At 45.8% G+C, this 144,179-nt stretch overlaps 1 protein-coding gene and 1 pseudogene across 1 annotated transcript; both read right to left on the minus strand.

Annotated features, from left to right (window-relative positions):
• Window positions 1–4,809: 4,809 nt before the first annotated feature.
• LOC147663883 (uncharacterized) lies at window positions 4,810–117,822 on the minus strand. Its single transcript, XM_086950129.1, has 2 exons — window positions 117,662–117,822; window positions 4,810–8,379 (listed from the first exon to the last, which is right to left on the minus strand). The coding sequence occupies exon 2, from the start codon at window positions 7,666–7,668 to the stop codon at window positions 6,364–6,366; it is 1,305 nt and encodes a 434-aa protein (XP_086806255.1). The 5' UTR covers window positions 7,669–8,379; window positions 117,662–117,822; the 3' UTR covers window positions 4,810–6,363.
• LOC147663884 (uncharacterized) lies at window positions 53,913–59,944 on the minus strand (annotated as a pseudogene).
• Window positions 117,823–144,179: the final 26,357 nt, after the last annotated feature.

Consider the following 144,179-nt stretch of genomic DNA (forward strand, 5'->3'; position numbering starts at 1 on the left):
GGAGGTGGGGGAGGGTGAAGGAAACATAACCTGGAGAGGAGGAAAACACGTGGAAATGGTGTCATCCCCACACCTCTGGTGTGTGTGGCTCCCTTTATGGTCGATCTACATGTGTTCATCATTCTGTCAGACTTACACGAAGACGCTAGGTAGCTTAATTAATTTGCTACAATAGTGACAGGGCCACAGCATTTAATTGAGCATGTCAGTTTGACTGAATTACAACTTGTCATTGTGAGCTGTAACATTTTAATAACAACACATTATTAGTGAAACCTCATGCCCTTCTTTCTGCAGCTCCTGCGTCTCATAATGATGGTGACAAACAGAAAGGATTCCAGGTAGAAGGTGGAGACTAATACACCGCAGCCGGCAGCAACCCAATAGGATCCCATGTAGAAGGTGGACACTATGACGCCGCAGTCGGCAGCAAGTGAATGGAGACACAATGGTTTTACATAAGTCTTGATGCAGTCCAAGAAGGCTGCACACTACTTTTACACATAATCTGATTAAACAGAACAGCCTCAGAGGGTGGTACACTGCTTTTACACAACATCTGATGCAACAGCACAGCCTTGGAGAATGGCACGCTAGTTTTACTTGATACAATGCTGCAAACCTCCAACCAAAGTCTCCAATTTATTTTTATAATCCATTCTTCCTTAGAGACCTTGGTTCAGAAGTTTGCAATATTGTGTCAGGTTTTGCGCAAAACAAGTGTGCCATTCTCCAAGGCTGTGCAATTTTGTATCTGAGAAATTCATGTTTAAATCCCTTGTCACTGTGCCACTGGATTCAAGTTATCGTGGCTGATGAGGGGTGAAACCCCTAAACCAGTTCTGGGATGCTTGTTTCCAGTTCAAGGAGGACCTCAATCAATCAATCAGGGGTTTTATAAGCGCACTACTAGCCCGTGAGGCACTGAGGGGGGGGCAGCTCCGGATCAGTCAAAGAGTCTTGAGGTCCCTCATGAACGTGAGCAGGGATGGGGCGCGTCTGATGTACACGGGGAGCTTGTTCCAGGTCTTCCAGCGATGTAGGAGAAGGCTCTGCCGCCAGTTCTGTTTCTGCGGATGCGGGGGACATCTGCCAGAGTGAGGTCTGCGGAGCGGAGGTTCCTCTTGGGTGTGTGAAAGGTTACTCTCTCGTTGAGGTATTTGCGTCCGATGTTGTTGAGGGATTTGTAGGTGTGGGTGAGGAGTTTCAAAGTGACCCTCTTTTCTACGGGGAGCCAGTGGAGGTCTCGTAGGTGTTGGGTAATGTGTTTGTGTTGTGGAATCCTGAGGACGAGTCTGGAAGGGGTATTCTGGATGGCCTGGAGTCTGTGTAGTAGAGCTCTGTATATTCCGGCGAATAGGGTGTTGCGGTAGTCCAGTCTGCTGGTTATGAGTGACATTCTTTTTGCAGTCGGGGGGATCCACGTTCTTCATTCCTTCCTGGAAACAGAGTCTGGTGTCTTCGTTATTCTTAGTGAGTGAGAGGATGAGCTGGGTGTCGTCGGCGTAGGATACAATGCGGAGCCCATGCTGTCTGACGATGGCGGCGAGAGGGGCCATGTAGATGTTGAAGAGTGTAGGGCTGAGTGATGAGCCTTGGGATACTCCACAGTTTATATCGGTGGGTTTAGAGAGGAAGGGGGCAGTCTGATGAGAAATGGTGTTGAAGGTTGCGGAAAGGTCTGTAGTGTAGTTCCTATTTTCCCTATAGGCCCTGCGCATTGGAATAACATAAACAGTAGTGTAGACGTAGGACTGAGGTCTTCTTGGTCTCTACTGACTATGTTAGACTTAATTTAGGTTTGCGCCAGCTAGCTCAGAGGTCACTGGAAACTTTCTTGACTGAATAGGAAGTGATCAGCTTCCCTGGCTCAGACAAGAAGGGATTCAGCTTCCGACAACCGCATAAACACGACAACTTTGCTCCCCAGAATAAGAGTCAATCTCTAGAGTCTTGTGAAACAATAGACAGCTATTTCACTCAGTCAGTTGTGCAGATTTAATTTCACCAGGGTGCAGAGAATAGAGAGACGGGCATTTTCAATAAAAGATAATATTTATTGAGCAGTCTTCTTTCTCATGCAAGAGAAATGAATTGCCACAATTGCAAGACTTGTTATAAAAGGAAAGTGCGTACAGTAAAAGGAGTATTACGAAATAATACTGTAAAAGCATTGATATGGTTTCTTAGCCATAAGATAGTTAAAATGAATAAAATATATACATTCATATATACATTGGCTAACGACCTCAACTGGTGCTTCTAACTACGCCTACCCCGGTGTACCTGACCTAAACCTAATACGTGGGAGGGAGTAAGTAAGTAGCAGTTTAAGTTAAGTTGGTTTTGCCAAGAGTTTAATTCAAGAATTCTCTCTAAGGGTTTAGTGAGCACCGTACCTCTGGAATAGAATGTAAGAGGTCTGGTATCTCCTTCTCAGGACCCGATATCCCAGTCACCCGCAAGGGTAGGCTGGAAACGCCGGAGCTGGATTATCTCGGCAGGAGAAAAGACAGCGTCTTCCTCAGCGCATCAAAGAGGAGGGGCAGCGTCCGTGGGCTTCTCGCATCTGCTGGGCTTTCTGCAAGGGGACAGCTGTTCTGCTCCAGTATTCACCACCACCGTGTACTTGCTTAAGGCAACGTAGGTACATTTATACCTGAAAGGTGCCAAGTTTGACGTACGTTTTGGACATAAGACGTCAATAAAGATGTCACTAAGAACTGGTCGTTCTTACAGTGCTCGCAGGAGTTCTATTACTAATCAAAACAAAGCAAGCGGGGCTTTCCCAGGTTGCTGGGGGTTTGGTGTGTCAAAAGAACTTGGTGTGTTCTATAGGAATCTAAGGAAGTGGCTTCTGCTGTGTCATGGACTGCAGACGCGAGTTACTGAAATATGGCTCTGATTATTATGCCATTATAGGGATATTTATTGATTATAGCCGTATAGGGGCATAGGGTCACAATATTGATCGGTTTCCTAGATAAAACACATCATCCACTCCACGATTTTATGTCCATCAATTACTAAAAACTTAAGCAATAAGATGCATGTGTATTCCTACCCACCCCAAAATACATTTTGCATTTAAAATGGTGTATACGAAATAATTGAAAATGATAATAGGTACTGTACGTTTTAAGCAGAGTAATCATTCAAAAAAATGTTTGCATATATATTCAGTTGAACGATTTTGCGAAAATTACACATGAAATGTCTCTCAATACAGAAAAGAAGGGCGAGACTATTTCATCACATATAAATACAGTTGCTGTAAGATGTGCTAGAGGCTGAGGTAATATTTTGTTCTAGATCTACTAAAAATAGAAGCTCTGTTCTTTATGAATAGTTCTACTTTAAGCAAAGTACGTGTGCCAGACAAAGGTAAATATTTTGGAAATTTGGGAAAAAAATTATTTCATGATGAGCGGGGCAAAAATAGTTCCAAACGCTTTTCAATAGCTTTTGTTTATCAAAGCCGAAGGCCGAATTCAGAGTTCATGGGAATGCTGTGTGCCGGATTGTTTTCCAAAAAGTTATTGTTTCTGTTCAGGGGAGAACATCATTTCAGACAGACTCGCAAAGAATTGGTCTACATATTCAGGTGACAGTTCGACCAAGTTTGATAATGCTGTAACTTGGCAGTTATGAGAATGATTGCTATCATCGATTTCAGGATCAGCAATGCTCACAGAGGGTCGTACCTGGGTGATGTTGCTTTCATGTCTTGCTTCACTGCCACCACCTAGTCGTAGCACAGGAGTCTCAACGAATGCTGTCATCAGGATTTGTAACCGCTGGGGACAACACGATGCATGAGCCGTTACAGGACTTAGAAAAGTATCGATATCCATTGGTACTGCTGATTGTAGTGCAAGACAGGTGTCTAACACGCATTCCTCTCCGCATAGCATACATGGAAGCACAGGTAAGATGCAGGTCTGCCATATAGGGCTGAATGAAAGAAACCAGCTCATATTCAGATCTCTTAGCCGGGCTAGTCCAAGGACTTTAGTTATGCGGTCCCGGTAGCGTATTGCTAGGATCCTTTCTTCCATCCTTGCCGGAGTCATGTCTGTGTTTTGGCTTGCCATATCGGAGCAGGAGGGTCAAAAATAAAATACCTGCTACGAGTCCCAAAAGTAGTGGTAGGCCGCCAAAGACTGAATGGACAAAATTGGGAAAGATGCCCAGGACTGCTTCGAAGGGTGTTAACAGTCCCGAAAAAATTGTCTTAAATACATACGAGATACCACTGGCATCCGACATATTTAGGATTTGGCTGAGCATTTCTGTGAAATGCACGGGGCAATTTGTTGATAAAAGTGTATGTATCTCTGCAGTTGTCCTTGCAACTTGGAGATCATACGTCTCTTTTGATGACGTGATGGGCACTGTTGTCTGTAAAAGCACAGACTTCATTCTGCTTAAAGTATCAATTCGTATAGAAGAGATATTCAAAGGAGGCCAAATTGGAGCCACTGAGTCAGGATTGAACAGGATTGAAGCCTAGATCTCCGTATTACAGGTAGCACTTCTCTATTTATTAACACAGAAGGAGACGTAGTATCATCTCAAGCAAAGAACCGCCTCTCATTCTGAGAGAAGGCACACTGGGGAAAAAGGTTCCCTCTAATCGTACCACCTGCGTCAGACTCCCTTCTGAAAGCAGTCATGCTATTGAGATTTGACCCCTCTATTGCCAAATAAACTAGTCTCCTTGCTGACATCATAAATTATCTTTATAGTTTAGGAAATAAATCACACTTGAGATCTCCTTCTTTACAATCAGCAGTCAAATATCATGAATTCAAATAAATGTGTTGTTTTATTATATATCAAAAACACACAATTCTTATTAATATGTACAATCTAATCATCATTGTGTATATTTCATAGCATCATGATTGTTCTTGCTGTATCATAATTTATTTCATGTTATTGTTAAAGTAAATCGAGTTTGCTCCTGGTACACACCTCTGTAGTTTGGTTTTTGAAGGCTCTTGGATGTCCATACATGGGTGGTGTTTGGATGTTTAGTTATGTAGCAATAATTCAGATTGATAAAGTATTGGGTTTCAAATGTATTATACCACTAATGGCTAAACAAACTACTTGTTCCTAAATATAAATTGTCCGGTTTAGAACTTGTAGCTGTTAACATCAAAGTAAAGTGAGTTTGACCCTGGAGCAAACCCCTGTAGTGTGTTATGTATAGGATGGGTGTGCTGAAGAGCAGTCTTTTTGCTGTTCCTCAATGGCTGCGTGGTGGTGGTGGTGATCGCCGGCAGCAGAAATAACATACCGGACTCAGCACTTTGTTAAAATGAACTCGGTGGAAAGCATTAGTTTCAACTATCTTTTAGCTACCGAAGATATATCCTTTCTTCTGATATGCATGTTATATCGGTGAATTCCAGCCATTAAGCAAGGATGGGCTATGAGAACACTGTGTATTTGGCAGCTCCAGTAAAACAAAAGCACATTACAGATGATTCAGAATGCTACGATCTATCTTATTTGTGGTCGGAGGACGCCCCAACGGCATCACAAAGTTTCACTGCTTGCTCACGAGGCAGCACACACATTTTATGTCCTTTCATTCACGGGCAGTTTATAAAACAAGAGTTTCTTTTTACTTGTAAAAACAAACTTGAATATCATTTGTGACAAAAATCATTATCTTTTGTGTTCCTTTACTACTGAATCCAGATTTATTTTCCAGTGCCAAGGTTCAAGAAATGTAAAGCAGCGAGTCGATGGTTCTGGACTCTAAGAGCTGGAATTCTTTACTGCTCAAGATTCAATCTGTACCTAACCGTCAAGAAACCTACTAAACTTTTTAACAGCTCTCTTTCAGATATCGCCATCATGCATGGATTCTGTCCTTTAAACAGTTAGGATTTGGTTGGGTGATTCTCTGTAATTAAAAAAAGTGTAAAATATATTATTATAAAATTAATCTGACGGAGAATAATTTATATAGCCAGTGGTGAGCCAGCAAATTTCCCAAGGATCCTGCTTGATATTGGACACCTCTGGGGAACTGCCACTATGGTGGGTGCATTTACAGATGCATGTGATGATTGAAATGAGTATCATTTGTCCCGCTTCATGGCTTCGGAGGTACATGTTGTGCACTGCAAGCATTACCTCTCAGAGTTACATGTCATATTTTCTTACTTTGACTTATTGCACCTTTGCACGTTGTTCTCTAGCTGCTGTCTTTGAAGAGGTTGTTGCACAAAAAGACCAAACACAAAAATCAGCTACAAATACTCTCCAGTCTGTGCTTGTTAAACTTATTCAAGTGTGTTGTGTTTATAGGTTTTATCACTAATCCCTGTCGTTAACTGACAATCCTTACCACAGCTTTCTTCCAAATCCACTGCAATGGTATAGGTTCTCTCCTGTATGTGTTTGCTGATGTCTTCGTAGAATTGATAATCGACTAAAGCTCTTCGCACATTCAGTGCACTTGAATGGCTTTTCACTTAAATGCGTTCGCTGATGATTCCTTAATGTTGAAGGGTCACTAAAACTACTTCCACATTCACTGCAGTGGTAGGGTCTTTCACCTGTATGTGTTCTTTGATGTCTTTGTAGGTCTAATAATTGACTAAAGCACTTCACACACTCACTGCACTTGAATGTTTTTTCCCCTGTGTGTGTTCGTTGATGTTTCCTTAATGTCGAGGAATGACTAAAACTATTTCCACATTCATTGCAATCATATGGTTTTTCCCCTGTGTGTGTTCGCTGGTGGCTCCGTAGGTTTGATAACTTATTGAACCTCTTCATACATTCACTGCACTGTAATGGCTTTTCCCCTGTGTGTCTTCGCTGATGAATCCTGAGAGTTGAGGAATCACTAAAACTACTTCCACATTCATTGCAATGGTATGGTTTTTCCCCAGTGTGTGTTCGATTATGTTTTTGTAGGTCTGATGACCCACTAAAGCTCTTTACACATTCACTGCACTGGAATGGCTTTTCCCCTGTGTGTCTTCGCTGATGAATCCTAAGAGCTGAGGAAACACTAAAACTACTTCCACATTCATTGCAATGGTATGGTTTTTCCCCAGTGTGTGTTCGTTTATGTTTTTGTAGGTCCAATAACCAACTAAAGCTCTTCACACATTCACTGCAATGGTATGGTTTTTCTCCTGTGTGTGTTCGCAAATGTGTTTGTAGATTTGATAAGTGACTGAAGTTCTTCAAACATTCACTGCAATGGTATGGTTTTTCACCTGTGTGTGTTTGCTGATGTCTTTGAAGATTTGATAACTGACTGAATTTCTTCATACATTCATTGCAATGGTATGGTTTTTCTCCTGTGTGTGTTCGCTGATGTCTTTGAAGATTTGATAACCGACTAAAGCTCCTCACACATTCAGTGCACTGGTATGGTTTTTCCCCCACACATTCAGTGCACTGGTATGGTTTTTCCCCTGTATGTGTCCGCTGATGATCTTTTAGGAGTGATAACTGACTAATGTTCTTCACACATTCATTGCAATTGCACGTTGCTTCTCCTGTGTGTGTTTGCTGATGATTCTTTAGTAGGGATGACAAACTAAAGCTTTCGCTTTCTTTCTTGGTTAGTGGCTCTGGGTTATGTTTACAATTGTCTTCATCCCATGACTGTGTTTCCTGAAGGGCTAACATGGTTTATAAAGCACTTGTGTTATTTTCACATTCCCTGTATGTGTGTGGTATTTTGGATGCTTGATTTCAGATTTCACAATGAAATTCAAGACTCACCAACTACATATATTACAATTGTGGCAAGTAAAGCTTCGCTGTAGGTGGTTATGTTTTTAGATTGCGGAATGGTTTCGCATGTTTACGAGTGAAGATTAGTCTTCTTTCTCATCGATGCAAATGGGAACAGTCTGTTGTAGATCAGAGACCCTCTCTTTCCTTTACCCTTCACATGTCTGGCTCCACTCCATTGTGCTTTTGTCTTGCTCTTGTGTTTTGGCCAGAAAGAGTTTACAATACACCTAACACAATGAATGATGGTCTGCCATCATTAGAGGAAGCAGAGCAATGCTGTATCCACCGCATACCGAACACCTGATCAAAGCTGGTGGTCGATGCCTTTTCATAGCTTGGTTGTCAGTGTTGTTGCCTTAATTTTCTAGAGGTCGTTTCTTAGTCCTGTTGCATGGATGTGCACAGCTCAAACTCTTCCATCAACTGAATTGCTCTGGACTGCTTCTTCCAGGATCTATCAGTTTATGCTCAGGTTCCTCAGTTTCTGACTGTGTAGATTTGTTCCTGAATATTGGAGCTCATTTTTTCTAATCGCTTTTTTTCAGATTTGCACATTTACTGTCATTATTCACGATCATTTGTGCATTGAAGGCTGGTCTCCTATTGGATGTAAAGAGATTTAAAATCAATGAATGGAAATGTAAGAGAATGTGAATACACAATATTTAACTAGTTGTAAAAGACATCTCTTCTTTACCATTTTTTGAAGTTACCATGAGATATTTCACCATACACAGCTATTTAACTAAATCTTCTATTGCAAATGTCACTCTTACTTACTTCGGAAAAGGAAGTGATTTTCCAGTGTTCACAGGGTAACTTAGTCCACAAAGAGCACACATGGAGTGCCTACTTGCTAGAAGTATAGCTTTAGGAAGATGCACACGGTCAAGATTTCATTTAAACAAGAAGGGATTGTGGAATAAGAGATGGATCAGGATGTGCTGCTGTCACTTCAATTTCAGGAAGTGTATAAGAACAGTAACCCTTTCAAGAACTATATGACAAAGAAAACGCCTCAGGAAGTATATAATAAAGGCAATGCTTCAGGAAGTATATAACAAATGCAGCTCCATTCACACTCTTCTTGACAATACTTTCCAGTTCACACTGGATCAGCAGAAGTTCCAACTCCTGTCTTTACTTTTCTGTTTGTTGAGTTATCTTTGCTACTTACCTGGAGTTGGTTCAAGCATTTGTTGGAAGATTGCAGCATTTTTTATAGAGATTCCATCACAACCAGTAATATACCTGCAATATCTATGCTGCCAATACGTGTCTGCTTTTTGTCTTTTCTACCTTACCATGGTATCTGACTTAATGTCTTCCGTGTGGTGCCAGCATGCTACTCTGTGGGTGTTGGGCCGTTGGCAGAGTGGGGCAAGATGTCCATTGCTTGAGGGTGAGTGCCGCATTTACACCTTTGGGCATTTCTTACATTCAGCTTTACCTCACTGTTTATCACCTTCCATACTTCCTTATGCCTGCGTACTCCCTCAACAGGGTTCATTGACATTTAAAGCAGGGAAGTGACTCGATGCACACAGCAGCCATCAGGCAATGGTCTGATAGTCAAAAGGCCATGGTTGGCAGTACAAGGATCACAAGTGTCATTAAAGAAGTTCCCCTGGGGCATATACACGGAGGAAGTGCAGTACAAACCGAGGAGGCGAACATGTAGTTACAAGCTCCTTTTTTGGGTTAGTTTCAGGTCTTTACTGGGCTGGGTATTGGTGTGCACTGTATCTTATTACCGAGGCTCATAAGGGTACTTGCTGCAAGGGTGTTACCAATTTGACCCTTTACAAGAGGCTAGCAGAGCCTTAGAAAGCACAACACCTGGAAGCTGCCTGCCTTGAGGTAGAGGTGAGGGTCCAGGTGTCGGGCAATATCCGCAAAGGACATAAAAGAATTCTAAAAATCACCCTGCTTCTCAGGCGTACCCACAACAGATCCAAGGTGCACTTGCTATCAGTCCACCCTCTCAAACTCAGATTCCCTTTCCAGCGCCTCTGGGACTACAGCTGCTTCTAGGCCCCCTTGCTGTAATTGTAGTTTTCTCTGCTACAACATGGGTTGCAGACTTGAAGATTGATTTGGAGTTTTGCAAAATGGTTATTGCATCACAAATGTGACAGATATACCACTCCACCTTTCTACAATTGTCACAGGATATAATGCACTTCTAATATGGCGGACGTGATACCTGTCATGCATGTGATGGAGTAACCTGTCCGCCAAAATCTAAATGAGACCCTTGGTGAACATTGTGTTCAATGTCTTCTAAGTGTCAAAGCAAGCACAGACCACCACCTGACTCTCCTCCCCCGCATGAGCTAGTCACTGGTAGCTCAATTTAGATGCCAATACCTTAGAGCAGAACCAAACTAAGTGCAGAATTCAGCCCTGAGGCCTTATGTAATGAAATGTATCTAAATCTCTCTGAACTGACCAACACTTGCAGACTCCTCTCTAAACAGGTTGCCCAAAGGGAGGTGATGCGTACCTCCATGGCCTTAACCTACACCATACCGTAGCCCAGCGACCGAGTCCTAATCCGCAACATTCATCGCCAGTGGAGAAAAGGCACGTTTGAACGGCCCTTCAAAGTTGTCTTTTCAACTCCCACAGCTGTCAAGGTCGAAGGGAAAGTCATAGTACCACTTGTGAGATATTCTCTTAGACCCATCACTACCATCACGGAGTCACCAGAAAAGACTCTTCCCAATATGAACTATGAACACTTTGGGAACAGAAGCACCCGTAGGGCTTACCCCTGGACTTTGCGAACTTTGAAGATAGGAGTGCCCATAGAGCTCCCCACCCTGGATTTGACATCGAATCTGTTTCACCTTGCAGGAACAGGTCAAGTTTCAGCAAAGGACACCAGGTAAAGTGGTCCGGAGTGTGTCTCAGGATCTATCCCATTTAACCTACAACTTCACTGCACACAATGATTACATATTTCTCTATCACACAATACCTGGTATCAACACATTATCTAAGTGGGGAGCAACGCATCTACCCAACTCCTGCTATGTTTGCTAAGAGATAACCCATGCAATAGGTTCAGCTTTGTGCCTCATACACTTATACCTATAACGAATAAAAGCCAAACTCCACCCTAACACCACAGCACCACAGAAAGTCACAGGGAACCTAACCAAGTACAATATCATACCAAAGTCCTTTACATCCCGACACAGCAGGATGATGTGCAGTCCCAGTTAAACAAACTAAAAAAAAATAGGAGCACAAATGGTTTTGGAACACAGGGCCTGAAACAGAGCCCCCCACAAGGGCTTCTTGGAACTCACCAAGACATCCGCCCAGTGCATTAAAGTGTCAGCAGTAGTACCCCAATATTCAGTTAACCTGCAGAGCCATCAATTTGGGGAATAAAATTGGGGGCGGGTTGAATGACACTTGTCTGACCCAATCCCAAGACACCTGGAACTCAGAGGCAGGAAGATATACATGATTAGAGGGTAATGGGAAGCTCATAGTGGTCAGGAAACTACCAGCGTATTCCTTGTGTTTTCAGGGGGAGGGGATGATACCTATAGAGGTGAACAGCAATTTAGAGTACAACCTGTAATAAGGATATGTAGTGGGGTACCACTACCTTGATGGACTACTACTGGCAACACAGCCACCACACCAAGCTCATACCAGACTGGTGAGGGATCTGCTCACTGGTCACCCTCTACACGCCAAAATTGGTCATACCCAGTGAAGGTCTTTTTGCACTTCATCACCCCATCAGCAAAGGCACCATGCTTCTACACAAATATGCAAAACAAGGTCAGCTGAGTGCTTTGGTTGGGACTGATTCAAGGACATTGCTGAAAAGTTCTGGGTCTTCACCAATGCACAAATAGGTGTAGGTTCAATCCCCTTCTTCACCGTCAAACCAAGGCCAACACTCGGTGGCTGCAGATCATGAAATGAATGAAATGAAAATCATTTTTATTGAGCGCTAACAGCTGCCCTGAGGCGTCCAGGCGCTAAAACTACCATCAGTGCTCTGAAAAAAAGAAGAGGGGTGAGGCAACTCTATTGATTAAAAAGAAAGGTTTTAAGCTTCTTGCGAAAGCTCAGTAGGTTAGAGTCTGCTCTAAGATGAAGTGGTAAGGTGTTCCATATTTTCGGGGCTTTATATGCGAAGGATCGACCTCCGGCCCTCGCTCTGTGAATCCTTGGGATTTGGGCTAGGAAGGCGTGTGAAGATCGGAGAGCTTTGGTGGGTTCGTATGGCGATACCAAGGAGTGGTTGATCTCTGGGCCTGATTTCCAGTAGGCCTGATGTGCAATGCACAGAGATTTAAATTTAACTCTCTCTTTAATGGGGAGCCAGTGAAATGCTCTTATGCCAGGTTGTATTGAAATTCTTCGGGGGGTGCCAAGTAAGGTGCGAGCTGCACAATTCTGAGTGCGTTGTAGTTTTTGAAGGGTGTACTCCGGCGCCCCAAGGTACAGAGCATTGTTACAATCTAGGCGAGATTGAATTAAGCCTTGTATGACTATCTGTCTGGCCTCAAAGGGGAGAAGTGGAAGGATTTTTTTTACCATCCTTAGGAGGCCAAAACAGGTCGCAGAGACTTTGGTTGCCTGCATGTCGAAGGTCAGCGATTTATCTATCCACACCCCCAGGCTTTTGATGTTATCTCTAGGGGTGAGGGCTGTGCCCATGCTCAGAGGCCATGACAACTCCAAGGTGGAAAGAGTTGGAGGGCCTAGGAGCATTAGCTCAGTTTTATCACCGTTGAGCTTCAGACATGATTTAGTCATCCAGCTCTTGACGTGCTCGAGACAAGTTGTTAGGTTGGACTGCGGTAGTGGGTTATTCCTTTGTGCGAGAGAGATCACTAGCTGGGTATCATCCGCATCATCAGGTGGGAACTGCTGAAAATGATGAACATCACTGAAAATGGCCAAAACGCAAAGACAAAATGCGTGCCATCTGCCTCATTGGGATGTAGAACCGGTATGTGTTGGACTTAACACCATAACGGAAGGGGGCGTATGCGCCAGCATAGGTACAGTGTGCTGTACCTTCATCCTCATGAAAAACCTGGACAATGGCACACTGTCAATCGCCTTCCAAACACTGTACAACCTACAGAAGGTCATGATTAAGGAAGGAGGTGCCCCAAACATAGAATGGTTCACAGGTTTGTTTACCTGGGTAGCAAGGTGGCTCGCAGGCCTATGCAAGGCTCGTTACCAGTGGTTGTAATCGTGCTCTTGCGGTGACGCACCCTGCAACTAATATGGGTCTGCGTGAAGAAGGCTATCCTGAGGGGGAATACATCTGATTAGGACACCCAATGCCAAGTAGCGTCCCCTCTTTGGGTACCTTCCTACTTGATTTATGGAGTCTGATACCCAGCATGACTAGATGCTACTTGCTAATGAGAATCAGAGGATGGAGCGACATGCCTGAGGGAGAAGGGTGGGGAAAGGACGAGGGGGGAGAGGGGAGGGTAAGTTTTGTTATTTTAGTGTTCACTGAGGTTGTTATGTATGAGGACTGGAATGGACAATTGAGATGCTGAATTCCCAGCGCAAGGTCATGGAGCGTAGTTCACCTAGGAACTTGGATGGGACTGAAAACTATAGGTCCCCTTTGCGTAGAGGGACATACAAGACGAGAAGCTGGGAATAGCAATATATTCGGCGTAAAGGTGGTCATGTACGCTGACGACACACAATTAGTCGTCTCCATCAACCAGGCCGATCAATCAATGGACAATCTAGTCTCCTGCCTGCGCAACATATCTGTATGGATGGGCGACTCCAGGCTCAAACTCAACGGAGAGAAATCCGAAATCATGCTTCTGGGCAACCCAAACAAACTCCCCAAAACCCTTGCCTGGCCAGCTAGTATGGGCACCCTCCCCATACCAAAACAAGAAATCAAAAGCCTTGGCTTCTAGCTAGACCAGGATCTCAGCTTCAGAGCCCAAGCAAGAAAGACAGCCGGCACTTGCTTTGGGCTCATGCGAGCAGCCCGTAAGATCCTTCCGCTCATCCCCCCCCAGTCTAGGAAAATTCTGATTCAGGGCCTCCTTATATCAAGATTGGACTACGGAAACGCCCTATACCTAGGTGCACCAATAGCTGCCATAAAAAAACTGCAGCATACCCAGAACGCCGCAGCAAGACTACTGACTGGAACACAATCTATATGCTCAGCTAGACCCTCTCTCAAGGCTCTCCACTGGCTTCCCGTCCAAGAACGCATTTCCTTCAAAGCCTTGTGCAATTCCCATAAAATCCTACAAGGCAAGGGCCCACCAATACTGAGAACCCTAATCAAGCCACACAAATCATCCGACAGCTCAGATCGGACACCCTGTTTCTAGCAAGCGTTCCCAGAATAAGGTAAGCTCGTGCTGGCGGTCGCAGCTTTTCTTATAACGCTTCTAAGCTCTGGAACAGCCTCCCCCTTAACATCCGAAAAGAAAACAATCTTCTCTCATTCCGCAGACTGCTGAAAACCTGGTTGTTCCCCCAATAATCCATCCCCAGGAGTACTGTCAAGCTTTTACGATAGCGCTGGGACGCCCGATGGTAGCTACGCGCTCTAGAAATCCTAAATCAAATCAAATCAAATCATGACCAATAACTATGATTGGAGATTAATGTTAACAGCAATGAGATTACCACTCTTCAATCCCACTGTATTGATGCTAATTGAATCGATGTAACTGAATAAAATATGTTTACAAAAGGAAAAGAATTAGTACAACCAATACCAAGGGAAACACTCACACCACAAGCTAGAAACTGGAACCGCCCATGCACAAGACACAGACATAAACAGCCAGAGTAGTAGTTTATAACTCAATTAGGGGGGTGAGGGGATGTAAGATTGAGGTTTTGTTTATAGAAATGGCCCGCTCTTGTTGAGCACACCACAGAACAACTGTTGCCTGTGCTACCTAAATTCACCATATAACTCTAGTTACAGTTCCAGAGTTACCCTTTATCAATTCCACATAGCACGGCTGTCCTCTGTTCATCTCTAGCACTTCATGTGATGGAGACACCAGATATGGAACAAGTATCAACACACCTGGAAGGCTGCAGCAAAAAATCACATATGGCCCCAGGATGTAATACCTGAAGAAACAAGTCTGATGCACACACGAAAATACAACAAAATACAGATCAGAGAGCCTGCATTCTGGCCAAGGATGATGCCAGAGCAGCCGGTAAGTTGCATTCATCACATAAAGCCCAAACAATGCCCAACAAAGCGTTACCCTTGATAACACACACAGCCACCTGGACCACCTCAGAATGTGACTTCCAGTTAGTATTTAGGGTCCCTCCTATCAGAGTGGGATAAATTATCTAATCACAATATTTATGACCCACTGGACTAGTACTTCCTGCCCAAAGTAGGACAAGTTTCACTTTATTGCACCCGCTGTACAGTATAAAGCAAGCCATGTATCTAATGCAAAGTGAATGCCAGCACGCAACTGTAAGAGATGTGGCTGCTATTCCTGGCCATTATTGTTTAATTAAACATAACCTGTTCCTGATTGCTAAGCTTTGCTGTTTCCACATTATCTGTAGTTAAGGAACATCTATTTTTCCTTTCTGATGACATGGATTTACAAGATTTCTTGTTGGGTCCTAGGTCACCACATACTAAAATATTTTGATACGCCACTTACAATGAACTGTGAAGCTGCTGAACGCTTAAGACAAATCGACAGGATTCATTTGTAAAATTCATTGGCTGTTGTGTACAATGGCACGACTGCATCGTCAACTCACATTTATTCTTTGAAAAATATTGTATTGTATGCATTTGATGTTATACTTAATGACACGTCTCTCTTACAGCATGGGTAAAGTCAACTGAGAACGATTATGTATTGAGTGGAAATTGCAGGTTTTAAAATCAAACCGTGTGCCTTGGAAATATCTAAACGCAACAGAATTGTTTTTGCCATATAATTTAACATGCACACAAACACTGATGTCTAAAAAGATGTACGATAACCTGTTCTGTTATTTGGAGTTACTACATCAGTAGTCGGTATTCTGCCTACTGCTAGGCTTGCCTGAATACTTTGTTTGTAAAAAAAACTGCCAGTTCTTCACACCATTTACCTGAGGCCTCTTTGGAGTGAGTGCAGGCAGATGGGGTCATAAAACTCTTAACCATCTGGTATCCTAGTAAGTTTAGGGGTCCAGCTGGGGCACTGTGGGTTAGTTAGTAACCAGGCCAAAATTTCCTGATCATATGTGTGAATCGAATTTCTATATTCTAACGGTTATGTTGTCCAAAATACATAGTCCTAGTTAATTTCAGGGGAAGGATACAGGAAAAGAAGGAATTGTATTTCAAGTCAGTACAAAATAGAAAAAAAACTTTCTTTCAAGCTCAAAAAAGTAACTTGCTACAGGGGTCACACTGAGGGGGCATTCAATAAAGGACTATTAGGTGACAGACAGCAGCACCCATTAAAGTGAGTTGATGACAAGGGTAATGGGCCCCTGTTGGGCTCAATCTAGCAGCAATCACCATTTTGGAAGGGGACACAGATGTTCCTAGGGTCATCCATCCAAATATCATGGGGTCTGTGTTGTTAGTTATCAAACTTTATACTTGAATTCAGCTGTAAGCCATAAAAGCACATGGAATAAAACATATATGAAACATTTGCAATTTACAGTATAAATGTGCAAAGTTCTGTGCAGTAATATAACCCATGAACCAACCTATGAATCCTTGCTCTGAAGCGGGCTCCTACAGCGTAAGGATATAATGCAGTTTGTCTGGGAGTGCCTGGCACCACCCTAGGCTTGAATTAATTGTTGACATAATTGCAAATCCAGATATCCTAAAGCTAAGCAAGCGTGACTACCTGGGCAATAAAATAGGTTAATCACCTGCTAAAAGGGTCAAAAGAATATAAAAACTCTCAAATTGATCCAGATTCCTATTCTCCAACGATCGTACAGCTGCCATGGTCCTCTTCGCCACTATTCATGTTTCTTTGTGGGATACTCAACTCATACCTTATCTTCTACACATTCATCAGTAAATGAGAGAGAGCAAAGATTGAGAACCTGCATGTGTCGTGTCTCAGAAACCTGAGTGCTTCCTTGTGTTCCCTTAGTCCCAATTTCTGACAGAGCGGAATAATCCAACACCTTCTTTGGGACACGTAGATTGGGAAGAAGAAGATAAAGTGCTCAATGGTTTCTTTTTGATCCCCACAGGCCGGGCAAAGCAACTCCTTTGCACATGGTACACACTCCCACTTTGCAGTAAAGGTCCGGGCAGGTAAAGTTCCATACCAAGTAGAGATGCCTGGCTGGAGGAGGCTCTATTTCGGCTAGTCACAATATACTGATAATGCTAGAGTTAGCGATGCAGAAATGGCATCATGTTTCTTCAATGGCTTACAGGCAAACAACTGATCCACTTTAAAATTCTCTGTCTTACTCAGCAGGTCTTTTACAGATTTCAAAGGCATCCCATCCGTGTTAGCTGACATGTTGGTGCCCCACACTTGTATGTGGTTTATGCAATACAGCGCCCGGGTCCCGCATCATACTCTTTCCTTCTAGAGGGCTAGATGTGAGTGTGGGGATCTTCGGTGAAAGTAGGCAGCATATACAAATTGAGCTATCCTTGGCCCCTCAACTCATTCCGTCCCACTGTAAAGTCATAATTGTTTCAGGAGAGCTGTGTCAATGGTTTTTCTGCTGCCATGCAGCCCTGATGGCTTGTGCTTTGTCTGTCTGCTTCACATCTATCAGTCTGTACTTGGTTCCCTAGTGCCATGACACACGTGGTCGCAGAACGACAGCCAGAAAACGTGTTTCTACAGCACCACTGCCCTGGATGATGCTTGTTGATGCTCTGAGGCCAGGTGGGCTGGAAGGAGCTTGTGATTTATGGCCACCTCCAGGCGCCTCGCGCGGATCTTCCAGTCAGGTGTTGCTCCTTTCCTGTCCGAGCTTTCAAAAATAAGGCGATTCGGAACAGCTCAGTGTCATCTTCTTCTTCATTGGTGTTTGAATGATAAAGTTACAGAGCTCAAGTTGTCAGAAAAAGAAGGAATCTGGATTTCACTGAGTTCAGTGGAAAACAGCTCTTACAATGGAAGGGATGCCAAGACCACCCCCCCTTGCCTCTCCCTTCCCCTACCTCCACCACCTACTTCCAGTATATATTTATATATATTTATATATTTGCGTGTTTATATAGCGCTAGAATCACTCCCGGGGGAGTATCTCCGCGCTTCGACCACTGCGAAACCCTTCCTGGCTTCCCTGAGAGATGGTCCCTTAATGGGTATCTCCAGGGTGAGACCAGGCATCCCCGGTGGTCTGGTGGGGCCATTAGTGAAGATGAGGCAAGCTAATGCCCAGAGTTGCCGAGTGTGATCGCTGATCAGAGTGGGCACCGAGGCGAGAGAATTATCGAGTCCGCTGACCCTGGTCCAGAAACCTGCCGCGCCGGGAATCGAACCCTGGTCCCGGGCCGTCCTCTGCTCTCGGGTCTGCCGCCTCTAACCAGTGAGCCACACTACCTCAGTATCAAGTACGGGGAGAAAAAGCAATAGAAATAGTCAGGTTGTCAGGCACATCAGGGACACAGGACAGCCAGCATGTAACAGCAAACAGCCAACCAGACACACACGCCTACATATATATGCCCTTCCCACCCTCAGCCAGCAGCATTCCCCTAAGGAGTGCAAGTGAACACAGTGGTACCCTGACAAATAATCTGCTGCCACCACAGCCAGTCACATCATAGCATTGTCAGAAGGGGAACTATCCGTCCTCAGTGTGACTGGAGAACACTTTGGCCGTTTTTAGTCTCTTGGTAAAGAGTATGGGATCACAGGAGCCTGGATGTGTATTCCACATAGTATTCCAGACATCAAGTCATTAATCAGAGAGGATACAACGGTTGCTATCTGAAAAAGGTGACCTTCACACGGACCGAACCACTTGTAGGAAAAACCCAAATTTATTTTTCCCCTCAGATTTTCATAAACTAAGTGCAGTTCTCATTGGGTCAGAAATTTAAACATTTAGCACAGGGTGTCCTCAAAATACTTGATAGCATTAAAGTGAACTAGCCAAATTATGTCTTTTAATGTTAGCAACAAAGTGAATTACCAGAAGCAAGCAGTCCCAAAGTAAAATGTAGAAGAAAGATTGGAAAATGCTTTGATAATATAGAGATATAGGTCTGTCTAAAAGAAAGAATGGAAATGACAATGAATCTACACTTGAGATTATCATTGACTCCAGCACTTTCAACCTCCATGGAGACCTGCACTTTCACCTAGAGGACTGTAATGACTGAAATTCAAATACCCTCCTCAAAAGCCCTAAGAACTTCGACCTTACTCAGCACATCACCAGACCCACCCACACAGTCGAACACTTCCTGGCCCCTCTCTTCTCCACACTAAACAGCATCAGAGTCCACAAACCAACACCTATCACCTGAACTGACAGCAGCCTTTTGAGTTTCAAGCTCACCATCCTAGATCACAGGAGATCCACCACCTCTGGAAAGGCGGCCGCTGCTGCAAGAACATCTCAGAGAAGGACTGGGCAGCGGCTCTCTCAATACGCCTCCTGAGCACAGCAACAAGCTAGTGGAAGACATCCAAAACTTCAATGAATGGATCACCACCTGCACCAACAACCTGCCCCCCTTTGAGCACAGAAAATAAATCAAGATCACAAAAGCAAGCCAGCTGGTACACAGAAGAACTCAGGATGGCAATGCAGAAATGTAAGCACCTGGAAAGCAAGTGGAGAATGTTCCGAGACACCGCAAACAATGACGTCTTCTAATCTGCCCGGACATGCTTCCGCCAGCATGTCTGAAATCCCAAGTGAACAGCTCACACCCAATGCAATGAAGCCAGCAACAACAGCACCAAATAAATCTTCTTCATAATCAGAGAATTCACGGTGCTGCAGCCACCAGCAGCACCATCTCCCCTTACAGGACCCACTGAAACAATCTCTGTAACTTCTTTTGGAAGGAGATCACAGCAACCTCGCAGCCAGCCTTCCAAACTCAGTTGAAGAATGAACCTTGACCATGTAGAAAGCCATCTCCACAAAGGAGACTGTGGCAACCATGATGACCCTCAGCTCTGGTGCCGCATTAGACCCATGACCCCACCACACGTTGAGCCACCATCAGTGAAGTCCTCACTCCCATCCTGAATGACTCCATCAATGTGGCCCTCTTCCCAGAAATCTGGAAGCAAACAGCTGTCACAGGCATGCAGAGGAAACCCTCTGTGGACCTCACCAAACTCTCCAACTACTGACTAATCACCCTCCAATCATACATGGCCAAAGTCCTAGAGAAAACCATCAAGAAGTGTCTGACCAGCTCCTCAAGGCCACCCAGTCTGGATGCAGGCCCAACCATAGCAAGGAAACAAAGCTTATTGCTACACAATTTGCATGATCCTAGACAGAGGAGAGGGTAAGGCTGTCATCCTATTGAACCTCTTGGCGGTGTGTGACATGGTACCACATCTCATCCTCGTCAGGCGCCTTCACAGGATCGAGATTCAAGGACCTGCATGCAATTGTTCTGCTCCTTCGAGATAAAAAGAACTCCGACAGTCAACCTGACATCAAACTCCTTGGAAACTGGAAATCCCATCTGCGGAGCACCTCAAGGTTCACTCCTCAGCAGAACACTATTCAACACTTAAATAACCCCACTGACTAACATCATTCATACCCACTACATCAACATCCTCTCCTACACTGACAACACACGACTCATACAGTCCCTCTCGGACAAAATCCACAACACAAGGAACAAGTTCACGGCCTGCATGATGGAAGTAGCCACTAGGATGAAGTTTAACCGTCTCAAACTCAACACTGACAAGATAGAAGTGTTGATCTTTGGAAACATCACCTGTCCATGAGACTCCACCTGATGGCCATTCAACCTACGACCTATTCCCACCTCCAGCTCGCACGTCAGCAACCTAGGGATCATCATTAACAAAAAGATGGACAGGTTCTCCCAGGTCAATGCCGTCACTGCTTCCACGCCCTAAAGAACATTTTCAAATGGCTCCAAAGAATCATCATTAACCATCATCCACACACTCATCAACAGTAGTTTGGACTACGGGGACTCTCTCTATGTAGGAATCATCAAACAGCCCGCAAGAAGGCTGAAAACCACCCAAATCGCAGCAGCCAGGTGTATGCTCAACCTTCCACTCAGAACACATATCACAGCTGCCTAGCTCCAGATACATAAGCGCCCACATTTTAGCTCCTCACCACATATTCAAGGCACTACCTAACAAATCCCTGCCTACATTAACAATTTAATCTCCTTCCATCAACCTCCTATGCACCTCCATTTAGCCGGACTCATATTCACACACATTCCACGCAAACACAGAAACAGATCCAGAGGTCAACTCTTCTCATACATCACTCCTAAAGTGCGGAACGACTTCCGTCAACACATCAGAGGCTCCTCCTCACTTCTTGAGCTAAGCAAGAAGCTGACGCCCTGGCTCTTTGAATGACTCTGCCCTCTAACCTGGACTTCCACACCTGCACAGCACCGGGATACCTTCTAGGGCAGAGGTCTTCAAACTTTTTTCAGTTGAGCCCCCCAGCTGAATTTTTTTAGATGTCGGCCCCCCCTCCCCCACTACCTGAGGCTGATGTGGACCTTCATGGGATATTGTATTACTTTCTCTAAGCCAGGTCACAACTCGCTCCTGGATGTCTTTTGGGAGGAAAACTGTGGGCATTAGGTGCCAGAACGCCACCAGTTGCTCCTGGCAATAAGTGATATTCTGCACCCAATTGGTTATTTTTGAGACCATAGGGGCACCCCAGTGTATGGCAAATCTACACTTAGCAAGTAGCAGCATCATGGCCACCATCAGCCTTTTTCAGGTGGGACTTCCTTTACATACCCCATCAGAGCTACTAGTGGTGTGCACTTCAATGAGATCTCTGTGACCACTGTATAGTTGCACATACCTGCTCCCAAAACTTGGCTAGGAGTGGGCACGTCCACTAAACATGCAAGAAGCAGATATCGTCCTGCTTACATTTCCAGCAATTCGCATCAGGATGTAAACCCATTTCTCGCAGTTGCAGTAGAGTGCGGTACAGTCTGTGTATACATTTAAAATGGATAAGCCGCAGCCTATAACTTTGGGATAAAAAAACTAAGCTGGGAGCAGCAGAATGACCATTGGTCATCCGTAGGTAATTCGCCCAGATCCGCCCTCCATTGCGCCAGGGCCTTCGGGTCTGGGAAAGGGGTATTTGCATACGTTTAGTTTGATAATCTGGTTATCAATTTACAGGGAAAATGAGTGACAAGTATGTGCTCAAGTAGCTGCAGTGTGGTGGGAAAGATGGGTGTAATGTCCAACAGGTGGCCCTAAGCTGATATTACAGGAGCAATTATAAAATAGTTGTTTGAGTACTTTCTGGGCTCTGCGGTGTTACCAAAATGTGTCTTGTGGCTAGAGATCTCCCAATGTGGTAAGGCCCATAGCTCAGGCTTGTGTAATAGTGTCTTGGTCTTGAAGACAAGGTAAGAGAGAGAGGTATGCAAGTGGAGTGGAAGGGGCACATATCTGTTTCATAAGGCCCTCCAAAGCCCTGCGCAATGTCTTGACCGTTTTAACCTCTTCGGTTGTCCTGTGGTGTGGCTTGTATAATGCAGCATGTAAGGGGACTGGATCTGCTACTTCTTTCTCGATTGCCACGCTTGGTTGAAATGGGGGCGGATACACCCAATGATGAAGGTATTGGGCTTGCGCGCATAGGGCACAGAGTTCGAAATCCGGAACCCCATACCACCCAGAGATGGTGGACGTGTTAGTAGCTCCCAGCTCACCCGTGGCTGCTTTCCAGCCCACACCAGGGCTATTACAAGGGTTCTGAGGGACTTGAAGAAAGCCTGAGTTAGGGGAATGGGAATATTTGTGAATAAGTATAGGAACTTGGGAAGAACGATCATCTTCGTTATGGCGATTCTCCAGTCTAGGGTTAAGGGCAAGGACGAACAGAATTTGGACATGCACTCCAGCCAGTCCAGCAGTCTCCCAAAATTACTGTGCCAGATTTCCTGTGTTTCTCTCCTCAGCCACACACCTAATTATTTTACCGTGCCATCAGCCCATGTAAGTGGGAATTTTAATTCGGTACTTAGTGGAGCGGCCGTCAAGGGTAAGAATGATGATTTAGACCAGTTCACTCTTATGCCAGACATTCCACCAAATTTGAGGACTTCCCGCAGTACTGGGTTTAAATTCTCATCTGGTTTATGGATATACAATGTAATATCATCTGCATACATGGAATTGATGAGACTCTTGTCCGTGAACCCCAGCCCTGTAGGAGTGTGATGCTGACGTACTCTGGCTGCTAGGGGCTCCATTCCTACTGCAAATAGAAGCGGTGAGAGGAGGCATCCCTGCCTGGTTTCACGTATTACAGGGAAAGGCTCTGAAAGCAGGCCATTAGCTCTAAGTTGAGCTGTGGGCTAAGTATAGTGCAGGCTGATGAGCTTGATGAAGTTGGGGCTGAAACCTAGTCTGGGCAGGATAGTAAACAGGAACGGCCATTCCAGGGAGTTGAACACCTTTGTGGCATCAAGGAATGCTGCAATGGCTGGCAGCTGTGGGTCTGGTTGATAGATAACAGCAAAGAAAGTACACAGGTTTTGGGCTGTAGATTGACCTAGAATGAAACCCATCTGGTCAGGTCTGGCTATGGGTGGTAGGAGTATCTAGCAATAAGTTTGGCCAGGATCTTTACGTCTACGTTGATTAGTGAGAGCGGTCTGTATGAGTCGCAGAGGTTGGCTGCTTTATCAGGTTTTTGGAGAGAGATTATCACTGCTTCTCTCATTGAAGGTGATAAGAAACTGCAATCTAAGGATTCCTGGTATACTTCTAGCAGTCGTTGTGCAAGCTCTGCTGCGCACGTTTTATAAAATGAGGTTGTCAGCCTGTCCAGCCCAGGGGCCTTTTCACCTGGGAGGCTGCCAATTACCTGTACTATGTCTTTCACTGGGACAAAAGATAGGGACAAAAGATAGGCTGAGAGTCAGGCAGCGGCCATCTTTGTGAGGGCTCGCGCTGCACGTCGCGCTACCGAGCGCTTAAAACCAGGAAAGACCTGCAGAAATCCAGATTGCTTTTAATCTACTCCTGAGGCTTGAGCCGGGAGGCTGTTTTAATAATTTGTGCTCTGATTTATTCACAATTTCCCCGTGTGTCCTCTCCCTCCCCCCTGCACTGAATTAATAGTGTTGCGTTATTTGCCACATTAGCGCCGAACGCGGAAATTTACTTTGGCGAATTTCTACTTAAAGACAGCAAACTTGCCTGCCCTGGGAAGCGGTCGATTCTATGACCGGTATCAGGTGGGACAAAAGATAGGCTGAGAGTCAGGCAGCGGCCATCTTTGTGAGGGCTCGCGCTGCACGTCGCGCTACCGAGCGCTTAAAACCATACGTCCATGGCTCCGCGCAGCGGACGCGCACTGCGAGCGCGCCGATCGCGCGCCGGAGTCAAGCCAGAGTCCTGCCCGTCTGCGCCCGTCCGCGATCGACCGGGGCGCGGGGCAGAGCACTCTGGTTCTAATGTCATCGATCTGGTAACTAATATGGCGCACTCTCACCAGCAAATCCACTACACACGCGCGACTTTACTTGAAATAGGTAAGACCCCTATCAAATCATGCTGGCACTCCGCAGACCCCAATGCGCTGCCACCACAATGCACTATATGCAATCATCGATTTTATAATGTTCAGAATCCTAACCCCCATGTGCCTAATCTAAAATTGATGTTGCTAAATTGTAGATCCATGGTTAAACACAAACTGGAACTACGTGACCTATTACAGAAACAAGACTTTGATGTGTTGTTTCTAACCGAAACTTGGTTAGAAGAATCCTCATCCCCCGAAATACTTGAGACAGTCCCTCTGAATTACAGCTTATTGAGAATCGACAGGCCCATACAGCGGGGTGGAGGACTTGCAATGATTTTTAAAAAAGAATTGGAATGCACCCTCACCAATAAGGGCATCATTAATAGTGAAAGCGGTACTTTCTCTATTAAAGTGACTCCTTCAATGACCATTACTGGACTTCTCATCTATCGGCCCCCTGGCAATGCTACCCCTTTCTGTAACCAGCTCATAGAAATAGCGACGCAACTAGCTATTAAATACAACAATTTTATGATTCTAGGCGATCTGAATCTTCATTTTGAAGACATTAATGCTAAGGAAGCCCAATTACTTAAGACAGCCCTACACGCATTGGGTATAACACTGCTCTCTACCTCCCCCACACATCAACATGGCCATCTTCTTGACCCTATCTTTGCCACCTGGGAAGGTATTGAAATACAACCTCCTGTCCCAATAATCTGGTCGGACCACCATATGATCATCTTTAACATACCTAAGAACAGGACTAAGAATAATGTGAACAAACCCCTGTACACTAAGCGGCGTAACTGGAAAAATTACAACCCTGAACGTCTGATCAACGAATTAAAAATTCACCCCCCGCCCCAAGGTCAGTCCTTACAAGACACCTGGAACAATTATGAACTATGGTTGTGTAAGGCAATCGATAAAATTGCCCCATGGACGTGCAAGCCCCCAGCCAGGAGAACAAAATCTGAACCTTGGTTTTCAGAAAAATAAAAAATAGCTAAAGCCCGATGTAAAGCGACTGAAAGAAAATGGAGAAAGAACTATTCTACGGAACTTAAGGAGACCTATAAACAAGAACTGAAGTCTTATCAGAGATTAATAAGAGAGGAAAAAAGTCTCTTTTACCAGAACAGAATCGCAGAGGCTACAAATCCATCTAAAGAACTATTTCGGATCTACAAGGAGCTTACAGACACCTCTAGCTTGGATACCCAGGACACATACTCTAACGAGTTATGCGAACAAATTGCGGACTTCTTTGTCAAAAAAGTAGAGAAAATTCACGCTACTTTTCCCACTCCCTCTACATCCGGAAAGGAAATATCCCCCCCTCAAAAAACCACTCTCACCCAATTTCATACTCCCGACAAAGAAAACCTGTCCAGCATAATCAACAGTATCCATTCTGGCTCCCCTAATGATGTGTGCCCTTTAGAAAAGAGCAAAGACATCATGGACCATACTCTTATGGATCAAATAAGTCAAATGATAACCCTCTCTTTCAAAGAATGTTATGTCGCGGAGGCTTGGAAAACAGCTCAAGTCATCCCTCTGAAAAAAAAAAACAACATTCCGGTTACCCAATTTCAAAATCTTAGGCCGATATCCTTATTGCCTCAATGCGCCAAGATAATTGAAAAAATAGTCAATATACAACTCATGGCGTTTTTAGAATCAGAAAACATTCTCCACCCTACCTAATCCGGCTTTAGACCTAACTATTCCACGGAAACAGCTGTTTTGTATTCCACGGAATGTATCCGCAAGATGGTGGAAGAGGGTGAGACAGCAGCGTTGGTCATGCTTGATTTAAGCGCAGCTTTTGATACTGTGCTACATGCCACGCTGCTGTCCCGTCTTTCAGACATCGGAGTAAAAGACCATGCTCTAGCGTGGATTAAATCTTTTCTTACAAAAAGATCTTTCCAGATACACTGCCAACCCTTCAAATCATCTTCTCGAGACGTGAGCTATGGGGTTCCACAGGGCTATAGTTTGAGCCCCACATTGTTCAACATCTATATGGAGCCCCTAGCTCAGGTCGTAGAGAACTTCGGGGTGGGCATTGTCAGCTACGCCGATGACACCCAGCTCATGTTTAAGCTCACTCCTGACACCGAGAAATATGCTTCCAACTTCTCGGAATGCATGGCTGCTGTCGCCATGTGGATGGATAGCAACTGCCTCCGGCTGAATGGAGATAAAACAGAGGTTCTAGTGATAGGGAATAAAACCTCATTATGGTCTCAGGCGTGGTGGCCCACAACTTTGGGCGACTGCCCTCGCCCTGTTGAGAAGGTCAAAAACTTAGGGATCATGATCGACTCTGATCCATCAGGAAAATCCCATGTCAACAAAATATTAGGCAAATGCATCGGTACGTTAAGAATTCTTAAAAAAATCATCGACCTCATCCCTACTGAAGCCAGAAAATCCATCGTACATGCGCTTATTACACCTCATTTGGACTATGGGAATGTTCTCCTTTTAGGACTGAACCAAAAACATCTTCACCAGCTTCAATGCTTACAAAATGCGGCCGCTCGCTTGGTATTGGGTCTTCCCAAAAGAACATCATCCAAGGCGGCATTGTCCAAATTGCACTGGCTCCCCGTTAGGGAGAGAATTAAATTCAAGAGCCTCTGCTATGCCCATAAGATAGCCCACAACAAGGGTCCCACCTATCTAAGAGATCTTCGGACTATCCACCGCCCTACCAGAGACCTTAGGTCCTCAGGAATGTCTCTATTCAAACTCCCTCGTGTCCACAGAGCGAAAATTGGTGGCCGATCTTTCCGCTACCTCGGAGTGAAACATTGGAATGCTCTACCTGTTCACTTAAGAGTGGAACCTTCAGAAACTCTTTTTAGAGCCAAACTGAAAACCCATCTTTTTCCACAATAATCCTGTTATGACCTCCATCCGTTCCCTTCTTGATTCTTTGTGAGTTTATTTTCGGCAATCAGCGCGGGGATACACAGTTGTGCAGCCATGCGCTTTATAAATGTTTTATTATTATTATTATTATTATTATTATTATTATTTCACTGAAAAAGGTACATCTATAAGCCTCACTTAGACAGAGTAGTTCAATGGAGTCTAAATATGCCAAAATATCTGGGTGAGGGGTATTCTTTGTGTTGTATACAGTGCTGAGTAGAAGCTGATGAGGTGGGCATGAGTTTCTTGTTGTCCTTTAATGGGATTTGGGTCGTTGTCCAGGAGTTCGATTATAATCATTGGAGTTGTGCAGTTAAAGTGTGTTTGCAGAGCCTTACCGGGCCTATCACCCTCTCAATAGCTACGCGCTTAAGTGTGTTTCCCCAAGAAGCAAGATTCTCTTTCTGCTTGTGCTTCAAATTCAGAGATTTTCTTCCACAGGGTTGCAAGATGTACAGGCACCCCCATTTGATAGAAAAGTGCTCTGCAGTTTGGATGTCATGTTCTAGTTTCGAAAGCGATGATCGTATGGATTTCAGGACCCCTGATTGCTTTGCGATGCATGCGCCCCTGATGACTGCTTTAAATGCTTCCCATAAGGTTGAGGGAGAGTCTACCGACCGTTCCTTTGTTGAGAACAATCGGGTGAACTCAAGGCGTGAACTGAAAATGTGTGCGGTAAGTGCACCACATCTATGGTCCAGGAAGCTATGTCATCAGGTACAAGCCAATAGTCCAGTCTGGACCAGGTGCTGTGAGCTGCGGTTATACAGGTGCCTTCCCTGGCGGCTGGATGTCGGCTGCACCAGATGTCTATGAGACTGTGGTCTAGTATAATCAAGTTCAATTGCTGAGATGCGTTTGGATGTGGGTTGCGGGCAGCTCCAACCCTGTCTGCCCCATTTTGTAAGGTAATGTTAAAATCCCCACCGTAAATTACAGTGTCACCTACCATTGATGACACCTTAGCCCATACATTGAGGAAAAAGCTCGGGTCATCCACATTTGGACCACATATGGCAACCAGGGTCACCATGTAAAACTACATATCTCCCGACAGGGTCTATGTTTGCATGGGAGGTTGTCAAACTAAAGCCACGTCTTCTCAGCATCGATGCAGTTAGAATACGAGGTTGAGTGTGTTTCGCACCAATATTTGTTGTGTAATTTAGGGCTCTGCACCTCAAGTGAGTCTCCTGCAAAATACAGATATCAATGCGGTGTCTGATTAGATATGTGTGCACCAACTTTGCTTTCCTGAAATCATTAAGCCCTCTAATATTCCATGTGAGGAAATTGTTCTCAGTCATGTGGTAGTCATGGTGTTATACGGTATGTGACACGTTTGGCGAGAGTGCACTCTGGGAAGGAACAGGATATATTGGATGCTGCTACTGATATCACACAATACATATATGCACCTGAAGTGACAACTTAAAAAGGCAAAATTCGATCTACCAGTCGATTATACTGCTCTGTGGATAATATGTTGTCTGAAACAGCTTTAAACACACTTCCCTGCCTGCCTAACACACCATCCCTCCCAAACAGGTTGAGTTAAATTGTCCATCCCCTCACCCTTTAACCCTTTTTTAACTCAATAACTGGCACACATGGGAGATCTCTAGAAGGGGCAAGGGACGCCAGCACAGTCCTTGCTTGTTGACAGGGTGGCCGGGCGAAAAAAGAATGATAGGAATCCGCCTAATGTGCAGTAGGAGTCCGAGGAGCCAAAAACAGGTGAATGACAGTTGGGCCAATCTGGCACATCAACTAAGACGCAAGTGCAATAAGTGCAATATAGAAAGTTCTGAAAAACACAGTAAGCTGAACAATTGTAAGTGAAAAATGGAACACATCAGTCATTGTCACTCAAGTTGTGTTCTGAATCAGTTAGCTGCGAGGAGCGAGGAGGTGTCTTCTTGTTGCTGATGTGTTTGGTGAACTTTAGGGCTGCTTTGGCGTCGGTGAAGAAGTGCGATTGACCTTCGTGCATGATTTTCAGTTGAGCCGGTTAGAGCATTGCTTAAGGAATTGAAGCTTTTTGTAGGATGCGCTTTGTCGGTATAAATTCTCAATGTGCGGCCTGCACCATTTGTGTGTGTTCTGGAAAGAATGAGAGGGAGTTGCCCTGATGGTTTACTGGGCTCTGGCAGCTTTGACAATCGCATCTCTGTTTCTGTAATTTAGGAGACGCACGATTATAGGGTGTGGCGCAGCTCCCATCGGTGGTCGTGGACCCAGTGAGTACTGGGTCCGCTCAACAATCATGACCGATGACAGTACCGTTCCAAACAGTTCACGTAGTAGGTTTTCTATGTAGATGTCCATTTTTAGGTCTCGCCTACGCAGCGCATGAGCTACATAGGCCAAAAGACCTTTAGCTATTGGTACGGCTTTTTAGCCAAAAACGTGCACGCGTTCCATTGCCTTCAATGGCAACGTGTGCACGTGTGGCAATTCAGTTGCGAGAGCGAGCGGCTGGCGCCATATTTGATCAATTATCTCGGCGCAAGATGCTCGCTCCCACAAGTGTATCGTGCAGGCTCCCCCCCCCCCCCCCGCGCGTGGCGCAGGCTTGTGCTTGTTGATTTTGGCTCCGGAAATGGTTGCTCTTTCTTTCTGGTTCGACAGTATTCTTTTTGCTTATATAATGGCTCATTCAAATGTAGTTTGGGATCGAATTGGACTACAGTTGTTTTTAATTGTTTTTTTGAGATGATAGTTTTGACATCTAGAATTTTCGGCATGTATTACGGTGAGCGTCTGGAGTGCTGCTTTTAAGTCTTCACGTTTCAGGCCGAGTCAGTTGAACATCATCCTTTTTTTGGACAGTAAGTGTTATTTTGCTCATGACAGTGATGTATTTGTCAGCTGAATGCAAAGTGTAACAGTGCACTTGGGATACTATTGCTTTAGCTGTAACCGCCTACATTTGCGTCACGTGGCCATCGTGAAGTTTCATACATGGACGCTGAAGAAGCTCAGCATATTATGGGACATCCTACTTTGTGATTGTGTTGGGGTAATTGATTCTCGCGCATTGTTACTTGCATGTACCTGTGTGTCGTTAAGAAGCGCCCCCTGCGGTAACATTGATGGGGATAAATAAACCTACACGAGTAGGATGACGTCATCATTTAACTAGCTTTAGGGTTTTCTGGCACCTAATCAAATGACAAGTATAAATAGCCAATTTAGATGCAAATCTTCCTAAATCTTCAGACTGTATAAATGTATGAGCATTTTTAAACTGGATTGGGAACATTGCTTGGTGGAGAAGGGCTACTCCGTCACAGCAACTACAGCCCCCTATCCTGGTACAGGTGCAGCACCTAGCAACAGTAAAGCGCTTCAAATTAGTGAGTCAGAAGGGGATGATATTCTTTGGAGGTAAAGATGAGAATTGTTTGGTGAAAAGATCCGAGTTCTGCTTCCAGACACTTAACCAAAAGTGTTATCCAGGACTAATCACTTTATCTCTTTGTTCCCCGGGCATTTTTTATTATCTTTTTAAACTGAAATGGGCAACCGCAGGTGGGGGTGAGAAGCGCACTTCAAAATGGGGGATCCTGAGTACTCAAGTGAGCGCCAGGCTAGAAACTTATTCGGGGAGATTTACAAGCCCCTTGCGCCACCTTTGCATCACTATTCCCATGTTGAAAGTAACGCAAAAGTGGTGCAATGGCTTGTAAATCTGCCCCATTATGTTTATGCTGGCGCTTAGATCTGAATTGTAATTAGTCAATGATAAATAGATAACAAATGCATTCTCTGCCTGCATCCCCATGTAAAGAAGACAATCCCAGTTAAACCCTAAATAAAACGAGCTCTCGCCACTGGCTATTAAATATATGTAAGACAAAATGAGCATGAGTAGATGAATTAAAAAAATGATATACATTCATAAATGCAAAATAAACCGGCACATAAAAAGGCAGTAAGTTACTCTTTCCTCGCCTGCTATTGTCTGTTGAGTTTAACGCAATAATGGAGTTTCCCCTTTTCTTGAGAAGTTGTTTTTTAACTCCCCTATGAGTTTTCGGAGACCGTTTTTCCGCAGTGCGAGATAGACATGTGCCAGAGCCTGGAGATGAACTGTCTCGCAGTTTGCAGTGGAGGAGGAAAGGCGTAAACAAATAACCCCTTCTCGCTGCAACCCAGGAACTGTAATTTCTCTTAGCATGCCACATCTAAGCCTCGATGCCTGCCTGCCGGCCTATTGGTCTAGTGCCTAGATTAAAGTCTTTCACAATGCGAGTGCGCCCTCACTTACAGGCATATCCGACTATTGTACAGGCTCTCTCACAACCACAAACCCTCCCCCGAGTGCTTGTAAATGCTGCATTTGTTGTGTCGTCCTTTCTCTCATGACGTAAGAATTACTGTTTGTCAAAATGGCGCTCAGGAAATCGATTGGCTACCAAATGAAAAATCAACTATTATCTGTAATTTGTGTAATGGTGGGGAGCAGGACTTGGAACATTTGTTGTTCACTTGCCCAAATGCGACCGTGGTAAAGGCAAGAAAAAGGTTTTTACTACCAATTTATACAAAATGTAGAATTAACTCTGTACAGGAACTGATCATACAATGTAATGCTCCCCCAAATGAGTTTGTCTGCTACAATCTATACAAATTTTTAAAACCTATTTTAACTTTGTATTAGAATGAAAACCTTTCTTTTTGAACAAAACTGTTTTAAATGTTATAACATGTATTGAATATTTGGGGTTCTCAGTCGAGAACTAAATCAAATAAAATTAACTTGACTTGATTTGAGAATGGCGGCCTCCTCACTCGGAGTGATCGGCGTCTGCCTTCATGGCTTTCCCAATAAACATTGGCCTGAATTAAGCAGTTTATAATTTCGAGCATTATGAATAATAATAATCTGATATTTGTAGTGCTAAGAAAGTGCAACGTGCAATATAAGGCACCCATATTTTATAATATCATTATTATTTTCTTCAATAATAATACATACTAATCTGATAGTTGGAGTACTAAGAAAGAGCAGCCATACGCTATGACTCTGGCATGAGCCGTTTTCAGTTTTCAAAGAATTATCAAACTACTGTTGCTGTGCTTAACTCGAAAAGAGACACACGGCGCAACCATGTGCCAGACTGTCTTACGCTCCGGTGAGGACATGAAGTCTCGGTGCGAAGCACTGAAGGAGGCCACACTCGGCCCCACTCCGCACCACGCCACATGGGATCCCGCTTCACTGGAGATATGTGAGTCCACAGATGTCCACAGTACCGACACCACGCCACGCACAGTGCGAATAACGTAAACACAAGTTCCACGCTCAAGTGCACGCGAGACCCAGTGTCGGGATGTCGGCCCCGGGATGCTGTGAGATGCAGAATGGGGGTCTCACTCAGTCCCTGGGGGCGTGAGGGGCGTTGGTGACCTTTCTAATCTCGAAGGGTCTGGAGAGAGGGAGTCATTTGGGGTAAAGCCGAGCAGACGGAGAGGAAGAAGGCCCGTGCAAGGCTTTAGGCCCGGACCTCCCCGGACACTCAAAACCAGCTCTCCAAGCCCGCCGCTCCGCTCCAGGTGAGTGATGCTCTAATGCTATCGGGCCTCAGATAAGGGAAGGATGTTTTGGTTGGTGGGAGACTCCAGGGGGGGCTGATATTTCTTCAAGGGAGGGCACCCGACCCCCACGCTGTCTGCTGGTACCGCTGCTGCATACATGTCACTTATCCATCTGCATGTGTGCCCTTGTTTGCTGGTTTTCATGTGCCCGTCATCTGTTGAATTAGTCTCAGCCGGGAAACAGCTCGGCAGGCTTTGCTCCTGCTGCAGGTATGGTAAAGAGGGCAAGCCATCCAATTAACAGGGATAGCCGAGCCAGAGCCAAGATTTGGCACCGGCTTGAGAGCCAGGGCTGGACTGAGAACCCAAAGCAGCCCTGGCAAATTATGTCAGACCAGCCTCCACATGGTGCATAGTGCAACGAGCAAGCATGACCACTACAAGGGTGTTGGGGGGATTCCCTCCCAAGAAGATTTGGGAACAAGCATTGGCATAGCCAATAGGTCTCGCCTTTGGGACCTTATAAGTGTTTAGTTATCCTGCACAATATCCTTGGTGCAACAACATCAAGTTTTGCTTGACTAAACACTTATAAGGTGCCAAAGGCGCGACCTATTGGCTATGCCAATGCTTGTTGGGATAGCCGTGGATTCGGGCAGACCAATAATACAGAGGTTGTTGCGCCTCGAGCGCACTTCCAAATCCTTGTTTTTGGCTTTAATCACCTCTAATACTTTATCCACTTGAAGTAGTTGTTCCCTGGATTCAGCTTGACAGTCTTGGTTGTCCGAGATCCTGTTTCCAAGAGTGTCTAGGCGGGTTTCGTGAGTGTCAACATGCTTTTTAACAGTGTCTAAGCTTGCGGTGAGTGCGTCAATGGTTTTTATGCTGGAACGCACATAAAGCAATATGTTGCATAGAACATCTTCAAGATGGTCCTCAACACCTTTAGTTCCAGGATCTGTAACTGGCACAGAACTGGCATCAGCTGTACAAGTCTGACATTTACTGTTTGGATTGTCTAGTGGCGCGAGAACTGTTAAATGCGCCTGTGTGGTGGTCTTATGGTGCTTATTCACCCATCCGAATAATGCCTAGTGCTTGAGGCCTAAAACCAATACTGACCCAGCACTTAAGGGCAGTGGGGCGCTTCCAGCACAGAGAGACCTCCCATGCAGGTGAAGTAAGAACAGCCACCGGCCCCCATGCCGCAACCCCACGCAATAGAAGTGCAGTGGGGGCAGGTGGGAGAGGAACCTGCCCACCGCTACTCTGCCTGCATGTGGGCCGCCCTGGGATCGGCAGCATCCATACCAAATGCTGCACGAAGCCCCTGTGAACCACAGACGTTGGCGCACACCACCCCCAAGGCTGGGCACAATCCGACTATCTATCAGGTCCCTGGGCGGGATATGGGCCCGCTGGTAGGGAGTGTACAAGGCCGCACGCACACCCAGCTCACGCTGTCACGTACCGCGCAGTGTATGGGTACAGCAGTATACGCATGTGATGGGCCTCCTTTCGAACAGCCTCACTCAATGACCCTGCTGGTGTGAGCTCAATCCCAGTGTCTACAGGATAGGTGGAGAGAGCTGCTTCTTGAGCACTGGCTTGTCACTCAGTCGCGGCTGCCATTATAGGGCTCCAGTGGTCGCACGGGACCAGACGCCTCATGGGTCCACAACCCAGCAATCCGCCGGGTATCAGGAGAGCGGGTGTTGGCAGCCCAGATTTCATGCTCCTCACAGAGGGCTTCAGTTGCGATAGTACATCAGCATGTGATATGCCAGTAAGTCCAGCCTCAGCAGCTGTGCTAATCTCACACTGCAGCCATGTCTACCGTGCATCCTAGGCCTCAACGCCTCGGGCACACAGAGTAAAACTGTCTTCGCCTCCACAGTGTACAGTTTTGCACCAAATTGAAGACTGTGTATAAGGGTTCCGCATGCCAGGGTTCAGCGTAGGATTCCTCTGGTGAAAATTGCTGATATATCCGGATTACTGAGCCCGGCTTGCAGAGCCCCTTTAGAAGATGGCCATTCTGCAGCACGGTGAAGCCAAGCCCCCAATCCACTTGTCCTACTTAATACCAAAATATTAGCAGGGCCATACCAGACACCTTCATAGCTCTTTTTTAACAATAGCTGACCAACGTTTCTCTCCGAGGGTTAACCTTCTGCTAATAAAAGCTACTGGCTGATCCTGACCCTCATTCACTCAGCCCTTACTCCCAACTCAGATGCATCTGTTTGAACAATAAATTGTTTGGAATAGTTAGACCTTTGCAGAATGGGAGCAGTGCACATGGCCTGCTTCAGGTCAACAAATGCCTTTTGACAGCTAACTGTCCACTGAACTCTTTTGGCATTTTCCTGGAATTTAAGTCATTCAAAGGGGTCACTATGGATACATATCCTTTGACAAACCTCCTTTAGTACCCAGTCAGGCCCAAGAAAGCTCTGACCTGAGTCTAGGTAGTTAGAGCGACCCAGTCCATGATGGTCTGGATTTTGCTCTGCAGTGCTTGAACCTGACCTCCACCCACAAGGCGGCCCAGGTATACAACCTGACTCTGCCCTATCTGGCACTTGGTGGCCTTGACAGTGAGGCCTGCTCTCTGCAAGGCCTCCAAAAACATATCTCAGGTGGACCAGGTGATCCTCCCAGGTGGAGCTAAAGAAAGCAATATCATCTGGATAAGCAGCACTATAGACTTCCAGGCCTGTTAGGACTTTATTCACCAACCTTTGAAAAGTGGCAGGTGCATTCTTCAAGCCAAAGGGCATCATAATTGGTAGTGACCACTAGGAGTTGGGAATGCTGTTTTTGGCTTTGCATCCTCAGCTAGTCTGATTTGCCAGTAGCCAGCTGTCAGGTCAAATGTGCTCAGAAACTTGGCTGAGGCCAAAATATCTATAAGCTTATCTGTCCTGGGTATAGTATCTGCATCAGTCCTAGTGACTGCATTGAGACCCCTGAAGTCAACACAGAACCTCATCTCACTCTTACCATTCTGGGTGTGAGGTTTTGGTACCAAGACTACTGGACTAGCCCAAGGGCTATTTGAGGGTTCAATTGCTCCCAGGTCCAGCATTTTCTGGACTTCAGTCCTTATACAGTCCCTGACATGGACAGGTTGCCTGTAAATCTTATTTTCAACAGGCAGACTGTCATCTGTGTCCACTTCATGAGTGCACCAGGAAGTCTGACTTGGAGTCAGTGAAAACATGTCTAAACACGTTAAGAACTTTTCTGCAATCAGTTTGCTGCTGGTCAGTGAGGCTGCCTGCCAAGGCTACATCATCAACTGAACCATCATCAGGGTTCTGTGAGAGCAGGTCTGGGAGAGGGTCACTCTCTTCCTCCTGTCCCACAATCAGTAGCCATGAGCAAGCTCATGTCTGCCCTGTCAACACATCGTTTGAGCCTATACACATGGAGCACCCTATGGGGGCTCCTGGGAGTTCCAAGGTCCACCAGGTAGGTAACCTCTCCCCTTTGCTCAATTATTGTATGAGGGCAACTCCACTTGTCTTGGAGGGTTGCTGGTGCCACAGGCTCCAACACCCATACTTTCTGTTCTGGCTGACACATTACTCACCACACATTTACACCCTGCAAGCAATCCTTTCACTCTGATTAACCTAAGCACAGCACTGACATTACTCACACTGCACCCATTCAGGCAAACCATTCGTATAGTCATAAAGGTACACCCCAACATTGCATTCACAATACACACTATTCAATCTGTACTCAAAATACACTTTGCTCGCCCAGCACAGACTGAATACTTCCTTATTCTTACAAGGCACACTGCTGATCCTACATTCCCACAGTTCACCCTGCACTTATCAAGACAATCATTTTACTTTGCACTTCTGATGACTATCACCCCTTTCAGCATGCACTATACACATCACTAACCCTGCACTCACTGTAAATTTACAAAGTTCCATCCCTCACCCTACACTCAAACTGGTATGTCTGGTCATCTTGCCCTAAAACAATCACACCGCTCAGTTGTGCAAAGGAAAAACTCATACCCTACACTAACACAGACTTACCCATATCCCTGTACTAACAGAGGACACAACTCACCTTGCACCTAGACAGAGCCATTGGATAGGACTAGACACGGAATAGCTCCTGCAAAGCCAAACCTGCACGAGTAGGAGGAAAGGTGCCTAGGAGAATTCAATTTCACCCCTTTCCCCCTCCTTGTTAGACTGACATGGGTGCAGAAGATTTAGGATTAAGAGTATAAAAAATCCTGTACAAGTGAATTAAAGTATAGAGCATCTTTAATATTATGGGCAGTAACGAGGACAACATCAGTGAGTCAAGCTGGTAATTAAAAGCAAACCAATCAAACTATTGGAAGATATACTTACAAAAAAAAGAGATTGTGCAGGCAGGGGGATTCCCTGGACGGACACCGCTAAAAAAGAGAATTGGGGCTAAGAGAGCTGTGCAAAGAAGAGAAGAGAAGAGAAGAGCCTGCCAGGGGTGTATAACTGTCACAGTAGACCGAAGATGAGAGAACCTTAATTGAGAGACTGGTGCACAAAGAAATGAGAACGCATCAAAAGAAAAAGTGCCAGGACAGTAGCAGTGAGACAGAGGAAACAAGAGCTGAGATAGCTGCTCAGAGTTGGTGACCAGGAAAGCAGCAGTTGACAGAAAAATAACTGGATTGAAACAGTATTTATTGAGGAAGACTGCTGTACAGAAGAATAAAAGTATCATCCCAGCTCAGCAGTTTAAGAATCTCCCCACAACAGCGGTAATGCCTTTGCGAATACAATTCATGCGCTGCTCTTGGTGGTCATAGCACCCCACTACACTTTGCACTGAAATAATTACAACAGTAAAATGTTTGTCAATACACTGGACTCTCCGCTTGTTTTACTAACACTGGTGTTCCTTATATTTTAAAAATGTTTTTTTCTACATTGTACAGTAAATAAATAGGTGCTTTGAATTAATAATGTGGCTTCTCGGAGTAGTGCTGCAGAGTTGGCTATCATTTGTTTTGGTATAAAGCAATTTAGGACTCCTTCTTCTAGGACCCCCTTTCTGGCAGCCCTCTGAATTTGCCAAGCTGACGCTAGCCCATCCTTTTCTCATTTTATGACTTTTGATATAATTGGAATTCTACCCCCTTATGTTGAGGTGGGCTTCAGCCAGGCCTACAAGTGCTAGGAGTTCGCCCTTCTCTGCACATAAGTCCTCAGACCAATAAATAGAAGTTGGCACGGAAACTGAAATGTAAAACAAGAGTTTTATTAAACCTTATGAGGTGGAACTACATTCACACAACACCCTTCGGTAGTGTATGAAGTAGCACACTGAGTAGAAGGACCATGGGCCTTTTATACCCACAAAGGGGCTCAAAAGAAGGCGTTACAAGCACACATAGGAGAGTTTACATACATAAATGGTCATACAGAAATGCACAGTCAACAGTAAGGAGGAGCTAGCAGTTTGCTGACTCCGGTAAAAATAACCCGACAGTTGCAGGCTAGAACATGTGTATGATCAGTTACAGTTTCTTCTGCGCCTGTGCAGAGTAGCAAAGTCTAGATATAGCCAGTTCATAAGCAGAGCACAAGGGTAAACAACAGTAAAGAAGGACAGAGCACATGGTGAGCACATGGCAGACAGGATGACTGCCGGAAACAAGATGGCTTCAGCTAAATGCTAACATTGATCGCTACCAATTTTCAACACTTACATCATGACTTATGCAGGGCGGACCCTCCACTCCTCCCACATCGTCACTTTAGTCCAGTGCAGTATCCCATTTCTAGACCAACTTAGCTCTGCAACCCAGATGCCCTAAAATATAATGTGGTGCTGTCTGCATCAGGCATGGTAACCTCCGTTAAGTGGGAGAAGCAAAGAAATGAGCAGGAATAAGGAATGGGCAGAATGCAGATTCAAAGCATATCCGATTGTATGTCAATGTTGGGAGAAAATGTGTACCAGATAGGGAATCATACATGTATTTGTTAAATACACATTCATCCAAGGGTTTTTTGGCGCTGTATTACAAACGCTTAGTACCCAACTCAGTGGTACACATACTCTGGTCACTTTATTTTCCTTAGGGGTCTTATTTTTAATAACAGCTTAGATTTACTTCTGCTCCCATTGAGCAATCCTGGTATTGCTAACTGTCTTTTGAGTATTCGGTTTATGTGGTTGGTTTTCACGATGTGCTTGTAGTAACTACTGCTGCATGCCTGCCAGATAGGAACTGTAATTATTAAGAGCAATTTGGAGCATTCACATATGTGTGTAAAAGAACAGGAGAGCAGCTTTCAAAAGTGCACACAAATAAGGATGTAATATTTTAAATTTTTCGACAAAGTTGGTTTATTCAATTTACCTTAAAAATGTAAGTAGGGAAGGAGGAGCCAAGCCTGCAACCATGATGGCCGCCTGACTCCTCGGCTCCGCTGACCCGCCCGCTTTCTTTCCGAATCGCGGCAGATCCTGACGTCCATCCTGCATAAACGTCGGCGCTTCGGAATCGGGTGGTGATCCTGACTCCGATGGTGTGTTCCCCGCTGTGCATCTTGCGGCGGACCCGGAGATACGTCCCTGTCTCGCCTCAGCGCGGCGTGCGAGAGACCGGGTCTTTGTTCCCGGAGACGGCTGTCCCAGGACTCGGCAATGGCGGACGCTTGCAGTGGGAGGGACCGGCGGCTGGCGAGTTACTGTCGCAGTAATTTGATACAGTGTGCCGCCCGGCCCTGCACATCTCCACGCTCGCTTCCAGGGCTTGCTGCCGGCGATACATTGTATCCCTCACTTGACTTGGGACCGGCACTGGGAGCCTATCTATTCCTCAGCGCTACGGTGGACGCCATCTTTCACCGGGCGCCCTGCACCTCAGCCTGTTGCTCTCGGAGGACTGCACGGGGCGCTCATCGAGATGCGTGCTGCATTGTAGCTGGGTCCGGGCAGCCGGAGACAGATTTGCGGTAGTCGACCCCACGGCGACTGTGCTTCGTGGAACTATTGCTGGCGCTTTGTTGTTGCGATGGGCACTGGCGGACACTATCGAGGACGACAACATGGCGACGCCCTCTGGGTGCGTGAATCTGCTGCTAAGGAACCCTTTGAGATTGCTGCTGTTCTAGACGCCCTGAGCGACCTGCGATCCTTTATGCGTGCGAACGCCCGGGACCTGGAGGACCGACTGGATGCTGCGGTGCCTGGTGAGCCCCCGCTTTGCTGTATTGCTCGTCATGCTCTGCCCGCCTTGCCACACCCTGCGATCGACGGTGGTTGCCAGTATCTCCTGACGTATGTGAAGGCAAGGAACACTCAGGACGCGATGGCTGCCGTGCTACCCATTCAGGATGTGCTGGGATGTGAGGCACTAGACCAATGTCCATCGGCTGGAGAGTTCTTGCTGGACGCCTTGCTTTGTGCCTACCTCGTGGCCCCCCGTTGGGCCCCCTTGCCCTATCATGGGACTGCTGCTATGGTCCTGGTCAGTCGACCTTCAGGTACTGCTGCTGTGTTTCCACCTTTACTGGGTAGCTACTGACTGTTTGGCCTTACGTTGGGCAGACCTCTGTGAAGGGTTTTTGACTCGGTTATGGTCCTTACATCTGCGATTCCCGTCTAAGATGGCCGCTGCTCGTCTGGACCTCATTGTCTGGCTGTATCGTCGGGGACAAGGCTGACGCTGTCTTCACTTTCTCTAATGTGGTCTGATGCTGACATTGTTGATGGTCAAACGGGACAGCTGGGGAGGTGAACGTTGTTACGGTGTCGGGTCGGGATCCGAGGAGGGGTGGCCGAGGGTGAATACGTTGATTGTTTGCTCATTTTAAATTGGCCCTCCTCCGGCCTTCTGTGATTTCTTTTCCTTCTTTCCTCTTCTTCTGTATTTCGGGTACTCTTTTTTGGGCGACAGACACACTGCTAGGGGGGGGGGGTAGGCCGTAGCCTCTGCATGCGTGTTGGGTGGGGCGGGTATTCTTTTGTTCGTATTAGTTCCTATGGGCCTTATTTTTTCTACTTCTTCTTCTACTCTTTTCTCTTCCTTTTTCTCTGGGTCATTGGGTGGATCGCTGTGCTGTGGGTAGTAGCTGCCGTATGTAGTAATGTTTGCTCATTATTTCTCCTGCCCTATTCTCCTGCGGCCGATTGCTTAGCTGATACTGTTTGCTTGATACCGATGCTGAAACTTGCCCACTTATGTCCTGGATGGTCTATTTTGCCTCTGATCCTTCTTTGCTTCTTTTTTGGACATACTAAAAAACTTTAAAATTAAACCTTCACTTCTCCTACTTCCCGGTGGCGCAAATGTTTCCAGTGTAACTCAGTTTAATCTTGCTTTGCGTTAATATGCTGCCGGGTCGCCCAATAGCTTGCTACTGTGATTCAAATGCTGCCGTGGCCGGCCGGATGGTTGTAGGCCCGTATTTGTTTGATTTAAATGTGCAATAAAGGTTTTAAAAAAATAAATAAAAAAATAAAAAAAATGTAAGTAGGGAAAAGTCCCTCATAAAGGTGGAGAACAGCATGTCTGAGATTCAGACTATTTTAAGGCAGTAATTTTGAACTGCGCTTATTTTTTTCCAGCTCGATATTTCTATACCTCCCCAATTAAATTAAGTTGAACATCTCACTATTATAAGCCGGGGCTTTTGCAGTAGCAACATCTTTTTTAATACAAGCATGTAAATAAAACAGCGTGTGCTTTTAATATAAAAATTGTGGTACCCGCACAAACATGTTCCTTATTTTCCCATTTGCAGGGTGTGTAAATCTTGTGTCTGCTATCGAAGTTTCAAAAACAGTTTGTTATATCTTTTTCTACTGAGAATAGTGATAGTGGGGCTGGCAAGTCTCACCTGTTCAAGACTTGTTCAAATTGAGAGTCAGGAAAAAAATTAAACCCTTAGTCTACATTCATTAGCAAGCCATCAAGAGCGCTTCTCCTGCCAGCAGGAGATTCCTTTGTTTTGCGAGCCCCTTAAGGCCCCTTCGCGGTGAAAATAACATTGTGCTAGGCCGCACAGGTGAGTATCTTAGAGGGAGCATAGAACCCAGGTAGAAGGTGGACACTTTGATTCCGCAGTCAGCAGCAAGCATATAGAGACACAATGGTTTTACATACATCTATATGCAGCAGAAGAAGGCTGCATACTACTTCTATACATTATCTGATTCAACAGCACAGCCACCAAGGGTGGCACACTGCTTTTATACAACCTTTGATGCAACATTACAGCCTAGGAGAATGGCACACTCGTTTTGCACAAAACCTGACACAATGTTGCAAACTTCCAATCAAGGTCTCTAAGGAAGAATGGATTATAAAAATAAATTGGAGAATTTTGGAAGTTGATGAGAAGAATCTATCACTATTGCCCTCTGTTTGAACAGAGGTCAGAACCACAGGAACCCTCATAACAATGACCGACATACCTGGGGTGGTTGGTGAATGTACATCAGACCATCCGCCCTACTTATGGTAGGCATTCTGACCTACTTACTTCTCTTCAGGACCATTATATAAAGACTGGCTGTCTGAAGCAGAAAAAAATAGTAAACTAGCATTTGCAATGCAATCGTTCTGGCCCTTGGGACCTTATATGTATTTAGCAATGCAGCATATTAGCCTGGGTGCTGAAACATCTACTGTTCTTTAACCTAGAAGCTACCTTGCCTGCTGAGAGGGAAGGTGTGCACCACCCCTGCAGGATGTGTGAACGTCTAATATGAGCCAGAAGCAGCCGACCACGGAGCTGAGGGTCCATCTACCTAGAGAGAAATGTGCGTGCTCCTGGATTGGAGAGCAGTCTTTTCTTCGAGCGTCTGCACCACCGCACTCTTGTGAAGTAGGAGGGTGACACTTTCAAACACCCCTTCTTTCTTTTATTTTTGTCCTCATACCACCAATATATGCAAATAGTAGCCTGTCAACCGATCTATTCCTTCCCAGGCTTTTGAGATATTTCAATAGCTCCTGTGCATGTGCCCTTCCAGCGTCCTGGCTGCACAGACCATGCAGGTGTAATCATTGGACAGATGGGGTTATACACTTATGTCTCCATCCCAATTCTGGAAGGCCTCACTATCTTAGAATGTGTATTAGACTCCACTATCTATTTTAGCTGTTCTTCTTGCTGCACGTATCCAGTCAATCCGCTGTGGTGGGGAGGGTTCAATCCATTTCTTGCAAATTTCTCGCCTAGCGAGAAGGATTAGGTAGAATAGTAAGGCCTGTTTATCCCCATTAATGTCATTACATGGCTGATCCACTATCCCTAGCGTTAGTAGTAAGAGGCTACCTTTGATGTTCGTGTGAAGAATTTCATTAATTATCTTTTTGACCTCCGACCAGTACTCCTCTAACTGAGGACATTCGAAAAACATATGCTTATCATTTGATCTCGCCGTACCTGCGGCATTTGGGGGGGGGGCATTGGTTACAAACTTTGCTAGTTTTTGTGGGGTCCAGTATAACTTGTTAGCCGTAAAAAATGGTTTCTCTTCAAGTTTGACGGTTTAACTACTTTGTACAGTATCTTAAAGGAGAGCTGCCACACTTTTTGCGGATCAGGGGTCTGCATCAACTCGTCCCATATTTCAAAGGGGGCTTTTATTTTTTCTTCCTTCTTTATTATTGTTTCGCTCTTCACTTTTTTTTTTAATCGAACTCCCAAAGGCTCTTAATCTCACGTCTATTCGCTTCCCCCAAGACTTTAACTGGAGATATTTCAATCTAGACAGGGATCCCCCTGTTTTACTCCATAATCCTTCCCATGGGACCACTTCGCCCATCACAATCAAATCCCCCCCAGACCTCTACGCCTGCCCTCCTAAGTGGGACACTCAGTTGATCCAGCAGCCATTCAGGCGTACCTGGTGAGTCCCATATTGGAGCCTCTTCTGAATAATATCCAATCCCTACATGATCCTGATCTTGACCCACAAATCCAGAGCTGCCTTCAATATTTTTAATTTAACTTTTTTGAAAAATTTCTTAGCGCCAAACTTAAACAGAAATCCTCCCCCCCACTCCTTAATAATCTCCTCACAAAGCCCTCCCCACACCCTGTGCCCAGTTGTATTAAACAAAACCCTACAATTTTTGAACTGGAATGCCATGCAATATAATTTCACATCTGCTAGTGCAAGCCCTTCTGCCAATCTACGCCTACGTTTCTTCCACGACATATGTGCCCAGACAAAACTACCCAGTTTACCCTGTACTTTACCTATTAGCTTATTTGGAGATGATACTAGTATGCAATTAAAAAGGAATGTGAGCTTTGGCATAATGACCATTTTTATCAGGTTCACCCTTCCATATACCGTAGTGGAAGATTCCTCCACCTGGTTAAGATTTTCCCAATTTCCTTTATAATTCTTTCCAAATTGTGTTGTGGAATGTCCTGCACTGCATTAAGAATGTTGATACCTAGATATCGGATCTCTCTCTGTACACTCCCTCTCCAGTCTGGGACATTCCAAAACATAATCCCTGTTTTTTTTTTTGTTTACCAAATATCCAGACAAAGCCCCATAATCATCTGCCAATTGCTCTACCCTTGGGATCGTAATAACTTGGTCTGTTGTATAAATAATTAGGTCATCCACGTAAAGAGAAGTTTTTTTCCAAACATTCCAATACGGAAGGCCTACACCTGCATATCTTCACGGAGCACCTGGGCAAAAGGTTCAATATATAGGTGGAATAACAGGGGTGAATTTGGACACCCCTGTCGTGTCCCTCTCGTGATCTTAAAACTCTTGGTGAGGACTCCATTTAAAAGAATCCTAGCTGTGGAACTATTGTATAAGATTTTTGTTAGAATTGGGGGTCTCTGGTTGGTGCAAGTATTCACTTGTGACAAGCAGGGACCCTCTCCTCTAAGTCAGGGCGAACGAAGTAGAGGGGTCCTCCAGGCATCCAGGGGCTGGGCAGGGCCCAGGGAGGCAAGCCTTCCACTGGGCCCCAGCAGCAGCACGCCCCTGGTAAATTCAAGTCAGGAACAAGAACATTTTGTAAGTGGACACAGCCCCTTTTTATACAGTGAATTCCTTTGTCTGAGGGTGCAGGGTGGGGGAAAAACCAGTTGCAGCTGGTTTTTGAGCACTGTTGTGTGCTCAACCACCCTTTCTGTTCACTGGCCAGGCTAGGGACATTAGACGCACCACAGGGGGCGGAGCCAGCATTGTGTGGGGAAAGCCCAGCCCTATTTAGGTCCCAGGTGCACCACTCCCTCCCATCACACATGCTAATCTCAACACTCACCACCGGGGCAGACCCATGGAGCCTGGCACACCAGCCACCTTCAGCCAATCACAAGCCAGCACATTCACTGCACAGACAGGCACACTTCTAGAAGTGGCACTTCCATATTAGACACAAACACGCTGCACGGATCATTGCGCAGCATTCAATCACACGAGTCTGCACGTACCAGACTCGAGCCTGCACACCCCACGCATCAGGAACTACCAGGTACACATACATTCCCCATGCATTCCTATGGGAGGGCAGGCCTATCTCACCACATGCACTCAGAGTGCGCACGCACTTTCCACTGGGACACAGTGAAAGTGCGCAGAAACCAAGAATCACCATCCCTAGGTCACATGTAAAAAGCAAAAAGTTCAGGGGTGAACCTGCCAGAAGGGCCAAGTCCAACAATTTTCATTGTAGTTATAAAGTGAGGCCCAAACCCTATAGGTTCTAGAACTGTCCATAGGTACTCCCAACAAACTCGGTTGGATGCCTTAGCGGTGTATAATGTGACCACCGCCAAGGGGACAGATCTTTCTTACGCTATGTCAATACATCCAATTAGTTGCTGGGTTAGCTCAGACCTCTGCCTCCCAGGGATAAACCGCTTCTGATCTTCATGTATAAGTTGAGGTATTACTCTGGACAGCCTCTCTGCCAATATGCTAACAAAGATTTTATAGTCAGCATTTAGCAGAGAGATTGGCCTATATGATTCTGTTTTAACGGGGTCTTTAGCAAGCATCACAATTAAAACTACAGAAGCTTCATGCCACGATTCCGGAGCCTGCGCTTCCCCTCTATATATCGAATTAAACAGCAGTTCCCAGATGGATAATATTAAATCTGCTATTATTTTATATACGGATATATATGGAGTGGTGTGGCTCAATGGTTAGAGGCGGCAGACCCGAGAGCAGAGGATGGCCCGAGACCAGGGTTCAATTCCTGACGCGGCAGGGTCGTGGACCAGTGTCAGCGGACTCGATAATTCTCATCTCGGTGCCTACTCTAACCAGGGATCACACTCGGCAACTCTGGGCATTAGCTTGCCTCATCTTCACAACGGCCCCCAACATACGTCAGGGATGCCTGGTTTCACCTTGGAGATACCCACTAGGGACCATCTCACAGGGAAAGCCAGGACGGGTTCCCCAGTGGTCTACTGCGCAGAGATACTCCTTCGGGAGTCGATTCTAGCGCATTACAAACCCACAATTAATTAATTAATTAATAATTCTGCCGGAAGAGCATCGAGCCCTGCCGCCTTCCCGTTTTTAGACTTTTTTATTGCTCCCCTTATCTCATCTTGTGTAATTGGGGCTTCTAGAATATCCTTTCCTTCTTCACTTAATGACAGAAGATCTAATGTATTAAGCCAGCATCTAGTATTTGCATTGTCAGCGACAATATTTTCCGTATAAAGCTGTGAGAATATTGTAACTATGTGGTCCTGCATAGAATCCCAACTGTCCAACCTTTCTCCCATTTCAATTTCTAACTATTTTATATCGTTCCTTGACCTTTCCACTCTTACTTTCCAGGCAAGCAAAGCACCTGCTTTTTCACCATATTCAAATTCTTTTATATTCCCCGCTTGCCATCTAGCTTTACACTTTCGCTCTAGTTTCATTTTAAATTCTAATTGCGCCTCATGCAACCTCTCTTCCAACCTCACTTTTTCTCCCTCTAGACTCATGGAATGTAAGGCCTCCTCTAGGATCCCTATCTCTTTTTCATAATCTCTAATTCCATACGTGCTTTCCTAGTTTCTAACGAATTTAGATTTTTTTAAGCTTCCCCGAATTTATGCCTTAAAGGCATCCCAAACTATGCCCAGGGAAGCAGAACCTAGATTATTAATGAAGTATTCTGCCGTTGATTTTTGTAGAGCTGTCTCCACCTCCTCTTCTAAAAGCAGTGCACGCCTTAAGGTCCATCTCCTAGGCGGTTGTGGCCCCAGAGCTTGTATAGTTATCGTTACAGGTGAATAATCTGAAATATGAGCAGGGAGGAGCTTAATTTTCTTAATATTTGTTGAAAAGGCTCTGTCTGCTAGGAAATATCGAGTCTTGAAAAGTGATTATGATTTTTCTATGGTACGTATACCCCCTTGTCTTACCCTTCAAGTGTCTCCATACATCCACTAAGTTAAAATCACTTATTCTGCTTTTCAGAGTGTTCCTCGTTCTGGGGACATAAATACTCTCTTGTAGACCGATCTAACACAGGGTCTAAAAGGACATTGAAATCAGCACCTACAACTACAGGAACTGAAGCTGCTGCCATTCTCAATTCTAGATCTACGATATATATTGAGGATTATCCTCATTGGGACCGTAATATCCGATGCATAGAAACTCCATATCGGCCTATCTTACCCGGGCTGCGGCCCATCTACCTGAACTGTCTGTGCTTGACTCTTTAATTTCTATTCCACAAACATTCCTAATCAAAATAGCTACTCCCTAACAGCAAAATAATTGATCTGAGGCAATATAATTTTGGACCCAGCCACACCTCCCAAACAACTCCTTACTCTCATTTGCCATAAGATGCGTCTCCTGTAACAGCATTACCTGGGCCTGACTATTTCCTAAGTACTCAAGTATTTTCCTCTGCCTAGGTTTAGACCTCATGCCATTCACATTCTAAGTGAGAATTTAATGTTCGGGATGTTAGTCGAAGTCATCTTTCTTAGTGAGCTCACCTTTTATTTTTAATCTTACTCCAAGAAGAAAATCCTGCATAAAAGAATTGAGGGCTCTTTTTAATATTTTCCCCCACTGCTCCCCACCCATGCTCCCCCACCACCTCCCCCTTCTACTGTGCCCCCCCCCCTCGAGGAACCCTCCCCTGAGGAACCCTACCTACATTATTAGGCATAATTATGCCTATAGGCGTGCAATCCTAGGGGGATTTACTAACACACAATTTATTTACACATTGTTAAAGTGCTGGAGAGCTAAAGAACTACGCAAGCCTATTACTTTGGCAAGTTCTCGCTACTCATTTTAGTTATTAATGCTTCAACATCCTCTACTGAGCGGTAATTATACATTTTAGTGTTCTACATTATACGGAGCATAGCGGGGAGTTTTAACTGCATTTTTTCTCAAAACCTTCAGAGCTCCACCATTTTCCCACCTAGCTCCCATTGCTTCTGTTCTGTAGCCTTACACACATCAGACCTGATCAGAAAGAAATAGCCGTTAAACACCCCTTTGACAAGTCGGAAAAGCTTTCCTGACTAGTAAAAGTGAGTTAGCAGATAACAATGTACTTGCAAAATATATTTATACATAAGAACCAATCTTACTGAAATGGTGTTTTAAATTTCCCCAAAGCAGTTCCTATGAGTTTTATTAAGTAACAGCCATTCTTGACCAGTTTGTGCGACCTTGAGTTGCCCTAGGCTGAAATGGAAGAATGTTGTCTCCTGTACTGTGAAGTAAGCGGAGGAACAGACAGCTGAAAAAGAAACAGTACCTACTACTTAAAAACTGTATCTGACTGCACAGCACAGAGAGGCTGAAAGCTCGGGAGACAACCGTACTCCAATGCAGTAAAGTGCGAGAAAGAAGTATCAAAAATCAGGTAGTTGTAAAAGCAGAGTTCACCAAGACACCCCCTGAGCAGTATAATCTATCCACGAAAAGCTGATAATCATGCAGCAGAATGCTATTTGTGCACAGGGGCGTCCAAATATAACAACTTTAAACGGCTTCAGGACGAGGACATCGATTAAAAATACAAATTGACAAGAGGACAAAAGTTCAGCTATCAAAACATGTTATCAGAGCCCTGATCTCCTGCTGTTGATGGGTGACAAGATAAACTTGAGAGTGACTCATCCTCATAAAATGGAAAACAGTTATTGTTGGGAATTTGTGACGATTGTCAACAATGTCAGCAGTTACAGTGATTTCAAGGCTTCATTTGCAGCCCCCTACGGGCTGAGATCCAACTACAGTCTGGGAAGGCATGGCCAGGTTCAAAGTGCATCATGACAGAGGCTTAACGTTCTGTAACTGATCTGAATTATTTTGCTATTAATGCCAATGTTTTGCAAAAGATTTTGATTAAGGGCCTACCACAAAGGTTGCCACCTTCCAAAGACCCTTCAATCAGTCATTATGTAAGAAAATAAACATACACTGAGCAATACCAGGTGCAGCTCGAAGCGCTTGGGGGTGAGAGCATTTTGCGCATATATGTTGTCAAAATATCTTTTAGACTCCAGATTTCAACCCAAGCATGAGGTAAGATTATGCAGCAATTCACAAACGCCAGAAGAAACAGATTGGTGACGGGACTGAGGAGAGAGCAAACAGAGAGCCTGCTTATGCTTCAATGTATCAAGAAAGCAGCTTGAATCTACTATCGGGTAGAAGTAACTGCAAGTCAGGGCTTTAAGTGGCCCGGGTCCTGCCGATGCTCAGAACTGTCAGCTTTGAAAAGCAGGTGCTGAAACGGGTCCCAATTTGGCTCTCCATTTTTACCCTAGGGGTGGGGTAAAGAAACTTAACTCGTCAATATAGCACCCGGCACTGCTTTTGATGCAACTTTGCAGTGGTTTGTCAGTTTTCTATAGGGAAGATATGAGCACCAGTGACATCACACAAGAAGTGGTCATTTGTTAAATGACAGGATGTTGAGCAGATGTGAGGCTCAAACCTACATGCTCAGCTCGAAGGTCGGTAGCTCTAGACGTACGCCACATCCTCGTCTACAAGAACTGAAGCATGTTTAATATTATATATAACGAAATCACAGGTGGTGCTCATTTGTACATGTAATGTTTCTTGTTCTGTTCTATATAAGGATGAATGGACAGAAACAGCAAAACACCAGTCTAACACTATAGATTTTTAGCATACGTGTTTTAAGCCATGCCCTCAATTACATTGGCCACGCCCCTATGGGAAACACCCCTCAGATTTTTCATCCTATTTAAAGCCCTACTGCAAGTGTTTATTTACCGATACATATTGGGCGGCCCTGCCGGAATCGGATTTGTTGCCGGTTTGGACACCTGCACACATCTCTGTTGACTTGGCTGTGCTGCTGAGAGTTAGTAAGCTTTAACAGTAGACCCGCACTTACCGGCATCATCCTCGGTCCGTACCACATTGATGCTGGCTGCGGGCCGGCAGCTCCGGTGCCAAGGCTGATCTTCAGCGCTGCGAAGGGAACGGTGGGCTAATTCGCCCGGTCCCGTTTGGTTTTGGGTCAACCAGGCAGACGGGTTTGTATTCAGTTCTCTTGCCCTCTAGCCCTCGCCGCTTCTGTCTCTACCGGGTGGTAGAGGCTGGCTCATGAGCAGCTCCAGTGGCTCAGGTTTGGGGCGGGGTCAGCAAGAGGTTCCCAAACTGGGTGCGGTGACGAGGCATGAACGGTGGAACACTGAAACTAAACAGGTTGGCCGCTCTTAGTTTTTCGACACCTCCTCTCGTTACGCTAAGTTGTGATAATGCGCTGATAACGCTCTCCTCCCAGGTCTCCTTACAAATGATGGCATACGGTATGTTTGGTGCAGGCGCAGCCCCAGAGGTATCGCGTGCATGCGAAACAAAAAACAAGTATGAGTTTACCCACCAATCAGAGACAAACAAGCATTTAAAATGCAATAGGATTCGTATTTACGCGAGACCTATTGCATTTTAAACGGAGGGACGTGTGTTAAAAAAGGCACTAATGGGAGGAGGTGGAGGGGTGGTGGTGGTAAAGGGAGGCAAAGACTGCGGTAGGGAACGGGGGGGGGGCAGGGGAACAATACAGCTTTAAAAGTAAAGGGGCCGATAGCTGTGGAAGGACCACAATAACAACATGTTTGTCAGGAGGCGGGATTAAATTGGCCAAAACCAATCAGCATTTAGAATTTCGGCCAATGAAAAAGATTGGCGGAAAGCTTCCCCCGCTATACTGCAAACAGCATCTCTTGACGAGACAGCGCAAACCTAGACTACCTGGTAGAAAGCTCTAAGTGTATCAAGTACATTATTTATTGGTTTTAGCAAAAGCAAACTCTCACTTTAGGAGTAAAACAAAAGTCTGTTGGGCACCCATGTGAAACATGACGACCACTCAGCAAACGTTAGGTGCTTTTAGAGGAGCTCCTGTTGTTCCTCTGAAGACACAGGGATAGCCAGGTTGGTGGGGATCACTAAATATGGTGGACGGTAGTCCAATGGGGTAGTGGAAGTTGTTAAACGTGCTCCTCAGGCACACCGCGGACCACCTGTCAAACTATAAAGGTTAGGTACAGACTTCAAATGTAACCCAAAATAGAAAAATCACTAAAGAAAGACAGTCTGGATTGAAGGTGTGGTGGGCAGGGCACCTTATAACTCTGTAAAAAATGCAACAAAGAATTGTACCAGCCAAACCACTGTTCCTCCCAGCAGCCCTGTTTATAGTTGGATAGATTGTCAGCCTTTCATAGGAATTCGCCCTGGGTCTGTCGATGGAGAACTTCTTCTGACGGAGAAAGGGCTCTCGAAGAAAACCCATCAGACATAATTAGATAAAACAGCGCTATATAAGAACCTTAAAAAAAATTAAAATGTACATTTTGTATTTGACAAATTCATGTTTAAATCCCTTGTGTGGCACGCTGCTTTCACATACTCAACATTCTGTGGTATTTTTTATGGATTATTAACAAGAGTAGTGCCAGGATACAGACATATTTTTAGGTTTACTAAACAAATCAGGTAGGAATTGGGTGGAAACGACTGAATTATTTTCCCACAGGAGTGAAGCCCAGATCTCAGTATTACAGGTAGCACTTCTCTCTTCATTATTACAGAAGGAGAGGTAGTACCATCTCAAGCAAAGAACCGCTTCTCACTCTGAGAGAAGGCACACTGGCGAGAATAGTCCCCTATGATTCCTACTGCGCCTGACTCACAGCTGAAAGCAGTCATGCTATTGAAATTTGACCCCTCTATTGCCAAATAAACTAGGCTCCTTGCTGACATCACTAATTATCTTTATAGTTTAGGGAATAAATCACATTTAAGATCTCCTATACAATCAGCACTCTAATACCATTAATTCAAATACATTTGTTGTTTTACTTTTATTACATGTCTAAAAACATACATTTCGTATTAATGTGTAAAATCTAGTCATCATTGTGTACATTTCATAGCCTCATGATTGTTCTTGCTGTATCATAATTTTGTTGATGTTAATGTTAAAGTAAATTGAGTTTGATCCTGGTACACACGTCTGTAGTGTGGTTTTTAAAGGCTCTTGGATGTCCATCCATACATAGGTGGTGTTTGGATGTTTGGTTATGTATCATTCATACAGATTTCTAAAGTATTGGGTTTCAAATTGCCTATGCAACTAATGGCCATGCAAACCACTTGTTTAGTTTAGAACTTGTTGCTGATAACGTGAAAGTAAAGTGAGTTTGTCCCTGGAGCAAACCCCTGTAGTGTGCTATGTATAAGGATGGGTGTGCTGAAGAGCAGTCTCGTTCCTGTTCCTGACTGGCTGTGGGGTCGTGGTGGTGATGATGATGATGGTCGACAGCAGGAAGAACATCCTAGACTCAACAATTTGTTAAAATGAACTGGGTGGAAAGCATTTGTTTCTACTATCTTTGGCTACTGAAGATGTATCCTTTCTTCTGATGTGCATATTATATCGGTGAACTCCTTCCTCTAGGAAAGGCTGGACTATAAGAACACTGTTTGTTGGACGCTACAGCAACACAAAAGCACCTTACAGATGATTCAGAATGCTACGATCTATCTTATTTGTGGTCTGAGGATGTCCCAACTGCATCACAAAGTTTCACTGTTCGCTCACGAGGCAGCACATACTTTTTATGCCCATTCATTCACCGGCAGAGTTTCTTTTTACTTGTTAAAACAAACCTGAATATCATTTGTATCAAAAATCTGTATCTTTTGTGTTCCTTTACTTCGAAATCCAGATTTTTTTCCATTGACAAGGTTTAAGAAATGTAAAGTAGGGAGTCGATAGTTCTGGACTGTAAGAGCTGGAATTCTTTACTGCTCAAGATTCTTTACTTATCTGTCAAGCTTTCAGAAACGTATTAAGAATTAAACTTTTCATCAGCTCTGTGATCAATACTTTCGCCATCATGCACGGATTCTGTCCTTTCACCAGTTAGGAGTTGGTGGGTTGTTTCTCTGTAAATAAGAAAGGTCTAAAATATAGTCATATAAAATTAATCTGGCTGTGAATCATTTACAGTCAGTAGTGAGCCAGCACATTTCCCAAGGGTCCAGCTTGATATTGGACACCTCTGGGGAAGTGCCACTATGGTGGGTGCATTAATAGATGCATGCAATGAGTGAAATGAGCATCATGTCTCCCAAGTCAGTGCTTCTGAGGTAAATGTTGTGCGATGCAAGCATTAACTCTCAGAGTTACAGGTCACAATTTCCTACTTTGACTTCTTGTGCCTTTGGATGTTGTTTTCTAGCTGCTGTCATTGAACCAGTTATTGCACAAAATGACCAAACCCCAAAATCAGCTAGCAATATTCTCCAGTCTGGGCTTGTTAGACTTATTCATGTGTGTTGTGTTTATAGATTTTACCACTAATCTCTGTAATCCCACAACACTTCGATATCCACTACAATGGTATGGTTTCTCAACTGTTTCTGTTTGTGTAGTGCACTTGAATGGCATTTCCCCTAAGTGGGTTCGCTAGAGATTTCTTAATGTTGAAGGGGCACTAAAACTACTTCCTCATTCACTGCAGTGGTAGGGGTTTTTCCCCTGTGTGTGTTCACTGACATCTCTGCAGAATTGATAACAGACTAATGCTCTTCATACATTCACAACACTGTAATGGGTTTTCCCCTGTGTGTGCTCACTGATGACTCCTGAGATTTGAGGAATCACAAAAACTACTTCCACAATCATTGCAATAGTATGGTTTTTCCCCAGTGTGTGTTTGTTTATTTTTTTGTAGGCCAATAACCAACTGAAGCTCTTCACACATTCACTGCAATGCTATGTTTTTTCTCCTGTGTGTGTTCGTTGATGTCTTCGAAGATTTGATAACACACTGAATCTCTTCACACATTTATTGCAATGGTATGGTTTTTCCCCAGTGTGTGTTCGCTGATGTGTTTGGAGTTCTGATAACCGACTGAAGCTCTTCACACATTCACAGCACTGTAATGGCTTTTCCCCTGTGTGTGTTCGCTGATGAGTCCTGAGATTTGAGGAATCACTAAAACTACTTCCACATTCACTGCAATGGTATTGTTTTTCCCCAGTATGTGTTCGCTGATGTCTTTGTAGGTGTGATAACCGACAGAAGCTCTTCACACATTCAGTGCAATGGTATGGTTTTTCCCCTGTGTGTGTTCGCTGATGAACTTGAAGAATTGATAACTGACTGAATCTCTTCAGACATTCATTGCAATGGTATGGTTTTTCCCCAGTGTGTGTTCGCTGATGTCTTTGTAGGTGTGATAACCGACAGAAGCTCTTCACACATTCAGTGCAATGGTATGGTTTTTCCCCTGTGTGTGTTCGCTGATGAACTTGAAGAATTGATAACTGACTGAAGCTCTTCAGACATTCATTGCAATGGTATGGTTTTTCCCCAGTGTGTGTTCGCTGATGAACTTGGAATTGTGATAACTGGCTGAAGCTCTTCACACATTCAGTGCAATGGTATGGTTTTTCCCCAGTGTGTGTTCGCTGATGTCTTTGGAGGTGTGATAACCGACTAAAGCTCTTCACACATTCACTACAATGGTATGGTTTTTCTCCTGTGTGTGTTTGCTGATGTCTTTGAAGAATTGATAACTGACTGAATTTCTTCACACATTCACTGCATTGGAATGGTTTTTCGCCTGTGTGTGTTCGCTGATGAACTTGGAGTTGTGATAATTGATTGAAGCTCTTCACACATTCAGTGCAATGGTACGGTTTTTCCCCCATGTGTGATCGCTGATGATCTATGAGTGCTAACTGACTAAAGTTCTTCACACATTCATTTCAATTGCACGTTGCTTTTCCTGTGTGTGTTTGCTGATGGTTCTTTAGTAGTGATGACAAACTAAAGCTCTTGCTGCTTGTGTATGATTTTTCTTTCTTGGTTAGTGTCTCTGGGTCGGGTTTATATGTGTCTGCATCCCATGACTGCGTTTCCGAGTAGCTAACATAGTTGATAAAGCACTTGTGTTATTCTCACATTCCCTGTATGTGTGTGGTATTTTGGATGGTTGACTTCAGATTTTACAATGAAATAGAAGACTCACCAACTACTTATATTATAATTGTGGCAAGTAAAGCTTCTTTGTAGGTGGTTATGTCTTTAGATTGCGGAATGGTTTTGCATGTTTCCTTTACCCTTCAGTTGTCTGGCTCCACTCCCTTGTGCTTTTCTCTTGTTCCTGTGGTTTGGCCAGAAAGAGTTTACAATACACCTAGCATGCTGAATGGTGGTCTGCCATCATTACAGGAAGCAGAGCAATGCTGTATCTACCTAATACCGAACACATGATCAAAGCTGGTGGTGGAGGCCTGTTTATACAGGAAGCGGTTTCTCAGTGATGTTGCCTTAATTTTCTAGAGGTCATTTTTTAGTCCTGTTGCGTGGAGGTGCACAGCTCAGACTCTTACATCCACTGAATTGCTCTGGACTGCCTCTTCCAGGATCTTTCAGTTTATGTTCAGGTTCCTCAGTCTCTATGCAGAACTTTTCCTATTATTGGAGCTCATTTTTTTTAACCACTTTTTCCAGATTTGCACGATTACTGTCATTATTCTTGATCATTTGTGCATTCAAAGCTGGTTTCCTATTGGATGCAAAGAGATTTAAAATCACTAAATGGAAATGTAAGAGAATGTGAATACACAATATTTAATTAGTTGTAAAAGACATCTCGTCATGACCATTTATGAAAGTTACCAAGAGATATTTCACCATACACATATATTTAACTAAATGTTCTATAGAACATGTCACATTTTAATTAATTCAGAAAAGGAGGTGATTTTCCGGTGTTCACACAGTAACTTAGTACAGAAAGAGCAAACATGGGGTGCCCACTTGCTAAAGGTACAGCTTTATGAAGACGCACATGGCTAAGATTTCATTTAAACAAGAAGGGATTGTGTAAATAGAGATGGATCAGGATGTGCTGCTGTCACTTCAGTTTCAGGAATCGTATAACAACAGTAACCCTTTCAAGACTACATGACAGAGAAAACTCTTCATGAAGTATATAATAAATGTAACGCTTCAGGAAGTATATAATAATGGTAACGCTCTAGGAAGTATATAGTAAAGGTAAAGCTCTAGGAAGTATATAATATAGGTAACGCTCCAGGAAGCATATAATAATGGTAACGCTCCAGTAAGTATATAATAAAGGTAACGCTCCAGGAAGTATATAATAATGGTAACGCTCCAGGAAGTATATAATAAAGGTAATGCTCCAGGAAGCATATAATAATGGTAACGCTCCAGGAAGTAAATAATAAAGGTAACGCTCCAGGAAGTGTATAATAAAGGTAACGCTCCAGGAAGTATATAATAATGGTAACGCTCCAGGAAGCATATAATAATGGTAACGCTCCACGAAGTATATAATAATGGTAACGCTCCAGAAAGTATATAATAAAGGTAACGCTCCAGGAAGTATATAATAAAGGCAACGCTCCAAGAAGTATATAATAATGGTAACGCTCCAGGAAGTATATAATAATAGTAACGCTTCAGGAAGTATATAATAAAGGTAACGCTCCAGGAAGAATATAATAAAGGTAACGCTCCAGGAAGTATATAATAATGGTAACGCTCCAGGAAGTATATAATAAAGGTAACGCTTCAGGAAGTATATAATAATGGTAACGCTCTAGGAAGTATATAATAAAGGTAACGCTCCGGCAAGTATATAATAATAGCAACGCTCCAGGAAGTATATAATAAAGGTAATGCTCTAGGAAGTATATAATAAAGGTAATGCTCCTGGAAGTATATAATAATGGTAACGCTCCAGGAAGTATATAATATAGCCTTATAGCCCGCAGTAGCGGGCTATACCGGCTATTAAAGGCCCGCTGAATCGTTAAAGGCCCGAGCCGAAGGCGAGGGACTTTAACGAGACAGCTGGACTTTAATTGCCTTATAGCCCTGCTACGAAGGGCTATAAGGCTATTAGAACATTCTGCCACTAGAGAGTAGAATGTTCTAACAAATTAAACAAAGGGTTCTCGAAGCTCGAGGGGATATAAAACCCCTCAAGCTTCAAGAAGCCTTTGTAGAACATTGGAATGTTGCTCTGCGGGCCTATACCGGCCCGTAGAAGCAGGGAGCACTCCATTGTCTGCAATGGAGCTCCCAACATTCCAATGTTCTAATAAAGGTAACGCTCCAGGAAGTATATAACAAAGGTAAATCTCCAGGATGTATATAACAATGGTAACGCTCCAGGAAGTATATAATAATGGTAACGGTCCAGGAAGTATATGTTAATGGTAACGCTTCAGGAAGTATATAATAAAGGTAACGCTCCAGGAAGAATATAATTAAGGTAGCTCCTTTCACACTCTTCTTGACAGTACTTTCCAGTTTACACTGGAGCAGCTGAAGTTCCAACTCCTGTCTTTACTTTTCTTTTTGTTAAGTTATCTTTGCCACATTCCTAGGGATGGTTCAAGCATTTGTTGGAAGATTGCAGCATTGATTATAGAGATTCCATCACAACCAGTAATATACCTGCGATATCTCTGCTGCCAATACGTGTCTGCTTTTTGTCTTTTTCTACCTCACCAGGGTATCTGACTTAATGTCTTCTGTTTGGTGCCAGGATGCTTCCCTGTCGGTGGATGGAGCATTGGCAGAGTGGGAAAAGATGTCCATTGCTTTCAGGTGAGTGCAGCATTTACACTGTTGGGAATTTCTTAAAATAAGCTTTACCTCACTTACTGTTTATCGCCTTCCATACTCCCTTATGTCTGTGTACTCGCTAAGCAGGGTTCATTGACAGCTAAAGCAGCAGAGTGACTCGATGAACACAGCAAATGCCATGGTTGGCCGTAGAAGGATCAAGAGCGTCTTTAGAGAAGCTCGCGCGGGACATAAAAACAGAGGAAGTGCAAAGGTAGCTATTTATGAGGTACAAACAGAGGAGGCGAACATGTAGGGTCTGTTTCATGCGTTTACTGGGCTGGGAATAGGTGTGCACTGTATCTTAATCCTGCGGCTGATAAAGGAACTTGCTGCAAAGGTGTTATCACTTTGACCCTTTACAAGAGGGGAGGGGAGCAGAGCCTTAGAAAGCTCAACACCTGAAGGCTGCCTGCCCTGAGGGGAAGGTGAGGGTCCAGATGTCAGACATTATCATCAAGGAACATAAAAGGATCCTTCGAAACACAGTGGCAGAGAGGCAAAATCGTCAGCCCAGACGAAGAAGAGCTGAGTTCTCCACTGTTTCCGGAACAGTAAGTGATATTGAATCTTTCTAAGGTTAGGAGGCATAGAATTCCATCGGAAACCCCGATTGGTCAGGGAGGACCAGGACGGTCATGAGGGGGTTGCTGCAATTGGATATCGACTTCGCTAAGATCTTAGAGTCAATGTTGATGAGGGAGAGAGGTTTGTATGAGTTGCACTGTGAGGTCGGCTTGCGCAATTTCGGCAGGGAGGCTATGAGCGCTTTTCGCATTGTCTGAGGCAGTATGCCCATTTCCCGTGCCTCTTCGAAGACATGTCGCAGCACAGGGATGAGTAAATGGCGATATGTTTTATAGAACTCGGCCGGGAGGCCATCAGACCCCGGGGTTTTGCCAGATTGTAGATGCATTATAGCGGATATGATCTCCTTGTCCTCGTGGTGCGCAAGGAGGAATTCTCTTTGGTTATCTCCCAGCCAGGCTATTGCGGTGTCCTCGAAAAAAGGGGTGAAGTCTACGGGCTGGGTTTTGTGTGTCGCGTATAGGGCTTTATAAAGGTGTCTGAAAGTGTCTACTTTCACTTTACTTCATTGTTACATAGAGCGTGCTCTATTTTCTGTAATGAGTTAGTCCTACAGCAGGCATAACGACGTGCCCACCTGGCCAGCAGCCCATGTGGCTACCAGGAACCTGATGCATGCGAGTACTGATTTTGTTAAATTTAAAATATCAGCGTACTTACTTGCATAGACTCGCAAATGGTACACTTATGCCCTCCACTCTGCGTGTATGTACATGTTAGTTCTCCGAAATGCATGCTACTGCTGAAAGTGTTACTATGGAACAGAGGATTAGGACATAAGATTTTTTCTTCACTAAAACACTTCCAAGTTGGACATAAAAGCCTAATTAGAAAGCTACCTTTTTTTAATAAAGGTTGTTGAAAACAGTGGGCAAGAGCTCTCCAGCAACCAACCTTGTTAATCTCTCCCCACCTCTGAAGCTATTTTGACCAATCAGCAAGGAGATTGTTGTCCTGCAACCACCAATCATGGTGCTCATTCCACATGTGGAGGTCATGCTGGGAACGCGAAGGTAATTGCTGCCTCCTATTCCTCCAACACATAACTGAAACATCTCTGGACCCCGGAGCTCGCGGATTCCGGAGAACCGGTCGCTCTGCAATTTGGCCTCCCTCTCTCCCGTGCTGTTCCGAAGAGCAGTCACCATGACCGATAGCTGAAAAAAAACAATAGAAGCACCACCAGCAGCAGGACTTCCAGGACATCTGCACCTGCAGAGGATTTCGAAGCAGTCATGAAAGACAAGTAATGCCTTGATCTGAACAGCCAGAAAAGTCTGAAGGAGAGTCAGTGAGGCTGTGGATGGACAGGGGCGTGAGGGCAAGCCATGCAGACAGGCCTTCAGCCTGGGCAGAAAATCCTCTGCATTAGACGGTGTCTGTCTGCCCCTGCTGCACATTCCTGTCTGCCGTGCACACATCCCACCCCTGCCCAGACCTATGCAGATCAATTAGCCACACCTGGATCCAATGTCAGCAGCCGGGGGGCGCGTAAATGTTTTCTGTAAAACCACACAAAAAACATGCCCTTCTCAAAACATTTAACAATATAGTTGCTTTTCTGCACACACACACGATCAATACACAAACCCCAGGGATGTTCAAAACTACTTTTGCTTTGTGGGGTAAAATCGATCCATACTATGAATTCAATGACTCTAGTCACCATCTGTCGTAAACGACGTAGGCACCATAGGACTGCCCAGGCAATATAAATTGGGTGGTCACTTTATTCTTTCAGAAACTTGTTGTGTTTTACATATAATGAAGTTGAAGTTGAAAGTGATTTATTAAGCGCTCCACTACCAAACGGTTTCTTGGAGCTGCAGAAAGACTATCCTGAGGGGAGCAGGAGGAAGAATTAAGACGTGTAGGCTAGGGAGAACAGATGGGTCTTAAGGGCTGAGCGGAAGTCAATGTATCTCGGGATGGATCTAATGGCGAGAGGTAGAGCTTTCCAGAAAAGGGGGGGCAAGCGTGGAGAATCTGGATCCGCCATGTTTTTTCCGACGATAGCGGGGGACGCTAAGCAGGTGCAGAGTGGAAGGGCTCGTAGGCATTTATTTTTGATTTAATGAAAGCCGGAGCTGTGCCGGCAAGCGACATGAAGGTCAAACAGCCCATATTAAATAAAGACCGTTCCTGGATGGGGAGCCAGTGGAGGGACTTTAAGCAAGGGGTGATATGATGTGACTTTGGGAGCCTGAAGATGAGGCGAGCAGCTTGATTTTGTATCAGCTGCAAGCGTCGTCGCTCATATGCGGGAATACCAACGTACAGGGCGTTGCCATAGTCTAGGCGAGATAAAATCATCGCCAAAACTATGAGTTTGAGAGCTTCAGTAGAAAAGTAGCAGGAAATTTTGCGGATAGTCCTCAGGGATAGAAAACAAGATGCTAAGGTGTAGTAGTGTGGCTCACTGGTTAGAGGCGGCAGACCCGAGAGCAGAGGACGGCCCGGGACCAGGGTTCGATTCCCGGCGCGGCAGGTTTCTGGACCAGGGTCAGCGGACTCGATAATTCTCTCGCCTCGGTGCCCACTCTGATCAGCGTTCACACTCGGCAACTCTGGGCATTAGCTTGCCTCATCTTCACTAACGGCCCCACCAGACCGCCGGGGATGCCTGGTCTCACCCTGGAGATACCCATTAAGGGACCATCTCACAGGTAAGCCAGGAAGGGTTTCGCAGCGGTCGAAGCGCCTTGGGACCCTCCGGGTAAGTAGTGCGCTATATAAATGCCTATACATTTACATTTACATACTTTGTCTTTCAGTTTCCCCCACGTCTAATTAAATGGCTCCTTCATCTGAAGTGATTATTGTTTTGTGATTCTGTACTAGCAGCTGTGATTAAAAATCTGTCCCAACCAAGCTCAGTCTAATGTGCGCAAGACAATAAATCGTTGTTATATTCTGCTTTCTACTGGTGAATATTTTTTTGCTAATTTGTAATATCGTTTACTTGGTTTTTGCAGGAAGTGTTATGCTGTATCCCAGTGCCGTCTTGCAGCACTCCAGTTTCTTTCGGTTCTTTGCTGACGAAGCGATTGTAAACACACACAAAACTGTAAGGTGTGGTTAAGCATTAAATGGCCATTCTGTGAATTATGTTACACTGGATATTCACACCCCAACTGATTTCATCGAACAAAGGAACATTCTGGAAGGCCTATTGATGAAGATGCAGAATTGGGCAAAGTGAACCTTTTTTATCTCTACACTGGATGGCCTCTTTAAATACATTTAGAGTGAAGGCTCGAAGCTGGGTACGAGTCTCAGCAGGGATGCTCAACATCTTGTGATTCCGGGCCATTCACTTAATCTTCCCATGCATAACAAAAAAATAATAATGTGTCCGTCTGTAAGCAACTGGTGCTCATGTAAAGGGCTCTGGTACCTTCAGGTCTCATTTTTTTTTTTTGGAAACAATTTTTATTGCAGATCAAATCACAGAATATATCAAGCACATAATTATCATCAGTATTGAAACCCCCCTTCGGTTGTAAGCCCCCATCCTGTATACACAGCCGTTCAGCCCACATCCCGGAGGTCGGGCGGCAAGATCACAAAACGGTGCAATCCTCACAGTCGGAGGTCACTGTACGGCTCATGGGGGGTTCTACTGTCTGCATTTTAATTTTGTCCTAAGCCCGCCCTCCCTTTAGTGTCTACAACTAAACATCCCAATGACACCGCCGGTAAGGGGTCCCTCCCCCCTCCCTCAAAACTCGCCCCTTCAGGTCTCATTTGAGCTATATTAAGCTCCTCAAAAAAAGTAATCAGGCATATGTTTGAGAACCCGCAACTACCTGTTCTAGAAATTGGATATTTTAGGTGGGCTACAGTCTTGCAAAAACAACTTTCTTCTTGAAAAATTAGCATTTAAGAAGCAAACGCTCTTAATCCTTTTCAATCTTGGCGGTGTGTTATATAAAACTGAAAATAATATCTTTACACCCCACTCTGGGCTCTTTGTCTGAATATCGTAATCAGATATTATGTCTGACAAACATTTTGTCCTAAATATAGTTTACAAAAATATCGTCCCATTGGGTAAGATTTCATGTTATTACTCCAGTGTAGCAATGGTTTTGAATCAACAGGGCACAATATTTAGGTCCGACAATATTACGACCACAGAAATCTGGCAGCATACCCACTCTGGAAGGATAAAGGAATTCACAAATAGGCTTCTTTGTTAATTTAATATTTTGAGAGTTTGTTAGCCGTCCTGCACCTTGCATTGCTGTTGGATTTTGTTTTCTGTTTCCTCAAAATGTCCATACTATTTTAAGAATAACAGTCTGTATCAAAATGCTTAGCAAACACCCATGGCTTGCCTTGTGGAATATGCTGATTTAATTTCCTGGTGATGTTTAAGTGGTTGCTACCCAATGACCCTGCATTGAATGACTGTATACGTTTGGGGTATGAATCTGCTTTTTGCTTTAGAAAAATGTTGAAAACAAGTAAGCAATCAATTCAGAAACAACAGTTATGTGTGGAGGAAGATAATTAGTAAAGTGCTAAGCAAGAGTCAGTGTATCTACTTTTTCTTATTGCTGGTGATATGCTGACATCTTTATTAATGTATTAACTTTGTTTAACGGTTTAATAACCCTTTAACTCACTGTTTATTTTCAGGAGAAAGGCACTAAAAGTCACTACTTTTTTGAGAAAATGATCTGATAAAAAAAGTAAGATTAAATTTGCATTCAGTTGAGAAATTTGGTAACTTTCAACGTGATTGGTTTGGATGGAAACTGAGTACTGGGCCTGGACATGCATTGAGCCCACATATAAGCACAGACTACTAATCTCCTGCATTTGGTTCAACTTTAGGATAGAAATGTGCTATTGACCTAAAATAATATGGAGTCTGCAGTGCCTTTCCCAGTAAGTCCAAGAGGTGTTCCTTTAATGTAACAATATACTTTTTCTGTTTCTTAACCTTGAAAAAATGCCCCACCCTCCATACTGAGTACGAGAAGCTGACAACAGCACATCTGTGTTACATGTCATCTCTATTAAAGCCACCTGACCGATTGTTTTCAATAGCCTGTTTTATTAACAATACCACCAGTACCAATAATACCACCACCAATAATACCATCACCACCACCAGTACCAATACCACCACTTCAGCGCCTCTCACTCACCAGTAATAGCAGGGGCTCTGTACGTGGCCGGAGCTGCAGCCGAGACCATCCCTCCCTACCTCCATGCCTGCCATAATGCACAGCCCGCCCTGCACCAGGAGGTGAAGCCAGGGCCCTAGGACACCTGGAGTGTTTTTTATTAGGCCAAAGATAGCAATGACAATACGAGATACCACACTGCATACTCAAATCACAGAGAGGGCAGGAAATAGCCCACCCTCTGCTCTGTCTCCTGACCCACGACAGTGTAATCACAGAGCGAAAAGTGTTAGAGCGCCTTGTTAGTGTTTATAGCTCAGATCATATGTAACTCTCACTTCACACTTTGTGTCTTTGTAATTTACAACACTTACACATCTTCTTCACTGCACTATTTATAACTTTTTTTGAAGACGTCACAGGCCGGTCCCATCCGCCGATAGTTACAATCTAACAAGCGGTCGAAAAGGCCCTTTATTGCAATGCAATAGGTCTCGCATTTGCTAGAGCTTTAGCTATTAGTATTGTAAATGACAATGCCTTTTATTTAGGTTTTAAAACCCAAAACATAAATAAAAGACATTGTTATTTACAGTGCCAAAAGCTCAAACTCGCGTAGAATCATTGCCTGTTTCCAGACTCTAAGAACCGTGGCTGTTCCTAGAGTTGATTCAAGAATCTTATTGACCAGTGGATTAATGATGTCAGCCCCTGCAGCTAGTAGTTTAAGGGGGCATGAGTCAATCGGGGAGCCTGACTTTAAAGTTGTAAGAGCAGTAAGAGATCCCTCCAAAGAGAAGGCATTTATTTAACGTTTCGCAGCACTACGCTGGTAGAGGTGGATGTTAAAAATTGGTCTTAATTAGAATGCGCTCGCTTTATGTTTGCTAACAGCCTTCATATTGAATCGAGGATTGAATTCTGGCAAAACGCGACATAAAAGTGCTTTCTTTGGACGTATCATGCAATTCACGGGTTTTTAAAGGTGAAGTAGGTGACACACTAAATCTGCACCAGATTACCACACTAGGCACATCGGTTTAGTTTTTTCCAATACTATATGCAGTGGGGTCGAAGGGCCACTACACCACTTGAGTTTGATATAAGCATCAGCATACACCTATATGACATTTGCTCATTATGTTTGTTTATTTGTTATTTTTTCAGTGTTGTTCCCTGATGAAGGGCTGTTTAGTTTCGCCCGAAATGCATTGGATTCATAAGTAACCATGTCGCATTTATAAACATATGAAAAATCACGGAATTGGAATATGTGATCATTAAAAAGCAACTGAAAGTGTGTGAAATAAAGAATGGAATAGTTTGCAAAATAAATGGTGTTTAGAATCCTCATTCTTACATCGAGGAGAAACAGAGTGCCCACAGGGATGCTTTTAGTGCCCCATTAGATGCACGTGTGTATCTATATATTTGGTGTCCAGGGACATCGGACGTCTCTTGTGGAGCACCTTAAATGGATTAAAAACCACTCAAAAAAAAAACCACAGCTGTGCACCTGCCTCAATTCTTTCAGTTTCAAACCGCAATCCGTCCCATGAGACAAGTAGCATGCAAAAATCACAACAATGAGTAACTACGATGAAATATCAAAAAGCACAGAAGCTAGGGCAGATACTTTCGCCTTCAAGGAAACTGAAGCCAACCGTATATACGCTCTAATTAGGGAAGAAATATCGCAAGAATCTTCGAGCCGCACCAAGGAACAAAACATAAGATAACTGATCTACTTGACAAAAAGACAAATTAATCAGAAGCTACATGCTAGTAGACTCATAAAATACCACCGATCACAACGTATACCCAGGGGCCTTAGAATCGCCCTTAAACCTTCCCTCTGCAAAAACTCCAAGAATTTCTAGGATAAATGGTTCGCAATCTTAAATAAGTGCTCGCTGGATCTCATTCTTTTAATAATTGAGCAATTATCAGGAATACTAGAGGAACTGACCAAAGAGATCACGGAAGTATCAACTGAATTAACAAACTGATGACAGAGGAAGAACTGTCAAAGACTCTTGAGGATATTAAAGATCAGATGGAGAAACATACAGAGATATCAATGAAAGGAAAATTCATAAATTCAAAAGGGATACCCTGGACTACAAACTCGGGGAAGTGTATACATGGGCTGACATATATGCCCAGAAGAGGAGAAATCGGCCATTCTCACCCAATACAGATACGTCATCATCAGGCAGTGATACTTCACAAAAAACACAGAAAGCACAACCAAGCGCAAGAACACAAGATACCTCACAATCAGAACAACCAACTATAAGCGCTCCAACTGAAACCAATACTTTTTTAGACCAGGGCCAAGCCCAAAAAGGAGACCCAGGAGAGGAAAGATGAAAGGAAAAAGAGAAGGATCATCTCAACACGAGAAGTACGACAGTACCAAAGAAAGACAAAGAACGGAAGAAAACTCAAACACAGATCAATTAGTTATTAACATCAGCAATTACAAATTGAGTACATATGAAATGGAACTGCTACAAAGAGGAACATCTTTTGTACCCACGACTAACACTGATGCCCTAGAATTGGAAGTTAGCTTTTTTAAGCTAATGCGAAAACTGAGACTACGTCATTTCTTCGACAATGTACTCCCCAAACAAGATACAGGAGAGATAGACCAACTACGAGGATTGAGGGTCACCAGTACCTTTCAGGCACCGGTTAGCCACAAAACGTTGGACGTATTTGAAAAATTGGTGAAACAGGATCTATCACGATTGAGGTTTGTGACTCACAACAAGAAGAATATCACCCAAAAAGATCTAGATGCTCTTAAAAACTAGCCTCCAAATCTGAGATTACTTGTACAAAAGCCGATAAGGGAGGCGCTTTAGTCATCATGAACAGTACCATATATGAGGAAAAAGTCATGGAGCACATAATGGACACCAATACATATATGAGATTGGATGGGAATTCCACCATGGAATATATGAAACGTCTAGGAATTATTATCGAAAAAGCCTATGAAATGGGAACAATCAATGCAAAAACGAAGAATTTCTTAATTAAACCCAACCCGAAAAGTCCGGTATTATATATGATACCCATAATTCACAAAAATCTGATTGATGCACCATTACAACCGATCGTTTCTACCTGTGGAAGTCTTCACGACCCTATTGGTCAACTACTTGACAAATATCTTCAGCCTACAGTTAAGACCATGAGGACATATGTCAAAGACACCACCGACTTCTTACTAAAACTTGAAACAATCACAATTGAACACGAGGAAAGCCTCATTTTGTGCACAGCAGACGTCCGCTCTCTGTACACATCTATACCACACTCTCTAGGAATCGAATCAGTGGAAAAAGCATTACTCAATACAAACTTAGACCTTTCTTTGCAGACATTCCTAATGGAATTGATGATGTTTACACTCTACCGGAGCTACTTCCGATACAAAGATACATGGTCCCAGCAACTAACAGGAACAGCAATGGGAAATTCGGCGGCGCTGGTAAACGTCAGTATACTCATGCAGGATTATGAAGAAACCAACATCTTTTCAAAAACTGAATGGTGTGACAATGTAAAACTTTTAGTGCGATACATAGACGATATATTCATTATCTGGAAATCATCGAAAGAGGACTTACAATCTGCCCTCTGTGGATTCAATGACATAGATGACTGGATACAACTTACCTGGGACATTTCTGAGACAACCGTCACCTTCTTGGATGTGAAGGTATCAATTAACAGACAAAGGGTTCGAAACAGACATATTTAGGAAAAGCACCAATAGGAACAATATGCTGCATTTTTCGAACTTTCACCAGCCAAGTCTTAAGAAACATCTCCCTTTCTCCCAAATGGCGAGAGTTAAAAGAATAACGTCGGACAGGACTAAAGTGGAAACTAGAATGGAGGAAATGGCAGATTCTCAAACAGAGGGTATCTCAAAAACATCATAGATGAATCACGAAAGAAGGTTAATACAATAGAAAGAAGAGAATTATTAAAGGCAACAACCAAAAAGGAGGAGACAAGGATTGTAGCTGTATCAACATTTTCTACACTAAGCGAAAGGTTTAGGAAGGTTTAGGAACATCATTATTAAAAACTGGACAATACTAAAGTTGGAACCAGATTTCCAAAAATCCTTTGAGAGTCCACCCCTGTTTGCTTACACACGAGCTCGCAACTTAGGAGAAATACTGAAGAACAAACCATCTGACATCCAAACATACAAAGGCACGAGGGCATGCTTGAACTGTGGCAATTGCAACAGCATTATCAGGGGAAACAAAATAAACCACCCAATGAAGGACATGAGATCAAACTCAAGGTCAACGCAACATGTGACACGGCTAATGTAATATATGCCCTGAAATGTCCCTGTGGGAAACTTTATATTGGAAAAACTGAAAGATGCATAAAAACAAGGCTTACAGAACACAAATCTAACATACGCATGAAAAACACCAAATCCACGGTGGTAACACATTTTATGGAGGAACAGCATAACATCTCCCAATTGAAATACATGGTACTTGAAACGGCGGAGAAAAAAGAAGGAAGAGACAATACTAAGTACCTGTTGCAACGGGAGAACTTTTGGATACAAAAATTGTCCACCCAGAAACCCCATGGTCTCAATGACCGTATTGAACTATCATGTTACTTATGAACGTTTTCATATTCCTTGGCCAGGGTTGTGGGTCTTGCGATTGTTTACTTTATTGTCATGTTCATTGAGTAAATGTTTTGCTTGTATCATCACACATCGTATCACACTGAGGCCATAGCACACAGTGACTCTCTGGGGTTAGGGTATATTTTGTTCTATGAGTTCGAGCCCTAGTGTCATCTTTTTAATCGTTTTTTCACTCGTCACATTTGTTTTTCTCACTCATAATTCCTCGTAAAGGATGTTCACTTAATTACCGTTGGTATAATAGATTGAGATAGCACAGATCACACCATGCAGTAACTGGTTTTACAGAAAGGGTCCAGGCACGGAGTAACTCTTCTGGCTTCATGTACCACGTGATCGGGATCTTGAAAGTTACCAGCGGGTCTTTAATTTAAAATGGAGGATGATAGCGTACTTGGCGTCTTCGTATGGCGGAATGTTTCAGAAAAAGAGGAAATTTGTTTCCAGTTAAAACACGATCATGTTAGTTTGTGGAATTTATTTAACGTTTCGCAGCACTACGCTGGTAGAGGTGGATGTTAAGAATTGGTCTTAATTAGAATACACTCGCTTTATGTTTTCTAACAGCCTTCATATTGAATCGAGCATTGAATTCTGGCAAAACGCGACATAAAAGTGCTTTCTTTGGACGTATCATGCAATTCACGGGTTTTTAAAGGTGAAGTAGGTGACACACTAAATCTGCACCAGATTACCACACTAGGCACATCGGTTTAGTTTTTTCCAATACTATATGCAGTGGGGTCGAAGGGTCGCTACACCACTTGAGTTTGATATAAGCATCAGCATACACCTATATGACATTTGCTCATTATGTTTATTTATTTATTATTTTTTCAGTGTTGTTCCCTGATGAAGGGCTGTTTAGTTATGCCCGAAATGCATTGGATTCAAAAGTAACCATGTCGCATTTATAAACATTTGAAAAATCACGGAATTGGAATATGTGATAATTAAAAAGCAACTGAAAGTGTGTGAAATAAAGAATGGAATAGTTTGAAAAATAAATGGTGTTTAGAATCCTCATTCTTGCATCGAGGAGAAACAGAGTGCCCACAGGGATGCTTCTAGTGCCCCATTAGAAGCACGTGTGTATCTCTATATTTGGCGTCCAGGGTCGTCGGACGTCTCTTGTGGAGCACCTTTAATGGATTAAAAACTGCTAAAAAAAAACACAGCTGTGCACCTGCCTCAATTCTTTCAGTCATAAAAGTCATAACCATCTGGTATCCTAGTAAGTTTAGGGGGTTCAGATGGAGCATTGTGAGCTAGTTGGGAAGCAGGCCCAAAATGCCTGATGATTCGTGTGAACCAAATGACAATATTCTGACATTTATGTTGCCCAGAATACTCAGTCCTACTTTATTCGTATGAACAGTATAACATTCCCAGGGCTAGGAGACAGTCAAAGAAGGAATTCGATTTCAAGTCTGTACAAAAATGAAAGAACATTCTTTCAAGCTAAAAGGGATAACTTGCTACAGGGGTCACACTGAGGGGGCATTTAGTATAGAACTATCAGATGACAGACTTGTCTCAGCAGCACCCATTATACTGAGTGTGTTGACTTGGGTAATGGCCCCCTGTTGGACTCCATCTAGCGGCAACCACCATTTTTTAAGGGGACACAAACGTTCCTAGGTGCATCCGTTCAAATATCATTGGGTCTCTGTTCTTAGCTACCCTCCAAGGGAGGAAGGTCATTACCCTGACACATGTGCTGACAGGACTATAGTAGGGAGGAAGTATCCCGAGCATGAGGAGATTCTCTCTAGTGCCGGTGGGCACAGGCTGGCTTTCCAGTGGAGATGATATGAAGTGCCTGATTGCCGGAAATGAGGTAGAAATTAATAGCATGTCTACCACGGCCAATGGAGGGTTGGGCGTGAAACAAGGTGAAATTATGTGATTGACCCTGGTTAAGTACCCGGACCAGAAGCCTTCTCATGGATACATCTACGGTTGCTTGGACAGACAGATCGAGCTTACTCTTTTTCTAATTAGACTGAGATTGTCTTTGTGACAGAATCTCTGCAAATGTCCAAAATCTTGAAGTACGAGTCCTGCAGCCACACCTTGTTAAGTTCTTTCACAAGTGCACTAGAAGATAAACCTTCCGCTCACTAGTCTGGCTCCAAAAAGGAGATCAACAACCACAACAGTAAAGAAACAGCTCAAGACATAAGGAGGAACAGCTGGATTCCTGATAGAGAGCACATGCAGCAACATATAGACTTCCGAGATAGACCACATCAATAGGGATAATTTTCTCACGGATTAGAGTTCTCTTAAGAAGATCAACCTCGCTTAAGACTTTGTGGTACCCATTTCACAGCAATAGTTATAAACGTCAAGTGTGTACGCTTAGATATGACTTTACAATATGCAGTTTGGCAGATTTCAGTTCTAGTAGTAAATCCTGCTGACACCGTATCCTTTTCTAGAGTTGGAATAATGTCCCTGGAGTGACTTCGGGTCAAGAGCTGGTGTAAATAATGGCAGCTGTGAAATATTTCCATTATTGTGTCATTTGAGGTGTTGAGACATTTGGTGAGAGTTGGAATACTGAGACTTCTGGAAATGATCAAAAAACCTGTGTGTGCGGAGAACAGTCAAACTCTGGACACTAACGGCCACATGAAAAGTATAACGGAGCCAGTGAGCCTGGAGGCTTGAAAAATTACAAACTACAATAAAAGCTCTGGTAAGGACAGTGTTGTATTCTTAAATGTTAATTTAAGAATAAGCATGTGTTACTATAAATATAAGATTCTATGTGATGTTCCACTGTTGCTATGTTCTATGACATAGCTGTATTCACCTAACCTGATGAAAGCTGACTGCAATGGGATGGCCACTGTTACCTATGTGCTCTCATAATAAATACTTAAACATCTTCAATTGGATTTCATTGATTGTATATTTGGATTACAACAAATGGCGACGATACCTTTGAAGAAATGAAGAAGTAAGATGAGCACAGAGTGAACTTTTCGGTTCTAGTGGCACAGGAGATCCCCTATATGCGTGCAAGGAGAATTCTGTAAGGATTTTCAGTAAAAAGGACTAATTTAAAAATCTTTTTCAAGACGCACTTGGTCAAATTGAAGACTACATTACCGCTTGGATTTACAGAAAACGTTATGCAACATACATAGGCATGGTACCAGTTTAATCTTCTTTACAAAATAGAAAAAGAAAAGAAGGTATGTGACTGTACTCAGATTTAGCGTTGTCTCGTAATTTTAACAAAGAAGTTACTTCTTACAAAGATGTTAACTATAATAGTGTTAGCGGTGACATCTTGGAAACGTAACTGAAACGGTAATAGCAGTAACATTTTGGAAGTGTTTGAAAGGATTAATCCCCAGTTTGTACTCTGGTCAATGCTGAACATGTGAGAATTGCAAACTTAATTCACTGTCTGAGATTTATATGGAGGCGCAAAGAAACGTTGACATCGATGATAACATTATCGTTAAAACATTTTAAAAATATATCTGGAACACACGCGGATGGCTTTAAGCGGTGTTTAGAGATTCTTCTTGGAACACGGCTTCCAGTGATGTTTGGAGATTCTTTGTAGCTGACGTAATGACGCTTCATGTGTATTGAGTTTGCGCAGTACGTGTTACAGCGTAACGCGTCATCGGCGGACATTTTGTTTATCCATTGTTGCCAAGGCAACCAACTAAGTCAATGCAACTCATGCAGCAATAAATAAACAGTTATTCTATTAACGCAACATACTCTGCAATTTGAATTCCGGATCGGTAGTCGTTTTATTTAATGTCGACTGGCAAGCTAAATCGTTTGAATATAACAGCGAACAGTGGTCACCTCCATCAACAAAGCATTGGTATTTTGAACAAAGAATGGATACAACACAACACAAAACGGTGAGAGTGTTCAAGACATATTAATATTGGGAAGAAGGATTTTTGGTTTAAACACTATCTCAATGCAATGTTGTGAATAGTATTTCTAATTGTGGTACACTTATTTTTTAATTAGAAAAGAAAAGTATTTTGTTTTAATCTTTACCTCCTTTTGTTATAAGCTACTTAGTTGACATAACAATAGTCTTACAAATTTGTGATTGTTTGCAAAACCAGTAAGCACATAGTATACTAATAATTATGGAGGGCAATACAGTGATACCACCACCCTTATTTCTTCAACAACCAGGTGACCCTCCCATTGAGTGGGATGAATGGATAGAGATTTTTGAAAACTATATAATAGCTTTGGATGGTAAAGACTTCAGTGCTGAAAGAAAGAGGGCATTATTATTGAGCATGTTAGAAAAGGAAGGACAACATGCTTTTCGATTTCTACCCATAGGTATGGATGCTGATGGTAGGGTAATTTAGCAATGTGTATAATGAAGCGAAAGCAAGACTAAAGAAAAAATATGCAAAAGAAGTAAATATAGTAATGTGTAGACATAAATTCTATACACAACCTCAGAGGTGTGATGAGACCATAGACCAGTTTGTCACACGGTCACGTGAGTTGTCCCTCAGTGTCAATTTGGTGCTATGAGGGATGAAATGATTAGAGATCAACTGATAGTGCAATGTTGCAATAAGACAATGCACTATCAGGTTGTGGGTTGCGAAGAACCACACTCTAAGCAATGCAATTGACATAGCTAAAGTTGTTGAGCAGTCAGAAACATGCATGAAAGAGATGGAAAAGAAAACAAATACAACTAATGTGGGTAGTGTAGGGCACGTAGAAGTTGCTGCAATAAGCTCTAACAAGAATAGTGAAAATAATGGAAAGAAAGTAATCCCTAGTGGGAGGAACAACAACAATTCTGGAACAAATTTAGAACAGAATAGGATACAGGAAAAAATGCGTACCAGATGTGGTAGTACATATCACACTGCTGAGTATAAGAGGTGTTTTGTATTAGATAAACAATGTAAGAAATGTGGTCGAAAAGGTCATTTTTTACAAAATGTGTAAGTCTAACTATAAATCGAAAGTATCAGTTGTTCACAGTCAGGTGAACAATGAAACATCAACATGTGTAATAGAAGGGGATAACAAGATATTATGTGTTGAGGAAGATGATAAGACAATGGCACCTGGTAGAAGTACTAGACCTAAAGCTATGCTTACAATTGATGGTAAGGAAACTGAATTAATGGTTGATTCAGGGTCATTTTTGACGATCATTCCACAGTCAGTATTTAAACAAAATTGGCCAAATATAAAATTACTTCCCAAGGATATCAACCCGGGAGGATACCAGGGAGAGAAAATTAACATTGTGGGATACATGTTAAGTAGTGCACAAGGGAGAAATGTTGAAGGCAAAGTTTATGTGGCTCGTAGTGGTCCACCGATATTAGATTGGGCACACCAATACGATTTGCATAAATTATAAATCCTAGAGCAAGTCAACAAGTTATGGTTGTAGATGAAATGACTACTGAGACGATTGTGGATAGCATGGGTAATTTATTTGAAGAACAAATAGGTGAATTAAAAGGATATTTCCAGAAGATAATACTTAAACCCAACGCCTTTCCTATGCAACATAAGGTTCGGAAAGTGTCCATTATTGCCAGACAAGAGGTTAAACGCATGCTGGATGATATGGTTGAGCAAGGGATTATTGAACAAATTGAGACATCTAGCTGGATTTCTCCAGTTGTGATCACGAGCAAACCTGATGGTAGTTTTAGGTTCTGTGTGGACTTGCGCATCGTAAATCAGAACATAGTGGTTGAAAATTTTCCTCTACCCAATATCAACAAATCGATTTTGTTATTAAAAGGGGGAATTTTGGGGGCGTGGCTAGCAGCCGATGATGGCGGCAGCAACCTAGAGAGGCTCCCGTAGCAAGGCGGCATCCCGCAACAATCCGCATGCCTATCCGTTCACTGATCATTCCAGAAGGGGTGTCCTGGGTGCGGTGACCGAACGGCGCACGCAAGGGAAATTTGGGAACGCTCAGACCCCAGCAACGGGACGAAACTTCGTCCGCGCCCCTCACGGACGGAAGGCCTGGTGGCACGAGGCGAGCACCGGTGTCGAGTGGAACCTTGGGCCGGGCGGAAGTCTACCCTCCCCGGCACGACCAACCGGAAGTAGCCGCTGACGACAGCACTCGACACCACCGGCTGGCAATCCTTCCCGCCGACCACTTCACCCTTCACGCGGCATATCCAGTGGCGCTACGCCGTGGTGCCCCCTTCGCTGCACTCGACATACACCGTGGGACTTGCGAGGCACCAGTCGCCATTTGGCCTGAACTTGCCGAGACCGCAACAGCTCCGCGGCCGTCGGCAGCACCTTGCCATCGTCAGCGACCCCTGGCCTGTACCCAGTCTGAACCTTCTACATAACCCCCCCCCCCCAAGCGGACGGCTACGGGCGTCCGGCCCGCTCCATCATAAACGGTGTCTCGCCGCAAAGGGAAAATGGCGGGGAAGGGGCCACGACAGACCGCCGCTCAGGCGAAGCTCGGAAAATATGCTTATGACAACCAGACGTCCACTCAACCTGAGCAGCGCAAGTCACTGGGAAAGGGCGCGGACAACGACGGGACAAAAAAAGCCACGCTGGACGATGTACTGAAAGCACTGGAGCAGGTACAGGCCACGGTGGGTTCGACTGCGGCCGAGGTTACCCTTATTAGATCCGACCTCCAGAAAATGAGCGAAAGGGTGAAGCAGGTGGAGGTGGTGACTAAATCATTGATAGAGGACGTTTCCGACCTACAAGTGGCAATGGAGAGACTGCAGGCGGACAATAAACTTCTTAAAAGCAAGCTGGACGGCCAGGAAGGGCGTTCCAGACGCAACAATGTCCGTATCTTGGGAGTTCCGGAGTCGGAAACAAAGGGAGCCATGGATCTGTATGTTGAGGACCTTATAAAGACAAAGCTGGCCCCAAAGGGACTCTCCAACTTCTTTACAGTAGAGCGGGCCCACCGGGTCCCTGGAGGGACACCTACGCCGGGGGCCGCCACGCGCCCCATCCTGGCTAGACTCTTTAACTTTAGAGACCGCGATGCAGTCCTCCAGGCAGCCAGGGTGGCACCGCCCATCCAAATCCAAAATTCACGGATATCCTTCTTCCCGGACTACATGGCGGAGGTCACCCGCAGAAGGAGGACCTTCCTTGAGGTTAAAAAATCACTCCGCGACCAAGAACTGCCGTACTCCATGTTGTTTCCGGCCCGATTGAGAGTGGTGGCCGATAAGAAGGTCTGGTTCTTTGACTCGGCGGAGTCCGCAAGAGAATGGCTGGATGGATGGCGCACGGTGGACCGCACTTCCAGCCGTCGACGCAACAGGCGGGAGAGGAGAGCCGGCCGGGCTCGCAATCGTCGACCAGGGGCAGCGCAAATGGATCGCCATCGCAGGACCACGTGGGGGCCGCTAGAGGCGAATGACACTACCGTGAGGGACTGAATGTGTGACCTGGGCTTTACTCCCACTACGATCATTCATCAAGTCGTTCTTGGACGCTGGCCCGGACAGCCCGAGGACAGCAGAGGGACCGCCTGCTTTGGGGGACACTCTCCCCTGACGCGCAAGTACTCTGTTTTTGGCATGGGATAAGCGCTCTGCTAAGTTGGGGTGGCGGGCAGTTCTGAGTTTGTATGGCAGGGAGGCAGGGTGGGGGGGGTTGGGGGGGGGTTTGTTCGTTTTTATGGGACATTCACAGAATCGATCACAAACTGTACAAAGTGCTATGATGCTTATTGAAATGTTGCTGGGGAGGTGGAGTCTATTCCGATGGTTTATGTTTTTGATGTTTACTGATGGTGGATGTACAGCCTAACTTAATAAGAGCAGAGGAGACGCGGATGGGCGGCTCCGCCCTCAAACTTCTTGCCTGGAACGTGCGCGGCCTAGGTGATAAAGTGAAACGCGGCCTCGTTCTGTCCGAGGTGAAACGTCACAAACCTGACTTAATACTCCTCCAAGAGACCCACTTAATGGGTAGCGCTACTAAGGCCCTGGACAGAAGGGGGTATAAAATGTTAGCCCACTCGGAATTCTCCACTGGGTCCCGGGGTACAGGTATCCTACTCAGAAAATCTTCCAACTTCATCACCCTTAGCACTAGGACTGACACACAGGGCTGTTTTGCGGCAGTGGTAGGACAATGGGACGGGCGCCCCTTAACAATAGTCTCAGTTTACATCCCACCTTCATTACACTCGGTGATGTTACCAGCCCTGAGTGACTTCTTACTGTCCCTCCCCGAGGGAGACATGCTTCTGGGCGGGGACTTCAACGCAACTGCGGACCCACAACTCGACAGGTTCCCAGCAACTGCCCTCCCGGGGGGTCCCTCCAGGTTTCAGCGCTTCACAGAGGCACTAGGGCTGGTAGACGTATGGCGCCATGTTCACCCTACACTGCGACAGTATACATTCCACTCCACCGTCCACAATAGTCTATCCCGCATTGATCACTTCCTGGCGTTAGGGGATGGGTTGCAGCGCGTAGAGGAGGTGCTCATACAACCTAGGGGCATCTCAGATCACTCACCACTGACTCTCACCATCACCTCACGGACACGAACACGCCGCCGCGTCTTCCCTATACACGCCTCTTATCTTAAGGTCCCTAAGGTCAGGAAGGCCCTGCAGACCGCCACGACACATTATTTCATGGAAAACGAACCGACCGCAGCCTCGGCTGAGGTCCTCTGGGAGGCCTACAAGACAGTCTTGAGGGGGCAAGCTATCAGTTCTATAACGTCACATAGAAGAGAACAGGCAGCTGAACACGCGGCCCTTGAGCTCCGACTGCGCGAAGCCACCACTGCCCATGAAGTAGACCCCACGGATGACACAACACATGCCCTCGCACTTGCTCAGCGCCTATATACAGACCACGCTCGGCTCATCACACAAGGCCACATCTCAGATACACAGAATCGGATATATGATGTTGGAGACAAAGCGGGAAAGATGTTGGCCTGGCTCGATAAGAGAGGGGGTAGCTCCAGAGGGATTCAGCAGGTGAAAGACGAGGAGGGAAGCACTCAGACAGACCCGGATCGCGTGGTAGAGGCACTGGCTACCCATTTTGAAAAAGTATACACTCCGGAACGGGACATCACCGCGATTGCAGCCCAAAGCGCACTATATGACATAAACATCCCCACACTGCCACCGGAGGCCGTAACAGAGCTGGAGGCACCATTTACCGCCGACGAACTGCGGATAGCCATTGGGGCCCTCCGTACGGGCAAAGCGCTGGGGCCAAACGGCATCCCAGTCGAGTGGTTCCAAGCGCGCACAGACGTTCTTAGCCCGTACCTGCTCCAAATGTATGAAGAGTGTCGTGATAAGGGGATGCTCCCATTGGACCAACGGACGGCCACGATCGTGGCTATTCCTAAGCCCGGTAAGCCCCCTGGGGAATGCTCCTCGTACCGCCCTATATCTTTGCTCAACGCAGAAAGTAAAATTCTAGCAAAGCTTCTGGCAAATCGTCTCATGCCTCATCTGTCCGATCTTATTCACCCGGACCAGTCAGGGTTCATGCCCCACAGGAACACCTCGCTCAATCTCAGACGGGTGCACGGGGTGCTAGCTAAAGCGGATGACATAGGCGAACCTGCAGCTATATTGGCGCTTGACGCGAAAATGGCCTTCGACATGGTGGAGTGGGCCTATCTCTTTGAGGTTCTTCAATATATGGGATTCGGACCCGTCTTCATCTCCTGGATCAGATTGCTGTACACTGCACCGGTAGCACACGTGGTAGCGAACGGCCACATCTCACGCTCCTTCCCACTCAGGCGTGGCACCCGACAGGGATGCCCTCTTTCCCCCCTTCTTTTTGCACTCTCACTGGAGCCTCTGGCTATCCGCATCAGGACTACCCCCCTACTTAAAGGGATTAAATGGAGGGAGGGCTGGGAGGACCGCATATCGCTTTACGCGGACGATATGCTTGTATACCTGACGGACCCCGATCAAGGCATACCGGCCCTCTTGCGCCTCTGTAATGACCACGGAGAGATGTCAGGCTACACTATTAATTGGAGTAAATCAGAATTGTACGCCCTGGCGGGTGGTCACCCAACGCTTGGTCCGGACTGCCCTCTGCGGTTAGCCGGCACCTCATTCAAGTACCTTGGTATCCACGTCACGGGCGACCCGGCAGAACACGAAAAACTGAACCTCATGCCACCGCTGGACCGCCTCAAACAAGATGCAAGCTTCTGGGCGGGATTACCGTTGACGATGCTAGGGAAAGCAGCCCTGTTTAAGATGAAATCCCTGCCCGCTTCCTATATATCCTAGACAATACCCCATTTGCTGTACCCCAAAAATACTTCAAGAGAGTGGCGGCAGTGGTCTCTGGTCTGCTGTGGGGCAACGGCCCGGCGCGTATAGCACACGCCAAGCTATGTAGGAGCTGGTACGAGGGCGGCATCGCACTCCCCAACCTTTATCTCTACTACTGGGCGGCACAGCTCAGACCGATCAACCAGTGGCTGCATGCATCGCAATCGGATCCAGCGTTCCAGGCAGACAGGGCCCAACTGGACACCAATAATCTGCTGGCACCGCTTTATGATAGACGGAAACTCAGACCGCTGAAGGGCCCTACTAGGCTCACAGTGGCCACCTGGCACGCAGCCACCGCTGCGCTAGGGTGGAAAGACACACTCACTAAGCTCACTCCACTCTGGGACACACGAGCACTAGGCAATCTTCGGACCAGTAAGGGGTTCTCCCGTTGGGACGATATTGGCATCTCTACGGTGGGGGACATGTGGGAGCGTGGGGAAGTCATTACCTTCGCCCGTCTGAAGGAAATCTATGACCTAGGGCCGCGTGAAACCTACCAGTATGTCCAAATCCGTCATGCATTACTGGCAGCTATCCCGGCGGGATCGACTCTCCCCGAGTCCTCCCCGCTAGAAGATCGCCTTCTGACGGATTACATGATAGAAAAGGCCACCTCCCTCACTTACCGAAAACTCCTTAACAATTCCCCAGACCCGCTAGTGCCTCTTAAGGAGAAATGGGAGCAGGAGGTGGGCGAGCTAGACGAACATGAATGGAACGAGGCACTGGCGTCCCCTAAGGAAGCGGGCATATCGACTAGAATGAGGCTCGTCCAACTCAAAGTTCTACACAGAACATATTACACCAGGACTCTGCTTCACCGCATACAACGATCCCCTGACCCCTTCTGCTTGCGAGGCTGCGGGGAGGAGGGCACACTCTTCCACACATTCTGGGACTGTTCAGTTATACACACCTATTGGCGTCAGGTCATGCGCACTGTGTCACAGGTGCTGGAGGTCTCGGTGCTGCCGGAGCCGCGGCGATGCCTCCTCAATGTGTGGGAGCCAACTGACTTGTCCCGGCATGGCCGCCTCTGGGTAACATTGGGGATGATGATGGCCAAGAGAGACATCGCGCAGCGCTGGGGGGTGGCGGACCCCCCGACGGCCTCACAATGGTGCGTAAATATGGACAGGGCCATGATCACAGAACGGGCAGTTTACTTGAACAGGGCTTGTCCGGCCAAATGGAACAAGGTGTGGTCCCCATGGAACGCATACCGGGGTGACATCTGCGATCCGCTACCTGAAGATGACTGTTAGACGGACCGGGAGGGTCGGCCGAGTTTACGGGGAGAGGTCTCCAGGGAGAGCCGTCTCCAACGACTGTACAGACAAGTAACTTCCCCCCCACAGACGGACACCACACAAGACTGAAGGTTAACGAGACTTTATATGCAATTCTTAGGTTACGATGGTATGGTACAAGGAGGTCTGGACTCAGGGGTCCCCTCGAGTTTAGTCTTTGGTTGAGGAAAGGGGTAGCGGGACAGTCTTTAGTTACCAATGAGTACAAAATAGCTCTCAATCCTCGAGCTCGGCGTTCTAGATGATCGGGCCGTGGAGGAGCCAAGCAGGTCCCGAGATGGACGGATGAAAGATGACGGTCCGCGGCGGAGCCTGCAGGTCCCGGTGAAGATGACGGTTACAACGGTCCGCGGCCACGCCAGCAGATCCGGACGACGATGAAGGCTGAAAGTTACAACGGCTGTGGCAGCGCCAACAGGCAGGACGATGGTACACAGGACAGAGCTACGGCAGCGCCAGTAGTCCGTCCAGGATGAGTTCCTCTTTACGTCTCTCGACTCCAAGATACAACTGCCTTCCTGCTCTGGAGCTGCCCCAGTTATAGGGCTGGCGTGCTTTGATGTCCGGACCCTCGCACTTGGAGGTCGGGGGGTCCGGGATGAGAGAGTCCAGACACCCAGCAGGGGGGTGGAGCCAGCGCCCGGGGAGGCGATGGGCGAGCGGGACTTGGCGGGGGAGAGCCATCGACACCTCTTTCTCCCATTGACTTGCCAAGTAGCCCGCTCACCTCCTGGGTGGATGGTGGTGCCGGGATGTCTGAGGCCGGGCCAGGCCCAGGGTCGGGGTCGATCGGGGGGCCAGGTGGCCTCGTGGTGAAGTGTCCAAGATGGCGGCTCAGGTTGGCCGCGTGGCAGTGGATCGGACCCACGAGGTATCTTGCTTCGCAGGCAGGGGCCCTGAGAGGGCGGCAGGCGTACAATGATGATGCGTGGTACTTTCGTGACGGCACTCGGGCCTGGTTGGGCTGGGGGAGAGCGGCCCTTCATGTGGCCTGTCCAACATGCGTCCCCCCCAGCTGTAGGCGGGGAGAGTTACCCATCCTCTTGGGGACTCTCTTCGTCGAGGCGGAAAAACCGGGATAGGCCGTCTGCGTTGGCGTGGTCTGGCCCAGGCCGGTGTTCGACTGTGAAGTCCATACCTTGCAAGGAGATGGACCAGCGTAGCAACTTTGGGTTTTCCCCCCGCATATGCATCAGCCACTGCAGGGGTCGGTGGTCGGTCTGCACCCGGAAGTGGGTGCCAAAAAGGTAGGGCCGGAGCTTCTTGAGGGCCCATACCACGGCGAATGCTTCTCTCTCTATGGTGCTCCAGCGTTGCTCCCGTGGCAGGAGCCTCCGGCTGATGAAGGCCACCGGTTGATCAAGGCCTTCGGTGTTCACTTGGGACAGGACCGCCCCAATGCCCTGGTCGGAGGCGTCCGTCTGGACGATGAACTCCCGGCTGTAGTCTGGGGCCTGGAGCACAGGAGCGGAACACATGGCGGCCTTCAATTGTTCGAATGCCGTTTGACACTCTGGGGTCCAGTTCACTTTCTTGGGTTGATTCTTTGACGTGAGTTCTGTGAGAGGCCCCACTATGGTTCCATAGTCTTTCACGAACCTTCGGTAATAGCCCGTGAGGCCCAGGAAGGCTCGTACCTCGGTTTGGGTGATAGGGGGCTGCCAGTCCTGGATGGCGGCAATTTTCAGTTGTAGGGGGGCCACTAGGCCGCTTCCCACCTGGTGTCCGAGGTAGGTCACAGACCCTTGTCCAATTTGACACTTGCTGGCCTTGATCGTGAGGCCAGCTCGCTGAAGGGCTTGCAGTACTGCTCGGAGGTGGTGGAGGTGTTCGGTCCAGTGGTGGCTGTACACAGCGATGTCGTCTAGGTAGGCGGCGCTGAACCCTTCGAGCCCCGCCAGGACCTTATTGACGAGCCGTTGGAAAGTCGCTGGTGCATTCTTCATGCCGAAGGGCATGACCGTAAAATGGTAGTGGCCATCGGGGGTGGAGAAGGCAGAACGTTCCTGCGCTCGGGGTGTGAGGCCGATCTGCCAATAACCTGCTGTCAGGTCGAAGATGCTGAGGTAGCGGGCAGCTCCCATTCGGTCGACCAGTTCATCTGCCCGGGGGATGGGATGTGCGTCTGCCCGGGTGACTTCATTCAGGCCCCGGTAGTCGACACAGAACCGGAGTTCTGGGGTGGTTCCGGGAGCGGCTGCTTTGGGGACCAGCACGACCGGGCTGGCCCATGGACTGTCTGAGGGCTCGATGACCCCGAGCGTGAGCATTTTGGCCACTTCCGCCTGGATGCAGGCCCGTACCCGATCAGGTACGCGGTAGGCCCGGTGGCGGATAGGAAGGCTATCTCCGGTGTCTACATCGTGCACACACCAGGAAGTGACACCTGGGGTGAGGGAGAACAGGCTGGTGAACTGTGACAGGAGGGTTTGGCACTCTTGGCGTTGTTCTCTGGTGAGGGTCTCCGAGAGGCGGACCCCATCTACGGAGCCGTCTTGCTCCTGGGTCCGCAGGAGGTCAGGGAGAGGCTCGGAGTCGTCTTCAACCCCATTGTCTGTGGCCATCAGTAGGCTGAGTTCGGTTCGTGCAAAGTGAGGTTTCAGCCTGTTGGTGTGGAGGACTCGGAGTGGGTTCCGGGAGGACTCCATATCGATCAGATAGGTGGCGGGACCCTTGCGCTCGATTACCTTGAAGGGCCCCGTCCATTTGTCTTGGAGAGCGCATGGTTCTGTGGGGGACATCACCCATACCTGTTGCCCCGGCTCGAATTCAATGGATGAGGCGTTCTGGTCATACCATTTTTTCATATCCTCTTGACTGGCCTCTAGGTTGGCTTTTGCTAGGTCTCTGAACCGCCGGGACTGGTTGCGGAGGGTGAGGAGGTACCGGAAGACGTCTGGAGGGTTCTTGGCCGGAGGCATCTCCCAGCCTTCTTTGATCAGGCTGAGCGGCCCCCGCACTGGGTGCCCGTATAGCAGTTCAAATGGGCTGAAGCCTAGTGATTTTTGTGGGACCTCCCGGTAGGCGAAGAGGAGGCACGGCAGCAGCACATCCCACTGGCGACGGAGGGGCTCTTCCAATCCCCCGATCATCCCTTTTAGTGTGCGGTTGAACCGCTCAACCAATCCGTTCCCTTGGGGGTGATAGGGGGTCGTGAATCGGTAGGTGACCCCACACTGTTGCCAGAGTGATTTCATGTACTTAGAAATAAAGTTCGTGCCTCTGTCGCTGACGACTTCTCGGGGGAACCCCACACGGGAGAAGATCCCCATCAGGGCCCGGCCGACCACTGGGGCTGTCACGGTCCGGAGAGGTATAGCCTCAGGGTAGCGGGTGGCGTGGTCCACCAGCACCAGAATAAAGCGATGGCCTTGTTTTGTACGCGGGTCCAGGGGTCCCACAATGTCTATTCCGACCCTCTCAAATGGGGTCGTGACTACTGGAAAAGGTTGCAAGGGGGCCTTTAGTTTGCGGCCGCTCTTCCCACTGGCTTGGCACGTGGGGCAAGATCGGCAATGCTGGTGCACATCGTTTCTCATTTTGGGCCAGAAGAAGTGGGTCACTAGGCGACTGTAGGTTTTATCTTGTCCCAGGTGCCCTGCCAGGGGAACATCGTGGGCCAGATTTAACAGGAAGTCTCTAAAACGGAGGGGCACCACTAGTACTCTGTTGGCCCCCAGCTCGGCGATTCTTTGCTCGCTGTACAGCAGATCATTGTCCCAGTAGACCCAATGAGTTCCGGAAGTATCCCCTGCGCTTTGGGCGAGCGCTTGTTGGCGGAGTCCCTCTAGGGAGGGACAGGTCTTCTGTTCCTGGCGAAATTGTTCTTGTGTGGGCCCCCCCTCTTGGGCCCACTGGTCAAGGTTAGCGAGGTCGGAAGGTTGAGCAGGTTCGAGGGGGGTGTCATGGTCGGTGGTCTCGGCTGGGGCGACCGGAGGCGGTGGCGCCGGCCATTCTGGTTCTTCTGGGTGAGGGTTGGCCCGGGCGGCCATGGACCGGGTGGTGACGCACGCCCAGTCCGGGACGCCTAACATCCCCAAGTGTTCTTTTCGCTCCACGGCTGCCCACGGGGAGCTCTCCAGGTCATTTCCGAGTAGGCAGTCCACGGGGGAGTCGTCTCGGACCGTCACCTTCAACATGCCGGAGACCCCTCCCCACTCAAAGGGGACGCAGGCCATCCGACACAGACTCTCCGAGTTGTCGGCTGATCGCACAGGGCAGAGGATGTTCGGTAGATATTGTTCTGGGGTCACCAGGTGACAGCGGACGGCTGTCACACTGGCCCCGGTGTCTCGAAGGGCTTCGGCCCGTCGTCCATTGATGCTCACCCATTGGCTGTACTTCTGGGTGTTAGCGGGTAGGGGGACCCGCGGGACCATGTCTCTTCCCCCTAAGCATGCGAGAGTCATGGCGGCTGGCTCCCACTCTTGATACTCTTGCTGGTCTGTTTCTTGTTCCTCGGGAATCTGTTCTTCCCCTAGTGCCGCGGCGGCCACTTGGCGGGGTTTTGGACTTTGATACTGCGGGCAGCTTGGATCATTTGCATAGTGGCCGACTCGTTGGCATCGGTGACATGTGACATTGGCTCTGTACCCCGGTCGCGCCGGGGTGCTGCCCCGGTTGGCCGGGGGGGTGGTGCTGGTAGCGGGGGCGGCCGGAGTGTTGTCTCTTCCTCGTCCTTGGCCCCCTCCTCCTCCTCTCGGTCGGTGGTGACCATTGTTGTTCCTGTTCTGCTCGTAGGACCCATTCCGGCCCACTCTGGTTATCTCCCACCGGTCAGCTTCGGCTGCGAGCTGCCGGGGATCGGTCAACTTGCTGTCGAGGAGGTGTTGGCGTAGTTCAATGAAGCAATTGTTGGACAGATGCTCCCATACCATCAGATTGAACAGCTGCTCGTATGTCGTGACGTTGTTTCCTTTGATCCAGCCTTCGAAAGCTCGGCTAAAGTACGTTACATAGTCCACCCAAGTTGTACCCGGGATGCGTGTGCAGTCTCGGAACCTCTGACGGTACATCTCGGGCGTGAGACCATAGCGGGTGAGGAGGGCCGCTTTCATATGGTCGTAGGAGGTCATCTGGTGGTCTGGGAGCTGTAACAGGGTATCGCGGCCTTCATTGAGGAATCTGCCCCATAGGCCGGCACCCCAGTCGTTTCTATCGATCCGGTGCGCAGTCATAGCGATTTCATAGGCCTTAAACCATTGCTGGATGTCGTCCTCTCGGAAATATTCTCGGACCACATCCTTGGGGATGTGTACTTTTTTCTCCGTGGTCCCTGGGGTGTGTGGTCTCTCGGGCACCCCTAACTCTTTATTCTGTTTACGCAGGTTGATCTCGGCTAGGTTCCGTTCGTGCTCGTACGCCAGTTTCTTTTCCTCGAGCTCCCTTTGTCTCTGTTTCTCCTCTCTTTCTTCTCGGAGACGTAGGTGCTCTAAGTTGATTTTTTGTTCGGCCAACTTGAGTTCTATTTCCATCTTGAGTCGGGCCATTTCTAGCTCGTGTAGTCGGGTTTTTTCTCTTTCTTGGATCTCGTCTTGCGAGAGACCGGTTCTTTGCCCTTCAGGGGCCGTGTTGGTTTTCTTCGCGGTGCTTTGCTCCGGGGCTTCGGTATCCCCGGTCTCTGCCCAAGATTCTAGGGCATGTTTAAAATCGTCCTTGGTGCTTAGTCCGGTGGTAGCGATACCTAGTTCGATGCAGAACTGCTTTAGTTCACGGTGGCTGTACTCCTCTAGTTTTTCCATTTGGAACTTCTCGGTTGATCCGCTTTCTTTAGTTGTCATTGTGTTTCGTTGTGGGGTGAGCTACTCTCTGTACGTTATGCGGTGATTCGAATCGCGCCGCTGGCCACCAATGTTAGACGGACCGGGAGGGTCGGCCGAGTTTACGGGGAGAGGTCTCCAGGGAGAGCCGTCTCCAACGACTGTACAGACAAGTAACTTCCCCCCCACAGACGGACACCACACAAGACTGAAGGTTAACGAGACTTTATATGCAATTCTTAGGTTACGATGGTATGGTACAAGGAGGTCTGGACTCAGGGGTCCCCTCGAGTTTAGTCTTTGGTTGAGGAAAGGGGTAGCGGGACAGTCTTTAGTTACCAATGAGTACAAAATAGCTCTCAATCCTCGAGCTCGGCGTTCTAGATGATCGGGCCGTGGAGGAGCCAAGCAGGTCCCGAGATGGACGGATGAAAGATGACGGTCCGCGGCGGAGCCTGCAGGTCCCGGTGAAGATGACGGTTACAACGGTCCGCGGCCACGCCAGCAGATCCGGACGACGATGAAGGCTGAAAGTTACAACGGCTGTGGCAGCGCCAACAGGCAGGACGATGGTACACAGGACAGAGCTACGGCAGCGCCAGTAGTCCGTCCAGGATGAGTTCCTCTTTACGTCTCTCGACTCCAAGATACAACTGCCTTCCTGCTCTGGAGCTGCCCCAGTTATAGGGCTGGCGTGCTTTGATGTCCGGACCCTCGCACTTGGAGGTCGGGGGGTCCGGGATGAGAGAGTCCAGACACCCAGCAGGGGGGTGGAGCCAGCGCCCGGGGAGGCGATGGGCGAGCGGGACTTGGCGGGGGAGAGCCATCGACACCTCTTTCTCCCATTGACTTGCCAAGTAGCCCGCTCACCTCCTGGGTGGATGGTGGTGCCGGGATGTCTGAGGCCGGGCCAGGCCCAGGGTCGGGGTCGATCGGGGGGCCAGGTGGCCTCGTGGTGAAGTGTCCAAGATGGCGGCTCAGGTTGGCCGCGTGGCAGTGGATCGGACCCACGAGGTATCTTCCTTCGCAGGCAGGGGCCCTGAGAGGGCGGCAGGCGTACAATGATGATGCGTGGTACTTTCGTGACGGCACTCGGGCCTGGTTGGGCTGGGGGAGAGCGGCCCTTCATGTGGCCTGTCCAACAATGACCCATTGGACTCAGACGAGGAAGACGGGTTGGGATGAGGAGGGCTGATTAGTGTGGGGGGGTACTTCCGGGGGGGATGGGGGGGTAAAGATGGTTCGCTCACACCCTACCTTGCCTTGTGGGCGTGCATAAGGTTGGTTTCAACTCAGGAGTAAACTCACGTCTAACTGGCGATAAGCATACTCATTGATCGTGCTGTGACTCCCCAAAGTTTTGAATGTTCTTTCTTTAGGTACAAAACAGAAAATGAAAACCTAGTTCACCAAGCATGGACCATTCGTATTTAACCTTCACCACTTGTTTACCGATCTTTACCTTCATGACTTCGGCAACTACCTGCACAAATGTATTGTAAAGAACGTTTTTCTTTGACACCTTGATTAGCGGCCGGCCCATTCGGGTTGTAGGCGACGAGCTGTGTAAAACTGTGAAGGTATAATAAAGGTTTTAAAAAAAAAAAAAAAAAAAAAAAGGGGGAATTTTTTTTTCAAAACTTGACTTACGAAGTGCGTATCATCAAATTAAAGTACACAATGATTATAAACAACTCACGGCATTCATCACTACGGAGGGCATATTCCAATTCACTATAATGCCGTTCGGACTGGCTTCAGCTGCTGGGGTATTTCAGAGGATGATGGGATCGGTATTAAAAGGGGTGGAAATGTAGTTTATTTCCTGGACGATGTACTAGTATTTGTTGATACAATGGAACATCATAATCTTGTGTTAAAAGAAGTTCTGAGTAAGATGGATGATGCAGGACTAACACTCAAGAAAGAAAAATGTAAATTTGCAGTTGAAAAAGTTGAATATTTGGGTTATACACTATCTGCCAATGGAATTAAGCCAAAGTGTGATCTGTTAGAATCCATAAAGAAGGATCCAGCACCAGTAGACAAAGACCAGCTTAGATCTTGGATCCCATTCTGGACAGGCCAATGTCCACGATCTACCGTAAGTTAATCAACAATATGCCGGACCCGTTGGTGTCATTAAGGGCGACCTGAGAGAGGGATATGGGCCCCGTGGACGACGACGATTGGCAGGACGCACTACAAAGCCCGCAGGAAATTGCGGTCAGAGTCCGGTTCCGGTTGGTGCAACTTAAAATTCTTACTTTTAACTATTTGTGTGTCACAATCATGTGTTTTTAAACTCACCTAACATCCTCTCCTGGCACTTTCTCAAGGATTTAGCACGCTCCTGAACCAGCCCGCGCAGCGGATCCTAGCGCTGCTGCAGGAGCATACCTAACAAACACCTTGCCGCCATTACCGGCGATACTTCAGGCCACGCCCCTTTTCTGAGGCCACACCCCCGCCGAGACTACATAAAGGACGCTGATTGCGAGCGCCTTTCAGAATCGCTTATCTCCTGAGGCGGAAGCCGGGAGCACGATCCCTTACTTTTAACTATTTGTGTGTCACAATCCTGTGTTTTTAAATTCACCTAACATCCTCTCCTGGCACTTTCTCAGCGCTTTAGCACGCTCCTGAACCAGCCCGCGCAGCGGATCTTAGCGCTGCTGCGGGAGCATACCTAACAAACACCTTGCCGCCATTACCGGCGATACTTCAGGCCACGCCCCTTTTCTGAGGCCACACCCCCCCCTACCGCCGTCTTCCATCCCTATAAATCATGTGCATTTTCCGGACGCGCAGCGGACGAGCGCAGCGGGCGCGCCGTCTCTTAAGGCAAGCCCGTCTGCGCCCGTCCGCGACCGAACGGGGCTCGGGGCTGGACCCCTTTGCCCATCTGTACCCTTGCACATGACGGAAACAAGAACTCCCAGGCATAGGACATACTCTACTAGACAAAAACTACTATTTCTACGCCCGAAACTTAAAAACAACTGCTACCACGCCTTGCCGGCTGACTCCTTACCTGTCTTCTGTGAGACCTGTAAGTACACTCCCCCACTCTTGAAGAAAGATAAAAGGGAGACAGCTAAATTAAAAATGTTGCTACTTAATTGCAGATCCATGAAGAAGCATAAAACAGAGATTTATGATCTACTAACGGAAAGAAGTCCTGATGTACTATTTCTAACCGAGACGTGGCTAGACGATGCTTCATCGCCTGAAGCTCTCGAAGCCACTCCTCAAGGATATTGCCTACTCAGATTAGATAGACAGAAACAGAGTGGTGGGGGGTTAGCTCTCATCTATAAAACTTAGTTAGAGTGCACCTTACTGAAGGCTACGCTACCTAATAGCGAAAGCGGCTTTTTCACTATAAAAGCAGGATCCAAAAACATCATTAACGGACTACTTATATATCGCCCGCCTGGAGGGGCTGCACAGTTCGGCGAACAACTCACCGAACTGATAACCCAACCAGCACTTCGGTACAAAACATTTCTCATCTTAGGTGACCTAAACCTTCACTTCGATAATACGGATTGTAAGGAGGCTCAGACTGTGGCAGAAGCACTTAAATCTCTAGAGCTCAACCTTCAATCCAGATCCCCCTCGCACCAATTAGGGCATCTTCTGGACCCCATCTTTTCTAACTGGGAGGGTGTCAACGTCTCCTCCCCGATCAGAACAATCTGGTCTGATCACTTCATCATTCCGTTTGAAATAGAAGGTATTCCTCCTGATAACAGAACTAATAATCCCTTACCCCAGAAACGTAGAGACTGGAAAAAGTTCAAGCAGGAGACATTCAAGCTTGCCCTACTTGAGACACCAGCGCCCCCTAGCAACACTTTGCAAGAGGCGTGGAACAATTACGAAAGCTGGATGTCCAAAGCTTTAGATAAGATAGCACCTTTGACACTCAAACCTCCCGCAAGATCGACCAAAACTGCCCCCTGGTTCTCTCAAGAACTCAAAGAAGCTAAAGCAAAATGTAAAAATTTGGAAAGACAATGGAGGAAAAGCTAAAATCTAGAAAGCAAGTCACACTATAGAATAGAACTAAAAAAATATCACAAACTAGTAAGAGCAGCAAAAGGTGCCTATTTTAAGGGTAGAATAGAATCTGCCACAACCCCACTAGAGAACTCTTTGCCATTTATAAAGAGTTAACGGTCCCGACCAGACTCGAAGCGCAAGACACCTACTCCAGCGAGCTATGCGACTCCATAGCTGATCATTTTGTCGGCAAGGTCGACAAAATATATGCCACTTTCACAGACGGAGCTGATCCCCCCAGCACACAGATGGCAGTCAAAGACAACTCCAATGTTAAACCCCGTCTGACATGCTTTAAAGTACCTGAGAGACAGGAACTGCTGAACATTGTTAAAAGCAAACAGTCTGGCTCCCCCTGTGAAGTATGCCCCCCCAACCGCTGGAAGGGAGTCTTGGAGAGTATGATCGATAAGATCACTCATATCATCACTCTTTCTCTCCAAGAATGCCATGTTCTTGACACATGGAAAACAGCCCAGGTCATCCCTCTGAAAAAAAAACCTAATGTCCACATCTCCCAACTTCAAAATCTTCGTCCCATCTCCCTTCTTCCCTTCTGTGCTAAAATAGTGGAAAAGTGGTTAACGGGCAGCTCATGAAATACCTGGAAGAGAACTCCCTCCTCCACCCTACTCAATCGGGGTTTAGAGCCGGCTACTCTACTGAGTCCGCCGTCCTCTATTCTACTGAGTGCCTCAGACAGATGGCGGACGAAGGACAGACAGCAGCGTTGGTTTTATTAGACCTCAGTGCAGCATTCGACACCGTGCTGCACACAACGCGGCTGTCTCGCCTCTCTGACATGGGAGTGGAGGGATCTGCCCTTGCCTGGTTAAAATCTTTCCTGGCCAACAGAAGCTTCCAGATGCACTGTCTCCCTTTCACATCCTCCCCCCGGAAGCTGAGACATGGGGTTCCACAGGGCTCCAGCTTAAGCCCGACCCTGTTCAACCTTTATATGGAACCCCTGGCTCACATAGTTGAAGCTTTCGGGGTGGATATTGTTACCTATGCCGACGACACCCAACTGATGATCAAGCTGTCGCTCGACCATACGGAAGATGCCATTAACTTTTCCATATGCCTGTCATCAGTGGCATTATGGATGAATAACAACTGTCTACGCCTAAACGGCGAAAAAACGGAACTTTTAGTTGTTGGCAAATCCCCCTCTGCCTGGTCGCACATGTGGTGGCCGGCGGAACTGGGCAATACTCCCTCCCCCGCGGACTCTGTCAGAAATCTTGGAGTAATGCTCGATTCGGATCTCTCTTTCAGGTCTCAGGTCAATAAAGTCACGGGAAGGTGCTTCAGCACACTAAAAACCCTCCGCAAAGTCCTTGACCTCTTCCCCATCAACGCCAGAAAGACATGCCCTAGTCACACCCCATCTTGACTACGGCAATGTCCTACTCCTAGGTCTAAGTAAAAAAGGCTTACACCAACTGCAGTGCGTGCAAAACGCTGCTGCCTGGTACTCAACCTGCCTCGTAGAGCATCTGGGAAGAATGCTCTAGCGAAGCTTCACTGGCTCCTGGTCAAGGATCGCATCAAATTTAAAGCCTTATCCTTTACGCACTGCATCGCCCAGGGCAAAGGCCCAGGATATTTGCAAAAGATCCTCACAATTCACCGCCCCACCAAAAACCTGAGGTCGGCCGGAGCTATGCTGTTCAAACTCCCCCGCACCCGCAGAGCGAAGATGGGCAGCCGCTCTTTCAGACACCTTGCCCCTAAACACTGGAATGAATTACCACTTGATCTTCGAATGGAACCTTCAGAAACTAGATTCCGTGCTAAACTCAAAACTCATTTGTATCCAGTCACCTAACTCTCCCTCCTCCCTCTGACCCCTGCTTCACTCTCCCTCACTTCTGTCTCTTGAGATGTAGTAGCATTCTAGCGCGGGGACACACTAATTTTTAGTGCAGCCAGGCGCTTTAAAAATGGCTTTATTATTATTATTATTATTATTACCCCCGCACTCTGTTGTATACCTGGGGGGGTGCCAGTCCTTTCTGTGTGCTCGGGGAGGTGGGGGGGGGGGGGGTCTTTCTTCCACATTCTTTGGGACTGCCCGGAGATTGTTACCTTCTGGACCAAGGTCACGGACATAATGTCAGAGGTGGTGTGGTCTCCGGTCCCGAGGGAACCCAAATGGCTGCTTTTAATGATAAAGGGTCCCACTGACTGGACCAGGTATGGGGAACTCTGGCTGGCCATGGCGGCTGGCGTGGCCAAAAGGAATATCGCCAGGGCTTGTGGGGCGTCGTCGCCCCCACAGTGTGACCAATGGGAGCGGGACCTGGACTGGTGCCAGAGGGCAGAAGAGACCATTTATAAGAGCAGGTGCTGCCCTAAAAAGTGGAAGAAGATATGGCGGCCTTGGAGAAGATACAGGGGGATGGGGGAGGCCTAGGGTAATGGGTTCCACTGTGATTGTCTTGATGCTGGCTAATTGTGACTATTCTGTTTGCCTTACACTGCCTGTTTATCCGATGCAATGTGACCTATGGATGGATATGTCAATCAGACTGAGCACTGTTAATAAAAAGAGTTTTAAAAAAATTTAAAAAAATAAAAACTGTGGCATTTGCTTCAACGTCATTAACTATTTCTGAAAGAAATTATTCAGTAATAGAGAAAGAAGCTTTAGCTGCAGCATGCGGGATCGAATACTTCTGCATGTACTTGTTGGTTTCCACTTCATGTTACAGACAGATCACAAACCTCTCATCAAAATATTACATCCTGGAGGTATGAATAAAGGTTCTGCACGTTTGGCTAGGCTTGCTGCACATCTTCAAGAGTATTTGCATAAAGTGGAATACTTAGCAGGATGGAAAAATTGCCAAGGGGATGGATTGTCCAAGTTACACTTACCTTGGAATGAAGTTGATAAGATAAATATGGAATCTTTCCAATCTGAATGTGGGGTTGCTACGATTGATGAGCTGGTTGAATTGTGTGGTGGTGCTATAGAAAAAAAACAATGGAGAGTAAGCACGGCTAAAGATGAAACGCTAAAAATAGTGAGGGATCTGATTATTAAAGGGGGAGACGGGAAAGTACCCTTCCCATGGCTGTCAGACTTTTTATGAAGGCTCTGGAAGATTTATCTATTTTTGATGATGGTGCAAATATAATTATGAAAGAAGAAAATAAGATTCCTCCACAAGATCTTAGATTTACTCTTTTTAAGCTAGCTCATGAAGGTCATATGGGTCAATCACTAACTAAGAAAAGAGTAAGGCAACACTTTTGGTGGCCTGCTATGGACCAACAAGTTTCAGAGTGGGTTGAGAGGTGTGCTGAGTGTATAGAAAGTGAAAAGAGGTTGAAAGTTGGGAGTCAATTGGATTTGGGAAAGATCGAAGATCCAGGATTACCATGGCATCCGGTGTGCTTGGACTTTATTGGCCCTTTTTCTGGCGTTAGTGGTGATCTTAGATTTGGTGCAGTCATGGTGGATTTCATGTCCAAATGGTTGATAGTGAAATTTGTCAAAGAAATTACTACAAAGCGTACTATAACGATTGTATCTGAAGTCTTCAGTGAAGAAGGTTTTCCCATTAAGTTAATTACAGATAATGGCACACAACTGAGTTATAATAAAATGACTACATTTTTAAAATCTTGTGGTACTGTACATTCCAAAACATCATTATACAACCCCCAGGGAAAGGGTATTGTTGAGAGGGCAAATCGCATGGTGAAGGGGGCATTTCAGATGGCAATAGCTAGCAGGAACGATGTCAGGAAAATGTGAATGATTTAGTATGGGCTTACCGGACAACTGAAAACACTGTTTCTGGAAAGATTCCTTTTGTGGTTATGAGAGGACATTCTGCTGGTACAAAACTAAATCCGGCCTGGTTAAAAGACTGTCTAGGTCTAGCAAATCTCAAGATATGATAAAGGAGAGGATAACAAAATCACCATGCATAAGTCAAATATAAAACAAAATCATTGGGTTAAGGTTAAATTTGGTCGTATCAGTACTGGATTTACCAAATTTCGTGGACCATACAAGGTAAAAAGTGATCATAATAGACATGCTACTGTTTATAATAGTGAGCATTGGAATATGAGGAGAGTTGCACTGTAGAAAAAAGGAAATTTAGATGATGTGAGTGTCAGGAGTGAGATTGAAGGAGGATTACATCCTCACCTTTTCATGTGTGAAGATGATACCACTGAGAGTCTAGCATGATGCCAACTAATAGTGGAGATAATATTTCCAACAGTGTAAGGTATCAAAGATCAAGAGTTCCTCCCAGATATCTTGAGGATTACGTTTGTGGGGATTTTTAGATCTCAAAGTCTTATTTGAGTATAGTGAATCAATTAATGCTTTATCAGTATTTCCAACATTTCTTGATTGTATTAAGCGTGATATGTTTTTGCATACATTGTATTTTATTTAGTTTTTTGGGGTTTTTTTTTGCCTTATTATTTTTGCTGTTATAGTTTATTAATCCAGTTCATACTAGTATCTTAAAGTAATAAAGGAGAAGGATGTGTTGTATTCTTAAATGTTAATTTAAGAATAAGTATGTGTTACTTTAAATATAAGATTCTATGTGATGTTCCACTGTTGCTATGTTCTATGACATAGCTGTATTCACCTAACCAGATGAAAGCTGACTGTAGTGGGATGGCTACTGTTACCTCTGTACTCTCATAATAAATACTTAAACATCTTCAATTGGATTTCATTGATTGTATACTTGGATTACAACAGACAGTAGAAGAAGGGCGAAGAGACAAGAGGTTACAGCGTGGCAAGATATGCCGGTCATGTGACCTGCTGGAATCAGAGAGCTCATCTTTGTAAAAATAAACCTGCAAAGGAACCAAGTGCAGTGCAATGAACAGGAGTGGGAAGAAGTCCTGAGCAGGAAGACGTCCTGACCAGAACAGCTGAAGACACCCAGCAGAACACTCCATCTGAGTACCATAGCAGGCGCTATCAGGAGCAGGATCTGGAGAAACATTTTCTTGGGGTCTCGTGATCAGTCAGTGGTGACGTGGCAGTTTTACAGGCAGGTGTAATGGTATGCTTTAAATATCTTTTACATGTTATGCTAATCTTCATTAAAGAATTTGGAATTTATTGTGAGTGACATTCTGATCTCGGGAATGTTCTGCTGAGGGTTCGGGACAGTTGGTCTAGAGCTGTTTGTGGCTGGGGTTGAATAAACCATACTGCGAAATTTCATCACTTGTTCATCATTATTTATGTGGTAAATACCACATTTATTTGGCGACGATCGGGAGAGAACCTCTACAACCTCAACACGAAGCCTGTCTTGCCTTACTCACCACTCCTCCAGCGGCGGATATATTTTAAAGGAAGCATAGCCTTCCCAGCGGCTGTTCGCGCTGTTCGTTCGACATATTAAGGAACATAACACGGTGAGGAGTGTGGTGGGAGGCCTTAGAGGAGCATTTCAGGACTCCGATAGCAAAAGTCGGAATAATTTGTCCCAACCACTTTGCGTGCCAGTTACGTCTTCCTTACGCGCGTGTGCGTTTCACTGAGTTTGATTGACATTTTGTTACAGACTGGCGTATGCGTGTCAGTGACGCATTATGTGAACAGCAGCGTTACTGTGTCTGTGACGCACAACGAAGTATACGGAGTAAAAAAAAGACAACGTTCTGTTCACTACAATGAAACATTCTTTGTTTTAAAGAAATACCAGGATTTGCGCTGCATTTTGTAAAAGTATTTCTTTATTGTTCGTCTAGTGATAGAGACATTGCAGTGTGCTATATCTTATTAAAGAATGTTTTCTGCACGCATTGTAAATTGGTAGAGTGGATGATCATATAAAGGGCTCCAATGCCATTAGAGATAAAATCTTTAAAAAAAAGAATCTCTAGCTTAAGACAATAAAAAAAATTGTTTCTTTTTTTTTTAAAAAAGAAAGATTTAAAATGTATAATACTATAAAGGTATATAGTGGAAAGTCCTTTTTTTTTCTCGCTAAAGATCTATTTTTATTTTACGAGAAAGTAAGGAAAATGTAAAAAAAATTAAACATTTAAAAGGAGAATATAAAGGAAAATGCAAAATGTGACTCAGCCTGCATTTTTTTTAACGAGTCCAGGAAAGCCTAATGTAAAATGGCAGAAATGTAAGAAGATATTTGCTAACTATGCAAGAGTGTGCGGTACGAACTTAAGTACAGAGAGAAAACACTCCTTATTGCTACACTATTTGGGAGGTGAAGGTCAAGATGTATTGGAACATTTACCGGAACTAAGTACGTCTGAACAAAGGAACTTAAATGAATATGAAATAGCAATCGAACAATTAGATAGACATTATCTTCCCAGATTAAGTACGATAATGGGACCAGTTCGTTTTAAAATGTGCACATGACAGTATTCGTAAGGAACTTTGGTTAAAAGATGAACCTTCATTGGAAGAAGTTTTGGTTATAGCGAAACAAGTTGAGCACATGACTAAATGTGTAGATGAATTGAAAGGGGAAAAAGAAAAGGCAACGGACTCAGAAAAAAAAAAGTGAATCGAAAGTTGGGAAGTTTTTTGTCACTTAAAAAAAGAAGACAAAGTCATGGATAAAAGTGATTCTGTGCTGAATAACCCTAATTCTAATGTCACGAATGTTAGCAATAAGTTTTCCTGTTTTAGATGTGGAAATTTTGGTCCATTAGCGAACTCTCCTAATTGTCCTGCGTTGAAATCTATCAGCAATACTTGTGGTAGGAGGGGGCATTTCTCGAAATGTTGTAGAACCAAAACCAACAAAAGAGAAGGTTCTAATAGAAAATGGTCACAACCTCAGGTAAAGACGGTGACCTTTCAGATCAATGGAAGCCTTTTGGATCATCCCTCACATTTGGTAAAAGTTGATAACGCATTAATTGAGTTCAAGTTTGATTCATGCTCACAAATTACTATGATTGATGAAAAATTATTTCTTAAAAATGTTGATAAAAATGTTAAGCTTTTAAGAAGTGACATTTTACCTTTGGGTTATGGAAAGAAACCTATCAAAATGTTGGGATATTTTGTAGCTACCATTGAGTTGGGGAGTCGTATTATTCCAGGTAAAGTTTATGTAGCTAAACAAGGAGATGCCCTACTTGGTTGGAGGCATCAACGCGATCTAGGGGTCAAACTTAATTCCAATGCCTCACCTCAAGTACAAATACAGAAAGTGGAGGGGATGTCTTCTGTGTTTGCGAATAAATTCCCTCAGGTATTTAATGAAAAGTTAGGATGTTTAAAAGGCTGCATGCATTGTATTAAATTAAAAAAGGATGCGGTTCCTGTTATAGCAAAAGTAAGGAGAATTCCTTTAGGTGAACAAGAAAAAGTACAGAAAGAAATTGATAAACATATTGAGAATCAGATTATTGAGCCTGTAGAAGCCACAGAATGGCTAGCACCCATTGTTATAGCTAAGAAACCTTCTGGTGAGATACGTTTATGCATAGATTTACGTGCCTTGAATAAGGAGGTTGTTGTAGACAGGTTCCCCTTGCCAAATATTGATGAAATTGTAGGAACTTTGGAAGGAGCAAGGTATTTTACCACTTTAGATTTAGCTTCTGCCTACCACCAGGTAGAATTAGATGTGTCTTGTCAGGAGTTAACAGCATTTATTACTCCCATGGGCACATTTAAATTTAAAAGGATGCCTTTTGGGCTTATCTCAGCAGCTTCAGTATTTCAACGCATTATGACTAGAATTCTCAAAGGTCTTGGTGGTGTCAAATGTTATCAAGATGATTTGTTAATCTATGGTTCTGATATGTTTGAGCACAATTAAAGGGTGTGTGCTGTATTAGAAAGGTTGAGTAAAGCAGGTTTGTCACTTAAGAAAGAGAAGTGTAAGTTTGGTATGGAAGAAGTGTATTATCGGGGGCATTGTATTAAGAGTGAAGGTGTTTTTCCCAAAAGTGAGTTAGTTGATTCTATTGACAATATGGCTGAGCCAGTTAATAAGGAGGAGTTACTTTCGTTCCTTGGTATGGTGGAATTTTATGGAAAATTCATCATTTGTTTTGCTGACAAGACTAAAAATATGAGGAGACTTACTGCGAAGAGTGTAGTTTTTGAATGGTCAAGTGAATGTAAGAGAGAGTTTGTAGACATTAAGGAGGAGTTGAAGAAAGCTCCATGTCTTCATGCATTTGTTCCAGGTTTGCCGACATATTTGTTTACTGATGCAAGTGACACGGGTCTTGGTGCGGTTTTAGTTCAAAGTAAACTGGGTAACGATTCTCTCATTGCTTGTGCTTTGAGATGTCTTAGAGGGCCAGAGTTAAATTACTCTGTTATAGAGAAAGAGTCTTTGGCGATTTTCTGGGCTCTGAGAAAATTTAAAAATTTAATTTGGGGTACTAAGATTACTGTCATGTCTGATCACAAACCATTAAAAGAGGTTTTTTGGAAAAAAGGTCTGGATTCTATATCGTCTAGGATTAGGAGATGGATTATTTCATTGCAGGAGTTTGACTCTGAGGTGCAATACATACCTGGTGTTACTAATAAATCTGCTGATTGTTTGTCTAGATTAATAAATAGAGACATTGTGCATGTGGAGGATGTGTTTGAAGAAGATGATTTAATCAATGTCTGTGAAGTCACGGAAGGTGCTATTGAGGAGAGTGAGTGGAAAAACGAACTGGAGAAAGATGAGGAGTTAGTCAAGGTGATGAGTATGTTAAGAGAAAACAAGCGTTTGGATAAACCATGGTCACTTGTTTCTGAGGAATTATCTATAACTGATGGAATGTTAACACGTGGGGTGAGACTTGTGCCTCCTTCAGTGTTAAGGAAAAAACTGTTATTGCATGCACACTGTGGTCGTTTAGGAATTGTAAAAACTAAGGAGATGTTGCGTACCCAATTTTGGTCGCCTGGGATGGATTTGGAGATAGAAAGAATGGTTAGAGAATGTGTTAAATGTTGTGCCAGTGATAACATTCTTAAGACTAAACAGATGCCCATGGTTTGCAGGGGTTTACCTAATCATTCCTGGGATGAGATTGCTATTGATATTCTAGGGCCGCTTTCTGGTGTGTCTGACACTCCTTATTTGATTGTAGTAATAGATTTATATTCACGTTGGATTGAGGTGTGTGCAGTCAGGGACATAACCTCTGATTCTGTTATTAAGTTTTTGGAGGAGATTTCCAAGAGAGAAAGCTTCCCAAATAGTATCTTATCAGACAATGGTCCAAAATTTTGTTCTGGTGTTTTTGACTCATATTTAAACAATTGTGGTGTTATTCACAAGAAAACTTCTTTGTATCATCCTGAAACTAATGGAGCTGTAGAGAGAGTGAATAAGACACTAAAAGAATGTATTCAGCCAGCAAGGGCTAATGGTTTAAATTGGAAGATGGCTCTTAAGGAGAGGATTGATGCTTATCGGTGTTCTCCTCACTCCACTACTGGGAAGTCGCCTTTTGAGTTATTTAAAGGCAGAATTCCCAATACTATGTGGTGTCCTGGTTGGATGAAATTGAATAAAGGGTTTGTGGACAACCGCATTGGTGCATGGAGAGAGAGGGAGTTGAATAAGCAGGCCTGTAGAAAAAGGTATTTTGATGATAAGAAATGTGTCTAATTCCAAGAGGTCAAGATAGGTGACTTAGTTAAAATAAAAGCACCTGTTGGACACAAGTCTTGGTCAAAGTACACTGATGTCAGACCTGTAGTAAAAGTTTTTAAGAATGCTATAAAGACACAAGATGGGAGGATTTGGAATAAAATTCGGTGGTTATTGTAAAATCCAAAAGTTGTGGACAAAGTGATTTTGATGCTGATAATCATTTTTTTAGTGCTGTCAAAGTTCCTTCAGTTTGTTCTAAATATTCTCCTGGAGTTCGTGTAAGGAGCCAAAGATTACGCAAGGCTCCCGCTTACATGAAGGATTATGTATTAATTCTTTTTTTTATCGATTTGAAGTTTTATTGTGCTGTTCTTCCTTTTTTCTATTTTGCTCTTTATTTTTCTGTTTTGTTAAGAAGGGAGATATGTAATGGTATGCTTTAAATATCTTTTACATGTTATGCTAATCTTCTTTAAAGAATTTGGAATTTTTTGTGAGTGACATTCTGATCTCGGGAATGTTCTGCTGAAGGTTCGGGACAGTTGGTCTAGAGCGGTTTGTGGCTAGGGTTGAATAAACCATACTGCGAAATGTCATCACTTGTTCATCATTATTTATGTGGTAAACACCACAGCAGGCACAGTGCTTTCAGGGACACCAATGCTACAGCACTTCAACTAAATAACCAGGTTACTTTCTTTGAGTAAATGACCCTCGAAGTAGTAAGGTCAAGCATTCAAGGAATGCTCTGGCACAGGTTAGAAAGCAGACAATCAATCAATCAATCAATCAATCAAAGACATTTATAGAGCGCACTACTTACCCGTAGGGTCTCAAGGCGCTTGGGGGGGGGGGGGGGAAACAGCACAACATAGTTAACCACACGCAATAAGGCCAATGTCCAACCACAGCTACAATGTTTATTTATTTATTTATTTAGTTACGCAACTTTTATAGCGCGACAAATACCCGAAGGTGTCTCGGCGCTGTGGAGCAACAAAGGTTCATCATCCTACCGTCTTCTCACTGGTTAAACAACCATGTTTTCAGAAGCCTACGGAAACTAATCAGATTCGGAGCGGCTTTTATGGCAGTTGGCAAGAGATTCCAAAGTTTTGGAGTGGCCACGAGAAAGCGCCTATCGCCCCAGGTGACTGATCTTGTACGTGGCACCGGCAGAAGACTGGTATTGGCCGATCTTAGTTGCCTTCTGGGGGTATAGAGCTGAAAAGCTTCGGTCAAGAATCTGGGTCCTGTGCCATGTATGGCCTTATAAGCAATGCAGAGGGCCTTGAATTTAACGCGGCTCTCAACTCTCAGCCAATGAAGCTGACGAATACCAAAGGTGGTAGATTTGCGGCGAGGGATGTTGAGGAGAATCCTAGCAGCCGCGTTCTGAATAGATTGCAGCTTCGTTATGACACGCTTCTGAGTGTGGAGGAAGAGAGCGTTCCCATAATCTATTTTTGAGAAGACTAAGGTAGAGACCAGAGTCTTCCCAGCTGACGGAGGGAGATAAGGTAGCAGCTTCTTAATCTTTTTCAAGATGTAGAATGAAGATGACACAACCTTATTGACATGGAGGTCAAAGACCAGATTGTTGTCAAAAATCACTCCCAGATTTCTGGCTTTTTCCACTGGGACAGGTGGATGGCCGAGCTTATCTGGCCACCAACCGAGGGACCATTCAGGGGAGAGTTTTCCAAAGGTCATGATCTCGGTCTTGTCCGAGTTAAGCCTGAGGCAATTCAAGGCCATCCAAGTACTGACCTCGAGCATAGCTTTCTGGAAGTTGGCTGCTACAGTAAGGCCATCCTTATGGATACCCAGCACCAGCTGGGTATCATCTGCGTACGATGTTAACTGTATCCCATAGGCCTTTATTATCCTCGCTAAGTCCGCTACATAGATGTTGAAAAGCATGGGACTTAGCGAGGAGCCTTGTGGGACTCCACAGGGGAGTGCAGAGATGGGAGAATAAAGGTCTCCGAGCCTTACTGTCTGGGTACGGTTTGCCAGGAAGGATGAAATAAGATCCTTAGCCCGACCATTTATCCCCAGAGTTGTGACACGGTCGACAAGAGTGACATGGTCGACCGTGTCAAAGGCTGCTGACAAATCCAAAAGGATAAGAACAGCCGCCCCTCCCTGATCCATGATCGTCCTGATCTCATCAGAGGCCTTTATCAAGGCAGTCTCTGTTCCATGCCCTTTCCTGAACCCAAACTGCGTTTCGTCGAGAAGTTGGTGAGTCTCGACGAACTCTGAGAGCTGCTGATTCATCAGATATTCGCATACTTTGGCAGGAAAGGGCAGGCACGCAATCGGTCTATAACTTGCGACAGCAGTAGGATCTAAGGACGGTTTTTTTAAGAGGGATTTAATAACAGCCTTCTTCCATATACTAGGAAATTGGCCTGTTAGGAATATGTTATTGCAGATTTCCATCAGTGGGAGTGAGATCACTTCTGTGAGTGAATGTGAAAGAAGAATTTGACTGTCACCAAGAGGTATAAAAAGGAGCAGCAAAAAATATACAGAAGATGCCGGGACCCTCTAGGGGAGATACAAAGTAAAAAACATTTACTGTCTGTAGGAGCACGAATTGGAGTCTCAAATAACATTGAGTCCCATGTCCAATGATAACCTCGGGGATAGTGCTTGGATGTTCTCAGAAGTCTTTAGGACAGTGGCTCTTCCTACGTTTTAAAACAAAACTAGTCAACAGGAAATTGGTGCCAAATAGAAACTGGGCAACTCATTGAGCCCGAGTCCTTGCAAGTTATAAACATTCAGAAAATCCATCCTTGACCAGAAAAACATTTAAGACACAAAAGGACCCACCAAAACTAGTTTTATGGCACCAAGCATCCCAGTGTCCAGTCAGAAAGTTGTTGATGGATCCGCCGATGCCCGACAGCAACCCCCAAAAAAATACCTGCCTGGTGTACATTTTTTGGAACTGTATAATTTCCAGTCATATATGCACAGAATAACACACTCATGGTATGCTTTGTCAGTTTGTATGTGTAGAACTCCAATTTGAACTTTTGACAACTTGGAAAACGTTAGATTTTACTTCAGCAGAATCCTGGGGTAACTCTCCTACCATGGTGGGAAGGCAAATGGATCACCCACCAAACATTGTGGTTTGTACAAGGGTGTCTCAAAAGAAAACTGGGGAAATGACAATACGCACTGGGAAAATGACATGTCACCAAAATGGGATACATTTTCACTAGATATGTTGACACTTTTTTTTTTTTTACAGATTGGGCACTCTGTGTTCAGTTTATCAAGGCCCAGTGCTTGGTATCAAGACATAGAGTGGAGATAGACAAATTAATACCTCAACTGGTCTGGTAGCTGCAAGGTACTCAATTTGAGATAAAGGCAATGCTAAATAAGTTTCCTCTTTGGAGTCCACTGGAATAGGATTCTGCTGCCGTGTCTTGAAAGCTTCCCGTTGCAGCCACTGTTTTTAGTGGTGCAGGAAGCTTAAGGACTGAGTCCAGTCTCTAAACTGCTTTAGAGGCTGTCAAACACTTGCATTTAGTCGAACATCCCTCAATGGAAGGCAGTGCAGGCAGACTAGACTTTCCATTCATTCTGCTCCTATCAGTGTGGGGGTTCTCAGAATGTTCCTCTTCCGCTCAGCAATATAATTGAGCAACTCAAGGGCTATGCTACCTCACCATTTCTCTTTAATCTGTTTGTGGCAGCACTGAGGAGTTAGTCCACTCCTTTGGTTTAAAGTGTAAGCCTATGCCGATGACACACAGCTCTTCCTTACACTGGACTAGGATTCTGACAATTCCATCTGTCATCTGGGGGTCTGCTTGACAGTCATCCATGTCCCGATGACTACTAAATGTATTCAGATGAACAGCGATAAAACAGAATTTCCTGTTGTTGGTGTAACAACACCAGCTAGGATGTTGGACCACTGGCCCATGCCGGTTGTAGCTGAAAAGATTAAGAACCTGGTCCACACATTTAACTTTGCATCCTTAAATTAAAAAGGTTTGCATTTCACAACCATGGATCATAATATGATATTGCCATTGCACCACAGCTCTACAGCCCTAAAAAAGTGGAGGGGGTAAGAGCCATTATTCTCTACCGCAGCTTGCTGGAAACTATGTTGGTAAGACTACAGTGTAGACACAATATACCAATAATGCGATGCAGAAATATCATGTTTCTTCAATGGCTTACAGGCAAAAAACTGATCCACTTTAAAATTTCCGTCTTTCTCATCAGGTCTTTTACAGAGTGCAAAGGCATCCCAACCTCATTGGCTGACGTGTTGATGCCCCACACTCCTATGTCGCTTCTGCAATCCAGCATCACCTACTTTCCTTCCAGATGGCTAGATGTGGCTAGATGTGAGCAGGGGACCTTTGGTGAACTTAGGCAGCACATCCAAATTCAGCTATCTTTGGCCCCTCAATTCATTCCTTCCCACTGTAAAATCATAATTGTTTCAGAAGAGCTGTGACAATGTTTTTTTCTGCTACCATGCAGTCCTGATGGCTTGTGCTTTGTCTGTCTGTTTCAGATGTATCAGTATGCTCTTGGTTCCGGAGTGCCATCAATCAATCACACGTTTGTTAAGCGCTACTACTCACCAGTGTGGGTCTCAAGGCACTGGGGGAGTTTTTTTTTGCAGTTTTCAGTCATCAAGGAGGGGGTCTGTCGAAGAGCCAGGTTTTGAGGTTTCTTGTGAAGATGGGGAGAGATGTTGTCTGTCTGAGGTGGAGAGAGAGGGCGTTCCAGGCTCTGGCCGCAAGGAAGGAGAAGGAGCGGCCGCCTGATCTGGTCTTTCTGGTGCAGGGGACCATGGCGTAGGAGAGCTGGGCTGATGGTAGGGTCATTTGGGGAGCGTGGAATTTGAGTCGGCTGTTCAGGTATGCTGGTCTGGGGTCATAGAGGGCCTTGTGAGCGTGAGTGAGCATCTTGAAGGTGACTCTAGCTTCGATGGGGAGCCAGTGGAGTGTGCACAGATGCTGGGAGATGTGGCAGTGTCTTGGCAGGTTGAGGACCAGTCTTGCAGCGGCGATCTTGATGATCTGTAGCTTGTGTGTGAGATTTTTGTTTATTCCGGCATGTGTTGCAATACTTGAGTCTGATGGTGACCAGGGTGTGAGTGACGGTTTTCTGTGTTCGAGGGGGATCCATTTGAAGGTCTTGCATAGGAGGCAGAGGGTGTGGAAACAGGAGGATGAGACAGCGTTGATCAGGCGGTCCATTTTGAGTTCGGAGCCCAGGATGATTCCCAGGTTGCGTGTGTGGTCCGTGGGGGTGGGCGGACGTACGAGGGCAGGGGCCACCAGGTGTCCTTCCAAGCATCGGGGTGTGGGCCCATGATGAGTACTTCTGTTTTGTTGGTGTTTAGTTGAATGCAGCTGTTTTTCATACATTTGGCGACGGCTTCCATGCCTTCTCGAAAATTGTGTTTGGCGGTGTTGGGTTCATTGGATAGGGAGAGGAAGAGTTGGGTGTCGTCTGCGTATGACACAATGTTGAGTCCATAGGTTCTGACGATGGGGGTGAGTGGAGCCATGTAGACGTTGAAGAGCGTAGGGCTGAGGGATGACCTCTGTGGGGGACTCCGCACGTGGTTGGTGTAGGGTCCGAGAGGAAAGGGGGGAGTCTGGCCCGCTGCGTTCTGCCGGAGAGGAAGGAGTGGATCTAGTCGAGGGCCTTGTCTTGAATCCCTGCGTCATGGAGTCTGTGTATTCGGGTGCAGTGAAAGTCTGTGTCGAGGAGGATGAGGGCTGCTGTTTCTCCTTTGTCCAGTAGAGTGCGGATATTGTCTGTTGCCGCGAGAAGGGCGGTTTCCATGCTGTGGTTTTTTCTGAAGCCGGATTGGGAGGAGTCAAGGATGTTGTGCACTTCGATGAATGTGGCGAGTTGGCTGTTGATGGCTTTCTCGATGACTTTCGCTGGGAACGGGAGCAGGGAGATGGGTCTGTAGTTTTTTAGGCCGGTGGGGTCGGCCGAGGGTTTCTTGAGGAGGGGGTTGATCTCAGCATGTTTCCAGTCATCAGGGATCGATGCGGTTGCCAGGGAGTGGTTGATGGTGTGGCAGAGCATGGGTGTGAGGGTGTCAGCGGCTCTGTTGAAAATGTGGTAGGGGCAGGGGTCCGTAGGGGCCCAGGAGTGGATTAAGTTCATCGTGTTCAGTGTGTCTTTGGTGGTGAGGGCTGTCCAGTTGTCGATCGTTGGCTTCATGGTGTCGGGCTGGTTGGTGAGGGTTCAGTGTGTTGGTTGTCTTCATTGAAGTTGTCGTAGATGCTCTTGATTTTGTGGGGCAAAAAGGTGCTGAGTTTGTCGCAGAGGTCTTGTGAGGGTGGGATGTCAGTGGACTCGCTGGTAGGTTGGGCGAACTCCTTGATGATGTTGAAGAGTTCTTTGCTGTTGTGTGCATGGGTGGAGATTCTGTCTTCAAGCGCTTTATTCCTTGTTTTTCTGATGAGTTGGTGGTGGACTTTGGTGGCGGCTCTGAAGATGTTGTGGGCTTTTGTGGATTTGGTGTACCTCCAGTCCTTTTCGAGGCGGCGGCAGGTGTGTCTGGACTCTCGAAGTTCGGTGGTAAACCATCTAGCTTTCTTGGCGTGGGCGTTGTTGTTTTTCTTGAGGGGGCTAAGGTGTTGGCGCTGTCTGTGATCCATCTGTGCAGGGTTCGGGCTGCGGCGTTGGTATCGTCATTTTTCGCGACGGTAGGTGCCATGACACCTGTGGTCACAGAACGACCAACAGAAAATGTGTTTCTACAGCACCATTGCCCTGGATGATGCTTGTTGTTGCTGTGAGGCCAGCTGGGCTGGAAGGAGCCTGTGGTTTGTGGAGGCTCACCGGTTTGAAGCCACCACCAGGCAGGAGGTGCCTCATGCAGATGTTTCAGAGCTTTCTTCCAGTCAGATGTTGCTCCTTTCCTGGCTGAGTAGTCCAAAGACCAGGTGAGTCGGAGCAAGTCTAGGTCACCTTCTTCTTAAATGGCGTTTGACTGATAAAGTTACAGAGCTAAAATTGTCAGAAAAAGGAAGATGGATTTCACTGAGCTCAGAGGAAAACTGCTCCTACAATGAAAGGGAATACCCCAATTTTCTTTTATTTCATCAGATGTTCACAAACTAAATGAGGTTCTCTTTGGGTCAGAGATTGAAGCATTCAGTGTCCTCAAACTGTTTGGAAGAATTAAAGTGAACTAGCCGACTTATGTTTTTCTAGGTAAACAAAAAAGGGAATTATCAAAAAGTCAGCAGTCCCAAAGTACAATACAGAAGAAAAAGGGGAAAAGGCTTGTCTAGACTTTGATAAAATAGAGATATAGTTTTGCGTAACTGAAAGACTGTAAATTAGAATGAATCTAGTTCTGAGATTGCCATCAACATCAACTTTCATCCTCCTTTGCGAGCCGAACTTTCACCTAGAGGACCATAATGACTGATATTCAAATACCCTCCTCAAAAGCCTTACTAACCCCAACCTTACTCAGCACATCACCAGACCCGCCTACACCGCCAAACACTTCCTGGCCCCTCTCTTCTCCACACTAAACAACATCAGAGTCTACAAACAAAAGCCTATTACCTGAACTGACAACACCCTTTTGAGTTTCAAACTCACCCTCCTGGATCACAGGAGATCCACTCTGGACAGGCTTCCTGCTGCTTGTAGAACATCTCGGAGAAGGACTGGGATTCTGCCCTCTCCATACACCTCTCAAAGCACACCAGGAACCTCGTGGAAGACATCCAAAACTTCAATGAATGGATCACTACCTGCACCAACAACCTGGCCCCCCTCAAGCACAAACAAAAAATCAAGATTACAAAAGTAACCCAGCTGGTACACAGAAAAACTCAGGATGGCATTGCAGCACTGAAAGCACCTGGAAAGCAAGAGGAGAATGAACCAAGACACCACAGACAATGACATCTTCTAATCTGCCCTGACATGCTCCCACCAGCATGTCTGAAATGCCAAGTGAACAGTCCACACCCAACGCATTGAAGCCAGCAACAACAGTACCAAATAAATATTTTTCATAGTCAGAAAATTCACAGTGCTGCAGCCAGCACCAGCAACATCTCCCCATCACAGGACCCATTGCAACAAACTCTGTAACTTCTTTTGGAACGCGATCACATTCACGTATGCCAACTTCAACCTTCAACCTGACTCCAGCAACCTCACAGCCAGTCTTCCAATCTCAGCTTAAGAATGGACCTTGACCATGTAGAATGCCATCTCCACAAAAGAGACTGCTGCAACCATGAAGACCATCAACCGTGGGGCCCCCTAGACCCATGCCCCCACCACACTTTCAACAAAGGTCTAACCACCACCAGTGAAGTCCTCACTCCCACCCTGAATGACTCCAGAAACCCGGAGGCAGGCATCTGTCCCAGCCCTGCTGTGGAAACCCTCTGAGGATCTCACCAAACTCTCCAACTACTGACTGATCACCCTACTATCATACATGGCCAAAGTCCTAGCGAAAACCATCAAGAATTGTCTGACCAGCTCCTCAAGGCCACCCAGTCTGGATGCAGGCCCAACCAGAGTATGGAAACAGAGCCCATTGAAAATACCTACACCATTTGCATGATCCTAGACAGAGGAGAGGGTAAGGCCGTCATACTCATGAACCTCTTGGCCGCGTGTCACATGGTACCACATCTCATCCTCTTCAGGTGCCTTCACAGGATCAAGATTCAAGAACCTGCATGCAACTGATCTGCTCCTTCCAGATAAAATGAACAGTTAACCTGACATCATACTCCTTGGAAACTGGAAATCCCATGTGCAGAGCACCTCAAGGTTCACTCCTCAGCAGAACACTATTCAACACTTAACCCCTTCGATGCTTGTGACAAGGTCAACTCGTCATGGGTGTTACCTGCGCTGTGCGTTTGACGAGTTGACGTTGTCACATAACAAGGGATTTTTAAAATTGCAGCACAGCACGGGAATGTGCTGTAGCAATGATGCGGTTAAATAACCCCACCGGCCAATGCCATCCACACCCCTTACATCAATATCCTCTCCTACACTGACGACACACAACTAATACTGTCCCTCTCGGACTAAATCCACAACACAAGAAACAAGTTCACTGCCTGCATGATGGAAGTAGCCGCTAGGATGAAGTTTAACTGTCTCAACCTCAACACTGACAAGATAGAAGTGTTGATCTTTGGAAACATCACCTGTCCATGGGACTCCACCTGATGGCCATGCAACCTAGGACCAACTCCCACCTCCAGCTTGCGCACCAGCTACTTAAGGATCATCATCAACAAAAAGGTGCGCAGGTTCAACCAGGTCAATGCCGTCACTGCTTCCACACCGTAAAGAACATTTTCAAATGGCTCCTGAGAATCACCATAAGACCGTCATCCACACACTCATCAACAGTAGTTTGGACTACGGGAACTCTCACTATGCAGGAATCATCAAACAGCCCACAAGAAGGCTGCAAACCACCCAAAGCGCAGCAGCCAGACGTATCCTCAACCTCTCACTCAGAACACATATAACAGCTCCAGATACATAAACGCCCACAGTTAAAACTCCTCACCCACACATTCAAGACACTACCAAACAAATGCCTGCCTACAATAACAACTGCATTTCCTTCTATCAACCACCTATGCACCTCCATTCAGCCAGACTCATACTCAGACACATCTCAGGCATACACAGAAACAGATCCAGAGGCCAACCCTTCTCATACATCAATCCTAAAGTGTGGAACGACTTCCCTCAACACATCAGAGCCTCCTCCTCACTTCTTGAGCTAAGCAAGAAGCTGAAGACATGGCTCTTCAAAAACATGTCTAGAGTTGGGACAGATTGAGGGGGTCTTGGGTGCAAAATTGGTGTCAATGAATTTATAATTAGGAATTTGTTAGACTCAGCGGATTCTGGCTGGAATGCATCTAAGCTGGGCAGAATCCACTGTCCTAGATTGGATGAGTATGATACACTTGTCTGATAATCTACGCTCACGCTTGGATAGCTTGGCACAGAGCTGTCAGGCTTATCCTCAGGGTCAAAGTGTAAAGTGTTGGCACAACCCTCAACCTCGCAACACCCTGTGGACGCTACAAAAAGACTCCACATGTTATGTATACAACACTGGTCTTTGTATTGCACACACATTGAAATCAAAACGACATACACCATGTGTATATACTTTACAGTTAAATGAAAATTTCAAACTCTTCCATTAGCAGCAGAACTGCATTAACATATATATAATTTACATGGGTGTTCACTTGCACCATTTTCCCTTTGGCCTTGTAAGCAACATACATGCAATCCCTTCCACATTAAAAGCAGAAGAAACATATCCAGGCTGTTCAGAGGTATTCCACTTTTCCACTAACACATTTTCATAAACAACAACATTACGAGTACTCCATACACTTGTAATGGTCAAGAAATCAAAGGTTCTCTCTGCACCTTGCGACTTAGCCCCTCAGCCACTCAAACTACACCAGCCAACGATAGACTTTGCCCCTGCTGTCGACACTTTGATTAGATTAAGGGACCACTTAAAGAGAAAGGAAACAGTTACGTGTTTTTGTCCATCCAGATTAGGGCCTCAGGCACCCAGTGGCACCTTCACGAGTGCAGGATCACTATCCTCTCCACAGGAAAAACACTGCAACACCAGAAGCTGGCACGCTCCCAATTTGGAGAATGATTTTGACACTGGCAGAGGTGGGAGCTACAGTTGCTCCAGGGAGCAAGTCATGGGTGCACACAAGGCATGATGAGGTCTTTTAGTCACGCTATCCTTAACAACGTAGTACCTTGTGGTGTGGACCTGGGGAGAGCAAGCCGATGACCTCAGACTGAGGCCGCGACGACAGGCACTGTTGTCCTCCTAATCTGGAAGTCGGACCCAGTCTATGCTGCCAGCTTGGCTATCGCAGACTCTGCAAACTTCTCTCAACACTGCTCAGAAACCATACGCTAAGGAATACTAACTAGCAGAGGTTTCCGGCTGTAAGCTCGAGCCTCTCGGACTCATTAAAAATCCCCTGCACTTGTCGAACTTGTCACTCTATAGCCACCCCAGGTGAGCCACTGAAATTTAGCAGCTCACTCTTCGGCACAGTCTGATGACTGCACACGTCGGGAGGGTCCTTGTCCCAACCGACGATCACTTCCACATGTTTATGCCTCACCCTGCACGGTCCTTAAGATCTTGTGGAAACGGGAGCTATTTTCTGTCCCTGGGAACTTGTGAACAGGAGGCCAGTCAACCAGCCCTTGAAGAGTGCTTTGGGACCTGGGCAACATCAGTTGCCAATTAGCTGCAGGCCAGCAACATCCAGGCAAAATCCACCAATTGATAGTCCCCTTCCTAGAGCATAACAAGCTGCAGTACACCACCAGTCTGAAGATAATCCAGTTGCAGCCCCCTACAGACCACCAGGACCCCGCGCTAAATTCAGTGAAGACATCACGGACTTCATCACTCCACACGCGCTCCCCTCCAAAGATTACATCCTTCTGGGAGACCTCAACTTTCACCTTGAAAAGAACAACGACCGCAACACCACCACCCTCTTGGACAACCTCGCCAACCTCGGACTTAAACAACTGGTCACTTCCCCCACCCACATCGCAGGTCACACACTCGACCCCATCTTCACCTCCAGCAATCATGTCTCCTTCAGCCATACTACGGATCTCCTCTGGACTGACCACAGCTGCGTTCACTTCACCTACAACAAGCCGAAACCCATCAACCACCTCCAACCAACTCTGCAAAGAAACTGGAACAAAATCACCATCGACCAGATCTCCTCATCGCTCCTTCTAAACACCCCAGCCCACTCTTCAAACCCAGACCAAGCCGCCACCAACTTCACCCTATGGTTATCCAACACCGCCGACACCTTAGCACCACTGAAAAAACGTCAAAGCAAACCTGGCAGCAAGAAGGCCTCATGGTTCAACGATGATCTTAAGAAGTCCAAGAAACTCTGCCGCTCCCTTGAAAAGGCCTGGAAAAAAGACCCAACCACTAGCACCAAAGACACCTTCAAAAACGCCACCCGCTCACACCACCAACTAATCCGAAAGGCCAAGAAAACAGCATTCAAGGATCGACTACACAACAACGCCCACAACAGCAAGGAACTTTTCAACATCGTCAAGGAGTTTACCAACCCCTCGGCCAACTCCAACGACATCACCCCCTCTCAAGCCCTCTGCGACTCCCTAGCCTCATTCTTCCACAACAACATTGCAGACATCCACAACAGCTTCGACAACCAACCCGGAGACCAACCCACCCAACCATATGATGAACATTCTCCCCCTTTGAACACCCTTAACGACTGGTACCCAATCTCCACCGAGGACACCATCCGCCTGATGAACTCCATCCACTCAGGATCCCCCACAGACCCATGTCCTCACCACATCTTCAACAAAGCAGACTCCGTCATAGCACCGCACCTCCGAGACGTCATCAACTGCTCCTTCAACTCCGCCTCCTTCCCAGAAAGCTGGAAACACGCTGAACTCACCGCCCTTCTGAAAAAACCCACAGCGGACCCCACCGAACTCAAAAATTACCGCCCCATATCGCTCCTTCCTTTCCCGGCCAAAGTCATCGAGAAAGCTGTCAACAACCAGCTCGCCGCTTTCCTTGAAGCCAACAAATCCCTCAACTCCTCACAATCTGGCTTCCGAGCAAAACACAGCACTGAGACCGCCCTCATCGCAGCAACAGACGACATTCGAACTCTACTGGACAATGGAGACACAGTCGCCCTCATCCTCCTCGACCTCTCTGCAGCCTTCGACACAGTCTGCCACAGCACCCTTTTACAACGCCTCAGAAACATCGGAATACAAGGAAAAGCACTTGAATGGATCACCTCACCGGAAGAACCCAGAAAGTCCGCCTTCCACCATTCAAGTCCGAGGCCACTGAAGTCATCTGTGGCGTACCACAAGGATCCTCACTCAGTCCCACCCTCTTCAACGTATACATGAGCCCCCTCGCGGCCATCGCACGCCAACACAACCTCAACATCATCTCTTACGCGGATGACACTCAGCTGATCCTTTCTCTCACCAATGACCCCAACACCGCCAAAACTAACCTACACGAAGGAATGAAAGAAGTTGCCGAATGGATGAAACACAGCCGCCTGAAACTGAACTCAGATAAAACAGAAGTCCTCATCTTAGGTACATCCCCCTCTGCATGGGACGACTCTTGGTGGCCGGAAGCCCTTGGAAAAGCACCCATCCCGACAGACCACGCACGGAACCTAGGCGTCATCCTGGATTCTTCACTTTCAATGAACAGGCAAGTCAGCGCCGTATCCTCATCCTGCTTCAACATTCTTCGCATGCTCAAAAAAACATTTCGCTGGATCCCCACCGAAACCAGAAAAACAGTCACCCATGCTCTGGTTACGAGTCGACTGGACTACGGAAACACCCTCTACGCAGGTACTACCGCTAAACTCCAGAAGAAACTCCAACGAATCCAAAACGCCTCAGCCAGGATCATATTAGACATCCCGCGTAACGAACACATCTCTGGTCACCTGAAAGACCTCCACTGGCTACCCGTCAATAAGAGGATCACTTTCCGACTGCTTACCCACGCACACAAATCACTCTACGATATCGGACCAGAATGCCTCAACTCACGACTGTCCTTCTACACCCCCTCCCGCCAACTACGTTCTTCCAGCCAAGCCCTCGCCACTGTACCTCGCATCAACAAAACAACCATGGGAGGCAGATCCTTCTCATACCTGGCTGCTAAAACATGGAACTCACTCCCCACTTACCTTCGCCTTACCCAGAACCACCTAGCATTCAGAAAGCAACTTAAAACGTGGATATTTGACAAGTAATCCTCTTCCCCTCCCTAAGCGCCTTGAGACCCTCTGGGTATGTAGTGCGCTATATAAATTCTTTGACTTGACTTGACTCGACTTAATGTCCCAGCGTCGAACCAGCGTAGTATCTTCCCAATCACCAAAGTGTCTCTAACTCCTAAATGCAGAGCCCCAGTGGTTATATCCACAATGACCTATGAAGATGAGATCAGCTCAAAAGGCCACCTTTGAAATGCACGGGGCCCCTATAAATGTTGTCATGTCTGACATCCTACCCTGTGAGGCTTGATCTGTATCTTTAGTGGGGCCACAACCCTGCCACTTGGAATGCAGGTGCCAATTCCACTCCCTCTTAACCAACACAGGAAGGCCCCGTCAGAGTGAGAGGTCTACAGTATACTGTAAGCCCTTAGTTTATGGCTGTCTTATGAGAAATGCACAGATGTAGCCATCCCCCCAGCAGCCAGCTGTGAATTAGAGACAGGTTGATAGGCATACAGAGCCATGAGTACAGACATTCCCAATTTCCCAAAGTAGTATTTCCACTGTCATAATGTCAAAATCACTCACACCACCGGAGCAGGGTCGCCATTACGAACTCATCAATATCAAACACTATACTGACACTCTTCTGCATGCAGGAAATCCAGCTCAATAGCCTTTCCACAGATCCCACAGACCAATCCAATACGAGGAGCAGGCCCTACTGTGCCAAACACACTACTGTGTGCCATTCACTACCAGTGTATGTAGCGAACACACGCACATGCCGTACCCTTTACCGACACAGCACCCTGTCCCCAGGGAGTGCTCAGATATAGCAAGAAACATGCAGAACCTTGGTAAGCATCTTCTTAAATGTCAAGTCTAGTAACAGTAACCTACACACATAGGCCCCGTCATGGCAAATCTGTGGCACATTTGAAGAACTACCTCCGGTGGTGGCACAACCAGTTCTGCAGGCCCACGGAGAAGGTGTTGAGTTACATGCCTTAGGTATATACCAGGAAGGACAAAAGCAACAAAAAAAAGTTGAGGGAAAGCACACTAGAAAGGGCCCCCTCCAACAGAATTTATTAGGATTGGTATGTTTGATACGAAGGTAACACAGATCTGTGCTGTATGTGAAAAAACACATTTATAAAGGAGGACGGTAGGAACCTGGGACCTCTTAACTATCTCACTTAAGCTGAGATTGGTAACCCGAAAATACATTGATCCTTCCCCTTTGATTCATTTACACCATTCAGATTGGGATCAAATCCCAAGATCCAAAGCTATAAAGTTTGTTCAAGTATTGGTACCACTAAACAGCACATTATACCTATAACACTTGAAGACTCACATTCACGTCACACTTAAATCACATTTTTAGCTCCTAAAATATAATTCAACTTTTGGTACTTTATAAATAATGTTCATTCATTTTTTTTTTTCCTAGCCATATTTTAGAACTCTCGTTCCCTCGTGTACACATTTCTTTTTTTTCACATTTTGGCCCATTTCTATGAATTACTTTTCGCCACCCTTTGTGTGTTTTCTCTCTGCATCCCTCTTATTTCTCTTCTCTGGCCTCTTCTTGCTTTTTCTGCATGCTCACCTTGTTCTCCCCTTCCTGCTGAAGTGACAACTAGAGCAGAATGACTTTAAGAGTCTCTTGGAATCTTTCATGTAGGCTTCATATCCTAGCACAATCCTCATCAACACACCGTTGATGAGAGAGTGCAGCAAACCCTTGTAGCATTGTCATACACGTAGCCCTGGGTGCGTGTGGCAATCACATATTTGAAAGTCGTGCTGAAGTCTCACTCAAAGCTGCCTAATTCTTCCAAACTATGGGGAAGAACTAGAACTTCACATGTGACTGTGCTCAGACGTCTACAGTGTGCCGAGTAGTACCTGACTATTCTATATGTGAGGAAGAAGGGGTATCCCCGACTAGAGTTCCTAATTCGGGATAGGTATAGTATGTGGAAGAAGGGTAATTAGGAACTGGTTTGAAAAGGAGGGCAGAGGCGGACAATTGACAGCAAAAACTAGTAGAGAAATATGATGCAAAATTGTGACTTTTATTTTATTCAAATCTTATTTTAGTAAAAAAACATCATTAAATTTTTATGAGTATTTGCCATGTGCATATCTCCACTATACATGTGACTTTTCAATCTACATATATACACTTATTTTTACAACCTATATACACTTTAGAGTAGTTCATTTATACTAAGGGGTGGAGAAAAAAATTGTTTCAGCACACTATACATAAAAACATGGCTAGGTATGACATCTACGCGCGTTTCGGCTGAGGGCCTTCATCAGGGAGCCATGTGAATATCCAAATGGACCTATACATATGGAAAAATATAAACAATAATAGTGTTTGTCAATGTCCTTGAAATGCCCTGAGATATATACATGTTAAAATATAATTCAACTTTTGGTACTTTATAAATAATGTTCATTCATTTTTTTTTTCCTAGCCATATTTTAGAACTCTCGTTCCCTCGTGTACACATTTCTTTTTTTTCACATTTTGGCCCATTTCTATGAATTACTTTTCGCCACCCTTTGTGTGTTTTCTCTCTGCATCCCTCTTATTTCTCTTCTCTGGCCTCTTCTTGCTTTTTCTGCTCGCTCATCTTGTTCTCCCCTTCCTGCTGAAGTGACAACTAGAGCAGAATGACTTTAAGAGTCTCTTGGAATCTTTCATGTAGGCTTCATATCCTAGCACAATCCTCATCAACACACCGTTGATGAGAGAGTGCAGCAAACCCTTGTAGCATTGTCATACACGTAGCCCTGGGTGCGTGTGGCAATCACATATTTGAAAGTCGTGCTGAAGTCTCACTCAAAGCTGCCTAATTCTTCTAAACTATGGGGAAGAACTAGAACTTCACATGTGACTGTGCTCAGACGTCTACAGTGTGCCGAGTAGTACCTGACTATTCTGCAAAGAGCAGATCCTCTTACAGCAAGTGATCATAAAGATTTCGGTACAGAGAAGAGAGGCCAAGAAGAGTGACTGACAGCCCCGCCAACATCTGCTAAGATAGACACACTTAAAAAAGACACACTGTAGACGCGCCTCATACACACACACACACACAGCCTGCAAAGACAACTCTACCCTGTTCAGATGCAGACATCCAACCTGCAGAGGTACATTAAAACACAGACCTGTACGTTCCACTGCTTGAAAGGCCTCCTACCTGGCAGACCCAAGGTCAGTGCACACACACACAATCCCTGCAGCAGACACACAGCGTCTGCAACAGATAGTGCTATAAGCCAACCTATGCTGCTGAAAACTATTGCAATGACTGAGGTTTTACCTATACTGAGATATGAGAACAGGGGCATGGGGCAGCAGGGGATCCTTGACGTTCAGCTGCCTGGTGGACATGCTTCTGACAAGGGTACAGGGGGTAAGTCAACAAACTAACAGCGAGAGCCGAGCAAAGTGTGTGCACAGATTCCTCATAGAGCGCTAAGATGCAGTGCAATGTGAACAAATTTTTCACAGTGCAGTAAGATGCATTGTAGTGACACAGGGCCTGATTCACAGAACTAACTTAAGACAAAATCTAAACTTACTACTTTTGGTATTCACAGAAGTTAGGATTTTGTCTTAAGTTTGTCTTAAGACTGACTTAAGACAGACTTAAGACAAAATCCTAACTTAAGTCTGTCTTAAGTCTATCTTCTAACTTCTGTGAATACAAAAAGTAGTAAGTTTAGGAGTTTGTCTTAAGTTAGTTCTGTGAATCGGGCCCACAGATTCCTTATAGTGCTGTAAAGTGCAGTGGGCACACATCTGTCACAATGCATTAAGATGTAGTGCGGCGTGCACAGATTCCTCACAGTGCAATTAGATGCAGTGCAGCGTGTACAGATCCTCTCTTTAAAACAATTGATGACCACAAACACCCCCAGGGCCGGACGGAAAGCCCCCCCAGAGGTCCCTGGATTGAAGGCCCGGCTCCTGGCAGCAAGGTTTATTCAGTCCATTTCTCCAAACACAGCACAAGGTGCTGACAATCTCCTACCTGAGCAGAAACCTGTGCAGACATTTCCAGGCTCACTCCTCCTCCTATGGCTGGGGCGGGTGCCGATTTGGGGTCTGGGAGAGAAGGAGGGTCTATGTCGGAATGAAGATAACTGCACAGACAGACAGGGCGTCCTTCCCCCTCTGCAGCAGGCTGGACACTGAGGGAGAGGCAGGAAATGGTGTCACCATCTGCTGCTGGTGCTGTCTCTGCCACCGCTGACCTGGAACAAGAAACCCTTGTCCCTTTCATACAATGTCTCAGTGGATTTCATCGGCAGGCGAGGGGCGCCCTCTGTTGGCCACTTAAAGAACCATCACATCCAGTCTCCAGTGAATATACACAAACAAGCATTTTGTGGTAGGAAATGCCTGGGTTTTTCGATGTCTCAGAAAGTATATACAGCTTCACTTTCTCAGGAGCATTTTCAAAACACTGATGCAGAGGACAAAAGTTGTCAACTGGAAGTGACAGTTTATATTTCATTAAATATATGAGAATATGTGTTAGTGGTGCAAAAAAACTGAACAGTTTATTAATTTTTCTTTGAATTTTAACGCTTTATTTATTGGGTTTTTTAGATGCACATCATGGTGCATAGCAAAGTAAAAAGAGAAAAATACCATGCAATTTCATACACCAGACTATACAGTGTGGCACAAGTCATATGTCAAAGCGAAAATTAAAAGAACACATTTTTTCTAATCTTCCTTATCATAGCTGCCAAGGTTTCAGATTGCTATGAGTGACATTTCAATGACTATGAGTGACACTTTCTGGCCAGCATAATTAAGAGAAGAAGAAGAGGAAAGCATATAAATATCAGAAATGACACCCATCTGAGCAACAAAAAACTAAAACGTTAAGTGCTGCAAAGCACCAGAAATGGAAGGGCACTAACCTAGTGTCCTTGTACAGTCAGAGGCACAACACTACTGTTAACTGCTGCGACTATTTAAAATACCTAAAACACCCCTAAAACAATTCATAAGAAATAGCTGTGTCACCTATGGTTTCACCATTCATTTTCGCCATGCGTGCCATGATGTAAAACAGTTTCTGTGATATCGACTGATGGAGCTAAATCTGTTTGTCTATTTCTGTATTACACATGCAGCACAAATGGTGTAATTCATAAGGATTCATGCGGACTGCTGTGATTTCTGTTTCGAATCAGAAGGCACGCTGAACATGAGAGGAGCTCTCTGAACTGGTGGATGTCACCAGCTTTAAAGTACTAGTGTTGCCAGACAACAGCAACAATTCCAGAGGCCCGGGCATGTAGGAAATTGAACCAGGGACATGTTGCCACACCCTCGGATACCTGCTGGAGGACGGGCCAGTGTTCTATAAGCACAAAAAGACTGGGAGCTCAAATAAACGTTACCCCCCCAGAAAAGCAATTAGTCATTCCAGCTTTCATCAGCCTTAGTCCACCCACTGTGCCCTAGGCTTTTTGCTGGCAATCAATCGAGGCAAAGGAGAAACATCACTGGCCAGGCAGATCTCTCTGTCCCATGCGAGACCCGGGATGCAGTCTTGTAGAATGTGAGAGGCCCAACAGATTTCCGCTGCCTCAACCTTCATAATTATAGTCCGCTAACATCAAAATCATTCATTATAGCTGAAACTCTGACTGCCATGTGAGCCGGCACGCCACACCTATAATCTCAGTTTAGTTGCATCAGTATGGCCAGCCCTGCCACGTACCACGCATCAGGCGTTAGACTAATGCATTTCAGTGTGGTGGTCCGCATCACCGCACTGAAATGCGAAGTCATGCATTATAGCGCTTTCTCAGCTACTATAATGTACCATGACTGGGTGGCAATGCGCCTTGTGCGCTGTTCCCTTTAGGTTTCAGGGGCATGCTCATAAACTGCTCCTCGCAGCTCTCTACTTTGTTACAATGTATTTGGACTGGACACACCACGGGCCGATACCACGCAGCATCACTGAGGAGTCACAACCCAATGGCTTGGCTACTTAGATACTTAAAATATAATTGTAAAGCCTTGAGACATTTTATTAAGTGGGGGATGAGTCACGGGGTCAGTCCTGCAGTGCTGCCGGCCTGCGCAACCTGTAGCGGTGCAAGTGCATGGCATTTCAGGAAGTGTTCGCTGACACTTGTCAGTGTGATGGGAAATTTAATGGTAGCTCAGGTCCTCTTCGCCGCTCGCTCAATGGCATTGTGGATGAGGATCGATTCCCAGACCCAGAGTTGGCCACGCTGTTGTAAATATTTAATTTACCATCTTAATTTCTATGCAGGTAAGTACTTAATCAAAAATAACTCAATCAGAAAGAAGGAAACAGAGTCCGTGGTGTTAGAGTTCTTAGGGGTTTATTCCTCATAAAGGAATTGTTCCGGAACAGGATATCATGTTCCTGCAACCACACAGGGTCCAGGAAGGGATAGAGCCATAATTTATTGACAATACATAGCTTATATACTTATTTTACATCATAGGAAACAGTATAGAAGGCGTAACAGCTGAGAGAAGACAAGATAACAACATCCACGTGTTACTAGTGCGTAATCAGAAGGCGTGGACTAGGCGTAACTGGAGGTGTGTTCTAGAAACGTCACAAGTAGGTGTCACATGTGGGTGGCACTAAACTGAAATGTTGCAATGTCAGCAGAAATCTGAGGCTTGGATGCGCGCGCAGCTACATGACGTGTGATGGACGTGAAACTGAAGGGTGTAGGGGGACTTGACATTTCAACTAGCGGAAAGAGACAGAAGTCTGGCATGTCAGATCAACTTGTACTTCTATCATATCTGATATCTGATGTTTTAGGAACTGGACTATCTGGACTATCTGGACGGAAAGGTCTCTAGGGTAGGAGCTATTCTATACTGACTGTGAGTGCGTGTATAAGCGCCTGAGTGTCTGCATGAGAAGCGTGGGGGCATGGGCCTTCCCTGGTAGCATGGTAACAGAGGCTATGAATTACTTGCACGGAGACGGGACGGCCAGGCCCTTTTGCTCTACAGCTGGGGGAATGTTTACTTAAACTAGTAGGCAGGAATGCGTCTTCGGAAAGGGAAACAGATAACTCGAAGGTTGAATTCAGTCTTGGCAGGCAGGCAGGCTGAGCTGAGCACGGAGGGCCGCGCTAGAAGTAAGGCAGAGTTCACGGGTACGGGGGCAGCCTGGGCTGAGGCTTTCAGAGTCAGAAGACAGAAAAGGCTCGATGGCAGAAATTCAGGGCCTACTTTGCCAGAGCTGAAAAATGTGTAAAGTACACCTCAAAAAGACGTTGGCAAGGCATACTTAGGAACGGACTATTCAACCCATTCATGGTGGGTCTGAAAGAGGACAAGTTAACGTTGGACGCAAATGTATTTGCGTCTTCATAGCTGGCACAGGAGGGAAGTTACATGCACTTTAACCTCGTACATGGAGTCGGTGGGGTACACGCTAGGGAACATAACTTGACCAAAAATCTATATTACCTCATTCCCTCCTTGTTCCCTACGGACCCTTCATGATATATCGATCCTCATGAATCGATCAGTCTGTTCTTGTAACATTATTTGTTCATCTTTCTTTCTTTGACTGTTCAAGAGAGAACTGGAATGTTCAATACATGATGTGGCGCACAGTCCACATATCGCTGGCCCACACTGTAGGCACAGGCAACAACTGAATACTATGACTAGGCCAATGCCTATGAAGGATAGGATCTTCCATCCCCAAGCGGATAACGTTGTCCAGAACCAACCGGACCAAGTCCAGGTGCCTGGATCCTGATGTATCAAACTTGCAATTTTATGAAGACGTGTAATAGCTTTGTATACGGATGGCGCGTTTTCTGGAATGAAAACACAGCAACTTGACCCGATGACCTTACAGGCTCCGCCTCTATCTGCCAAGATGACGTCAATAACAAGACGATTCTGAAGGACAACAATCCGTATAGCAGACTGCTCCTCTGTCAAGTTACCTAGAGCGGAGGCAGTTTCATGTACTACTGCTTCAAGTGTTCTGGTTAATCTACGTATTAATTTACTGTTTTGGACGGGGCCTATAAAGAAAAAGAATCCTTTATTAAAATCTGTGTATTGCTCCCCTGCCGTTTCAGTATAGTCGACAATCGGGAGATTTCGTCTGAGTCTACTCTTTACTAGATTGGTATTTCTGTGATAATCGGGAGGGGCTAGGAAAACAGGGGGCAGAAGGAATGCAATATAACAGGTACCATCCCAATCTGGAGGTAAACGTATGTATGCGGTATGACCACAAACAAAATAAGAATGTCGGGTAGCTTTAAAAGACGATTTACCATGATCACTGAATTCGACCACAGTAGTGCATTTACTATGACCTAAGTGTACTGAACCTTTCTTGCTAACACATAATTCACCAGTGACTGGTAATACTGACATAGCGGGCAGAACTGGTGCGGCTTCGGATTCAACAGTAAGAATCATAAGGTTAATTGTGTAATTACCTAATTCATATACTTCATTTTCTAGATCAGTTCCTATTCTAATGGGGAGTCCCTCCTTATCAGGGTAACAGACGTTGAGCAGAACTAAGTTCAGGTTTCCCCAAACCCAGCTCCCATCGAAAACAGCAATATCAGGATCTAAGGAATTAATTATTTTAAACCATGCACCACAGGAGCCGTTGTGAGTGAACGGGTACGGAAAAAGGGGCAGAGCTCCCTTGTAATTCTGGTAGGGAGGGAGTCGGCCACATATCCAGCAGTTTGTAGCGTTGTTAGTCTGATGGGAATGATGTAGCATACTAATGAATGTGTTGTTGCGCAGCGCAAGTCTGTAAGAGAGTTCATGTGGAGGTAACTCACTAAAAGAATGTTCAGCAGAAACATTGTAAGCAGATTGTTCATGCCTGAAAATAGGCCAATAAATAGGAAGTAGTACACTTGCAACAATAAGCAGAACACTCAGAAAAAACATTATTATCAATGTCACTATACAGTGACTACGCAGTGATTTGCAGTATGTATATTTCTTGAATTGTCTCTCTCTCTCTCTATCTCGATCTAGGGGGTACATGTCAGAAACTATTTAACCGATTCACCTAGGGGAGGACTTAAACAATTAAACTGTCTGACTTTCTAGATCGGAGCTTGAGTCGGTACTCCTCTTGGGGAGTTTTCTCTCGTTCGGATATTTTAAAGTCACTAGGTTTAATACAGTCTTTGGTGGGGGTGGACGAGTCAGAGTCCTGTTTCAGTTCGTTACAAAGTTTAATATGACTCGTATGGACCCACCCCTTTCTGCCCTCCAACTTCACGGCGGTCCTTGTAGTAAGGAGGACGATCTTCGGTGCTTTCCAGCGGGGCTCCAACGGGCTTTTCCTGTCGAAGTTCCGCACTAGAACTAGGTCCCCCGGACGGACATCATGCGGCTTTACATCAGTGTTGTCAGGAAAGGCTGCAGCAACCTGTGAACGACATGATTGGAGTGCAGACATCAAGGAGGCAAGGTAATCTGTCAACATGTTACAATCAACATCGGTAATTTTCTTAGGAATGGGCGTCCCCCACATATTCGGTGGTCTGCCAAAGACCACTTCGTACGGAGATAGCCCTGATCTCGAGTGTGCAACCATTCTCATGTAGAACAGTGCAACTGGCAGGGCGACTATCCAGTCGACCCCTTTCTCCTGACATATTTTAGCAAGACGGGTCTTTAATGTCTGGTTATGCCTTTCTACAAGGCCTGCGGCTTCGGGGTGTCGGACACAATGGAACCTCCACTGATATCCTAGCAGAAGGGAAACCTGTTTCATTAACTCGGATGAGAATTGCTGTCCGTTATCTGAGTACACGACACGAGGCAAGCCGTACCGTGGGAAGAATTCTCGAACCAGCTGCTTGGCAGTGGTCGGGGCGGTGTAATCTGAGACTGGGTAAGCTTCTGTCCAACGGGACAGTGCACAAACAACTACGAGGACATACTTGAATCCTCGACAACGGTCCATCTGGATATAATCCATCTGGAGGACTTCAAAAGGGTGATCGGGAGGATGAAATCCACCTTGCTCTACAGGAACACTTTTACCTGGATTGAACTGACAACAGATCATGCAAGTACGCACTTTCTGTTTTGCTGCTGCTCGTAAGTGTTTGTTGTACCAGAGGTTCTGCAAACTGTCTATCATAGCTTTTTCTCCTAGGTGTGCAGGACTATGTACTGTATTTATCATACTTTGAACCATTGAGTCGGGGAGAAACCATATAGACTTTCCCTTTGTGACCCATCCTTGATCTGTCTGGATCCCTCCTAGTTCAGTCCATTTCTTTATTTCATCTGGAGTAGCATGTGTCTGGATATCGATTACGTCTAGGGTGGGATCCCTGACTGTCATACACTGTGTCGGTACTATTGGCTTTGTCACATCAGTAATCTGGGTGTGAGTCAATGCTGTATGTTTTGCTGTCTGGTCTGCCAGGTCGTTACCCTGGGAAGCAGAATCTGTAACCTTAGTATGTGCTTTACACTTCATGACTGATATGCCCGAGGGCAAATGTATTGCTTCTAACAGTGCTTGAATGAGGGGACCGTGCTGGATCTTGGCCCCATGAGAGGTCAAGAAACCTCGTTCTTGCCAGAGGACTCCGAAGTCGTGTACAACTCCGAATGCATAACGGGAATCTGTGTATATGTTAACATTTCTGTTCTTGGCTAGAATACAGGCTCGGGTCAGAGCGATGAGCTCCGCCGCTTGAGCAGACAGTGTGTCAATACGATGTGTTTCTTTAACTTCAGTTTCAGTGGTCACTGCATATGCGGCCACTAATTCTCCTGTACTTGTTCTCATACATGAACCGTCCACATAAAGTGTCAGGTCTGGATTTGTCAGTGGGACATCTGTTAAGTCTCGTCGAGGTTTTGTTACTGCATTAATGATCTCTATGCAATCATGCGGAGCTGGATCTGTCATAATTGTAGGTAACAATGTTGCGGGGTTCAGAATGCTACAGCGTCTGATTTCTATGTGTGGCTGGAATAGTGTTAATTCATAACCTGTCAGTCGTGCTATAGTTAAGTGTTGAGTCTGGGTTCTGTTTAAAAGAACCTCTACAGAATGTGGAACTTGAACTGTTAATGGATGTCCTAAAACAATTGAGTCACTTTGTCTGATTGCTAGTGCTGTCGCTGCTACTGACTTCAAGCACGCAGGGAGTGCCTGAGCTACTGAATCCAATGTACTAGAAAAATAAGCGCAAGGCTTATGTGAACCTGCTTGATCTTGAGTGAGGACAGACAATGCTGTACCGTCACGTTCTGTAACAAAGAGTGTAAACGGTTTGCTGTAACATGGTGTCGCTAAAACTGGTGCTTGGCATAAAGCTTTCTTTAATTCTTCAAAAGCCTGTGTATGTTCTTGAGTCCAAGGGAAGACAGTCGAAGTCGCTGCCTCCTGCGTTGTCAACTGAATGAGTGGCTTGGCTAGAAATGCATACTGGGGAATCCATTGTCTGCAGTACGAGGTGAGGCCTATAAAGGCTCGCACTTCCTTTTGTATCTGGGGTTGCGGCATATTTGCAATTAACTGAATGCGATCGGGAGTGAGCTGTCTCCCCACTTTGGACAGCAAGTGACCCAAGTACACAACTTGCTGAACACAGAATTGTAGCTTCGAAGGGGACACCTTGTGCCCCTTGTCGGCCAGGAAATGTAAAACTGTCAGAGATGCTTGTTCACATTCGGGCTCACTTCGTGCGGTGATCAGTAGATCATCGACGTATTGCAGTAAGGCGGTGTTAACTGGCATTGTGATACAATCAAGTTGTCTTTTCAGTGCTTGGCTATAGATGCTGGGGCTTTCAATGAATCCTTGAGGTGCGCGTGAAAATTTGAAACTTCGTCCATTTAAACAGAATCCGAAGAGATATTGGCTCTCTGGATCAATAGGTACACTAAAGAAGGCGTTCTTGAGGTCAATTACAGTAAAGAACGTTGCTTCTGAATCAATAGCAGTCAATAGGGATGAGATGTCGGGAACCACAGGGTACTGTGGAATGATGCATTTATTCAGTTCTCTTAAATCAATCACCAGCTGATATACTGGCGGTGCATTGGGATCAGTACGTTTAAGAATCGGAATGATAGGTGAGTTATAGATATTGGAGTCGGTTTCTACAACCACTCCTTGGGCTATGAGCTCTTCAATGATTTTCAGTAAAGCCACTACAGCATCGGGTGGTAACTTGTATCGTCTGATTCTGGGTAAAACTACACCTGCTTTGAGTGTAACACGGTATGGTGTAATGTGCATACAACCTACATCAGTTGGGCCTTTTGCCCACAAGTGATCTGGTACATTTTTCAATCTGACATCAAACTCACGTAACATATAATGACCCTTAAAATCCCGCAGAAAGAGTCTGACTCCCTCCGGGGAACAGCAAATCACGGCTCCTAGAGCCTTTAACGTCTTTATTCCTAACAGATTTTCTGGACAAGACTTCGTGAGTAACAGGTCTGTAATACGTGATAATGGACCCACAGCCAGGGGAACTGGTTTTGATACCTCATTTACAATAGGCTGTCCTGAAAAACCAAGGGAAACATTCTGTGAGCCTGAGAGGGGTGCCCCTGGGACTTCATCATGGCTGATTGTTGTGCGACTTGCCCCTGTGTCAATTAAAAACTTTCTGTCTTTTCCCAATACTTGACTGTGTACATAAGGACCCTCTTGATCTACAGGAATCTCAATAAGAGGCAAGTCACCTTCCCTCTCTAGGCTGTTTCATGTGTATCGTGAATATTCGGGGTAAGCGGACTGAGCATACTGGTACATCTGTTGTGAAACTTGCTGAGTTGCGGCAATGGGCTGTGGCTGTGATACCGCTACTGTCTGTGCTGTATGTGCTGATGCATGCGTAGGCGGTGTATTCTGTATGGGCTGTGGATTCTGTGACGACTGATGCTGGTTATGGTCTTGTCTAGGCGGATGCGGTCTTTCTTTAGTTTTACCTGTCGCTATGTTATGTTTCAGAACTGGGCATTCATGTACATAATGACCTGGCTGCTTGCAATAATTGCATGTACCTTTAACGGGAGCTGCGGTGTGACCTGTCTGGGTCGTACCCTTTCTATGACCATCTATTGAGACCGACTGGGCTACTAACATTTTCATTTTCGTGTCTTTCATACGTTTCTGTTCCTGATCCTGCTCTTCTCTAATTCTGTTCTGATGGTATTGTAACATTTGTAACATCTGTGATGGCGTATTTGCTTGCCATGTACTCTCGACCTTGTATACACGGTTTTTAACTGCTAGCAGGGAATTCTCGACTAACTTTGATACAAAAAGATGCGGGTACGACTCGCTACTTGGTTTGAGACCACTATTAATAATGAAACATTTCTCGAATCTTGAATAGAAGTCACTAGTATCTTCGTCGGGTTTCTGTTTACATGCTGAGATTGCATCCCAGTCTTCCTTTCTAGTTGTCAATAATCTTGGCAGAACCTGTACTATCAAACCTGGTAATGCTTTAGTTTTCTCCCCAAGGCCTACCCCTGGGACTCGTTTGTTCTCTTCGTCTTCTATTTCTGTCCATACAATCTTTTTCTCTCCCACCTCCCATTCTTTTTCCTTAAGTTTCTCGTAGATGCCCGTGGGCAGCAGTACCTTTAACATTTTCGTGATATCTTCGTACGTATAATCCCCCATCAGTAACATGTCTTTAAGCTCTCTGTGAAAACCTGCAGGGTCTTTATCATGGCACGGGACTAGTTTCTTCATTTCTAACAGTTCTAACTTTGTCAGAGGAGTGTGTACATACACGCGTTTCAAGTGACGATCCTCACCCATAACTGGGTGCACTTCTCGTAAGGGGTTCTGACTTTCAATGCCATGCGGACGTTCCATATGATACATTTTCCTTTCTGGGGGCGGGGCGGGAACATATTCAGAGCTTACAAAAGTATTATATCTGTGTCGTTGTTCTAGAATTATTTGAATTAATTTGGTGCTTAAACCTCTCCATCTATCCATGAGTAGTGCTTCTAATATATCATGTAAGGGACCTGGATCAGAATGTTGATTTCTGTATTTAGTGAGGAGGCGCTGAATCATGTATACCCCTGCTAATTTCTGTTCGTCTGGGGAAAGGTTCAGGAATGTCTGTGCTACGGTATCATCATTGTACATATCAGGATTGTCAGTCCATAATATGGCTGACCGGGCTAGTTCTTGTTCATCCATAGAATTGAGTACATGGTACCCCATTCGTTCTCGAAGCCTTTTATCAGTCTCCTGGAACTGATGTTCAGGAGAATTCGGGTTCGTTAAGGCAGAGAGAAAAACTCTCTTGCTTTCCGGGCGGATGCCCTTCCTAAGGTAAGTTCCCTTACCTACATACGCTATAGTGCCTGCAGTCTTTTCTGGTTCTTCAGATTCTTCTTCCCCCTCGGAGGAAGCTTTGTCTTTCTCTTTTTCGTGTATCTCTATTACGGTTTTCCTTATTTTCTTGTACATACTGGCTATGCAAGTCCCCTTGTCATGCTTTCCTTCGGATATATTCTGACTCCACCGATTGAGTGCATCTAATTCACCCTGATCTGTCTCAGGCCTGTCTCGTTCTCTTATTAAGCAATTTATGAAAAAACGTAGTATCTGTCCTTGAACGTCAACTTTCTGATGCTCCATGGCATCCTTAATGCTTTCAGGATCTTTCCCAGTCTGTATAAACTGATATATTCTATCTAGGTGCTCTTTCATTCCAGAAAACATCAGCAGGAAATCAGTAGCAGATCGTAACCGTAATGATGCCATCATCATTCTATCGTCTTTTCCGGGTACTGGATCATATCTGCAAACTGTAAGTTGTCCTTTGAGTATGTCGAGACGGGGTGATTTGAACGTGAGAGGACTCTGCATATCCCTGAGGTTTAATCTGTGTGTTAATGGCGGAGTCTGATGACCCCCTGTCGCACCTCCTGAGGCGGAAGCTTGGGCATTATCTCTCTGTGGAGTCTGTATCTGAACTTGAGTTTGTCTTATAGCAGGATCAGGAGGAAGTGGTTTCGGTATATTAACTTTAGGTGTGGGGAGTGGCAGAGGTGGTGGAACAGGAGAGATCTGTTGTGGTACTGGCGGAATATGATCTTGGGGCGGGTTACCGCCCCCGTCCCTGTCAGTAGGCAGGGCGCGGACAGGCAGATTGGTGTAAGCGGGAGCTACATCTTCTAGATAGGAATTTAGGAATATATCTTTAGTGGCCCTATGAGTTGCTTTAGTTGGAACCAATGGTGGCGGCAGATTTTTCGGTATTTCTGAAATGGCGTCAGGTGAACCCTCGGCCATAAGATACATGCCGTTTACTTGGCTATTTCGGATGCGATCTATTTGTTCTGTTTTTACTCGGATTCCTTCAGTAACTAATTCGTTTTCTTGAGCTTTATCTGATTCTTTAAGTCTGTCTTCTCTACGGAGTGCTTTTTCAGTACGTTTATGTGATTCCTTACGCCAGAATTCTATGGCGTCTTTCTGGGATTGTCTGGCTTTCTTTTTCCATAATGCTTCCTCTACCTTCATGATGCACTCGGCATCCCATGTTCCAGTAACTGGCCATCTGTGTCTTTCGTCTAGATGTTTAGTATATTCGGCCCATAATTCTAGATACAATATGGCATCTATGCCATGCTTGTTATACATGAAGTTTCCTGGAGTGTCCCTAGGGGGGATCGGAATTTCTTCCTCTAGCATCCCTTTCCTAGTTCCTATCTGCTTTAACTTGTTGAAAAACGGCATTTTGCTTTACTTAGTACTGACTGTTCAATCCTTACTGCTTAACTCTAGACACAACTAGTTACACAAGAACACAATAATGCACATTAAAACAGTCACTCATACAACGACATTAATTACATGAAAGCATTTGAGAACACATATATCTACCCCCTATACCAGATGTACTGCTAAACAGCACAGATACACTGCTGAGAACAGTGCAAGAACCTGAATCATCGGATATACTGCTAAACAGTACAGATACACTGTCTAAAACAGTGCAGACCGGACTTGTGTACCCAAACCCGTCTAGATACGTCCCAGCAATGGTACTCACCGGGAAGCACAGAAAACAGAAGGCCTCGGAAAACTCGACTGGACTGGACCGGACTCGACTCGACTCGACACGTGGATACTTCGGAAAACTGGTGGTATACTTCGGAAACTGGTGGGCCTCTTGACACCTCGGACCTTGCTTCTTTCGGCTAGGCTCTGGTCGGGATCCTCCGCACTCCTTACCGCCTCGTCTGGGTACTGATCGCAATCTTCGTCACCTCCGTGGGCCAGAGGGAGATACAGGAAATCCTGCCGGTACGCGTAGTTTCCATCTAGCTGATGGCAGGGGACAGAGCGTGCAATGCACCAACCGGCGCGTAAGGTGGGGGAGGGGTCCCTGTTCGGGCGCCAAAATGTTGTAAATATTTAATTTACCATCTTAATTTCTATGCAGGTAAGTACTTAATCAAAAATAACTCAATCAGAAAGAAGGAAACAGAGTCCGTGGTGTTAGAGTTCTTAGGGGTTTATTCCTCATAAAGGAATTGTTCCGGAACAGGATATCATGTTCCTGCAACCACACAGGGTCCAGGAAGGGATAGAGCCATAATTTATTGACAATACATAGCTTATATACTTATTTTACATCATAGGAAACAGTATAGAAGGCGTAACAGCTGAGAGAAGACAAGATAACAACATCCACGTGTTACTAGTGCGTAATCAGAAGGCGTGGACTAGGCGTAACTGGAGGTGTGTTCTAGAAACGTCACAAGTAGGTGTCACATGTGGGTGGCACTAAACTGAAATGTTGCAATGTCAGCAGAAATCTGAGGCTTGGATGCGCGCGCAGCTACATGACGTGTGAAGGACGTGAAACTGAAGGGTGTAGGGGGACTTGACATTTCAACTAGCGGAAAGAGACAGAAGTCTGGCATGTCAGATCAACTTGTACTTCTATCATATCTGATATCTGATGTTTTAGGAACTGGACTATCTGGACTATCTGGACGGAAAGGTCTCTAGGGTAGGAGCTATTCTATACTGACTGTGAGTGCGTGTATAAGCGCCTGAGTGTCTGCATGAGAAGCGTGGGGGCATGGGCCTTCCCTGGTAGCATGGTAACAGAGGCTATGAATTACTTGCACGGAGACGGGACGGCCAGGCCCTTTTGCTCTACAGCTGGGGGAATGTTTACTTAAACTAGTAGGCAGGAATGCGTCTTCGGAAAGGGAAACAGATAACTCGAAGGTTGAATTCAGTCTTGGCAGGCAGGCAGGCTGAGCTGAGCACGGAGGGCCGCGCTAGAAGTAAGGCAGAGTTCACGGGTACGGGGGCAGCCTGGGCTGAGGCTTTCAGAGTCAGAAGACAGAAAAGGCTCGATGGCAGAAATTCAGGGCCTACTTTGCCAGAGCTGAAAAATGTGTAAAGTACACCTCAAAAAGACGTTGGCAAGGCATACTTAGGAACGGACTATTCAACCCATTCATGGTGGGTCTGAAAGAGGACAAGTTAACGTTGGACGCAAATGTATTTGCGTCTTCATAGCTGGCACAGGAGGGAAGTTACATGCACTTTAACCTCGTACATGGAGTCGGTGGGGTACACGCTAGGGAACATAACTTGACCAAAAATCTATATTACCTCAACGCCTGACTTGCCATTTTGGTGAAGCTGGTCAGCACTGCCATATGCTCACCAGCCCAGCGGTATGGATTCCATGAGTTACCATGTAACACAAAGGCTGAGCCCACCAGCGCTGGCAATAGAGCTGATGCCAGTCCGAGTCAGCAGCCTGTCCCCTGCCAGAGTGAGTACTGTCACCGCAATACCCACAAAGGAGTAGGAAAGTGGATAATAAAAATTGTCACGTGCTCAGTGAGAAAAAACTGCCCTCACTCACAAAGGTTTGACATGCTTCATCATTGGGCTTGCTTACTAGCAACCCTGTGTTCCATGATGCCCCCTTGCCCCATGAGCTTCCAATAAAGTTATCTTTCCAATAAGCCATAAAAAAAATCACAGTATCGATCTGAAGCATGAGCATCTATCTGTGAATAAAATTAAATAGAATATGAGAAATACAAACAGCTGAACATGCTGTGTGGCTATAGAAAAAACTTGAACGAAAACGTAGGAGAGACACGAGTTAATGCGAACATTAGTTGTAAGAACACAGAAGTACCTTTAAACGCCAGAAATCCAATACAAAGTTTACTACACACTACCTAGAGGAACACCACACAGTAAATGATGTATCCTGGATGGTGATTGACTAACCCAGAATCAGACCACCTACAGGAGATAAAAAGAGATTACTCCTGATGAGGGACCAGAAGTGGGTGTACAGACTGAAAAGCCACGTGTTGGGATTGACTGATGATATTCCTTGGAACACCCTGAATATATAAAGTTGACCACTATATAGACTCCAGTTTTGATTAGTGTCCCCCTTGCCCCATGAGCATCTATCTGTGAATAAAACTAAATAACATATAAGAAATACAAACAACTGAACATGTTAGGAGGCCATAGAAAAAACTTGATGAAGGAAAACGTAGGAGAGATACGAGTTAATGCGAACCTTAGGTATAACAAGGTTCACTACGTTTAACATTAGCTATATATTGTATTGGTTTGAACATGTATACGAATGATCCCCTTGTTAGTTCGACCAATAGACTTAATTACACATCAGGTACTGTTCTTATAATTTATTACACTACGATTGGTGACCCCCAGCCAGAAACAACATTCCTCCGAAGGGAATCTGTATATTACATTCACGCTTTCAGCTGATCATAATTTATCGGCAATAAGCTAGGTGCATATATGTTTATATATCGTCATGCAACCTTGAGGAATAGACAAGCATTCAATAAAGTTATCTTTCCAATAACCCGTAAAAAAATCACTGTATAGATCTGAAGATCGGACACATGAGGCCATAAACGTTAAGATCATGTGATGCCTACGTCCCCCCACGTGACCGGAACGTCTCCCCTCTTAGGGTAGGAGGAGGACAACAACTCGCCACCTACACGCCAAGATTTGTAGAATTTCCAGGAAGTGTACCCACCTTGACGAAGTAAGGAGCTAGGGTTAGGGTCCTGTGGGATGGAACATCTACAAGATGAGGACATAGATTACAGTACTGGGTGTGCAGATACACAGACAAAGTAAATACGTGATCGCTTACTTTAATTATGACTATGAGTGGTGGTATACGCATGTGTATCATGAACTGGAGCATTTCCATGGTAATCCAGGCATTCTTTCAGCGGTCATGACCCTTATGACTGTGTGAAATGACACTATGAGTTGCTTCCGAATTGATTTATTTTCCACATTTATACTGGGTGTGCAGTTACACTGACAAAGTATACAAGTGATCACCTACTTTAATTTTGACTATGTGTGGCGGTATACACATTTATATTGTATACTGGAGCATTTCCACTCTAATCCAGGCATTTTTTTTTCTTTTTGGAAAACCTTTATTGATACTTCAACCAGTTACAAGTATGGGCCTACAACCACCAGGGCTGGCCGCTAATCAAAATCATTTCAATCAAGCAATTAGAACCAGACTCGGCCTTCCGGGAGGCGAATACAACACGACTTCAATTAAAACTGGCAGCATAGCATACTATACGAATAGCAGGATAATAAAGGTTCCATTTTATAATATAAAGATAGAAGCATCAGGTGCCATACAATATCACAAAGGTGCATAAAGGGCGGGCAAAACAGTAGGAGGTCCACAGTTAGGTCGATATTATTCAAAACAGTGGCGCTGAGGCATACGATTCAGGATTACCCCCTCCAACCCCCCACCCTGCACCCCTGCAGATGACTACGGCCTACCCCCCTAGCAGCGTGCCTGTCGCCCCATAAATGAACCCGAAATATAGAAGAACAAAGGGAAAAAAGAAAAGGGAAAGAAAGAAGGGACTAAAACCCTGCCCAAAAAGGAGAAATGGAGGAGGGCTATGTCATACGCATTCCCGTACTCTCCCCCCCGTCTTAACGAAGAATCCCCCGCAATGTTAACACAATCAAGCAGACCACAATAAAACAGTACATCAGAGGAAACCAGAAATCCCGCCCCGAACTCCGTTAACCAAATAAAGCAGTCCCGTTACCGATAAATCAATATTGTGAAACCTCAAACAACAGTCTCAGCCTTGGCCCCATTGATCAAATTTGCTGATCCCCTTCGATAAAGAGCGCCCCACCGTAAAATTGTCAAAGGTCAAACAGAAGTTGTCGAAACATAGTCTATTAGTCGAAGAAAGAATGGTAAGTCCCAAAGTAGACGCTCGAGTCCAACGATGCTCCTTCCCGACTCTAGGACCAGGCACTATCCCATCCGCCATCTTGATGGACCAGCTGGGAAGGGGGTGCGACACAGTCCCACACAGATCACAATTACGAGCAAACGTCTCCAAATTGGGAAAAGCAGTGAAATGTTCCGCCAATTGCCGTTCCAAAGATTCCGACTTTGTAGGTGCATCGCCAATCTCCACATTTTCAGACCGTTCCACTTCTGTAGGGGCATGGAAAGCTCCAAGCACCGGGTCAAATGGCATCGCTGGGTTAGCAATAGGGAAAGGAACAGGCCACCGGGTCTCGGGCAGCAAATCAGAGTCCGGTCCCGATCCTCTAATTCCGTCCGCCGCCAACATCAGATTCCAGGCCTGGGTCTTCATAGTCGCCTGAAGTGCCTCAAGGGCCGCCGTCACTGACCGCAATGACGGGCCGCACTGGACCCGCTCCGCCGGGTTTCGCATAGCATCAAGTATATTGACCCCCATGGAGAGGCGCCTTCCCCGGTGTAAGATTAGGCGGAGCAGGAATGAACCGTGAGGGACCGATCGTCAGTAGGCGTTAGTGCGCACCAAGTCTTCGATCCAACGGCACCGGCGCTACAAACGCCAGGCCCCCGGGTCTCGGACCCCCACACACACCACCTCGGGCATCACTCGTCTCCGCACCTCCGGTACAGTTCCAGGCAGCAGATCGGCAGCAAATCAATCATAAAGATGTCGGAAGTTCCATGGACCGGACCCTGCTGCTCTCTCCGGTCCGCTGTTGTTCAACTAGGACCCGGCTAGACCAACACTTGAGACCCCGGCTTCCAGACTGGGCTAGGCCTCAAATTAAACCTCGACATAACTCCACTCCAACATGTCGGAAAATCCTCGGGATTGCACCATCAGTTCGCAGAGTAGTTCATGCACCCGGATATGGGGCGAGAAATCAGGATATACGACAGGATCTTCGAGCGAGAGACGGGGGTCAGCGGAGCCGGGAAGCTATGCGGCCATCTTGCTTGCTGTCGTAGCTCCTCTGATCCAGGCATTTTTTAAGAATCATGCCCCTTAGAAATGTGTCACATGGCACTACGAGTTGCTTCAGATTTAAGGATTTTCCCCATTGAAACATATCTAATAATCATGCCTATTTATAGCAGCATAATGTATATGTTTTATCTCCTTATAGAGTTTGACTATAGAGGGTCCCTCCCAACCCCTCGCTAATTCTAGCGATTCGCATGGTGAAACTCGGTGAGTGAGATTTTCTTGCGCAGCATTAGTGGGTGCATTTGATTGAAATGGATTTTGGTGATGGTAAAAGTGTTGTCCTTAGTGTAATGTGGCGTGGACACTGTTCCATGATGAATGTTTAGACCGATTTGGATGCCATGCTTAAAATATTATTCTAGTAGGGTACTGTGAGCTTTGAGGTGGTGCGTGGATGTAGTGCAAGGAGGGAAGAAGCACCCAGGGGTTTGGATTTTCCACTCCCTGATACTTTTGGAGGATCAAATGAAATCTAGTAATAATTCTCGCCCTCTCCATGGGCGTTTCCTAACATATTACCAAGTGTGAGTCAAATAGGGAACCCCATGTTGGAAGGAATGCATTCCATAGATACCTAAGCCAGGATCAGAGGGTACTACGTTTTGGTATGTGGAGGGTCCTGATGAATGCCGGACTGACCCAACACTGTGGGCACGATTTAAACAGCAGAAACATGTTGACGCCTTAGCAGTAAGGAGGGGTGATGGAATCTTAATCTTCTCCTGTCACCACCATCCAGTGGGTTACACATCCAAGCTAGTTTTAACTTTCACTAGCTGCACTTTTCTTCGGTGATCCAAAATTGTCATTGTTTGTATTGCTTTTCCCTCCCCTTTGCTCTACCCCAGGCGTTGGTCTGCGCAGGGTTGTTAGTAAGCAAGCCTAATGATGAAGCATGTTACAATTTTGTGAGTGAGGGCAGTTTTTTCTCACTGAGCATGTGCCACCTTTTATAATCCACTTTCCCATTCCTTAATGTGTGTTGCAGTCATAAATTGGGGAGGTCGGAGTAGGGATTCCACCTCTCCCCCCCTTCACAGTGTGTGTACAGTGGCTCATGACCATGAATCATGCAGGGGTGGAGTTGGATGCACCACAGGCCCGGGAGTCCTCGGCGAGTTGTTGCAGGCTGGCCATGCAGGGGGTCCGTCTGTTGCAGCAGCGCCAGTGTTCTGTTGTAGAAGTAAGTACCCGAGAGCGAGCCAGCATTCATCTGTCTTCATGTAAACCTGTGCCATATCTGTTATTTGCTTTTAAAAGACTATCCATACATAGCTACCAAGGTTTCAGGTTGCTATGTGTGACATTTTCATACTTTCAGTGTCATTATGAGTGACATTTCAATGACTATGAGTGACACTCTCTCTGTCACCACTGACCAGAGTCACCCGACGTCACCGGCGCGGCCAAAGACACTTCTGATGCAGATAGACAAAAAATGTGCATTTGAACGTGGCATTTCTTGAGACCAGTTGTGAGTAGCCCCGTAGCTTGTCCCATTTCTCCTCAGTGAATTGTTTGCTCTATGTTTCCTCCTATGATCTGCATTTGAATCACCTGGTATAATTCGGTCACAGCCTTACATCCAGTGACCAACATACAGGTGGGCTTATGGTGGGCTTTTAGTAGGGTATTTGTCACACATAAAATATCGCATTTTTTTACTTAAAAAATCATGAGTATCCCTCCAGAATCAGGTCTGTCGATATGTATGTGTCTGTTCATTGGACAGCGCATTCTGCCATGTTGTCTTCCGTTAATTTCGACCTTCCTTGAAGCATTCCATGGTACTTGTGTGTCCTTCCACTGTTTGGGTTGTGGGATCTACTTTTCCCCGCTCCCTCGATGTCTGCTTATAAACACTTTTAGCCTCACAGAGATACTGTGTGAATGTATTTCGTTACCAGAGGCTTTTTTTCTCTTTGTAATACTTCATTTAATAGTTTTCTTTTAATGATATTCATATATATATTTAAAACCTGCCTTGTAACTATGCCCTTAACAGATGCACATCCAGACCGCATACTTTAAATACTTTGCTCAACATTCTTTGTTTATTTCTTAATTTCAATCACACTTACACTTTAAACTCTCCCTGTGAATGTATGTCACTAACAGATGCACATCCTGGTCGCATACATTTCTGTCGACCATTTAAATACAATTTCCATATTATATATTTTTACAGACTTTAATTGCAACCGATTTTTACTTTTAAATATATCGACATACACAGCTAACTAGACTTATAATGCTACATCTTACCCCAACTCCCATACTACCAACCTGACGTAAGAAAAAAAAAAGAGATATGACGCAGCCAGTGCTTGGGGGAGGGGGGCATGGCTGCGGCCGAAATGGAGGCAGACGTATTCGGATAGAGCTCTGTGGAAGGCTCCCCTAGACAGGCTAATAACTCCAGATGCAGCCATTATTGGGGACACCGACCTAGCGGAACAAATGCAGAACACTATCCGCATGCGGTGACGTAAATTTGAGATCTCCCAGGCTCTGGTCTGACACCCCGACCGGAGACGCCGCCTGTTGCATGACCCTGGCGAAGCCAACATCAACTATGTGAGCCCGGGGTCTGGCCCCACCCACAAAGCAGCAAGAAATGGCGCAGCTACCGTGAACGGACAGCGACTGGCCTGTACTGCGGCTCCCGTCTCGGTGCCTGCCGATGGATGGTGAGAGTTGGGTGGGGCCCCTGCCATGCTACCCTCCCGCCCCTGCCTCTGGGGACCTGAACTGCCTGCCAATCACCGCACAGCGGGAAAGGAGGGCTGTGTGCAGCGGCGGCGTCCGGCTCGTCTGTGTAGCCATTCCCCCTGTGGTGGAGCTAAGGTGGGCGATTCTCGACAGCTGCAGCCCTCCACCGGGACGCTATCCTGATTACTTGATGCTGGAGGTCGGAGAATGGTTGGGGCCCCCGCGGTGCTGCCCGCGAACATCCCGCATCTGCTGTCGCCCAACATGGCGACCAATTGAAAGGGCGGCCGAAGAGGCTTGACTTGAGCGGATCCTGCTTGGCCCACACGAGCTGCCGCTGTCCATGCTGCGTGATTGAGGAGAGTTACCACCTTCCCACCGGCGGATGGTTGATGGACAATGCCTAGACGTTCTTGCTACCGCAACATGGTTAAAGTGCTTGGCCCCCCAGCTGGCGGATCGGGAGTCACCGCTGGCTGCTCCTTGCCATACCTTTCTGCCCTTGAGGTGAGGAGCGCATTACAGCCGGGGTCCCTGTGCTATTAATGATGGCCTGTGGAGTTCTGTGACACCTGCAGCCCGCCAGACACGCATCATGGTGATGGCGGAGGGGTGTTGCGGGGCAGCGCTGCCCAGCTTATCACGACTGCCATTGCATCTGCAGCGAGGCGCGGTAGCTGGGCTCAACTTCCAAGATATTGCATACTACACCCCATTGCCCCGCGCCCGCACCAGGGGATATCAACATATTGAATGTATGGGCGGTACTGGTGGGTGTGCTGATGTACTGAGCCCCAGCTGCGATCAACCCAGGTGAGACACCCCACTTTCGTTCCCCGGGAGTTGTGATCCTGGACTCCTCTGACCTTCTTGCGCCTGCTACAGGAAGCCTACGAGGCTGATGCCCCTACGGAGCCGTTATCGTGCAGGAGCTAAGGCGCGATCTTGAAGACCAGTCTGCTGCACCCTGGAGCAGCAGTAAGTTCACTGCCGTCCACTGCGCAGTCGAAGCATTCACACCGCTGCACAGCGGGGGCATGTCTGCTCGCCCTGCATGCTCAACCTGAGAGGGGGTCCGAGGGACAAATTTATTGATCTCCATCGATAGATGCGCCACTAATCCTAGCCTGGCGTGGTCTCTCGCCAGGGAGCACACCACTGCGCCTCTACCCGCTGAGACCTGAGTGACTGGGAGCCATGGTTGCCGAATGACCTGGGGGGAGAATACAAGGAAGTGGTGAACGTGGCACCATCGCCTTAGTCGGGAGACGTGGATTGTCTGCGGGTTGAGACTGGTCGGAGCTGAGGAGGGGACAATAGCGATACAGGAGACCTGGTGGTGCTGTGTTGAGCTCTCCCTAAGCAAAAAGGCAATTTAGGTGAATAGGTCCTGCACCTGATGTATAAGCGGTACTTGAGTGCGGACCGTTACTGGTAAAGCGCAAGCCATACCGCCGCTGTCCTAGCCCAAATCGGACAAGATGGTGAAGCAGGGGTCGGCAGATCAGACCGCCAGCAAGTTGGATGCAGTACTTGCTGCAATGGAAAGTCTGGAGGAAACCATCAATCAAACCCGCACTTCCCTGGAATCCAAAATAGACAAGGAGGCCATCAACCACACTCATCTACATGCAAGCCATCGGAAGTTAACGGACCGCACCACTGCATTGGAATCCACGCTTGCTGACATCAAACCACAGGTGACTGATAAACATGTGCAAGACTTGCTAAACTGTGTGGAGTTTCTGGAAGACAGGGCCGAGGATGCCGAAGGGAGGCCACGACGAAACAACGTCCTCATAGTAGGTGTACCGGAAAGGTGGGAAGGGGCACAGCCTGCCTTGCACATGGAGAACAGGCTAAGAGATCTACTGCCGGAAGGGTCCCTATCACTACACTTCATAATAGAGGGTGCCCATAGGGTCCCGACGAGGCCCTTTCTAACTGGATTGAATCCGCGGCCCCTGCTCCTTCGGATCCTTAACTACAGAGACCAAGGCTCCATCTTGCAGGAAACCAGGAAGCTCCAAGATATCCACATTGACAATCACAAGATAATGTTTTTCCCGGACCATACCATCCAAGTGTAGCGCCAGGGGCTTTCGTTCATGGCAGTGAGGAAACGTCTTCCACAAAATTGCCTGAAATACTCTCTGTTGTTCCCTGCTTGGCTGCGTGTGGTTGCCGGCGACAAGAGGCACTTCCTTAACACAGCAGAAGAGGCTGAGGACTGGCTGGACACCATCACTAATGTGGGGCCTCAGGACAGCGCCGTGACCGCAACGCTACCGAAGCTGAAATGACCTTTTCGCCGCCGGCGGAGAGAGCGCAGGTCTTCGAGAATAGGGACGCCGCCTTCGCCACTTGTGGGTGCACACTCGGAGCTGATCCTGAGCGGACAGCAAGACGCCCTACAGGCAGTGGCAGAGATCAGCGGTTCCCCGAGGATGGAGGAGGCATCTAACGCCAGCCAGCGAGACCTGTCGACTGATGACGAACAGATATACGGCCTACAGAGTTCGCATGACTCAAACAGACAACTAGATGTCAATTCGCAGACGGGGAACTTGATTGCATGAATGCTGCAAGGTCCTGCATTTTTATTGGACTACGACTTGAGGTAATCGGGTGTATGTGTGGGGGCATGCTGTTGCTGGACACGTGGACACCTGGGATGACCGCTGTTATGACTCTACAGTATTTGCTCACTGCTGTGTTTGACACTGAAATGCACGAAGGAGGCGGTGGGGCCAAAATGTATATTTTATTGCTGGGTTATGGAATGTTCCTGAGTTAACATATGCAGTTTGCCCCATCTATATTGTAAGTTGCCTGCACATGGAGACCCTCTGAGACGCTAGATACAAGATTTGTACTCTGAAGTAGAACAATTCGCAGTCCCCCACCCCCCCCCCCCTTCCCAGATTGTTTTGACTGTTATCTCCGATTGGGAGTTTGGACGATTGCTGGTTGCATTATCGCCCTTTTGGTATTCTTCATGCACATGTCTTTTTCTGAGTTTTTTTACGAGACGTCATCTGTTACGAGTAGATTCATACAGTGTCCTATGCTGGGAGTCAGCGAGCTGGGTGGGGTATGTAATGCTAAGATGTATTTAATGCACATGGCTGTTGGGCGGCCACGTACACATTTTCACCTGATGCATTGGAGGGTTAATGTCTTCATTTTGGATTGGTACATGGAATGTGAGGGGTATGCATTTGTCGTCATGTAGGTATCAGATTTACTCATACCATGAGCGACATCACATACAAATCGCCCTGCTGCAACAGACCCACATAGCCAAAATAGAGATACAACGCTTACATCGTCGCTGCCGCGGCCAATTGTTTGCCACAGGGTATCCAGCTTTTGCGCGGGGTGCGCTAATATCGGTGAGGGCAGGTGTTCCGTTCACAATTAAACAGTCGCTGGCAGACACAGAGGGGAGGTATGTGATAGTTAGGGGCACGCTGGATGGCCAACAAATAGTACTTACATCAATATACGCTCCTAACACAGAGTAGGCTGCATTTGTCGACAGGATATCACACATTCTTGCTCCATGGCGTGACATCCCCATGTTATTAGGGGTGATTACAACAGCGTCCTTGACGTGTCATTGGACCAGTCCTTTCCACCCCTTCCGGGTACAAACACACACCATGCTATGAATGCGTTGACAAATTGGGCAACACAATGGCATTTGAAGGATGCCTGGAGACACCGTCATCCCCATGATAGAGTATACTCTTATTATTCAGGAGCTCATGACCGGTCTGTGCGGTTAGATCGTTATATGCTCTCGGACGCACTGCTCCCCCACATAGCAGCGGTTCATTATTTAGGCCTGGAGCACTCTGACCACAACCCGCATGTCTTGGAAATGCTGTGGGAGAACCCCCGTCCGCCAATGCCAACATGGCGGCTACAGCCGGATCTCCCACTGGATGCACCCTTTCGTACCCTACTGGCTGCTAATGTCACTCAGTATTTTGAGGAGAATGTCGGCACAGCCATGACGCCTCAGGTGGAGTGGGACGCGTTCTAGATTGTGATCAGGGGTGCCTGCCTCGGTGCACAAGCGGGCATGCGGCAACAGTTGGAGGCAGATCTTACACATCTTGTAACTAAGCTGTTACAGCGCGGGGATGCCTCCGGGTCACCAGGCGCTCTATAAATCGCTAATTAATAATAATAATAATAAGCTGATCCAAGGGGATGGAGAGGCGCTGGAGGGCGATACTGAGCCTTTGGAACACTTGAGGGAGAAGCACTCTACATTATTAGACCGACTCCGTAATCTAAACTACGCAGCACACTCAGCGCGCACCCATCATATGGGAATCAAACCAGGTAGATTGTTGTCATGGCTGATACGGCAAGACATGCCTACCGCACCAGTAACAGCAATACAGAATACACAGAGTGTCACAATGCATAACCAAAGTGTTATACATCATGCTTTTGTGAAACACTACTCTGAAATATACAGATCTTAATTGATAGCCACGGTCACAGAAATACAGGACTTCCTCTCCACACTAAAGCTGCCTCAGCTAACAGACTACCAGCAAGGGGAAGTGGGTGCTCCTCTGCTACCGGAGGACATAAGGGATGGTATCTACTCTCTGTCAAATGGAAAGATGCCGGGTCCTGATGGACTACCGGCTGAATTCTACAAGGCATACACAGAGGTTCTAGTGCCGGAACTGCTGCAAGTCTATGAGGCGGCACTGGAGTATTCAGCACTCATCCCAACACAAAACGAGGCAAGCTGGTCTCTCTTTTAAAGCCGGGTAGGAACCCTGAACTCCTAGGCTCTTACCGTCCACTGGCCCTGTTGAACACAGACTATAAAATACTCGCCTCAGTCCTGGGCAAAAGCATTGCCCTATTTGTGTCGACTCTGGTCCATGCCGACCAGAACGGATTTGTGCCCGCTAGAAGCACCTCCCTCAATATTCTGAGGCTATTTAGAATCCAACAGTATGCAACGATAAACTGGCCCAGATCTGGCTGTCTAATGTTAGACTTGGAGAAGGCTTTTGATTCACTAGAGTGGCCCTATCTTGCGGCGGTCTTACATAAATATGAGCTGGGTGATGACTATCTACAAATGGTGCAGTTGCTGTATCAGCGAACCACAGTTCAGGCTCGTACGGGCAGGCTTCTATCTGATGAAATCAGGGTGAGACGAGGAACCAGACAGGGTTGCCCCTTGTCTCCGTTACTCTTCTCCTTAGCTATGGAGCCACTGGCGGCTCTCCTCTGTGAGGGGGCGCGGACTGGGGCATACCCTTGAGCGATGGTCTACACACAGTGTCACTATATGCGGACGACCTGTTAATATATTGTACAGACCTGGGACGGTAGGCTCAGGACTCTCTACTGCCCCACTGCAAACACCTCCTGCGCAAAAGGCAGGACCTACCACTCGATAAGTTACCTGGACACTAGCGAAGCGCTGCCTCTGGGTGTCACCACCACTGCAGATGGTAGGCTAGGCAACGACCTCACATTCCTTACAAGACATTATATGGTAGTAGCTCCTGCAATGCGACGCCTTAATGATCATGCAACCGCATGGAAAACAGAAGCAGCAGTCCACACTCCACACTAGCACGCTAGCATAGCCACGACTGCGCCCAGATAGCGCACTAGACACCAGATACATACATCCTCAGTTATTTGACGTCTCTTTTGTTTTGTTTTGTTTTGTTTGATTTATTACTTACCGTTGATGAATATGGTTGACTGGTTATAAAAAATATTATCTAATGTACGGACTCTAAGTTTACATATGTATTGATCCAACTGCTTATGAAACGTTATGTGAAGTACCTTAAGAGCGGAGTCCCAATATGATTAGCCACTGTGTGTATGCATAGATATTTTCAAGACGCATTGTTTACTGTCATGCAGAGAACTACTAAGCACCTTCACTTTGACCCTCAGTCGGAGATGACAGAATGTGCGGGCTGCGGTAGCCCAAGTCGACTTTAACCTTACACTGCAGACATGGACGACACTGGAACTGTGAGGAATAAAGTGTTATAGAACAAGGGATGGTGTCGCCGAAACAATATGTGCCAATGCTTAATGATTAATGTAACAGAAAAGATAAAATGTAATAAAGATATATATTTTTTAAATGATGCAGCCAGTGCTTGCCACGTTAGAGCGCTTTTTTCCTAACTGAACTATTTGTTTTCCTTTTTCGTGAAATCGGTTGATGTTTGCACACATTCGAGACAACAGTGTTGCATAATTAAAGTGGTTTTCATAAACTGATATATGGTTTCTTTGGCTGCTATACGATAACTTACGTTTGTGTGATGGACTCCATACATATGCAAAAGCTCACAAAATATTGCAATCTGTTCTTTCACACTCATTTCCTTTCATTATTTTAACTGACCTTACTGCTGCAA

This window comes from Lissotriton vulgaris, unplaced genomic scaffold (assembly GCF_964263255.1).
Source record: "Lissotriton vulgaris unplaced genomic scaffold, aLisVul1.2 SCAFFOLD_1227, whole genome shotgun sequence".
Classification (NCBI taxonomy): Eukaryota; Metazoa; Chordata; class Amphibia; order Caudata; family Salamandridae; genus Lissotriton; species Lissotriton vulgaris.

Bases quoted from the DNA above. Each gene is read 5' to 3' on its own strand.
- LOC147663883 (XM_086950129.1), bottom strand. From the start codon at position 7,668: ATGTTAGCCCTTCAGGAAACACAGTCATGGGATGAAGACAATTGTAAA.